This window comes from Blennius ocellaris (assembly GCF_963422515.1).
Source record: "Blennius ocellaris genome assembly, chromosome: 4".
Classification (NCBI taxonomy): Eukaryota; Metazoa; Chordata; class Actinopteri; order Blenniiformes; family Blenniidae; genus Blennius; species Blennius ocellaris.
This window is the reverse complement of record NC_137653.1, coordinates 27661589-27805767: the sequence shown is the minus strand read 5'-3', so window position 1 is coordinate 27805767 and position 144179 is coordinate 27661589. Positions and strand designations below refer to the sequence as shown.

General features: G+C 45.6%; 5 protein-coding genes across 8 annotated transcripts; 3 read left to right on the top strand and 2 right to left on the bottom strand.

Moving 5' to 3' along the window:
• Positions 1-29779: 29779 nt before the first annotated feature.
• Positions 29780-34121, bottom strand: LOC308128778 (zinc finger CCCH domain-containing protein 11A-like; the record flags this gene model as incomplete). Its single annotated transcript, XM_080494443.1, has 14 exons — positions 29780-29993; positions 30188-30360; positions 30448-30605; positions 30712-30966; positions 31045-31135; positions 31412-31485; positions 31578-32051; positions 32230-32292; positions 32381-32476; positions 33151-33324; positions 33409-33474; positions 33548-33725; positions 33866-33985; positions 34068-34121. 14 exons carry the CDS (start codon positions 34119-34121, stop codon positions 29780-29782), a joined length of 2190 nt encoding a protein of 729 aa, XP_080350569.1.
• Positions 34122-41871: 7750 nt separating this feature from the next.
• On the bottom strand, positions 41872-51431 carry LOC308129313 (zinc finger CCCH domain-containing protein 11A-like). Of its 3 annotated transcripts, XM_080495221.1 has the most exons (18): positions 51353-51372; positions 51021-51043; positions 49652-49723; positions 49316-49451; positions 49114-49233; positions 48897-49020; positions 48626-48814; positions 48487-48552; positions 48229-48402; positions 47441-47521; positions 47251-47346; positions 46210-46272; positions 45455-45961; positions 45289-45362; positions 44589-45012; positions 44325-44482; positions 44065-44237; positions 41872-43870 (listed from the first exon to the last, which is right to left on the bottom strand). In XM_080495221.1, the coding sequence occupies exons 4-18, from the start codon at positions 49367-49369 to the stop codon at positions 43669-43671; spliced, it is 2505 nt and encodes an 834-aa protein (XP_080351347.1). In that variant the 5' UTR covers positions 49370-49451; positions 49652-49723; positions 51021-51043; positions 51353-51372; the 3' UTR covers positions 41872-43668. The 3 variants fall into 3 exon arrangements, with proteins under 3 accessions (XP_080351347.1, XP_080351346.1, XP_080351345.1); XM_080495220.1 differs by having other exon boundaries at positions 51021-51431; XM_080495219.1 differs by having other exon boundaries at positions 49652-51431.
• A 2283-nt stretch (positions 51432-53714) lies between these two features.
• On the top strand, positions 53715-67573 carry cstf1 (cleavage stimulation factor, 3' pre-RNA, subunit 1). Its single transcript, XM_080495583.1, has 6 exons — positions 53715-53752; positions 57477-57674; positions 61896-62173; positions 62254-62451; positions 64023-64413; positions 67251-67573. The coding sequence occupies exons 2-6, from the start codon at positions 57506-57508 to the stop codon at positions 67508-67510; spliced, it is 1296 nt and encodes a 431-aa protein (XP_080351709.1). The 5' UTR covers positions 53715-53752; positions 57477-57505; the 3' UTR covers positions 67511-67573.
• Positions 67574-75778: 8205 nt separating this feature from the next.
• On the top strand, positions 75779-82769 carry cass4 (Cas scaffold protein family member 4; the record flags this gene model as incomplete). The annotated part of the gene is made up of 6 exons (XM_080494441.1): positions 75779-75793; positions 76302-76703; positions 77311-77394; positions 77474-77590; positions 79520-80791; positions 82325-82769. 6 exons carry the CDS (start codon positions 75779-75781, stop codon positions 82739-82741), a joined length of 2307 nt encoding a protein of 768 aa, XP_080350567.1. The 3' UTR covers positions 82742-82769.
• A 9648-nt stretch (positions 82770-92417) lies between these two features.
• On the top strand, positions 92418-128206 carry phf2 (PHD finger protein 2). Of its 2 annotated transcripts, none has more exons than XM_080494576.1 (22): positions 92418-92921; positions 106044-106129; positions 106215-106329; positions 107853-108013; positions 109700-109841; positions 109946-110132; positions 112870-113032; positions 115627-115714; positions 115787-115893; positions 117229-117320; positions 117411-117500; positions 117706-118059; positions 118265-118381; positions 119940-120055; positions 120170-120348; positions 121200-121267; positions 122051-122217; positions 122468-122739; positions 124370-124465; positions 125474-125583; positions 126296-126614; positions 127729-128206. In XM_080494576.1, the coding sequence occupies exons 1-22, from the start codon at positions 92824-92826 to the stop codon at positions 127815-127817; spliced, it is 3216 nt and encodes a 1071-aa protein (XP_080350702.1). In that variant the 5' UTR covers positions 92418-92823; the 3' UTR covers positions 127818-128206. The 2 variants fall into 2 exon arrangements, with proteins under 2 accessions (XP_080350702.1, XP_080350701.1); XM_080494575.1 differs by having other exon boundaries at positions 122447-122739.
• The last annotated feature ends 15973 nt before the right edge of the window (positions 128207-144179 follow it).

Genomic DNA, 144179 nt, shown 5'->3' with positions numbered 1-144179 from the left:
GCGGCACCACTGATCAAATGTAACTATAATCTCCAAAAGGTGTGTCCATGGTGCTCCAAGGAATATCCTTGGTTCACCATAAAACAGGAAGTGATGTGTAACTCTGCTCTACATGCTGCAATGTGAAACTTAACGTGCGTCATCACAGTGCTGCCCTGACCCCAGGAAGCTTAAGGAACTATATTTTCACAAACCATGGCCCCAAACTTTGTGATTTCATCCTTGAGAATGTTTGGATATGAAGCACATCAGGACACACAAAGATGCATCAGAATAGAGGAGAATTTATTTTTGACAATAATGAACCATATGGAGATGGATGTCATTCAGCAAACTGGAACATTACAAATAATCCAGCAGATAACATCTATGATTAAACATTACTGTAGAACTTTAACCACAACTGTAACCACCTTCATCTCATTTTCAAAACTTAAAGTTATACAGAAATGCACTCTGCCGCATGTTTTGATACTAGGATGGTCAAAACCAGACAAACTGTAGGACAAGTGAGCAAAAAAACAAATAAAACAAACAAATAAAAAACACAGAAGACTGAAAAGTAATTGTCTGATTTCTTCCAGCATTCACACAATTCTGTGCATATGACATGACAGTGTGTGGCTTAATTGGCACATCTCAAGATGAGACTTGGGGCCCCAACATCAAAGGTTGATGACTTCATGGATTTTGCCTTAGATCATGGACATTGCCTTTGATCATGGACATTGCCTCTGATCATGGTATTTGTCTTTGATGTCAAAAGAGGCATACAGAAAGTTTCACATCAACAACAGATTCCCTGCGTGTTGGTTCAGCTTTTTGTTTGGTGGCTTGTTAACATTTTTGGCAAATATCTCAACTATTGTGGAAATATTGTGGCTATTTTTACAACTACAAACACGAACCATCTGCTGACACAAAAGCAACAAGGTGAGTATTTTTTAACAGTAGAACCTAACGTGTTCCTCTAGAAGGAACGTGAAGTACTCTGAGTTTTCTTGGTATACGATATACAATTGTTTTCTGTCATCAGGGCGAGTGCTGAAGAAAATCTGTTGGTTTTAAGGACCAGAATTTCTCCACAAAGACACGCCAGCAGAACGATGACGGGCCACGGAGACGACTGCTACTTCTTCTTCTATTCTACCTGCACTAAAGTGAGACAGCTTCCTGTTCATACACACTCAGCGGTCGGTCAGTGAGCCAATGGAAGAGTCTTAACTGTGGTTGATCATGCAGGGAGACAGCTGTCCATTCAGACACTGTGAGGCAGCGATGGGGAACGAGACAGTCTGCAGCCTCTGGCTGGAGAGACGCTGCTTCAGAGAAGTGTGCAAGTTACGCCACATGGAGACCCCAGTAAGCTTTTTGGAGATCATTTGCACACAAACATCAGTCAGACATCCAGTAGAAGTTATTTTATCGTTTTCACTCTTTAAAAATGTTCTTGATTCCCATAAATTTGAGAGCAACGTGTCCGTCTCCCCTGCTCCCAACAGAAAAATCGAAAGGAGATCCCGTGTTACTGGGAGAAACAGGCGGCCGGGTGTCAGAAGCCACAATGTGTCTTCCTTCATCAAAAGCCAACTCCAGAAATCACCCTCGCCATCAACACCGTCTCTAAAACCCGCTTGGGCAAGAGGAAGAGGCAGGAGGAGGAACCGAACCAGAGCTCCAGCCCAAAGAAGGCCAAAAGCACCACGGAGAACCAGGAGCCATGGGAACCAGCAGCACCTCAGGAGAACGCAGGCGTGGGGGAGATCAGGGTCAAGACTCTGGAGGAGATCCGGAGAGAGAAGGCAGAAAGACTGCAGGTCCAGCAGGCTGCAGAGCTCGACGTCATGAAGAGCTCTACCTCCAAAGAGGAACCAATCAAGAAGCCGCTGTTACTGCGCCTCCACAAGCTGCCAGGCCAAAGTAAGTGTCACTGTGCAGAGGCCGTCGACTTGAAGAACCCTCACTCTGACTTGGTGTGCAGCTTTTTAACTTTCATCCTCCTCCTTGTGTAGCAGGCAAGGCGACAGCAGAGAAGACTGCTGGAGAGACGGTGAAGCCAGTGAAACCTGCAGCTGCTCCTTTAGAGGTACGATCAGACAAAAGCTCAGCCACATGAAGTTCATCATGTCAAAAGTTCATCCTCAATGTTCTGACCTCACTCCTGGTGTTTTAACTGAAATCACAAAGTCTCAGTGTCAATAACACCATGAATCATCTTACTCACTCCTTCTAAAGTTCACCCCTCTTGTCCTTTTCATGGTAGAATTCCTGCTGGAAGATTTAAAACAGCAGAAACAATCAGAGTTCGGAAACGTGTTCAGTACTGACCTACTAATGTAGAATGTGATTGTCTGTCCTTCAGGCCACTGTCATGGTGAAGGTAAAGAGCTTCGAGGAGATCATGCAAGAGAAACGCATGAAAAAGCAGAAGGAGCAAACTAAAGGTGCAGCGGGTGAGGACTCTCCTCAGAACAAGACTCCTGCTGCTTCTCTCAAGAGGAAACTTCCGGCTAAAATCGCCGTTTCAGCAGCAAGAGCCTCTACAGCCCTGGACCCAGAATCCTCTCAGGTAAGCCCACACACTTCCTTTTCTTATTGTCTTTTCTGTGTATCAGTGCAGCAGGTTTCTCATCAAACGCTCTTGTGGTGTTGCCAGGTTGTGGAGTCCTTCAGTGGCGAGGCCCAGCCGAGCTCTGCTGTACCTGGCAGTCCCAGCAGCCTGCTGGAGGCTGGCTCCGCCTCCGGCCCGCTGAGGAAGAAGCTCCAGACCGTCTCCATCTGCAGGAAGAGTCAGAGTCAGGAGAAGCAGCCAGCTGCCGTCCCCCAGAGGTACCAGTCCAACACCTGCGCCATACAAAGGAAATCTGACTTAGATTTCGGATTTAGGAATGGCGGCCCACCACTCCTCCAGATAGATAGAGAGATCGTACATTAGGCATAGGGCCATTTTAAAAACAAGGTACTTTAAGCTCTCCGACTCCTTTCATGCTGCGTCTTCACTCAGAGGCTTTGTGTTTTTTCCAGTCCGGTCCTCAAGTCTCCCACTCAGCCAAAGTCCAGGAGACCCACCATAGAAGCGTCTAGCTCCGCCTCCACCGCCGCCTCCTCTTCTTCAGCCGGAGACGACTTTGACGACCTCATCAACGAGTTCATGGGCTACTACCCGGAGGGCGACATGGACCTCAGTGTCGGAGAAGACGACCTGCTGCAGGAGCTGTCAGACATGATTGACAGCTAAGAACTGCCTGGAGCCCCTCCCCCTCATCCTTCCATCCATCCATCACTCTGTTTGATCCAGCAGTGGATGTGTTTATTATTGTGAATGCTGAACTTGGTTTTATGGTCAAGAGCTTAAAGTGAATTGTTTGAATGATTGTGTAAATAAAATGCTCTTGACAAACATCTGCTTCTGCTTTGACTTTTATTTGGGATGAACTGGGCTTCACACCTTCACTCTGCTTCTTCCTGATAGCAACATGTTTTACAAATAAATGGACAAGATCACTGAAGGCAGACTTCACACCTGGTACAATGCAGCCAGACAAGTACCACTCTCCTGGTAACCACCAAACCAGGACTGACCATCAGACTGCCAGGCGGAGAAGCATGATCGAACCCTCCAGATACCAGAAAATACTTTTAGCATTATAGTGTATGTACGTATATGTAGACCTGGGGGTATTCCAGAAAGGAGGTTCAACACGCTGTGATTCTCTCCCTGAACTCTTAAGTAGACTCACTGTCAGATTTGAAACTGAGGCCATGTCTGCATGTACCCAGTTTAAAAAAAAAAATCTTAATTTACACTGACCCACATTCCAGCTGGTTCAGGGCTGCTATGAATATGCCAAACCTGAAGGGGGCAGTGTAGCAAGAAGCATGAAGCTATGATAGCCAATCAGAAGCTTGGGAAAAAACTGGAAGTCACAAATTGTGACGTAAATATTCTCCTACCTGCCTTGAGAGAGATTACGTCACACAAGGGATTCCTCTGGGTTTCATTCCCCATCGATGGGAGGTCGTCCATGCGGATGCCTCTCTCCGGGGCTGGGGAGCGACGTGGCAAGGACGGATGGTGCAAGGAACATTGACACCACGTCAACAAGGGCGGCACTTCAATGTATTGAAGTTGACGGCTGTGTGGCTGGTGCTGCAACAATTCCTTCCATACATACAGGGAAGACCTGTTTACGATGGATTGACGTTTGACTGCACTCTTGTGTTTTGAAACTCCATTTTGGACTATTTTCTGCTTTGATCCTGGATTTTGGACCTTGGCTCGGGTGTTGACACTGATACTGTTGCTTCATACTGTTTTCAAACGACTTTGAACGACTTTGAGGCGAGTTCAGAGCTAGGTCACGCCAGCACGAAGCAGAGCTTTTCCCACTGCTACTGTATGACGAGTCGTTATATTCTTTGCAATATAGCCTTTATTTGTGGCTGAACATAGCATGTAGGTTGACTGGAGGAATGACAACATCAGACTGAGCGCGGAACAGTAGCTGCAGTACATCAGGTAGGCAATGCCGTAAAGGAACACAACACAACAGAGATGGACACAGACCCTGATAATCATTTCCTCTCTTCTATTATTAAATACTGCAATCAGTATGAAAACTGTGAAATCAGAAGGCAAATTGTCAATAAAATACTTTAACTGTAGAATTATTGTGAGGGATCCAGGGGTCACCCCGACTCAGGATGTGTTTGGCCTGGTTGTGGTTGAGAGGATGAGGAAAGGATGAGATGGTCGTCGTCTTTTCAAAAATTATATTAGGTTTATTTAATTCCAACTCTTTTTATTGACATTTTCAATCAAAAACAAAAACAAGTGCAAATAAGAATGGCACATTTCTGAAGTCGATAATAAAACCCTTCCCACCCCTCCCTTGACCCACCGACCCCACTCAGGTCAAACCAACCAGGGACACGTGGTACAAACCTACAACAAATAAGACAAACATACACATTCTGTCTGTCTCCTGCACACTCATACCACGCAGGAGACAGACATTAGAGGCTGAACAAATAGAAGGGGAAATTATTCCTCATCAGAATCTGGGGATGAATCAAGAGAGTTGACAGGAAGGGACTCCATGAGCTTTGAAAGCCTAACCTGAGTTTTTCCAGTCTTAGATTATAGAGAACTTCTTTAATCCAAAGACCATGTGATGGGGGACGAGCCAGCTTCCAATTAAACAAGATTAATCACCTGGCCTGGAGGGTCGTAAAAGCAACAGCACGTTTTAGTGACACAGAGAAGGTGATATCAGGGGATATGCTGAAAATGGCTGATAGCGGATGAGGAGTGACCATATGGCTATGGTCAGCAGGACATTGTTTGCATCTATTGCATGTATCACTGACAGTGGGATAGATTTGAGATACTTTTGAATTGGTGTCATGACTTTATGGAGGACTTCGCATTGGATAAGGCTAAATTAGGTTTATGTTAAACGTTCTTTTTCCAAAAGTTCACAAAAGCCATTTACTTCCAGCGTCACAGGAAGCTGGCTGACATAGACTCTAGGCCCCTTCATGTGCTGCGGGGCGCACATGATTGTGGCCATGCTCCACTTTTCTGGACTCGCGGCAGCACACGTTCCACGCATGTGCATTGGCCCACGCAACCCTGTCGTCAAGAGACAAGAGCATTGAAAATGGCTTTCACGTACTCTGAGGCACTTCCTGGACTCTGTCAACTAGTTATCAGCTCATAACCTGTCAGTAACCTGCCAATACCAGTACTGGTGCTGATGGTAGGAAGACATTCTCAATACGTTTAGAGGATCTCATGTTTTAGGGATTCATTGTGTTAATAGGGGCAACTCAACTTTATTTCTTAAGTCTGTTCATTGACTGAGTCGCAGGTTGTTCAGTTATTATCAATCAGTGATTTATGCTGCCAGATACAGCCTCTCAAACATTTATATTTAGTCCAGAAAAAAAGCCATTGAAACCAACGAGGAAACGGGATGAGAGAAATTTGAAATCTGATAATGACAGACTGTCCGACATATTTTGCGATCACTGCAGTGGCGATAGTAGCTTCTTCTCAATTGCTCCACGTCCGTCATATTTAACTTTTCCTCTTTTACTTCAAATAAACCTGCATACGTGTCTACTTCCTGATACTACCACTGCAAGCAGGAATGGTATGAACATGTATGGATGAGCCACTCTGAACAGGAAGCCCCGCCCACAGCCCTTGCTGTTTAGCCCCGCCCCCAGCCCTTGCTGATTTGCATTGTATTGCTTTTGTCTTTTCAAGAAGGCTTGACTCATCCAATAAATTCAATGACAAAAAGCAAATGGAAAACACAAAACAGGAGAAGCTTTGACCAAATGGAATAAGCAACCACAAGATAGAAAAAGACTATGACTACCTTTGTATATTTTTTATATTATTAATTCTATTTATTTTTCGCCTGGAGGCAAGAAATAAGCTGAGCAGTTGAAAAGTTAAAACGCCACTTCACAGACGTGTGGCTGGTGTGCGGGGGCGTGGCCTATTGTGAAGGGCGTGGTCTGATGTGAGGGGGCGTGGTCTGCGAGTTCGACAGAACAACAATAACAACAATAACAAGGGAAACTGCAAAAGACATAGGTAAAGAAGTAACAATACCTTTATATTTGCCAAACATCCTGTTTAAACACTTTTCTAACTAATTAACAGAATCAACTCCTGCATTGTCCTTCAGTTCATCAGCTAAAGACCTTAAACTTGACTGGAGTTTGTCTGTTCGCCCAGAGCAGAAAACCAGCCAGGTCGGCCACTGTTCCTAGCACATGAATACCTGAATCAGTCCTTTTAGGGGCTTTAAGTGTGATTACAAGTGGAGTTGAAAAAAAGAAACATGATGTTTTAAATCTTTTAGTTCTGTAAACCAAAAATAACTCCAATCTCGTCCTGTATTAGCTAATACATAAGACCATTGAGGGCATCATTCAATTGAGGCAAATATAGAGATACCAAAGATAACAAACTGCAGGACAATTCACAATGTTACATAAGTCAAATTCCATCTTCCTCAGCTTACCCCCATAAAGGTATAACAGTTGAATCTTGTCGCCAATCACGTTGTCTCTTGGTCGGAGCATTAGAGTGACCTGGGGCTCAGTCCTGGAGCAGAGGAGTCCAAACCTGTTCAGAAAGGCCACAGGCAGAATGAGAACACAACAACAGTTGAAATGATCAACAACCACAGCAGAGCGTGGTAGACTGTTGATTAGATGACTTGGGTGCTATATTCATGATTGTCTGGTCCCTGGTTCTGCTTCAGGTTCTCAGTAATGTCTTTCCACCGCACAGAAAGTGCAGGAATGGACAGGTACAGTATAGTCCAGAATTTGTAATTTTCCGGAAACAACCGCTCCAAAGGCGGTCTCTTTTCCGCCCCCCCTCCGTCAGGGTAGCCGGGGCCATGGAACAGGTCTGAGTTTGAGGAGCCGTCTGCTGATTGGTCAGTGATTTACTACACGCCCTCAATATATTTAATATGAATCCTCTGCTGTTGGCGTGGTCAGCTTTGCACTGGTTGTTTTTCTTTCTTTTTTTTTCTCTGCTGCTTGACTTTCGTGTTGGTCGTGAAAGAGCGGACGTGAGGCAGGGGGCGACCGGGGCTCAGGATTTTGTATCACGTCGCAGCTTTCTGTTTGCAGGATTGCGTCCGTGCTGCCGGTTCGCTGTGCCGGGTGCCGTTCAAATGTGATGCAGCAGCGCTGACCGTTCACTCTCTTGGGACCAACACGGAAGTTGCAGATCCAGATCTGCTGCCTGGCTGAGACAACTCTTATAACGTCGTATATCTGCGGAGCTCTAAGCCGTGCCTACTTTTTAGCCTACTTTCTGCAGTGGAAATGTGCACCAGATTTGGTTCCGGTTATGCTTTGCTGTATCGCTCCGTAAGGCTCCGTTCAGTCCCTGCACTTCCATATCCCATCGTGAGACATCAAAACGAATGCTATGAATGAGAACTATAGGTTACTTAACGTGAGATGTCTCACCAGACAGCCCTTCTTGCTGGGCGAAGCGAGAAGAGGTGCTTATTTTGAGTGACGCTGTGCAGTAAGCACAAGCTACTTAAAGGCCTAGTGAAATGTAAAACACTACTTTGCAAAAAACCATAGTTGTAGTACTACTTATAAGGTTTCTCCGACTCTGCCCCACCATTGTTGTCGCATAATAAAGTTATTTGAATTTGGAAACTCCAGCGGACGAAATCGGGGGAATCCTTTTCCTTCGTGGGCGGAGCCTATGTGTGACGTCGAGAGATGTGCAGATCTCGATCTGTTGTTTTGCGTTGATATTGGCTCGCGTTGTTTTCGGTCGAAGATTTTACAGTGTGCTGAGTTTAGAGTCGGCGTTTTATGAGCATGGAAGAGACCAGAGGGAGGGGAAGAGGAGGGAAGCGGTGTATCGCTGGTGGATGCAGCAACACCAACGCCAAGGGGGTGGCGTTATTTTTCTTCCTGAAGGATACAGGTAAGTTTAAAATGGCGAACTCGGTTGGATTATGTTTTGCGCTGGCACGCCCCGATTTATGTAATTATTGTATTTTCCAATTAGGTCAGTCCGTAGCTATAATATCCATGTCACAGTGGGTGATTGCGCGAGAAATGAATATATACTCCCGAGTCCCGTACCCGAGTCGTATTCACCGTATTGTCATCGTGACCTGTTTTATCGCCCACGGGCCATGCTGGCGGTGGCAGCAACAAAGTGAAAATGTCCTGATTTCCGTCATCTATTGTTTTCTATACACAAGCACCACCAACCCCAGGCTCCAAATAAAGCGCCAAACCCGTTTACTGCGCAGTACACGTTAGGTGTGTATACTAGTATCTCGGCAGGGCAAGACTACTTTGCAGCTGTTTGATGTTGTACATGTTTATGACGAGGTTGATGTCCTAACCACACTTCTATGATTTTATGTTCATCGCAGATCTTGCCAAAGCCTGGACAATAGCAGTGAGGACAACAAGAGTAGACTGGAAGGAAGCAACTAAATACAGCGTTTGGTGCAGTGAGCACTTTGATCAATCCTGTTTTGAAGATGGGCCGTTGAGACGGGCAGAGATGGGTATTGAAACCAAGCGTCGGTTGCTTTTGAAAAAGCATGCTGTGCCCACCATCTTTAAGAAGCAGCAGTACCAGCGAGCCTGGTAGTAGTACCAGCACAACAACTTCTTCCTCTCATCCTGCTGAAGGCAAGCCAAACTGGACTGCTCCTTTGGAAAGAGAGACGAAAAGGGTCATGTACTCTCTAGTGTTTGACCTACTGGTATTGTTGTAAAAAGGTTGAGCGCAATTGTATTGCGAGCTATGTTGTAAAAACATTCTTATTACTTTGCAGAAAATAGAGGAGATCGTGCAAGAGCAGAGGAAGCGTAGTGCTTTTGAAGGAGAAGCTGGGGACTCTGAAAGCACAGCTTCAGCAGAGTCATTGGGATCTCTGTCACATATTGTCACTATCACACAGGTACAGTGTGTCAGAAAACTACTGTAAAAATTAACCCTAACCCTCTATTTTGTTTTGAGGGGGAAGGGGCTTCCATGATGTCATGTGTTGGTTTATATAGCTGGTGTGATTGTTGAGAACAAATTAAATTAGTGATGAATATTTCATGCCTTATTTCCGTTTTTGATCAAAGTGATACCATATGTGTAGTCCCAGATTGGCATACTTTAATGATCTTTCTTTGCACTTTTAAGCAAATTAGAATAAAAAGTTTATGAGCACAGCCATCTCGTAGAAAAGTAGGTTATAGTGTACAAAGCAATCTTTGCTCTTTATAATAATATGTTTGTGTTTGAACTTTGCAGACAAATGACATAGGATGTCAAACGGACTGGACATTGATCGGTTTGAAGACAGATCATGTAAAGACACAAACACGTAAAGAAAAAAGTAAAAAGAAAGCAACAAGGACTAAAGGTAATGCGATGCTGTACCCATACATTTGCAAAAGAGGAGAACAAGCATTATTGAGCTTGCACTTAGCTTACAAGTATATTGTGAGCTCTGCTTTTCTAATCAGATCTCAAATTTATTTGACAGGAATACAGGTATCATCACAAAGTGCAATCGGAGGAGCTGAGAGTCATTCAACTTCTGGGGTTGAGCCAGCCCCTCAAAAGCCATCAACTAGTGAACAAGTGCAGTATCCCACACTGCAGTCAGACTCAGACATCCCATCAAGCCCATTAGTCCAGAAACCGTCGGTGGGGAATCCACCGCCGCCATCTTGTTCGGCCATTTTGATCCGAATCACCACCCCAGCGCCACTGTTGGTGGGAGGCAGTACTACATGCAATATGTTTTGTTCCGACGCACAATTACAGCGTCACTGTCGGTGGGAGGCAAGAGTACATGATCCGCAATGCAACCGCGCTCCTCCAGACTTGAAACCTCGCCAGTGCGGTATAAAAATGGCGGTGTACAGCTGCTGACATGCTTGTTTGTGGACGCCACCATACGTGTTTGTGGACGCCGCCATTATTGCTCACGGTCAGCGCCATACTACTCTCAAAACGCAAACCTCGCCACTGCGGTATCAGAATGGTGGCGTATGGGCACCGACATACTCGTTTGTGGTTGTCGACATACTTGTTTTTGGCCGCCGCCATGCGTGTTTATGGTCGCCGCCATATTTAAAAGGACAACTGACGTCACTGCTTCAGTGACGTCACGGTTTCATGGATCGTGTTCAGTTTGAAGAAGCACAAGAACACTGGAGGAACATCCAGGTAGATATTATGTGAACAAAGCTCAGAGTATTTATAAGGTCCAGAGCCAAGTGGATTGAAGAGGGAGAACCCTCCCCCATCATATTCCATATTCAATATCTCTCTGAACCTATTTCAGCAAGACACTGCAGCTGGAACCACATCTGTACAGTTCAGCTACTAAACTGATCTGCCTACTTCATTCATGCAGTGACAATGTGGTGCATTAAGCAAAACTAACTACAAGAATGGAGAGTAACTGTAGTTACTTCAGAGTAAATGTCCATGACAAACCTTCAAAAAGTACCTCTGACAACTTTAAAAGAATAAAACCATCCATGAATCATGTCATTGTTCTTTATTATATTTACAAGCACTTTTAAAGAGAAAACCCAACAAATCCACATGAGCAAGCGTGAGCGACTGTGGAAAGGGAAAAAGTCCCTCTAACAGGAAGAAATCTTTGCAGAAACCAGACTCAGAGGTGGAGGCATTCTGCTGGCCGGTTGGGGTGAGAGGATAGAGGAGAGGACAGACAGATAGATAAAAGATACACTATGAAAATGGGGACAGGAGACTTCAAACCACTATATTGATAGACATCCGGCAGGGAGGATGAGAGCACAGACGACAGGAGCTTGTTAGAACTTTCTCCCACTGACTATGATGACCTCTGCTTGAAGCCTTGTGTGACCTTCAGCCATCAGGATGTTGATGATGATCTGAAAAAGATGGACAAGGTGCATGCAGATAGGTTTCAAAAGACACAAAATATTGACCACTATGATGTCCTCCATTCGATTGATCGTCTTAATTCTGGAAGCAGAACATCAAAAATGTAATCGATGAGTCTCAGGTCCACCTTCTTGATTTCCATGACCTCCTCCATCTCTTTCAGCATCTCGAAGATCTGTTGTAATACAGATGAATAAAAATAAACAAATTGAGCTTATGTTACATAAAAAATCTCAAACTTGATTGAAGAGTCATAGGAGTGTTCTGCATGCAGACATGCGACACTCAATTCCTTTACGGTCTCTGGATCCGTGGTCAGCACAGATGCTGTGTGCATTGTTGGGTGTGCATATGAATGCTCCATGCCCAAGCATTCGCTGCTACGATGACGTGACATTCTGATTGAACACTGCATCTGAAAAAATATTTAAATCAGAATCATTAGTATTTGTTCAAATGTACTGATCTCTCATTGATGAATGCAAACTGACAAGCATCCAAGTGATTCATTGCAGTATGTTATATATAAGATATTCAATCTCCCTCATAACCATTAAACTTTCTCTAATTTGGATGCACTGATAATAACACAGAAATCCCAGTCAGGTTGTAAAAATCCAGTAATGCAGTATGATAAAAAATACCAGTACAGGTCTAAATAAACCAACACATGGAACAAAGATAAAAAAAAAAAAGAGCAACATAAACTTTGAGCTGATCTTACTTGAATTGCTCCCAACATAACTATACAACAACTCTTCCTCTCACTAATACTGACATAATGACACCTATCAACCATGTCCTACTTATTAGTGCAGGCTGATGCACACCGTGTTGAGGCTTTTCAGGACGTAAATGCAACTAAATGTTGTGATGAAACTGCAGTTAGCAGGAGTGATAAGTGAAGGCACACAGTAAACTGTGAGTTGTCTGGACGGAGAAATAAAGCAGCAGAGATATGTGGACAGACGGACACAGTTGGGGAGAGATGAACATATCTGTTCCCTCATGGAAGCTTGTGAAGCGTGATCTGGCTACCGTCTTCCAGTGCGAGTATAAACATAGTCTCTAAATACTGGTAGAACTCCACCTACCATTTCATTCTTATTAGTGCAGGCTGATATTTTACACATAGAAAAAAATGCAATTATTTACCTTAGCAGAAGACAATCCTTTACTCTGTTGAGCTTCGAGTACACGTGTGAAGAAAACAATGCAATGGGAACAAATGTGCGTTTGAACAGCGCGGCGCACAGTTTTTTTCCGGCGAGTGGGTCCTCCAACGTCACTTCCGGTGGGTGGGCCTCCGAAAACGTCATTCCCGACGTTCCTCGGGGTCTGATACGTCACTTCTTGTATGTCGCTTCTGTAAACGTCACTTCCGGTACGCATATTTTCAAAATGGCGGCGACCGGTAAATAAGTATGGCGGCGCCCGCAACACCGCCATTTTTGATTCCCCACCGACATCTCTTGCATTAGTCCAGAAACAGCCAAGCTCCTCAGATTATGAGGCAACTTCTGAATGTGTGTCCAGTTCAGACGTGTTTTCAGAGACTGGCAGTCAAGGAGGTGTGCCCCAAAGAAAAGAGGGAGAGCTGCCATAAGGAACCAAAGTTCTTCACTTGAAAGACTTCTCCAATGGTGTCACTGCCCATCCTGTGGCTCTTGTGACAAACACTCAGATTGGAAGACTTTGGGCACACAGCTGAGCATCACTTTTATTTGTGATTCCTGTGACAAAACAAACAAATGGAGAATCCAGCCCAGCATTGGTCCTTTTGCTGCTGGCAACATTCTGCTTTCTGCTGGAATCTTGTTTGCAGGCGCCTCTGTCACAAAGGTGTTGTGAGTTTTGAACTACATTGGTGTTGTGACAGACAATAAGAGGACATGTTTTCACCACCAACGGGACGTCCTGCATCCAGCAATAAAGAGTGTTTGGGAAGAGGAGCAGATGTCTCTCTTGACATTGCTACAAGTTGAAGGTCGTCCACTCACTCTCGGTGGAGATGGCCGGGCAGAGAGCCCTGGACATAGTGCCAAGTTTGGGACTAACAGCACTATGGAGCTGGAGGCAAATGTTGTTTTGGATCTACAGCTAGTACAAGTGAGGAATTCAACTTATATTATTTTTCTTTGAAGTCTCCCTTTGAATTGTTCTTATCATGCGGGGAGATTAATAATGTCAAATCTCTTTGTACTATTTACCGAGCAATGAATGCGGTGGCAGCTACCATTTGGAGATGGCAGGTTTTCAGAGAATGGTCAAGTTTCTCACAGAACGGGAACTTGAAATTGGCGTTCTGGTGACCGACCGCCACATGCAGATAGCCAAATGGATTAGAGAGAACATGCCAGGAACAGTACACTGCTGTGATATCTGGCATATAGCAGAATGTAAGCTCTATTATGCAGTTTGCTGGGCCTTGGTATGGACTGTGAAAGTCTTTACAGTTTTGTTGATATCCTTTTCAGGGACAGCATATCAATTACAGAATATGAAATATCAATTTTGAATTATGGTCATATTTAATGTTGGGTTTTTTTGTTTGCTTTTGCAGCCGTAACAAAGAAACTGAAAGTGATCACTGCCAGAAAAGAGGGTGAAGACATTGTTCCATGGCAACAGAGCATTGTCAACCATCTGTACTGGTCAGCTCCCTCAACACCTCTTGGCGAGGGAGACACAATAGTGGCAGAGTGGCAGTCCATTGAGCGGCATGTACAGAATATTTGTGGAGGCCATGGGGAACTGTTCCCAAAGCGTGCCCACGGACCACTCCGCGGTAGAGCGAGGAAGAAAAAGTGGCTCAAACCCAGTAAGTTGATACTGAATATCGACACAAATTGTTCAAATTGTCTCCGAGGGTGGGAGGACAGGCCTGCTTTCCTTTTGGGGGATGGAGTGGAGGCAGAGATACGGCTATCAAGTTCATTGAATTGTTTGGGTAGCTAAGGGCACAAATGGAGCAAAATGTTTCTTCCTTGAATAGAGTTTTTACATCTGAACACTATCAATAATCTTCCGGGGAGACTTCTTGTCTGCCCCCCCCCCCCACCCCCCCCTTCAGTTAGAGTTTTGATATTTTATCTGCTATTGACTTGCAGGTTCTCTGTCAGCTGTAAAACTTGAAGCTCTTGTGAAGGACAAAAGGCTTTGCAAGGACATTTCAAAGCTTTCAGTAGAGCACCAGACTTCTTCTGTTGAGGCCTTTCATAGTCTGATCATTCAGTTTGCACCCAAGATGTACGTGTACTCGTATACTGGACTGCAGTGCAGGTTTGACTGAACTTTTCTTTTCAACTGCAGTTAATTTTCACTGAATGTTGTAATCTGATTTGTTGTCAACATTTACAGAAAAGTGAAGAATTCATGTTTTGATTGAAACAGAACACTTCTCCCTGGACTGCACTATAATGAAAATTCATCAAGAACAACAAGCAACCACAGCTGCTGGTGAAGAGCGATTCGTCATCCGCTTCCCAAAGTACAAGCGACGTGGACATGTGGTAAATAAGGTCATGGCAAATCCAACCTACAGTAAGTTATGTATTGATGACTTCATAGCTACATCAATTTGAGCAATCATTTTCTTATATAACGTGCTAATGAACTTCAAAATAACACAACAAATTTCTAATGACCAAACACTGTTTTACTTTAAAAGAAACATATCACAGGAATTAGGCAGTACTATGGACGTTTCTGAAAAGCAGTTTATTTGCAGTAGAACTGAGTTGTTCATTTCAGAACACGTCGACACTTTGATGATGGAAGTGGAAAGTCTGTGTCGTACACCTGCAGCAGAGAGGTCTCCAGGACCAGCTGAAGAGCATGCCCTGCTCTGCGCACAACGCCAGCGGCCGGTGAAAGGAGATGCCATCAAGCAACACGTCACTCGTTTCCACAGATGACAGGATAGACCCTATGACGCTTCTTCAAACCCATGATAGCTCATCGAAGGAAACGTTCTTCTGATTCTGTTGACAGCACAAGATGGCAGTGGTACAAGGATGTGTCGGCCCAAATAAACTGGCGATGTGCAGTGTACCGGTTTCGCCTGTAATATAAACAAATCAAAATGTAACTAGAAAATAAAACACTATACTCAGGTCATAGGAAATTTTTTCAAATAAACATTTTGTGCTGTTAAAAGTAAGGGTTGGATTCCTATATGTTCAAGGTGGTTGATTTCAATAAATGTATCTTACTCTCCAGCATCTGCTCCCTGTAGTTCTCCGTGGTCTTGTCGAAAGGTATAATATGCAATACGCAACATCCAGGGATCCAGGCATGCTGACTGAAATCTGGATGCTCAGTAATACAGGTCTGCACATTTTCCTCTTCCATAAGGTTAGCCACTTGCTCAATTTCTTTACAGCACACACACTCAGGTACCGGCTCCGTGCTGTCACAGTCACCACACTGGCACCTGGAATGTTTGAGACAGTAAAATATTGTACATTATTCTTGTGAAATATGTTTGATATGTTTTGATACACAGTTCACTATATTCTGTTTGACAAAATTAATACTTGGTACTGTATCATGAGAGCAGAAAGAAACAGTGTTGTATTTTTTCTTTGTTGTCTGCAACTTATCAATCACAAAAATGTAGGATTTGTATTAAACAGTCCGTACAAAATAAACAGACGGGCCGTTTACTTGTCTCTCCAATTGGGGCAGTCAATTCAGTGCAATAAATTCTATTTTCTGGTAAGTAACCTTGAAACTTTCTATTACCATTCAGTGTTCTTTAAACGGTCGATATCTCCTTCACTGTGGCTGTCGGCACTTTCGCTGCTGCTTGATTCGGCATCGGTGAGTCTGGGCTCCAATCTGTACGCTTGCAACGTGCCTTCAGCCTGCTCAGGTTGTTCTTCATCCCATTCTGTGTCTTCTTCGTCAACAAGTGGACTTGAAATTCCCGATGATGTGGAAATATCATTAAAATCATCCCTCTCTTCGTCGTCAACACTCCAATCCGCCATGTTGTAAACACAACTTGGGCACGTGCGGGTGCACATCTTGTGACGTTACACTATTATTGTTTTGCTCCTTCGGTCTGGTCAGAAGCTCCGCCGAGCAGCGAAATTCATGCTGTTTATCGGCCATTTTCTCACAGATTGCCGTGTTTTAACATTTTACCCTTGGGCGAGTTAGCATACGAATGTCCATCGAAGCGATAGCCAGAGTGTTTTGGAGGTCGAATTTTCATTTCACTAGGACTTCAAGGGTTGGTGGCTCCACCCTGACGTGGGCGTCGCGATCACTAGCCAATCAGGATTGGCGTAATGAGATCAATGCTTCTGAGGCATAGGCAGGGGGCGTATCCCATAGTGAGACCTCTCACTCATGCTGCTCTGAGAACCGGGGTTACATTAAGTAACCGATAGCTATTTTTGCCCCCGTTCAGCTTGTGTTCTGTGTTTATAGAAAAAACAGCCTCAACTCTGCTGTTTTCAGACATTCGCTCGCTGAGACGTTTACCTTCATGAAACTAAATCTTCCTTTCAACACCCCCCACCCCCCTTCCCCGACACCCCCCCTCTTTCGAACACTCCCATGCACACAAGCTGTTTGTCTGTGCACACTGCCTCCAAACACATTGTACAAAGTATCCATCTGCCAACACAGACAAGAAAGATGACACTTCAATCACACAGTGCAAATCTATGTCTGGTTGTGCGTCTTGCCACCCAGCATGCGCTTGACAAATGGCAACATGCAGAAAGAGGCCAACTTCAACATCAACCCAAAGCAGAACAAAATGTTCGCAGCTTGACAGCGCGGCGGCTAAATTCCGATTAAAACTACTTCAGGGACGGAGCGGCACGCCGAGCTCCGTTCATAATAGCAACTAAGTGCACGAGTGTCATTGTGTTTTTCGTCTAATGTTGCACGGCGTTCGCAGGATTTTAACACTGACAAAGTCTTTAGATATCGTTTTATCAGAGTTGGTTCTTCCTTTTAGTCCCTAAACCAAATCCAGAGGAACAGGTCTGATCCTGGATCCTGGATCCGGCCTTCAGGGCCTGGATTGTGGACCAATCAGTCTGAGAACAACCTCTAATCCTCCCTCCTTCCCTCCTTCCCTCCTTCCCTCCTTCCCTCCTTCCCTCCCTCTCTCTCTCTCTCTCCCTCCTTCCCCCTCTTCCTCCCTCCATTCTCCCTCCTCCCTCCTCCTCAGCAGTACTTGAGGTAGCACTGAGACTCTTTGGTCCTGGATCAGATGTCTGTACTTTGCTTGTTTCAGATTCGGTGTGTGACACAAACTTGGCGGCTCAGTTTGCAGCGTCCACTTCGCTGTTGGGCCAAAGCTATTTGGCCGGGGCACAACAGGCCCTTTCAGATGCCGCTTATGCAAATGATGTGAAAACATTGTTTGTGGCGACTCTTTATTTTAGCATGTTCATCAAAACACTGACATTTACAAGGACTTGACCAACGCCAGCATTTTGTAGTGACGCTGCGCTGTCTGCCAGCCACACACAACACTTCCCTAAAGACACACTGGCAGAACATGAATATGCAAACACAAGTCCAAAAATCACAATTACCCCCTGAGGGGCGGGCACTTCAGAGGTCTGGCCATGAGGACTTGCACTCTGTGAAAGTTCATGTTTTTGAAGTAGTGTGGGTGAGAGGTTGGCTGTTGGCTAGCGGGAGCTTTTTATACCGGCGCTCTCAGGACGGCGTCTCCCTGCGGTCGGGATCAAGCGGAGGACTTCTCCTCGGTCCTGTGATCCACCGTCTGATTCCCAGCCCAGAGCTGTGACACCTTTTCAGCAGGAAAAGACCCGTCTCTGTGGGCTGACCAGCTGACTATGGCGGTTTTCATATCTTTTTATATCCTTGTCTTTTCACTCAACCTATGCTCAATTTTACTGTTTGTTTCACTTTTTTCAGAGATGAAGTAAAAAAACAAACAAAAACCCCAGATCATGACTGTTTGAAGGTGCCATGAGATATTTTTAGAGATCACACAAGCTCCATGTTCATTCACTCCAATGTTTCTTTTCATATAATTTTTTTTTCCTTTATCAGATTTCACTTCTTACTGCTCTTGTGTCAATTCATTTTTCTCAGTGTTTTTTCAATGTTGGAACCGTTGTCACTTAAAGAATTAGGACAACTCTTAGAGCCTATATGAGCCTCTAAAGCAGCCATGAATTGATGAAAGTTGTTCAATAGTTGTGGTCCGAGGCCGAGCAGAGCTGGGCGAGGCTTATTGGAATGCAATTATTTTACTTTCATCGACTGTGCAAACCGCTGCCTTTTCGACGGCCTCAATGTGCTTCATGAAAACTTACACACACATTAGAAGTGGCGAACCATTTTAAAGTCTATGATCATTGTGCATGTGTCTGACAAACTTGCTCCATAGAGCAGCCTACGTGCTCTTCAGATTTGTAACATGTAAAACACATTTAAGATGTTTCACCCTATGTCAAATAAATGTGGTTGAAAATGTCGCTGACACCCATTTACCCAACAGAACGTCTGGGTAAAACACAATCCTCCTGGGGGGTAAGTCCTAAAGGCCTGACATTTTGCAAGAAAGGAAGAAACAAGAAAAAAATTCCAAACCCGTCAGGAATTCATGAAGAGTTGAATGAGAGGGAAGGAGGATAAAGTCTGGAAACACAGTACAGTTTACAGGAATATGCCTGAAGTGTCTCCTGAGCGTGAGTCCATGAACCCCACACCGTCCCCCTCTTAACAATGCAACTGGTGCTTTTTTAGATTTGGGTTTGTTTACAGTTTGCTGTCTCCAGGCTGAACTGCTCCACCAATAAGAGCTCAGGATTCATCTCCCCCAACATCTCTGCAAATGTCACATTATACTCTGGAGTTTAGAAATTAATCAAACAAAATAAACCCCATTATGATAATGCGCCCCACAGCTGTTTATATGCTGGAATACACTCCATGTTGTCCTTGCTGTTGTAAGAGCATGTCGGTTCTATGTTTGGTCTAGATTCACTAATTATTCACGTTTGACTGAAGCGGTTGTTGTTTTGGTGTTGACTTACCAGTCATGTACTATTTCCAGTATTCTCCTCAGGATTTGATGTTTTGGATGTACGGTCTTTGTTTTGCTGCTGCAGTGACCCACTTTCCCATGGGGGTCATTAAAATTTCATCTTCTCTCAACTTCTATTTCAATTAGTGTTTGTGTGTTGCTCTGTGGCGGCGCTGCTTTGCGTAGTGAGCCAAAGTGGCGCCTCACTGCCGCGTGATGGATGCAGAAAAAAATCACCAATTCAAAATAACCACGGGACGCGTCTGACTCTATCTCTTCTCGTCTCTCCCCGCCGGCCCAGCTGGAGGCGTTCTACTCCATCTTCACCACGGAGCAGCAGGACCACGTCAAGTCGGTGGAATATCTGCGCAGCAACTTCAGGCCCATACAGAGCCTGGACAACCGCCACGTCTTCAAGTCCGCGGTCAAAGACGCCTGGATGCCCGACCTGACCGACGGCGGCGGCGGCGGGCCATACGGCACAGAAGCCTCCAAAGGTACAGTAGGCCTGCTCAGACTGACTGTCACAAAGCATTCCCCGTCACTGCCGGCTGCTTTCAGACAAACTTGACACCAGAATAGAGAGAAATTGCAAAGAACATTTCCTTACTTTTTTCTTTTCGAGTCGGGGTGTCCGCCTTGGAACCTCACAAAAAAACCTAGATTTTAGTCAGAAAAACCCTCTCGTCTTCTCTGTGTGGAAAGGACAGGACTTGTGGAAAGTGGAGACGGCTTCTGTGGACAACGTGACAGCGGGAGCTTGCTGACGAAAGCCCGGGCGGATTATTGATTTTCAGCCCACGTGGAGAAAAAAGAAAGCAGCACGGTAAGCTAGCAAGCTAACGTTGCTATTTCTTGGCCATTGGACATTATGGACGAATACTATGAGGAGCTAGTTTGTGTAAAGAGAGAACCGAAGATGACAGAAAGGGCTGTCGAGGAAAAAGTGGATCGATGAACTCAATCGAGGAAAGCTAAAGAGGGTCATTAAACTAGCCAAGCTAATGAGATCGAGCGGCTAATGGAAGACGATGTTAATGTAAACATAAGAATGAACACCTATCACATCTAAGTGCAGGGGGTGGCTGGACTATGGATTCTGGATACTTACCATTACCTGTGAGTCAAAATCCAGTTAGCGACATGAGGAATGGACATGGTGAGTTCAGACCACTGCAACCTCAACTTACCACGTTTCAACAGTCCACTGGTGATCTTGTGACAGGAGATCGTACCGTGGAGACTCTCTGTAGTGTTATGGCAAGACAGAACAACATAACAGAGCTGAGGGTAAAACAACAGAGAATGATGACACTGCCCCCATTAGACATCCCTACTTTCTGTGGCGATCCTCTAGATTATAATTCATTTGTCAGAGCCTTTGAGCATGGTGTAGAATCACGCACTGAAAGCTTTAAAGACCGTCTCTACTACTTGGAGCAGTTCACTGACGGACAGCCAAAGGAGCTGATAAAGAGTTGCCTTCACATGAAGCCAGATGCAGGCTACCAAAAGAACAAACAGCTGCGAAAAGAGCATTTTGGAAACAATTATAAAATCGCTGTAGCCTACATGAACAAAGTGTTGGACTGGACACCTATCAAGCCTGAGGATGCAGAAGCTCTGAACGCCTTTTCACTCTTCCTGACAGCATGCTGCAACACCATGACTGAGGTGAGCTACATGGAAGAGCTGGACAATGTTGCAAACTTGAAGACTATTGTTGCAAAGCTTCCATTCAAGCTGCGTGAAAGGTGGAGAGGTGTTGTGTGTCGCATACAAGAGGAATGTGATAGAAGAGTCAAGTTTAAGGATTAACGACTCGTCATACAGTAGCAGTGGGAAAAGCTCTGCTTCGTGCTGGCGTGACTTAGCTCTGAACTCACGTCAAAGTCGTTCAAAGTCGTTTGAAAACAGTATCAAGCAACAGAATCAGTGTCAACACCCGAGCCAAGGTCCAAAATCCAGGATCAAAGCAGAAAATAGTCCAAAATGGAGTTTCAAAACACAAGAGTGCAGTCAAACGTCAATCCATCGTAACCAGGGGTCCGTTTCACGAAGCAGGTTTAAGGATTACCCCAGGTTATTGAACACCAAGTTGAGGGAAATGCGGGATTTTCCGTTTCACAAAGGGAGGTAACTCAAACCGGAGGAAGCGGGGTAACTCAAGCCTGTTTCACGAAGCGGTGTAACGCCAACTCCCGGTCAGTTACCGGGGCAACAGACGCTCTAGAACTAACCTGGTCGGGAGCAGGTTTTTGCCAGTGAACACGGAGTTTTGCTCTGGCTCCGCCCCCTTTCAGACGGACACGGGATTTCATTTCCTCATTCAGCGGGGGAGTTTTGGTGAAACAGTTCTGCAGTGCCTTATTCCCGAGGCAAATTAGACGTCAACTTTATTCCCTCAATATGGAATGTGCTTTTGATAATGATCCGATTGATGAAGGCGCAGCATTACTTCGCCCAGAATGTAATATTCACAGATAATATTCGCATCATCAGACCATAGATGTACTGGCATTTGCAGACACCTTCCTTTTTGAGCGGTACCGTTTTACTGCCGAGACCATTATGCACATCCACAGTTTAATCGCTCCGTACAATAGCAACATCACCAGCTGAGCCTTGCCCTGACGTCATAGCAGATATTGTGTGTTGCGCTGAGTTTCCTCGCAAATGACAGAGCTGTCAGAGACACCATATGACATCATCACTTCGGGGTCTGATCACCACCACCACCACCAAATAAAGACATGATGCACAATTCATTTGGTCTTTTTTATTTCCTACAAATACAAGCGCTAGTTTAGTTAATGTAGTTAGTAGTTAGCATAATTCACCTGGGACTGTACACCCACCCTTAACTTGTGCTCCAGTTTTTTCCATCTTCTGGAGCAGGTGGAGTCTATAGATCTGTTTTACAGATAACTGGGAGGACATAAGGAGGACATTCAATTATTACAGTTGGACATGAATTTTACAGAATGAACCTCTGGTGTTTACTGAACATCTGTCTCACTGTCAGTCCCTGCAGTGGATGTTGAGGGACCCTCCTGCTGCTGCCCAGCCAGGCCCTGTTAAAAAGGATGATAATGTGTCAATACTTCAGTGTAGACAAAATATCACACTTTATTCCACCACAATGTTTCATAAATGTAAACGAACTATCATACCTCTACAGGCCTTTGTGGATCCTCCTCTGTAAAGGCAGCAGACAGGGTTTCCTGTACTCTTCATCCTAGATGAATATGTTTCAGTATATTTAAACTACCATTTTGCAAGATCTTTGGAGTGTTGCCTACTTACAAGGTCTGTTGTGGCATGAGGGGGTCCAGCAGGCAGAGAGCACCATCCCAATCTGTTGGGTGACAAAAAAAAAGACATGATGGGGAAATAAAGATGAACAAAAGGAGGCTTAAAGAGATATATAGGCCTCGGCATATTACATATTATGAAGGAAGTGGTATCTTGAGGGGTGAGCTCTGAAGAGGAGCTCCTCCAGGGATTCCCTCAGCCACTGGCCTCCCAACATTCTGGCTTAGGGCTCCTCTGCCTCTGTTAAAGGTGGAGGTGCTGGGCCACCACCCGTTTTACATCTGCCTTCTTTCTGTTGGCTGAGTAATGTCTGTCTTAGTTTAGCCTTAATTATTTGACAGCACATGATATGGGTGAGAAGACATTGATGTGTTTGAAAACAGCATTATGTTGGGAATAAAACACCTCACAGTCAAATGGCCACTTGATATTTACTGTACAATGTCACACATGATCGAAATTACGTTAAGAAATGTATTGATTAACAATTAAATTGGCAGCGGTCTTACCCGATTGGACAATATTTTTATATTTCATTTTCAGCTGCTGCCAAGAGGCTTCTCCCCCGCGGAATTGCACCCAAAAGAAATAAATTAATAAGCTACCATCAAGCAGTATTCCCTTGCAATAATATTGCGATGACAAAGACGTTTGAACTTACGCATTCACTTGAGCAGCAATCTTCTTCCACGCCGCCTCCCTCTCTTTAGCAGCTGCTGCACTGTTGCATTTTTTTTTTTTAATATGTTCATATTCGCCATATGATGGGATCAATACTTCCTGCTCCACTGGCGTCAAAAACTCCGCCCTCCGCGTCTCAGTTGTCATGGTGACTCGTTGAATCGGGGCTCCATTGATGCGGTCTTTTTAGAGTCGTGGTGCGCACGCTTGACTCCAGGTGAAACTACTCCGAGTTCATCAAACTGATCAAAATCCGGCGTCGTGAAACCGAAAACTCCGCGTTTTCTGTCTCAGTGTAACTCAATTCAGAGCTCGGTGTTAAGCCCATGGCTTCTTAAACCTGCTTCGTGAAACGGACCCCAGGTCTTCCCTGTATGTATGGAAGGAATTGTTGCAGTACCAGCCACACAGCCGTTAACTTCAATACATTGAAGTGCCGCCCTTGTTGACGTGGTGTCAATGTTCCTTGCACCATCCGTCCTTGCCACGTCGCTCCCCAGCCCCGGAGAGAGGCATCCGCATGGACGACCTCCCATCGATGGGGAATGAAATCCAGAGGAATCCCTTGTGTGACGTAATCTCTCTCAAGGCAGGTAGGAGAATATTTACGTCACAATTTGTGACTTCCAGTTTTTTCCCAAGCTTCTGATTGGCTATCATAGCTTCATGCTTCTTGCTACACTGCCCCCTTCAGGTTTGGTATATTCATAGCAGCCCTGAACCTGTGACAAGTCAAAACATGGGATTCACAACTGCAGAAAGTTCATGGATAAGTCAATCACAGAACGAGTCAACTTTGTACAAACAAAAAGGTTATGTTTTGGATGTTTGAAACCAGGACGTCATTCAAAAAACTGTGATGGAAGGAGTGTCTGCGAAACATGTAAAAGGAAACATCTAACATGTTTACATGAAGACCGCACTAAAAAAGAGGAAAGGAAAGAAGAACAGGATGAGGAACAAAACAAGAATGGGAAACACTCAAAGAAGGAGAGGCCAAGGGAAGGTATTGAGTCAAAACAGGTTACTGAAACATCAAATGAAGCAACATCTAATCGGGTGGTGCAACATATGAACAATACCTACACCTCCACAGTTATGCCAGTGTGGTTGTCAACAACAAGTAGCCCAGAGAACGAAGTTCTTGTATATGCTCTTCTGGATAACCAAAGTGACACCACTTTCATCCTGCAAGAAAAAGCAGAAACTCTGGACACACTGAAAGAGCCTGTGCAGCTAAAGCTCTCCACATTGTCATCCAGAAGTACTGTCATTCCAAGTCTGAAGTTAACTGGTCTGCAGGTCAGAGGCTTTTATTCAGCAAAGAAAATTCCTCTCCCAGTTACTTACTCAAGAGAGTTTATTCCTGCTAATCTAAGTCATATTCCTACACCAAAGACAGCAAGAGCATGGCCTCACCTCCAGCACCTTGCTGAAGAGATTGCACCCTTAATTGAGTGTGACATTGGTCTGCTCATAGGTTACAACTGTTCACAAGCCCTGATACCGTGAGAAGTTGTGTCAGGCAAAGACAATGAGCCATTTGCTCAAAAGGCCGACCTTGGCTGAAGTGTAGTTGGTTGTGTTGATCCATGTGTTGACTATGGGAATGCAATTGGAAGCAGCCATAGGATCGTTGTGAGACAAGTGAAACCCCATCTTCAGTCGTCTGCTGATCTCACAAGTGAAGTTCAGTACATATGCCGAACACAAGTCAAAGAAGTAGTCACTCCACCAGATGTAATAAAGGTACTTGAGTCCGACTTCAATGAAAGGAAGACGTGAAGTGAAGACGTTCACTTCTCTCAAGAGGATCTGCATTTTATATCAACAATGGAGGAATCAGAATCAAGACGAATGGTCACTATGAAATGCCTCTTCCTTTCAAGGGAGACAGAACAAATCTGGCAAACAACAGGATACGTGCAGAGCACCGTCTTAATTGTTTGAAAAGGAGATTTGAGAAAGACAAGTAATACCACAAGGACTACATAGCCTTTATGAGTGAAACAATTGCTCAAGGAGATGCTGAGAAGGTTCCCGAAGATGAAATTGATTGGACTGTGGCCTGGTACATCCCACATCCTAGAGTGTATCATCCACAGAAACCTGGAAAGATTAGAGTCGTGTTTGACTGTTCAGCAAAATATCAAGGCATGTCACTCAACGATAACCTGCTCACAGGGCCAGAGTTAACAAACACTTTGGTTGGTGTTCTATGTCGGTTTCGCAAGGGTCCAGTTGCAATAATGTGCGACATCGAGCGTATGTTCCATCAATTTCACGTGCGAGCAGAAGACCAAGACTACTTGAGATTTCTCTGGTGGGACAATGGAGATTTTCAATCTCAACCATCAGTTTACCGTATGAGAGTGCACCTGTTTGGGGCAGCCTCGTCGCCTGGTTGTGGAAACTACGGCCTCAGACACATCGCAGCTCAAGGACAAGGTCATTTTAGTGAAGCATCCATTCGTTTTATTGAAAGAAACTTTTATGTTGATGATGGTCTGATAAGTGCATCAACGAAGGATGAAGCAATTCAGTTGGTCAGCGAAGCAAGACAACTCTGCAGCGCTGACAAACTACGAATCCATAAGTTTGTTTCAAACTGCAAGGAGGTACTTGCCTTAATTCCCAAGGAAGAGTGTGCCAAAATGGTACAAAATCAAGACTTAGCTTTGGGTGAGCTACAGATGGAGAGAGCCTTAGGTGTTAAATGGTGTGTCAATTCAGATCAGTTTGGATTCAGAGTAGTGGTGAATGAACGCCCACTCTCTAGAAGAGGAGTTTTGTCAACTGTAGCCTCCATCTATGACCCCCTCGGCTTTCTAGCACCGTTCATTTTAATTGGCAAGAAAATACTTCAACTAATGTGCAGGGATAAAATCGGATGGGATGAACCACTGTCTGATGAACTTTGGCCACGATGGGAATCTTGGTTATTGGACCTTCAAAACCTTGCTGAAGTACAGATTCAGCGATGTTACATTCCAGCAGCTTTCAAAGAAGTTCAAGACTATGAACTTCATCACTTCGCAGATGCAAGTGTCACCGGGTATGGTCAGTGTACCTACCTGAGAGCTATCAGTGCATCAAGACAAGTCAGCTGCTCTTTAGTTATGGGAAAAGCAAGAGTGGCTCCCACAAAGGTCACCACGGTGCCAAGACTCGAGCTGTCAGCGGCAGTTGTTGCTGTGCGTACAAGTGACATGCTTAGAAAGGAGTTGGATGTAGAAGCACAGGAGTTCTTCTGGACGGACTCAAAGGTTGTCCTTGGCTACGTTAATAATGATGCTAGAAGGTTTCATGTATTTGTAGCAAACCGCGTTTAGCGGATCAAGGGCAGTACAAATCCCAGTCAATGGAGACATGTTACCTCTGAAGAAAATCCTGCTGATCATGCATCCAGAGGCCTCACAGCAAAGGAGCTCATTGCTTCTAACTGGTTTACTGGTCCAGATTTTCTCTGGCATGACAAGCTTCCCAGTGGAGATATCAAGGTGGGAGACGTTGCAGTTGAAGACCCAGAAATTCACAAGGCCTTTACGAACAAGACCATGACAGCAAAGGATTCACTGCTCGATCGCTTCCTAAAGTTTTCCAGCTGGTTGAGGTTAGTCAAAGCTATCGCTAGACTCATGAGGCGAGTCAAAGAGCTTAAGGGTTTAATACCAAGGAACAATGAAGGTACAAGTATCAAACTATAATACGTATTGTGCAAAGAGCAACCTTCTCTTAGGAAATCCAAAGTCTTCAAAACAAGAAATACTTACCAACTAAGGATAAGTCGAGCAGACTATACAAACTAAATCCCTTCTTGGATGAGCAAGGCCTCCTGAGGGTGGGAGTTTGGCGAGAACATGCTGCTTTGCATCCACACATCAAACATCCAGCAGTCTTGTCAAAGACTAGCCAGATATCAACTCTCATAATTAAGAACCATCACGAACGAGTGCAACACCAAGGGCGTGGCTTAACGATGAATGAGCTACGATCGAATGGCATTGAAATACTTGGGTGTAGTCATGCTGTGTCATCATACATCCATAAATGTGTAAAGTGTCGAAAGTTCAGAAGGTGCACTGAGCAGCAAAGAATGGCAGACTTGCCTAGTGAGCGCATGGAAACAACTCCTCCCTTCACATATTGCGGGATGGACTGTTTCGGGCCATTCTATGTCAAGGAGGGAAGAAAGGAACTGAAGCGCTATGGTTTGCTGTTCACTTGTCTGTGTTCTCGTGCTGTGCACATAGAACTACTCGACAACTTAACGACTGATGCTTTTATCAATTCTCTTCGTGCTTTCATTGCTCTACGTGGAAACGTTCGACAACTTCGATCTGACCAAGGCACGAACTTTGTTGGTGCCAGACATGAGTTCATGGAAGCTGTGAAAGAAATGAACCAAGAATGCCTACAACAGCTTGGCTGTGAGTTTGTTATGAACACTCCATCTGCAAGTCATATGGGTGGAGCCTGGGAAAGGCAAATTAGGACCATAAGAAGCGTGTTGACATCCATTCTGGATCAGTCATCCAGAAGACTTGATGGTTCCTCTTTGCGAACTTACTTCTACAAAGTCACGGCAATCATAAATAGTAGACCTTTAACAACACACTTACTCAATGATCCAGCTGGGCCACAGCCTCTTACGCCTAATCACATCTTGACAATGAAGTCTTCAATAATCTTGCCTCCGCCTGGAGACTTTGCGAAGGAAGACCTCTAGCTTCGCAAAAGATGGCGCAAAGGGCAATACTTAGCCAATGAGTTCTGGTCCAGATGGAAGAAAGAGTGCTTGTTAAACCTGCAGCAGAGACAAAAATGGCATAAGACGCACAGAAACGCAAAAAATGGTGATATAGTGATTGTGCAAGACGACACTGCACCACGAAATGAGTGGAAGTTGGCTAAGGTCACAAACGTGTACCCTGGTGAAGATGGATGTGTAAGAAAGCTGAAACTACTGATCAGTGATTCAGCACTGGACAACCAGGGAAAGCGACTCAATAAGTTAGTCTACCTAGAGAGGCCTATCCACAAAACAGTTACTCTGCTTGAGGCTGAGTAATGTAACTTTGCTATCACTACCTTACTACAGGTCTTATGAAACCTTTGAGTTTTAGATTAGAAGTTAATTAGGAAATCACCAGTGATTTGGTGGGAGTGTAGCGTTCATCAAAGTCAGCTATGCAATTTACGTTCATTTAATTATTTTTGAGTTAAAACCAGGAATAATTTAGTTAATAAAATCATATTTGTTGTTTTATAAATACGCTAAAAAGGTTAAGAAACACAAGGGTGAATATTGTTTGAAGTGGAACCTTTCTGTGGAACAAATGTTATCTTGTTGTGGTCAGGTAATTTATTTTAGATGCACTATATCAGTCACCGCATGGAGCAGCATATCTGTTAACACAATGAAAGAATGAGAGGACTGAAGAAGAGTGCAGTATTTTCCTTTGGAAGTTTTCTTTCCCAAGTTTATGCGGCCAATGAGGTAGGAAACTTATGCCTATGTTTATATTGTGCTGTTGTTTGAGTTTATTACGCATTTCTTGTAATTGTCCTTTTCTGAATATGTGCTGAAACTCATATGTTTGTATATTTATTTATTTAGTTCTCACGGCATTGACATCGGCATTTCGCCACTTCGACATGACGTCGGGAATAAATGTCTGTATGAAAAGGAACACCTTGTCGTCCGTGATTAAACTTGAGGGGAGCTACAAAGAAGAAGAAGTGAAGGTGTGAAGCCCAGTTCATCCCAAATAAAAGTCAAAGCAGAAGCAGATGTTTGTCAAGAGCATTTTATTTAGACAATCATTCAAACAATTCACTTTAAGATCTTGACCATAAAACCAAGTTCAGCATTCACAATAATAAACACATACGAGGACAAAGGAGGAAATGATGTCCTGAACACAATAGTGCTGAAAGAAAATGTTGTTTTCAACCTTTTGAAGGCTCTAGAAACAGGCCAAACAGTCCCTGAGGTGTTGATTAATAAAGACAGCAGATCCCCAGGACAGTCTGAGAACCGCTGGTAACAGTTCCTCTGAGGCGTGTTTTCCTATTCACTCACAGACTCTTTCGATGAGTCCCGGTGTGACCTTCTGTCAGCCAGCTGGGATTGTCTCTGTACTCTGTGATCCTCTGCTGGATCAAACAGAGGGATGGGTGGATGGATGGATGGATGGATGGATGGATGGATGGATGGATGGATGGATGGATGGATGGATGGATGGATGGATGGATGGATGAGGGGGAGGGGCTCCAGGCAGTTCTTAGCTGTCAATCATGTCCGACAGCTCCTGCAGCAGGTCGTCTTCTCCGACACTGAGGTCAATGTCGCCCTCCGGGTAGTAGCCCATGAACTCGTTGATGAGGTCGTCAAAGTCGTCTCCGGCTGAAGAAGAGGAGGCGGCGGTGGAGGCGGAGCGAGACGCTTCTATGGTGGGTCTCCTGGACTTTGGCCGAGTGGGAGACTTGAGGACCGGACTGGAAAAAACACAAAGCCTCTGAGTGAAGACGCAGCATGAAAGGAGTCGGAGAGCTTAAAAACCTTGTTTTTAACATGGCCCTATGCCTAATGTACAATCTCTCTATCTATCTGTAGGAGTGGTGGGCCGCCATTCCTAAATCCGAAATCTAAGTCAGATTTCCTTTGTATGGCGCAGGTGTTGGACTGGTACCTCTGGGGGACGGCAGCTGGCTGCTTCTCCTGACTCTGACTCTTCCTGCAGATGGAGACGGTCTGGAGCTTCTTCCTCAGCGGGCCGGAGGCGGAGCCAGCCTCCAGCAGGCTGCTGGGACTGCCAGGTACAGCAGAGCTCGGCTGGGCCTCGCCACTGAAGGACTCCACAACCTGACAACACCACAAGAGCGTTTGATGAGAAACCTGCTGCACTGATACACAGGAAAGACAATAAGAAAAGGAAGTGTGTGGCCCGACCTGAGAGTTCCTGCATGCCGTCTCCGTCTCGGTGGAGGAGCTGTTCAGAGGTTTCACTGCAGCCACAGCAGATCGTTTGGCTCCTTTCCTCTTCGGCCCCGGCTTCAGCTGCACCGCAGGCTTCATGACCGACGGCTTCACGTTCAGTTTGGGTCGCACTGGACAATAAAAGCACAGTTGAGCTCATGTTTTTCATTCAGCTGACTATTAGTCGCTACACTGAAAGTGTTGTGTCTTTCTCACAGAAGTGGTAGAAAAGGTTACCTTTGGTTTCTGCAGAGTGCTTGGTCGTGATGTCTGGAGCTCCTGCAGGAGGATCCTGAGGAGAAGGTCTGGGTTGAACACAGTTCCTCAGGGTCTTGCTTTGGGACTTGGCGTCGGGCGTCTGTGGAGAAGACTTGAGCTTCACCGGGACCGAGGCAGCAGCTGCTGACGGCGAAGCGCTCTCTGATTGGACAGCAGGTTGATGAACGGGGCTCTTCTGGGGGGATTCTGGGACCAGAGCTGTAGAGGCTCTTGCTGATGAAACGGCGATTTTAGCCGGAAGTTTCCTCTTGAGAGAAGCAGCAGGAGTCTTGTTCTGAGGAGAGTCCTCACCCGCTGCACCTTCAGTTTGCTCCTTCTGCTTTTTCATGCGTTTCTCTTGCATGATCTCCTCGAAGCTCTTTACCTTCACCATGACAGTGGCCTGAAGGACAGACAATCACATTCTACATTAGTAGGTCAGTACTGAACACGTTTCCTAACTCTGATTGTTTCTGCTGTTTTAAATCTTCCAGCAGGATTTCTACCATGAAAAGGACAAGAGGGGTGAACTTTAGAAGGAGTGAGTAAGATGATTCATGGTGTTATTGACACTGAGACTTTGTGATTTCAGTTAAAACACCAGGAGTGAGGTCACAACATTGAGGATGAACTTTTGACATGATGAACTTCATGTGGCTGAGCTTTTGTCTGATCGTACCTCTAAAGGAGCAGCTGCAGGTTTCACTGGCTTCACCGTCTCTCCAGCAGTCTTCTCTGCTGTCGCCTTGCCTGCTACACAACGAGGAGGATGAAAGTTAAAAAGCTGCACACCAAGTCAGAGTGAGTGTTCTTCAAGTCGACGGCCTCTGCACAGTGACACTTACTTTGGCCTGGCAGCTTGTGGAGGCGCAGTAACAGCGGCTTCTTGATTGGTTCCTCTTTGGAGGCAGAGCTCTTCATGACGTCGAGCTCTGCAGCCTGCTGGACCTGCAGTCTTTCTGCCTTCTCTCTCCGGATCTCCTCCAGAGTCTTGACCCTGATCTCCCCCACGCCTGCGTTCTCCTGAGGTGCTGCTGGTTCCCATGGCTCCTGGTTCTCCGTGGTGCTTTTGGCCTTCTTTGGGCTGGAGCTCTGGTTCGGTTCCTCCTCCTGCCTCTTCCTCTTGCCCAAGCGGGTTTTAGAGACGGTGTTGATGTTGCTGATGGACGAGTCTTTGACGGTGATGGAGCGCTTGTTTAGCTTGGGACCTTTGACAGAGCTGGTTCTGGGTAGAGTGATTTCTGGAGTTGGCAACAACGCAGGTCTGATCTCCTCCAGGGTTTTAATGTGAATCTGCTCTGGACCTTCACTTGTATCAGCTGTAAGACAATAGAGGATGTTTCTGTGAGGGATGTGAGTCCACACACACACACACACACACACACACACACACACACACACACACACACACACACACACACACACACACACACACACACACACGCACACACACACGCACACACACACACACACAGTATAGCTGCTTGGACTCCTTACCTGGCTGAGCAGGAGCAGCGTGAACAGAAAACAGGTCAAGTCTCTCCTTCATAGTTTTCAATACTGAAGACAGAAAAAAAAAAAACAAGACACCGTGAGAAAATCATAATGAGTTCAGAGTTAAATCTATCAGAGTTTGTCCCATCCTCACCTTTCTTAGGAGGCTCTGACGGGAGATCCATGTCCACCACTCCACCCAGTCGCTGTGCCAGACTCCTCTTCAGGGAATGACCTTCTCCGTTCACATCTAAAGCAGAGACACATCATGAGCACCTCATGTCTTCTCCGTTATCACGACAGGGAGCAGTGGAATCAGATCTGGAATCAGACTGTCATGTTACCAGTGGTGGGAATTTTCCGTCCAAGTCTTGCAGTGACGCTGCCTCTTGGTCTCCCGGCTTCTTCCATCGAAAGTGATGGGACTGCGTTCAGAGAGAGAAGGAGTTTTAAATGACTTCAACAAGATCAGGGCTGTCAACTCAGCAGTCTGGGGCCAAAACCGGCTGATGTGAGGGTCCACTCAGGACCAGGATGCTAACAAACGTCATTTTTATCATGAAAATGTATTCTCATTGTGGAAAATTGTGACTGAACTACTTAACGGTTCTTTTCATAAAGAGTCATTGGTGCAAGATACGGAATAAATGCTACATTACAAATAAGCTAAACATTTTCATTTACAAATGACTTTTTTGAAAACCTACAGTGAAGAGAGGCTGAATGTCGCAGCTTTAAATGACATTAGATATCAATGGATGAATGAATCTGTCTATTGTATCTTTGAACTGTTTTTAAATTATGTTCAGCACTTTGTATTACATTGATTGTATAGAAATGTGCTACATAAATAAAGTTGATTGATCGATTGAATAGGTAGAATGTGAGAGAGATTATTAACAGTTGTTCATGAAGACTTTTTACCATCTCTGGACTCGTAGAGGGCTGGCCGGAACGACGACTGGACGTTTTCTTCCTCTGCGTCGGCCGGAGCCTCTGCGCTCTGGAAGGAATAACCAGCTTTCGTCACGCTGGCCTTCAGGATTCTGCGTAGCCGGATCTCCTCCTCGGCGCTCACTCCAACGTTCAGGGAATCATCTGCACACATACAATCATGACTCAGAGGTCCCACACAGACCTGGGGACAGAGAAGTCTCCACTTCAGTGTGTCCTCAGTCTCACCTGACTTGTGGAGCTTTCTGGGAGAAGCACCGAGCCTGCCATCTTCTCCGTCCTCTGAGAACTGATCTGGAACAGAAGCTTCATGAGCATTGAGAGTCCAGGGAACATCCTGCAGGATAAGAGAGACGAAGGAACTCACCATCTTCATCCTCACTGTCATCTGTGAGCTTGATCACCATCGGAGGGTGGGTGGGGCTGACAAACAGCTCCTGAGTTTCTCTCTTGCAGCGCGGCTTTTGATGAAGGAAGACACAGTGAGGCTTCTGACACCCGGCCGCCTGTTTCTCCCAGTAACACGGGATCTCCTTTCGATTTTTCTGTTGGGAGCAGGGGAGACGGACACGTTGCTCTCAAATTTATGGGAATCAAGAACATTTTTAAAGAGTGAAAACGATCAAATAACTTCTACTGGATGTCTGACTGATGTTTGTGTGCAAATGATCTCCAAAAAGCTTACTGGGGTCTTCATGTGGCGAAACTTGCACGCTTCTCTGAAGCAGCGTCCCTCCAGCCAGAGGCTGCAGACTGTCTCGTTCCCCATCGCTGCCTCACAGTGTCTGAATGGACAGCTGTCTCCCTGCATGATCAACCACAGTTTAGACTCTTCCATTGGCTCACTGACCGACCGCTGAGTGTGTATGAACAGGAAGCTGTCTCACTTTAGTGCAGGTAGAATTGAAGAAGAAGTAGCAGTCGTCTCCGTGGCCCGTCATCGTTCTGCTGGCGTGACTTTGTGGAGAAATTCTGGTCCTTAAAACCAACAGATTTTCTTCAGCACTCGTCCTGATGACAGAAAACAATTGTATATCTTATACCAAGAAAACTCAGAGTACTTCACGTTCCTTCTTCTTTTTTTTTTCCAATGGTGGGGCTATTAATTGATATTCACACAATCAAAGGTCAAATCACCCAACGTTAGTGTTCTACTGCTAAAAAATACTCACCTTGTTGCTTTTGTGTCAGCAGATGGTTCGTGTTTGTAGTTGTAAAAATAGCCACAATATTTCCACAATAGTTGAGATAGTTGCCAAAAATGTTAATAAGCCACCAAAGAAAAAGCTGATCCAACACGCAGGGAATCTGTTGTTGATGTGAAACTTTCTGTATGCCTCTTTTGACATTAAAGACAAATACCATGATCAAAGGCAATGTCTATGATCAAAGGCAATGTCCATGATCAAAGGCAATGTCCATGATCAAAGGCAAAATCCATGAAGTCATCAACCTTTGATGTTGGGGCCCAAGTGTCATCTTGAGATGTGCCAATTAAGCCACACACTGTCATGTCATATGCACAGAATTGTGTGAATGCTGGAAGAAATCAGACAATTACTTTTCAGTCTTCTGTGGGTTTTTTTGTTTGTTTTTTTGCTCACTTGTCCTACAGTTTGTCTGGTTTTGACCATTCTAGTATCAAAACATGCGACAGAGTGCATTTCTGTATAACTTTAAGTTTTGAAAATAAGATGAAGGTGGTTACAGTTGTGGTTAAAGTTCTACAGTAATGTTTAAACATAGATGTTATCTGCTGGATTATTTGTAATGTTCCAGTTTACTGAATGACATCCATCTCGTTATGGTTCGTTATTGTCAAAAATAAATCTCCTCTATTCTGATGCATATTTGTGTGTCCTGATGTGCTTCATATCCAAACATTCTCAAGGATGAAATCACAAAGTTTGGGGCCATGGTTTGTGAAAATATAGTTCCTTAAGCTTCCTGGGGTCAGGGCAGCACTGTGATGACGCACGTTAAGTATCACATTGCAGCATGTAGAGCAGAGTTACACATCACTTCCTGTTTCATGGTGAACCAAGGATATTCCTTGGAGCACCATGGACACACCTTTTGGAGATTATAGTTACATTTGATCAGCCAGGACTCAGTTTCTTAGAGCACACACATCCGGCTCAGATACGTTGTTGTGACCTCCTGTCTGCAGGGAAGACGGACAAGGGGGCTTGCCATCGCCTCACGGGCACATAGAAGACCATGTTGACGTGGGGTTTGGGGGTTCAGCGAGGTACGGAGCACTGGAGCAGTGACTCACACAGCTAGCGGGGGCTAGACATGGTGTACCTATCCACACACAACCAGCTCGCTAGCCACGGAGCGTCGATCCACATGAGCAATGTTCAAACCTCTTAATTCAGAGATGGATTGTCAATCCCGTTCACCATCCAGAACGAGCTGCGACTACAAGCAATGGCACAACACTGCAGTCGTCCCACCCACCGGACGTTGTCTGACTAAATGATGCAATATGGCGGTGTAGAATAAGGTCAACATGGTGGCCAAATTTCAGGTCTCGACAACTTACCACCTCGGAGGATTGCATTTCACGCATTTGATGCATTACACAAAATGGCAGACTTCCAGTCAGCAGGAGTTTTCAATTAAAAATATAAAGCACTGTAAACCAAGGTACAAAACTCAAGAGTTTTAGCAGTTTTCTTCTTACCTGAAAGAGTTTTTATAGATTGTTTGATTTCCTTTTTAAATGGGATTAGGAGGGCTTTGTGATACTAAATCTATCTTTATGAATGTAATTTTTCCTAAAATAATCAATACATTAATAATGTCCAATTTTGTAAGTCTTTTCTATTCGTTGCTATGGATACCAATCAATACGTCTTTCTAATACAGATGAAAGTAAGAGTCTGAGTGTTAAAACTTACAAGAGAGGTCCTTACCAAAAGAGGCAAGAGTACCAGCTTCAAACAGTAGGTGCTAGCGTACCGACAGTCACATGACCTCGATGGGCCGCTAGGAGTGACGTCATCACTACCGCACGTTCAGAAAAGTGTAGAAGCCCCGACTTCAACAGCAGCATCCATGCCATGAAGGGTCTGGATGCTACCTTGGAGTTCATTAAATGAATTTGATAATGTATTTTTGAACGGAGCACTTTATTAATCCTACTGTTGATTTTGATTCCTTTCTAAATTCATGAACAAAGTTTGTCGTATTATTGTGCTGCAAAAAAGAAACAAGATTTAAAGACGAAATAGAAAACTAACGTTTTTTTAACTACCTTTATTGGCAGAACAAATTCTCACAGAATGGATATTTTGTTGGACTCATATGTTGTCCTTTTCCCTTTGCTTTTTTTATTCACTGCTGACACTAATAAGGTGTTGCAGAGCATCCAGAAAAGGCGCCAGGTTGTTATTGTCGATGCCATCGAACAGAGGACTGACGTCCCCAAATGCCTCGGAAAATCCTCTTCCAACCTGTCGTCTCGCCTCATCGGTGATGAAAGGGTCGACTCCAAAACCTGAGACCCTGGTCAGGGAGGAACCTTTCTCTGCATCGTACCAGTCTGCTGCTCCAGATGCACAAGGCAGCAGGTTCTCTGGGATCTTGACTGGACCGCCACCTGAGGCCAGAACATTTGGGATCCCTCTTCCTGCAACACGTTATAATGCAGACTTAAGGGTAGCATGTTAGCCACTGAAACAACTTGTTTGCAGGACGTCGTGGTCGTGATTCCCAGTGGCTGATCGCTAGTTTTTACCTTAAACCATCATGAATAAAGATGGATAAACCAATCCAAGAAGCATCAAAATGAAACTACCTGGCACTCTGTGGGTATTCCAGGAGTCGACAAACCGGCAGATGCCAACGCTGGAGACCTGGAACGCCAGGGCTGAAACACAGAACCTGACATGCCGGGGCTGAAACACAGAACCTGACACGCCAGGGCTGAAACACAGAACCTGACACGCCGGGGATGAAACACAGAACCTGACACACCAGGGCCGAAACATAGAACCTGACATACCAGGGCTGAAACACAGAACCTGACACGCCAGGGCTGAAACACAGAACCTGACACGCCAGGGCTGAAACACAGAACCTGACACGCCAGGGCTGAAACACAGAACCTGACATACCAGGGCTGAAACACAGAACCTGACATGCCGGGGCTGAAACACAGAACCTGACACGCCAGGGCTGAAACACAGAACCCGACACGCCAGGGCTGAAACACAGAACCTGACATGCCCATCTTGCAGACTGATGACCTCTTGATCCTGCAGATGTGTCAGGCAGGCCTTTATTTTATAGTTGACTCTGTTGTTTACCTATAAAGCCAAGCATACATGACAATAGCATTTTATTGGAGCTCTGTTTAATATAAATCTATTTTCAGTTCAACAACTTTAATAGGTCACAGTAAGAAAAACATACAAACCTCGACCCAAATCCTCTCAATGCGGTGGTTCTGAAAGTAAAGACAAAAAAAACAAACATATTTGAGTATCATGAATAACACGAGTGCATGTCAACAACAATGCAGTCAATTTCTCAATGTACCGTTCAGAAAAAGAACAGCAATAAAGAAAACCTCCCGATGTTGATGGCGTCTGCAGGAAGCCTGGACTTTCTGTGTTCAACCTGTAGCAGATAGTTTCTCCTGCATGAACAGGCTCAGGTAAAACTCTGTCCCACAGTCTGCTCCAAGCTGATCCCACAACCCGGACTTCAACACTGCCTCCCTTTAACAACCACAAAAAAATAAAAACAATATGAGATGTGAATATCCTTATATGTTTGTGTTTCGGGACAAAACAAAACGGGGTCTAACGTCATGCTGACTTTTCACAACATGTTGACATAAAACCTCAATATAAAATCCTGTCTCTGTTGGAACACAACCAATTTGGAATTCCTTACAATATGTAATACCATACCTGTACACCTCCTCATATATGTTGAGGTTGTTTTTAACTGCCATGGTGGAATGGGCAACCAATTTCCCACTGTATCCATCAATGGCTACAACATGGGGAACTCCAAACATCACCAACTTCTCATTTTGGTCAATGTGGAGTTTCTGACCAAAGTAGTCAGCCCTGTACGGGACAGGATTGAGGTTCAGGGCTCCCTTAAAGAAAAAATAATAATAAAAGATTTAGAAATTGGACCATTTCAATAGTGATTATTTTGAAAAAAGGCTTACATGTTCACAAGCGTCATGGTGTTAGGTGGCTCCCACTCTCCTTTCACTGGCATGTCTGCCTTTAGAAGAGAGGAACCCTGTCATCATTTTCCTCCCATATGTTGGCCCAACCTATCAATTCGAGTAACACATGTGTTGGGATGTCACAAGACCACAGAAAGTTTGTTCATTTCTAAGGAAAGACAATTTTCATTTGTCATGATACACAGTCATGACATATGAATTCAGACCCAGGAATGTGATTGACCATCACACCCAGTGGGGGGGACCTTTTGCCACAGTAGAACCTCCCCTGCTTTCTGCTGAAAAGACGCTTCCCCCATTCATTCAGCCAGTCACTGATTGGTTGAACTTCTCAGGATTCGACACCTTCGAATCCACAAACTTTCAAGAAAAGCCTGCAAAAGCAGTCTTGCAAGACAGTCTTGCAGCGAGTCGACCCCCAGTTGGGAGGTTGCTGGTTGCTCACCCAGCGTTAGCATACAGCTAACACCAGAGGCCTGCTAGCAGAGGCCTTCACTCCTCAACTCCTCTGCTGACCCGACCACGAGGGTCAGACCTTCCCAGGACTCGGAGACCAGCACCCAGTGTCTGATCTCCAATCAACCAAGGAAAACCAACTAGTTCCTCCAGGACGGGACCAGGGAAACGACGCCTCACAGAACTTCTTTGTGTTTTCCTCAACAAGCAGGAAAACCATCACAGACCTGAGCGACCAGCTCCTCAGTCTGGACAAAAGGAACAACCAGGAGCTGCAAAGAAGGACTCCTGAAACATCAACTCCATCTTCTTCTCCTCAGCCTGCAGAAACAGCAACCACAGTTAGCAGGAGGTGCTAACTACAGGAGAAGCTAGCAGCTTCCCTCCAGCAGGACAACAACTGAACTCCTTCAAGGAAGTGGTAGAAACTGGGCATTACCTGAGATTAGTTAAACCTGATGCTATGATAGAACTGTTTAACTTCATGAAGATGTGTTGGTTCTGTTACAGTGATTGAGTTCTATAGATAATGATATTAGGAGCAGTTATCAACTTGTAAACCACTGCTAGCTCTGCCACAGACACAGGGTCTGCATGCTAATCTTTGCTTTACTAACTAGTTAACTCACAACCCTACACATATCACATCAAAGACAACATCACACCGTAACTGAACACCATCTGACGACTCCTGATGTTTTACAAAACAAGTCTTATTCACATAAACTCATTCTAGAAATGGTCTTTTAGTAGAGACACACAGGAAGCAGACGCTAAAGACTAGCCTCCATGTTCTATTGTTCTCCAGCACATGGTGGAGACCCAGGACAGACTTCCTGCTCTCTGATAACCTCCATCTGAATGTATTTTATTGTGATCCGCCATCTTGTTTTGTAGTTCCATCACACGTCTCACACGCACACTCCCTCCACCTCTCTCTCTCTTTCTCTCTCTCCACACACACACTCCCTCCAACTCTCTCTCTCTCTTTCTCTCTTTCCACACACACATGCACCTACACACACCCAGCTGTATATAGGCAGTTAGAATCCGTGTTTTATTTGTTTTCATTGTAAATAAATATAATTTTTGGAATCATACTTGCTGTTTTATTAATGTGCACAAAGGTGAATGAAATGTCGACTCTTCTGTGTCAAGAACTCCAAAATCCTTCAAGCTTTACTGTTAATTCTGGTAATTGTAATTAATTTAACTATTAATTCAAATTCCTGAGTAACTGTTTAGTATATCTTATGAGATAAAATTTCAATAACATTATTAATAACTATCTTTGATAATTATTAATCATTATCGATTGCCAACCACAACATAAATAGTGATTCCTTACGAGGTAAGAAATCCCTACACGTACATACACAATAATAAAGTGTTTTCTGGTATCTGGAGGGTTTGATCATGCTTCTCCGCCTGGCAGTCTGATGGACAGTCCTGGTTTGGCGGTTAGAGTTGGAGACTTAGACTTTCTTTATTGTCATTGCACAGTACATCACACAGTGAGGAAACTGGCAACGAAATGTCGTTGCTTAGCAACCGGTAAAAAAGGCATTAAAAAAAACGTATTTAAATATATTTTAAAAAGTAGCGCAAACAGACAAACATTTAAAATAAGGTGCATGTGAACGATAAATAAAAGAGCAGGATGAGAAATGGGATAGATTAAAATTGAATAATTGCACAGCGTGACATTGCACAGTATGATGTTATTTGGCATTTAGAAGCCTGATGGCCAGGGGACAGAAGCTGTTCTTCAGGCTGTTTGTTCTGCAGCGGATGCTGCGGAACCTCTTGCCGAATGTCAGGAGGGTGAACAGTCCATGTGGTCAGAAAGGATCCGGTGAGCTCAGGTGAGGCAGTGTGTGTCTGCAATGTCCTTGATGGGTGGTAGTGGGGTCCCAGTGATCTTCTCCCTGTCCTCACCACACGCTGCAGAGACTTCCAGTCTGAGGCCTTGCAGTTCCCAGACCAGATGGAGATGCCGACGGTCAGCAGGCTCTCGATGGTTCCTCTGTAGAAGGTGGAGAGGATGGGAGGGGGGGGGGAATACCCTTCTCATCCGTCGAAGGAAGTGCAGGCGCTGCTGGGCTTTCTTCACCAGGGACGTGGTGTGAAGTGTCCAGCTGAGGTCATCTGTGATGTGATGTGATATGATGTGATGTGCACCCCCAGGAACTTGGTGCTGCTGACGACCTCAACCACTGTGTCGTTGAGGAGGACTGGTGTGTGACTGGGTCGGGATCTCCTGAAGTCGATGATGAGCTCTTTTGTCTTGTCGACATTCAGGAGCAGATTGTTTGCCTTACACCAGTCCACCAGATGTTGTACCTCCTCTCTGTAGGCCAGATCGTTGTTGTCCCGATTGAGGCCCACAACTGTGGTGTCGTCTGCATACTTCAGGATGTGGTTGGAATTCTGCCTGGGACAGTGGTGGGTCATCAGGGTGAACAGCAGAGGACACAGCCCTGTGGGGAGCCAGTGCTCAGTGAGATCCCCCAGAGGGCCCAATTTGTGTACCAGGTCCTGGGGGATGAGGGTGTAAAAAGCTGAGCTGAAATCCCGGAACAGCATCCACACGTGTGTGTTCTTGTCCTCCAGGTGCTCCAGGCTGAGGTGGAGAGCAGTGGAGATGGCATCCTCAGTGGAGCGGTTTGGCTGCTACGCAACCTGGAACGGGTCATATGATGGGGGCAGTATGGAGGTGATGTGGTCCTTAACCACCCGCTCCAAGCACTTCATGATGGATGATGTTAGTGCAACGGGGCGAAAGTCGTTAAGGCATGCGATGGTTGATTTCTTGGGCACTGGGACGATCGTGGCAGACTTGAAGCAAGGTTGCCAGGAGAACCATACTTGTCTGGCTGCATTGTACCAGGTGTGAAGTCTGCCTTCAGTGATCTTGTCCATTTATTTGTAAAACATGTTTCTATCAGGAAGAAGCAGAGTGAAGGTGTGAAGCCCAGTTCATCCCAAATAAAAGTCAAAGCAGAAGCAGATGGTTGTCAAGAGCATTTTATTTAGACAATCATTCAAACAATTCACTTTAAGATCTTGACCATAAAACCAAGTTCAGCATTCACAATAATAAACACATACGACGACAAAGGAGGAAATGATGTCCTGAACACGACAGTGCTGAAAGAAAATGTTGTTTTCAACCTTTTGAAGGCTCTAGAAACAGGCCAAACAGTCCCTGAGGTGTTGATTAATAAAGACAGCAGATCCCCAGGACAGTCTGAGAACCGCTGGTAACAGTTCCTCTGAGGCGTCTTTTCCTATTCACTCACATTCAAACCGCCTTGCGTTTGCATACACAGTACACAGATACGACCTCTAAAAGCTTTAATTATTCATTATGCTAAGACTCTCCAGATTATCAGACAGTTGGCTTCTCAGATTTGAGCAGTGGGGCGGTGAGCACAAACACTGGGAATGTTGGAGAGGACATTCGTCCAAAGTGTGAAGAACGATGAGAATGAAGCTGGCTGGTAAGGGTGTAACAATGTACTGGTCCGGTACCGTTCGGTCCAGAGCTTTACCGCGGTACCAACATTTTAAGAGCAGGGCTGGACATTAAGGCTTGTCCGAACATCCGGGGCAAGTAAAAGCTTTGCTTGAGCAAACGAATTATCCATCCTACTTGCCCCCAACGGGCTCGTGGCTTTTTTTTTTGGTGATAGTTTGACTTTTATTTGGCAAAAATCACTTGTTATTGCAAACGGCTCACGCCGTCGCCAGGTGCAGCCATTTCTCACCCCGAGAGCTCCGACGATAGTATGTGAAGACTGCAGCTACGAGTTTCTTCCCGATTCGTTGTTGCCTGTTCAGGTCAGTGACGCACTGCGTCTTACCTGGAGAACATGCACTGTGATTGGACAGCGTCAAGTGATTCCTCGGGAATCCGTCGGGGAAACTCCTCGCCGTTCGCCAAATTTTTCACTCCCGTCAACATTCAGATAGTCCCCAGAACGTTTTAAAACCCACTAGAATTCAACACAAAATCACGTATTTTGGATTATTTTGCCTTTCTAATCCCGAAGTCTCATAACTATTTATGATTCAGAAAAACGTTGACTGAGCAGGAAGTGGAGGAGGAACACGATTTGATTTGTTAACATAATAAAGATGCGTGACACACATTTACCATGTCATTAAAAAATGTATATGGATAAAAAGTGACTAACACAATAAATAAGGTGTGGCAGTAGGTAGTAGTGTGGTCGTAGGGTGTGACGGCTCCAATCTTCACACTATCAAATGTATTTCAGACCAACACAACAAACAGCTCAGAAGTCAGCCTCAAATAAACTCTGTGGGAGTTAATTCAACTCTGGGCAAAGTTGAAATATATATTATTGTTCCTTCAGATTGAAGAGTATAAAGAGACACACCTTCCCTGAACGTTTCATTGAGATATCTTGATTATTGAACTACAAGTGTTTTAAAGTAACAAGTTATGTTGGTTGAATTCATACATTGACCAAGATTATACGTTTCCATTAAGCTTTGGGCAAGTACTACTTTTTTTCTTTTCTTTTCATTTTCCCCTTAACCGAGTACCGAACCGAACCGTGACTTCTGTACCGAGGTACATACCGACCTGATGTCTGTGTACCGTTACACCCCTACTGGCTGGAGTCTCAAAGAAGTTGAAGTTTAGAAACCAGAATGAGTCCCGGTGTGACCTTCTGTCAGCCAGCTGGGATTGTCTCTGGACTCTGTGATCCTCTGCTGGATCCAACAGAGTGATGGATGGAAGGATGAGGGGGAGGGGGAGGGGGAGGGGCTCCAGGCAGTTCTTAGCTGTCAATCATGTCTGACAGCTCCTGCAGCAGGTCGTCTTCTCCGACGCTGAGGTCCATGTAGCCGTCCATGTGGTCGTCGGTGAACTCGTTGATGAGGTCGTCAAAGTCGTCTACGGCTGAAGAAGAGGAGGCGGCGCGAGACGCTTCTATGGTGGGTCTCCTGGACTTTGGCCGAGTGGGAGACTTGAGGACCGGACTGGAAAAAACACAAAGCCTCTGAGTGAAGACGCAGCATGAAAGGAGTCGGAGAGCTTAAAAACCTTGTTTTTAACATGGCCCTATGCCTAATGTACAATCTCTCTATCTATCTGTAGGAGTGGTGGGCCACCATTTCTAAATCCGAAATCTAAGTCAGATTTCCTTTGTATGGCGCAGGTGTTGGACTGGTACCTCTGGGGGACGGCAGCTGGCTGCTTCTCCTGACTCTGACTCTTCCTGCAGATGGAGACGGTCTGGAGCTTCTTCCTCAGCGGGCCGGAGGCGGAGCCAGCCTCCAGCAGGCTGCTGGGACTGCCAGGTACAGCAGAGCTCGGCTGGGCCTCGCCACTGAAGGACTCCACAACCTGACAACACCACAAGAGCGTTTGATGAGAAACCTGCTGCACTGATACACAGGAAAGACAATAAGAAAAGGAAGTGTGTGGCCCGACCTGAGAGTTCCTGCATGCCGTCTCCGTCTCGGTGGAGGAGCTGTTCAGAGGTTTCACTGCAGCCACAGCAGATCGTTTGGCTCCTTTCCTCTTCGGCCCCGGCTTCAGCTGCACCGCAGGCTTCATGACCGACGGCTTCACGTTCAGTTTGGGTCGCACTGGACAATAAAAGCACAGTTGAGCTCATGTTTTTCATTCAGCTGACGATTAGTCGCTACACTGAAAGTGTTGTGTCTTTCTCACAGAAGTGGTAGAAAAGGTTACCTTTGGTTTCTGCAGAGTGCTTGGTCGTGATGTCTGGAGCTCCTGCAGGAGGATCCTGAGGAGCAGGTCTGGGCTGAACACAGTTCCTCGGGGTCTTGCTTTGGGACTTGGCGTCGGGCGTCTGTGGAGAAGACTTGAGCTTCACCGGGACCGAGGCAGCAGCTGCTGACGGCGAAGCGCTCTCTGATTGGACAGCAGGTTGATAAACGGGGCTCTTCTGGGGGGATTCTGGGACCAGAGCTGTAGAGGCTCTTGCTGATGAAACGGGGATTTTAACAGGAAGCTTTCTCTTGAGAGAAGCAGCAGGAGTCTTGTTCTGAGGAGAGTCCTCACCCGCTGCACCTTCAGTTTGCTCCTTCTGCTTTTTCATGCGTTTCTCTTGCATGATCTCCTGGAAGCTCTTTACCTTCACCATGACAGTGGCCTGAAGGACAGACAATCACATTCTACATTAGTAGGTCAGTACTGAACACGTTTCCTAACTCTGATTGTTTCTGCTGTTTTAAATCTTCCAGCAGGATTTCTACCATGAAAAGGACAAGAGGGGTGAACTTTAGAAGGAGTGAGTAAGATGATTCATGGTGTTATTGACACTGAGACTTTGTGATTTCAGTTAAAACACCAGGAGTGAGGTCAGAACATTGAGGATGAACTTTTGACATGATGAACTTCATGTGGCTGAGCTTTTGTCTGATCGTACCTCTAAAGGAGCAGCTTCAGGTTTCACTGGCTTCACCGTCTCTCCAGCAGTCTTCTCTGCTGTCGCCTTGCCTGCTACACAACGAGGAGGATGAAAGTTAAAAAGCTGCACACCAAGTCAGAGTGAGTGTTCTTCAAGTCGACGGCCTCTGCACAGTGACACTTACTTTGGCCTGGCAGCTTGTGGAGGCGCAGTAACAGCGGCTTCTTGATTGGTTCCTCTTTGGAGGCAGAGCTCTTCATGACGTCGAGCTCTGCAGCCTGCTGGACCTGCAGTCTTTCTGCCTTCTCTCTCCGGATCTCCTCCAGAGTCTTGACCCTGATCTCCCCCACGCCTGCGTTCTCCTGAGGAGCTGCTGGTTCCCATGGCTCCTGGTTCTCCGTGGTGCTTTTGGCCTTCTTTGGGCTGGAGCTCTGGTTCGGTTCCTCCTCCTGCCTCTTCCTCTTGCCCAAGCGAGCTTTAGAGACGGTGTTGACGTTGCTGATGGACGAGTCTTTGACGGTGATGGAGCGCTTGTTTAGCTTGGGACCTTTGACCGAGCTGGTTCTGGGTAGAGTGATTTCTGGAGTTGGTAACAACGCAGGAAGCCTCTGGCTCTGATGCTGAGCCTTCTCCTGTCTGATCTCCTCCAGGGTTTTAATGTGAATCTGCTCTGGAGCTTCACTTGTATCAGCTGTAAGACAATAGAGGATGTTTCTGTGAGGGATGTGAGTACACACACACACACACACACACACACACACACACACACACACACACACACACACACACACACACACACACACACACACACACACACACACACACACACACACACACACACACACACACACACACACACACACACACACACACACACACACACACACACACACACACACACACACACACACACACACACACACACAGTAGACTCCTTACCTGGCTGAGCAGGAGCAGCGTGAACAGAAAACAGGCCAAGTCTCTCCTTCATAGTTTTCAACACTGAAGACAGAAAAAGAAACGTGGGATCATGATGAGTTCAGCGTAGTGGTGCTCCAATCGATCGGCCAATCTCCGTGGAAAAATGTGATCGGTGTTCGATGATTAATGCCTTGTCACCGACTACAAACCCTGTCCTGCACACAGCGCAGGCGCGCCGCTGCCAACTACAACAAACATGTTGGCCGTGTGGAACTTTAAGATCTGTGAGAGTGATGTCAAGTTTGTATTTGCAAAGAAAAACAACCTGGCGGGAGAAGCACATTAAAAGGCTTCAACACAACAAGCTTGATCATGGGACGAGATGAGCAGCCTCTCATTGGTGGAAGACACCGGGTTCCACCCACTCTCTCTCATGGAGCCGCACTACGTGCTACTGGGACAAACATTACACTGACATAGCCCCGCCGGAGCTCCACCACAGTGCACCGACATAGCTCTGCCGGAGCTCCACCACAGTGCACCATCACACCCAACGTCTCCTTAAAGAAGGTCTCATCCCCTGGAGGTTTACCCACTGATTTACGGAGCAATACTGAGTTGAACAGACACTGGATTGAAGCAGATTTAGACATTTCTTTTGTAAATTATAAGAAAGGTAAGCAATAAGTTGTTTTTTTTCTTTGACATTATTTGATTTAGGCAGTGTTGAGATATATTGCCTTTTATTTATTAGATTTTTTGGCACTATTCAGCCTGTTGAGCCATAATATTTTCAATGTTAACGATTGCGTTACTGATAGAAGGTGATTTTAAGTGTTTTTTACAAGGATTCTGTATTTTTTCTCTTGAAAAAGTTAAACCACCCTTTTGTCTAAATTAAGGTGATTTTATTGTTCCTTTTTCACAAATCATTTAGCCAGTGGCACTCATCATAACTAAATTGAAAAATGTACAGGCAATCCATGTGATCAGTATTGGTGATCGGCAGCAGAAAGCCTGATCGGAGCGTCTCGAGTTCAGAGTTTGTCCCATCCTCACCTTGCTTAGGAGGCTCTGACGGGAGATCCATGTCCACCACTCCACCCAGTCGCTGTGCCAGACTCCTCTTCAGGGAATGACTTTCTCCGTTCACATCTAAAGCAGAGACACATCATGAGCACCTCATGTCTTCTCCGTTATCACGACAGGGAGCAGTGGAATCAGATCTGGAATCAGACTGTCATGTTACCAGTGGTGGGAATTTTCCGTCCAAGTCTTGCAGTGACGCTGCCTCTTGGTCTCCCGGCTTCTTCCATCGAAAATGATGGGACTGCGTTCAGAGAGAGAAGGAGTTTTAAATGACTTCAACAAGATCAGGGCTGTCAACTCAGCAGTCTGGGGCCAAAACCGGCTGATGTGAGGGTCCACTCAGGACCAGGATGCTAACAAACGTCATTTTTATCATGAAAATGTATTCTCATTGTGGAAAATTGTGACTGAACTACTTAACGGTTCTTTTCATAAAGAGTCATTGGTGCAAGATACGGATTACTACATTAAAAATAAGCTAAACATATTATTTAAAAATTCCCTTTTGAAAAACAGAATCAGAATCAGTGTTTTTGGCCAGGTCGGTTTAACATGAGGAATTTGACATTGGTATGAAGAAACTCTCACGCTCAGTACAAGTGAAAAGCTTAAATAATAACAATAGACAGAAATATAAACAGTAATTAGAGACTAATATGTACAGGAGCTAAATAAGACAGTGGATGACATTGTTAGTGGATAAGTAGTGCAAGTGATAATGAGCGACATGAGGTAGTGACTATTTACAATATAGAATGGTGTAGCTGGGCATGAAGAATAAGTCATATACATAATAGATAAAGCCACAGATTGTTCCACATGATTCCTGCAGCAGCAGGTCTGACATTCTGTGAAGCTCCAAGCTTTAAATGACATTGATACCAATGGATGGATGAATAGGTAGAATGTGAGAGGGATTATTAACAGTTGTTCATGAAGACTTTTTACCATCTCTGGACTCGTAGAGGGCTGGCCGGAATGACGACTGGACGTTTTCCTTCTCTCCGTTGGCCGGAGCGTCTGCGCTCTGGAAGGAGTAACCAGCTCTCCTCATGCTGGCCTTCAGGGCTCTCCGGAGCCGGATCTCCTCCAGGGTTCTCGCTCCAGAGTTCAGGGAATCATCTGCACACATACAATCATGACTCAGAGGTCCCACACAGGCCTGGGGACAGAGAAGTCTCCACTTCAGTGTGTCCTCAGTCTCACCTGACTTGTGGAGCTTTCTGGGAGAAGCACCGAGCCTGCCATCTTCTCCGTCCTCTGAGAACTGATCTGGAACAGAAGCTTCATGAGCATTGAGAGTCCAGGGAACATCCTGCAGGATAAGAGAGACGAAGGAGCTCACCATCTTCATCCTCGTCGTCGTCTGCAGGGTTGATCACCACCGGGGGGTGGGTGGGGCTGGGCACCAGCTCCTGAGTTTCTGCCTTGATGACGCCTCTGAGCTGTGGGTTGGCTGCGGTGGGGAGGGGTGCGGGTGGAGGAGGTGCCGGCTCCTCCTGCTGCTGCTGCTGCTCCTCCATCCAGTTCACACCTGCAACATTACGGCTGTTATTCCTGCTGTTTTTCACCATTTGGAGCTTCAAGGTGTTTATTCAAACTAAACTCAAGCTTACTTTTACTTGGCGGGTTGAACTCGCCCTCGTTGCAGCGCGGCTTTTGATGAAAGAAGACACAGTGAGGCTTCTGACACCCGGCCGCCTGTTTCTCCCAGTAACACGGGATCTCCTTTCGATTTTTCTGTTGGGAGCAGGGGAGACGGACACGTTGTAAAATAACCTCTACTCGATGTCCGACTGATGTTTGTGTGCAAATGATCTCCAAAAAGCTTACTCGGATCTCCATGTGGCGAAACTTGCACACTTCTCTGAAGCAGCGTCCCTCCAGCCAGAGGCTGCAGACTGTCTCGTTCCCCATCGCTGCCTCACAGTGTCTGAATGGACAGCTGTCTCCCTGCATGATCAACCACAGTTAAGACTCTTCCATTGGCTCACTGACCGACCGCTGAGTGTGTATGAACAGGAAGCTGTCTCACTTTAGTGCAGGTAGAATAGTAGAAGAAGTAGCAGTCGTCTCCGTGGCCCGTCATCGTTCTGCTGGCGTGTCTTTAGTGGCGCCGTGAAGAAGTTCTGGACCTTAAACCCAACCGCTGATTTTCTTTAGGACTCTCCCTGATGACAGTAAACAAACACACATTTTTCACACATGGAGGCAATTGTACATCTAATTCCAAGAAAACTCAGGAGTGCTTTATCAAGGTCAATATGAAAGATTCACAGGCAGGTCAACCTGTACGTTTTAAACCAACACGGAGTAGTGAGTGAACGTAAACGGGTGAAATGATGCGTCTTTAGTTTGGATCCACTTTTACCTGAGGGGTCTGAAGAGCGGTCTCCCTCCTGCGTGCACTGCTGCTGGGATGTCTCCGTGAAGGTATGGAGTCCTAAAGAACACTTGATCCGTGAGATTAGAGGAAAAGTGGGGTGGGTTTCCCAGAGACACTCGTCTTCCTACGACATCTCTTTTACGAGAGGCCTTTATTCCCAGAAGACTGTTAAATATTACTGATGGCGAAGCAATAAAGTCCTTTGGAAGTTTCCTTTCCTTTCTTTCTTTCTTTTTTTTTTTTTAATGATGGGGCTATCAATTGACATTAATTTCTGGAGGGGACAAGAAACGCCAGACGAAAAAAAAAAAGGTGGGGTGCTCAAATTGATGTGGGAAAAAGTAGACAAAGGTGAAAAAAAGAAGAAAAAAGAAAACTCCTCAGCTTCCTCTTGGGCTCGATGGCCCAAGATTGGACCCGATATTCAGGCTTCAAACAAATTTTCAGCAGAGTGCTGAAGAGAAAAAAAAAAATCTTGTGCCAACGGGGGGAGAGATCCAGGTCCAGACTCCAAAAGAAGGCCAAAGAGATGCTTTTAAACCTACAACAAATCTCAGGGGACTGAAAGGTTTGGTTAAAGACAGACAGACCAAGAGAAACAGCAGACAAACACATTTACAGTGTGGCGTTATCCTTTTCTTTTAGTTTCTTAATGTGTCTTAATGAGTTCAACAGCTTCAGTGTTCGTCTTAACAAACAGAAACCTTCAATCGTAACTCTAAAACAAACAAACTGAAAACTTCTATTGCATGAATCTGTTACTGTTTCAATCAGGATCGTTTCTCCTCCTAAATTCTGGAGCAATAAAAACATTAAAAATTAAGATAAACACTGCTTATCGTCATTCAAATGTACCTCATGACTGCATGTCTGAAACTTTCTTGGGCAATAAAAAGAACAAAGAAAGTTGTTTTAAGCGTCAGGAGCAACGTCAGGTCACAGACCGGTGCACTGGCTTCACTACAACAGTCACAAATCAAGGAAATATGAAGAAGCAACCTGGTACACGATGAATCTGAACACAATCCTGTCACTAAAGAGTGATGGTGACACACCGGTCTGAGGTTCATGGTGTATTACTGTGAAACCAGCCTGTGGCTCAGCAGTAGATGGAGCCCTGTGGTTCAGGTCACTGCTGCTGGTCCAGTCCCAACTGAAGCACCTCTGCTGGGTGAAACCATGGCCTGCTCACACCAGCAACCACATGCAACCAGTCTACTCTTCATTTTCTCTTTCCAGTCAGTCACCAGTCTGTATGTGAAGCAGCAGCTCTGCGACATTCCCTCCCAGATCACATGAACAAATCGAGTGTTTGGTCAAAGTTTGACACCCAACGAAACAGTCTCATACTTACTGTTCAGAGAAAGTAGCACAATGCTAGGTCGCGGCGACGTAAGGGGGGGAAAAAAATCACAATTCACATAAGAACCTGACTAATGAGACTCCTTAAAAAAAAAAAAAAACTACCGTTTTGACCGTGTTACTGCTTTAAAAATGACAGTATCAGAGTCTGGAGTTATTTCAGCTCCGACATAACAAAGGCCTACTCGGAGCTCCGCTTCCTCTCGACCAAACTCTGAACCACGGTCGTTACAGTAACTAACCTTAAATTCACGTCAGTTTCACGTCATGACACTACAGCGGAGCGCCTATTATCACGTTAGCGATATATGCAGAGTTCATTACCAGTTTGAAACTTCAAAACGGCACTTGGAAAGTAGCAAACATGACAAACACCGTCTAGAAGCATTACGCACTGACTAAAGCAAAATGGCGGCGGAAGAATAAACATAACACGGATGGGGAGGGTTTATGGGTGGAAGTAGCCTGACGTCATTGTCTGACTTCTTCTTCTTTTTCCTCTCGGTTAAGGCAGTCTCGACCCTGCAATGGCGTATTGCTGCCCTCTACAGTTTGTTATTTGCATTCCTTTTGTCAGTCATTCGTATTTTCTTGCACAGTTTTACTTCCATACAATCCAATGCAATGTAGGGAGTCTAACAGTTTTATCCTGGATTATGTTATGGATAAACTCTTTTACTTTCAAAGAACACATTAAAATACACAGTGTTTCCACAGTTACCTTGAAAAAGTAATCTGATTATCAGTTACTCATTTAAAAAGCAACTTAGTTACTGTATTTGTTTGTTTGTTTGTTTGTCTGTTTGTTTGTTTGTTTGTGTGTTCATCTATTTGATCGGAACAATTCACTATAATGAATAATCATATACAAATTGTACAAAAATTGTAAATGTGCCAGATTGTAGCAAAAATGCTCATTTACATCAGTCGTCCCAAGGCGGGTCACACAAGCAATACAATGTATGAAGCAGTAGCGTGTGGTGGTGTTTCAGTCAGGGCCAGCAGTATGAACATACAACCTCATGGAAAAATTATTGGAAGGTGGGAAAAGTCGCTCACGGGATAGAGCTTTACCTCAGCTTTAAAATTAGGTATTACTTGTACTTGTACTGCTACGTGGACTAGCAAGCGAGCTACAGGTGTTTTGGTGGATTTTCTAGCCTGGGATCTTTATGTTTAGCACGAGCGGGTGACCTCTCCAAGATGGCGGCGCTGTAGGCACTCGTGTCAACAGGCGCTGATAGGCTGTGTGTAATCTCGTGTTTATATCTATGGACAGCACAGTTTGTCCAGATGTTGTTCTGTGTGGGATCTCAATATCTCTTGTGGAGGAGGCTCTGGTGCTGAGACCCCTCATGGGTTTAGGTTTATTGTGGTTAGAGAGTCGGGGCGAGACAAGACCATGAAGTGCTTTGTATACAAGGCAACAGTTTTTTTTTTTTTTTTTTTTTTTTTTAAATGGAACATTTTGTATTTTCCAAGAATATTGCAATTATGATATGATAAAGGCTTTTGATCCAGAATTTTTATGGACTTTTTGAAAAGGGTTTCTATGGGTTTGTTATTTGTTTCTCCAGTGATTGACGAGGATGTAATACAGTAATCTATGTGTGAAAATATCACAGACTGTAGACACATCTTTCCCCAGGTTATTGTCATAAATGGCCTGATATGTTTGATGTTCTATAAATTGAACTTGATTATATTAGCAGTGAATTTAATGTGTGTTGGGTTTTTTTTTTTTAAAGGAGTGTTAAATCCAGAGTGACCCCGAGACACTTGAACCCCTCAACAAGGTCAAGCTCAGCGTCACCAAGGAATACACTGGAATGGTCAAGTTTAACATAATTGACACAGTTTTCTTTTTATGTAATAGTTAGGATGAGTTGATTTACTGATTACTTGTTTTTAAAAGTAACAAACTTTCATTACAAGTAACTCTTTAGTGACTTTCAGCAGCTGTCAACAACACGAATAAGAAAATGAAAATGCTGTTTGGATGATGCATTAATATTTGCATTTATGAGTCAAACTATGCAGCCAGAATCTTGAAATGGAAAAGCATTTCTGCTAATGCATTTTAATTTTCAAATTTGACATTTCAAAATTAATTTTGGTCACTATTTGTTGGGGCATGTTTAAATTTTTTTTATTTAAACGTCATTTACATTTTTCTTTTAATTAAGTCACCGAATAAGCAGTCTTGAAGGAGAAAATATAAATGCAGTGTGGATGATTGATTATTATTTCTATTTTATAGAGTCAAAAATGCAGTTTTAATCTGAAAATTAAAAAGCATTTCCTCTAATGCATTTTAATTTACAAATTTGACATTTCAAAATAAATTTTGGTCACGATTTGCTGGAGTGTGTTTTGAAAATAAAACTTAAACGTATCCTTTTTTATTTTAATTTAATCAGATAAAGACAGCCCTGTATCAGAAAATGAAAATGCAGTTTGGATGATTAATCATTAATTTTTATTTGAGTCAAAAAAGGCAGTCTTATCCGAAAATGAAAAAGTATTTCTGTTAATACATTTCAAAATAATTTTTTTGAGCCACATTCGCTTCCACAGCGAAAGCCTATGATTCTAAGAATTATATATCTATTAGTCTACCTGTACGGGTCTATGTTAACGCAACGTCGTGAACGGTGACGTAGGACGTCGGTGACGTATATCGTAACGTGCTTAACGGAGTGGGACTCTGGAAGTCTGAAGTGGGTGAGTGTTTGGGGTATTTCACATTCCATTAGTTACTTCAGTGCAGAGAGTCGGAACTTCAGGGCTGGACATTTCAGTCCACTCTCTGTTTTAATGGCTTCCCGCATTAGTAACCGGTCCAGCGGGGTGAGCAGCGGCTCCTCTCATGTGGTTAGCACTGTTAGCCTTTCTGTTAGCACAGTGTTGTTCTGCAGTTAGCACTGTGATATTGTTCCGTTAGCACGGTGCTACCCAATCAGTTAGCACGGGGCTTCCCTTCCGTTCAGTGTTGTTCTTCAGTTAGCTCGGTGTTAGTCTTCAGTTAGCACAGGGATTGCCTTCAGTTGGCACGGTGTGAGCCTTCAGTTAGCACGGTAGCGGCAGCCAAATAAAGCTTCGTGAACCACCGTCTTGAGTTTCTGAAGTCACGAGATGGCGCTGTCTGCTCAACAAACACTTTAACCTCAGCCCTTCAGCCTCCATCTTCAAACCATTAGTGCCATCTGGTGGAGTCAGAAAATAAAGACATGAAACTTAATTTGGCTCTCACTACCGTCAGGTAACACGGTGTTAAGACCAATAGCAAGTAGAAAGTCTTCAGCACTGCTGTGTGCTGCGCATGCGTGTTCCAGCTCGCTAGTAACTGTCATATTTTAATCATATTTAGCTTGCTGCTCTATGAGCCGCGCAGCTCGCTAAAGTGTCGGAGGGCAGGCTTACCTAATGCACCTGAACGCATCACTCAATGCTGTTAACTCCTGCAGTGAAAACCGGACAAACATCGCGGCTCTGAAAAGCTCTTTTTTTTACTGAAACAGTTCAGAGAAGTGCATTTCTGAAAGCACTGGAGCAGAGAAGTAAACTGTGCAGTTTAAAAGTTGAAACGCCACTTCACAGACTTGTGGCTGCGGTGAGGGGCGTGGCCTGCAGTGAGGGGCGTGGCCTGCGAGTTTGACAGCTTCTCCTTGGAGAATGAACTCTCCTGCCTAAAAGCTTGTTTTCTGCATCTGGCTGACGTCACTGTAGACTAGGGCTGCTCGATTATGGAAAAAAATCTTAATCACGATTATTTGGGGCATTGTTGAAATCATGATTGTTTACACAATTATGTGGTTGATTTTGGAACAGCATTTATTGAACATGTTTAAAAAAACTCTTGTTGAATATATAAACATATCTTGTAATGTAGTAGTAGAAAATAAACTGCTGTACTGCATTCAATCTTTTTAAAACAATAAATAAATAACTTTAGATACTAATCTAAACTACAGTAACGAATCATGTTGCTTTACATTATATGTTGATACTTTGGCCGTCCTGTGAGACGGCGAGGTGAAGTTCTTAAAGCTACGTCATGCTAGCAGCCACCGTTAGCATGACTTAGCTTTAAAATGACACGGAACCTAAACCACTGGTGAAACACGCTGTTATTCTCATCATCCATAGATGTTAGTGTATGGCAGGTATAACAACAACGAGCACACACAGGAAACCATACGTTCAGAACTTTTTCTGGAAATTTAAAAGTAGTAACTTACCGCTAAGTCGCGAGCGCCTGTGCTTTCAGGTTAAATGTATCATCATTTCCTGTCTGACAGGCTGGAAATACCTGAGAGTGGTGGTCCTGCAGCCAAATGCTGTCTCACAAGGAAAACACCACATAATCGTTTTTCCTCGATTAAATTAATGTTGAGATCGTCTGGAGCCAAAATTATAATCACGGTTAAAATTCCATGAATCGAGGAGCCTTACTGCCGACTTTTCTTCTTGTTCTTATGGCGACAAAAAGGGAGTCTGCAGGGGCCTCTGGCCTTCGGGTAGCACCGTGTTAAGGTCCCTGCAGACTCCCTTTTTGTAGCCTTAAGAACAAGAAGATAAGTCGGCAGTGACGTGAGCCAGATGCCGGAAAAAAAAGTTTTTTGGCAGGACTGCAAGAAGCAGCTGTCAAACTCACAGGCCACGCCCCCTCACTACAGGCCACCCCCCCTCACTGTAGGCCATGCCCCCTCGCTGCAACCACAAGTCTGAAGTGGCGTTTTAACTTCCCAACTGCACAGCTTATTTCTGGCTTTCAGAAATACATTTCTCTGAACTGTTTCAGTAATAAAAGAGTTTTTGTCTGAGCTGCGATGTTGGTCTGGTTTTAACTGCAGGAGCCGACAGCTTTTCGTGATGCGTTCATTTGCATCACGTAAGTCCATCCTCCGACGTGTGAAAGAGCTGCGGGGCTTGTTCAGTAGCTAGGTTACAAGCTAAATATATTTAAAATATGACTGATGGTTATTAGCGAGATAGAAAACACGTATGCGCAGTCTTGAAGTTTGGGCAGTGTGGCACCAATGTAGTTCGATGAAGACGGTTGTCACAGTTGAAACTAATTAAGAAGGAAATGACTTTATTTTGTTCGGCAGGACCCAGCAGTGCCAAACTTTCCTCTTGTTCTTATGGAGTATGAATTGGCCTTTAGTCTTTAGTAGGGTTGCGGATCGCCCCTTGAAAAATGGAATCATCCCGTATTGAGCTGAAAAGTAATACTTTGTCCTGTATTACCGCAAGAATCAAAAATAGTCTGTAAAATGTCAGTAGAATTTATGTCAAACAGGGTAAATGACGTGGCGTTTGCGTCCATGTGAGAGTGCACATGCGTAACTGACTCAAACTACCTGTTGAAACTCCGTCAAAACAAATTGAGTGCATCACTCACGGAGCAGCAAATAGCAAGAGTCTGGCGAAAGAGAGGAATAAAAGAGAGACAGAAGGGAAACAATGGCTGCTGCTCCATCCACAAGGCCACAACTTGTAGAAAAAACAGGAGTGCAAAGTGTTATATGGAGGTACTTTGTCTTCAAAGCAGATGAGCACGGCGTCACGGTCCAGAGCCTCGTGTTAAAGCCTGTCATTGTGGTGTTTTTTTTACTAATGTATATAGTTCGAAGATTGTATGGAAAAATACAATCAATAAGGCCATGCACAGGTCTGATGTGCAGAACCAATGTTCTACTGAATTAATAGAAATGAGCTCATTGTCAGTCTAAAAGATGAAATGTGTTGCTCAGTTTGACTCTGGAACGCTGAAAGACAAACAACTCAGTGCAGCAAGAGCTCAACAGAAATACAGATGGAAAATAGACTTTACATGATGTAACATTGAGTTCATCAGTTCAATCTTTTATCTTTTTGACTTCAACCATAGCCTGCTGTCGTTCACTTGGATGAACTAATATTTTATGTTGAGAACTTTTCCACACACTTTCTGTTTGCACTTTTCTAATTGCACTAAATGTGCATTATTACAGGAATGTTCTGCTTTCTGTTGTTTTCTATCAATTTACACAATTTTATGTAAATTTGTATTTATTCTGTTGTAATATGTGCCAGACGGAGTTCTGTTAACGAAAGATGTAAGAAGCAAGACGGGTATCTATTTAAGAAAAATACAGATTATTATTCTGCTAATTTTGGTTTTTTGCAAGAAAAATCAATTGCTAAATAATTTTGTTTTCAGTGTGTTCATATACACAATAATATGCATCTACAAAAAAAATCAGGTTCAAGTCAAATAGTAAAAAAAAATGTTTCACACAGAAAAAAAGAGCGAAGGAACAGTGAATGCAAGCAGGTCAGGTCTTGTTGTATGTTCCAGGGAGTTGACACCCCCACCTCCAGGTAGCACGGTGGCAGCCTTCAGCTGGGGTACCTGACATGGTGGAGACGGAGGAAGTGACGTGTCTTTGTTTCCACGCAGCAGGAAGTGGAGGAGACCGACAGACAGACATGTTCCGGCCCAAAGCGACCCTGAAGGACCGGCAGCAGCTGTACAGGCTGATTATCAGCCAGCTGCTGTATGACGGCTACACCGGCATCGCCAACAGCCTCATCGGGGAGGTGAAGCCTCACAGCGTCGTGTCGCCCTCCGAGCAGCTCATGCAGCTGGCCAAGATAGGTGAGACCCCTGGACCCCCCCCCGTCTCGCTTATCTGATCCACTAATTGAACGATGTGGTCTTTTTTTAGTATCTCCATATTCTCCGGCCACATCACGATGTATAGCTCAATGTTTAGCCTTGGCCTGAAATCACCACTTTAGATGGATCAATCTCACTGATATGCTGATTCTGTGTCTACATGCAAACATTCGACTTCATGCTACATTTATATTTGCCAATATTTAACTGGGATTTGATAAGTCAGAAATTATAATATGAATTTTGCTAAAACAGTATTTATTGAATCAAAAAAACGTTCATTTTTTTTTTCTTTTATGACGAGAATGAAAGAAAACGCAGGTGGAGTTTCTCTGGGAAATATTTGCGACCAGGCAGATGATGTTTAGGTTAAAGTGTGTTTTCTCAATCTGGACTTTGAACCACACTTAAGGCCCCCGCAGACTCTTTTTTTGAAGCCACAAGAAGGAAATTCAGCAGTGACGTCTATGAACTCTGCTCAACACGAGGCTTCAGGGCACGTAGTGCACATGAGGGGTTAATCCTGACGCCAGTCCAAGACGAGTACACATTTCCCAAGGCTAGTCCCGGGGACCAGTGCAAAATCTGAGGACGAAAACGTCATATTTTCAGTACATTTTGAACCAAGAACGACTTCTCGCCTGGAACATTTTGAATCTCACAAAGTAGGAGTATTATCGTAGATGAGTTATACGGTATATATAACATTCCAGGCACGGTAGACCCTGCTGGCTTCAGCCCATAGCTGGGGGGTCTACAGACACCCACATTACTTGCTATGCTGAGCTGCCATACCAGGCACAAGTCAATGTCTGTGTGATTGGGATCAGTATTAAAGTTTCATTTCGACATGGCAGCAGCAGAGTAAACAGCCAAAGGACAAGGGGTAAGATCAGAACAAGAGGTTTGTGAACTTGGAAACATTGAGTGGGTCTAGAACAGGGGTGTCAAACTCAGGTCCTCGAGGGCCGAGGCTCTGCACGTTTTCCACGTCTCCCTCCCCTGAACGTCCTGATGGTTCATCACCACGTTCAGCACAAAGCCAGATAACCAGCTGCTCATTGCCATCAGCTGTGTGGAAGCAGGGAGAAGTACAAATCGTGCAGGGCTGCGGCCCTCAAGGACCAGAGTTCCACATGTGGTCTAGAAAGTATGACATCAGAGTTCTGAATAAGCTGTAAACACTTCAGCTATAATTTGGTTTACTTTCATGACATGAAAAATCTTAAATGGACTAGAAAATGCAGGGATATCATCATTTTGGCCGGTGCCTTTTGTCTTCTTGTGCATAAAAAATTTAAATGGCACAACTGTTCACTCTCACTCTGTAGAGACACATTGTAAGGATTATTAATATCACTATGTTTATTATGGAAACACAACATTTTCCAAAGGGGTACAGAAAATGTACTTTGAACTATCATGTATTGAATTTCAACTTTACATTGGTTGTACATGATGATATTAAGTTATATTTCTATTAATTTTGACAATCATATTAGTAATTTCTTTAATTCACCTAGGTGCAGGACATATTGGCCCTCTTGGGGAAAAAACCTTTTCCATGGTTTTAATGTACATTTAATCTACAATGATGCATGAGTGTGAGCTAATAAATCAAGCAGCAGTCTGTTGTATACAGTACAGTTACACAGTATCTTGCAGTATTTTGAATCAGGTCGTTATAAAAATGATAACAACTGGAGAACTTCAAACTGTTGCTGCACGATGTGCACAAGCTGTTGCCTAAGCAAAAGTGCAAAAGCCAATGTCGCCCCCAGCAGCAGGCAGGTGATGAGGAACGACATTCTGAGCCCTTTTTCTAGTTTTCTGCCGTCCATCGTTAGGGAAGAAAACTCTGAGATGATGCACCTGCAACACAAAATGTAGCATTAAAAAAAAAAAAAAAATCAATTGTTATTTCTATGATCATGATTTTAATATAACATGAAACTGTATTTGTTTAACAAAATATATTTCACTGGGTGCAGGACTAGTGCAACCCATGGCTCACTGGTCTGCTCGACTCGTAGGGGGAACAATTAGATCTATCCCTGATATGCCAGGCCTTTAGGGGCGCTGAGACTCAGCAAATACACCAGAAGGCAGAGCACATAGACATTTTGCGGTAGACTCCTAAATAGACTTCTATATAACTGAGTTATATAGGTCTATGCTCCTGTTAGCATCAGTAGCTTCTGCAGCTTGACAGGAGCTTGTAGTCCACCATTGTTGTGGTTATTAGTTGACATCACGGACCGCAGGTGATGACATCATCGTTTTTCCACAGATGACCCTCTTTGCCATCCACACCTCACAGCAGAGCCGGGGTTTTAGAATTTCCCCACTCTTCTAAAACGCCGCCTCGTTTGGATGATTGGTCAAAAAGTGAATCCGGTCCTCGTGTGGACGGACCCTCAGTGAGCTGTAGGAGAGCAAGGAGCAAGGCGGCGACCATCGTCACTCTGGACAAGCTGCAATATTTAAATATCTCATCGCCCTATTAACCCTCCATTGTTCTCATTAGTTGTTTAATTAACGTGGTTTATTGAGATATGGGCGCGACACTGCCCCCTGGTGTTCTGGCGAGGTGCAAGACGAACCTCAGTAATGGAAGAGGAGGAGCTTCAGCAGGAGCTGCTGCTCACAATGAGGACGTTTTCCAAGCTGTTTCACAGAGAACGGAGGCGCCAGGCTTCGCTCGGTCCCCTGAGCAGCGCGGCAACTTCCACGTTGATACCGCGAATACTGTTGTGTAATGACGTCGCGTACCTGCGTCGTTCACAACCCTGCCGACATTTTAACTGTGCTCTCTGGTGGGACTAACGCAACAAAGTTCAGTGTTTCCTCTGGGATTTGTTTCAGTTTGTGTGACAAACACTGTTGAGTTGACAATTTGACCTTTGTTGTGACCCAGGGAGAGCGCCCTCTATGGTTAGTCCTGCAGAACATGATATGTGACACCCCCCCCCCCAATGCTTCTCTAATCAACACAGCAAGTTTAGTGACAATGTCCACGTCTTCACATTGAGACTGAACAGGCTTAGTCCATCTGTGTCCCACCCTGCTGATCTACTGGGATCTGTACACAGAAATAAAAGCTGCACTATATAGTTCAGATTTACTGTTGTCATGATGTTAATATTCAGGAGCCACGGCCACCTCCATGTCACTTTAAAATGTGTTTAAAGGACCCATATTTGTCTATATTTCATGTTTCACAGTCCATCCTATGCTCATGTGGGATCATTTGGGTGATACAGTATACAACACTCAAAACTTGTGAAATGATAACTATTTCTTCAGCTGACGTCACCTCTCATGAACCGGGTGGTTCTCAGCTCCTCCTCCTCCTCCACCCTCACGGAGACTGCGGCCCAGCTCACAGCCGCCTCCTCCACCACCTCGGTGACATAGCCAGCAGCTCACGCTGGTAGTTGTAGCAATGTTCTTACAGATCTCGGCGCCTCGTTAGTCTTTTATTGTGGGAATAGCAGCAGGTTTCAAGATGAGCTTCTGAGTAAGTCCAGGTTCAAAGAACCGTAGTTCTGGAAGCTTCTTTGGGGAAGTGTCGCTCGCAAACAAACACATTCTTTGCGGAAAAGAAAAAAAAAGTCCAGCCACATTTGCCGCTGTGCTTCTTCTTTCAGCAAGACAAATAGTGTGGAACCATACTGGTACCTGAAAACACATTTTCTCCAGTGGACATGAAGGTGAAAACCGTTCTGGACACAACAAAAACAGCAGTTCAATGTGAAGCAGCAGAGACTGAGACAGCAGAGAAGAGGCTCATTGGCACATTGGTGGGCGTGTCTTGTTTTGGTTTCTCCGCATGTCAATCTTCCTGGAGGCGGGGCTTCTCCAGCTCTGTGCAGCGTCAGCAAGGTGGTGCCACGTCATCAAATAGAACCAAGGTTTTGAGCTCCTCCACCAGTTAGAACAGAGAAAGATCACTGTGAACTCAAGCTTGAGGGACTCAATGAAAAAAACACTTTGGGGATGTTTATGAACCCCAAATAGCACTTTTATGATGTTTAAAGCACAGAAAAGTTGATATAGTATAATATGGGACCTTTAATGATGTGGGATTTTCAGAGTAAGAGTGATTACAAACCTGTATAACCGTTTAAGAGAGCCCCGTTTAAGAAAAACCTTTAAAACTTCAAATGTGTTACGACCTTGACCGTGTGCCTCCCACAGGGATGGAGAATGACGACAGTGCCGTCCAGTACGCCATTGGGCGCTCCGACACGGTGGCGCCCGGCGTCGGCATCGACCTGGAGTTCGACGCGGACGTTCAGACCATGTCCCCCGAGGCTTCGGAGTACGAGACCTGCTACGTCACGTCTCACAAAGGCCCGTGTCGGGTGGCCACGTACAGCCGCGACGGCCAGCTGATCGCCACCGGCTCGGCGGACGCCTCCATCAAGATCCTGGACACGGAGCGCATGCTGGCGAAGAGCGCCATGCCCATCGAGGTGAGGGGCCGCGCCGCACCCCGTTGGCGGCCGGTGAGGCGGCAGGCTCATGTGTGTCTCTCCGTTTGTGTGTCGCTCAGGTGATGATGAATGAGACGGCGCAGCAGAACATGGAGAACCACCCCGTCATCCGGACGCTGTACGACCACGTGGATGAAGTGACGTGCCTCGCCTTCCATCCCACCGAACAGATCCTGGCCTCCGGCTCCAGAGATTACACCCTCAAGCTGTTCGACTACTCCAAACCCTCTGCAAAGAGAGCTTTCAAATACATACAGGTCTGAACACTCACGCTTCGTCAACAGTGGAGAGCCTCGGGTCGAAATCATGAACGTCTTTGCTGTAAAAGAAACTGTTAGTTTGAGTCGTGTGGCTGTTGTACAGTGATCTTTGTAGTCCATCAATAAGTATGGAGTTCTTGATTCTGCTGCAACAAACAAGTCTTTTAAAGTCCCAGTGAAATGTAACACACTACTTTGCAAAAAATGATAGTTGGGGTTCTACTTCTAAGGTTCCTCCGACTCTGCCCCACCACTGTTGTCGCATAACAAAGTTATTTGAATTTTGAATCTCCAGCCGAGGAAGTCGGGGGAATCCTTCTTCGTGGGCGTGACGTCAAGAGTTGTGCAGATCTCCATCTGTTGTGTTTATATCGGCTTGTTTCCCTCTTAAATATCCAAGTTTTTGCAGTGTTTTGAAGTTATAGTCGGCGTTTTATGAGCCTTGACTTAAGATTGAGCCTGGAAGAGACCGAGAGAGGAAAAAAGGCGCATAGGCGGCTAGTAGACGATCAGGTAATACCTGGACTTATCTTCGGTGATTCCACAGTCGGAAAAACGCTTCGACATGTTCGATCCAGGAAGCCGGTCGTTCTGCCAAAATTCAGGAGCCTCAAAGGTGAAAACTGGCGACTGCTGAGGCGAGGAGACGAGGACGAATGGAGGACGAAGCGTCTTCTTCCTCTAACGTGTTCCAGACGGGGTCACCGATGGCAGAACCACCTTCTGTGTCTTCTTCATCAATCACTGGGTTTGAAATGACCATGATGATGAAATATGGTTAAATTCAGCCTCTTCGTCGTCAAAACTCTGATCCTCCATAATGTAAACACAACTTGGGCGTGTGCACAACTCGTGATGTCACTCTGTTATTGTCAGAAGCTCCGCCCAGCAGAGGAAATAGCGCCGTTTATCGGCTATTTTCTCGAGGATTGCCGTGTTTTAACATTTTACCCTTCAGCCAGTTAGCATAAAAATGTCCTGAGAAGCGACAGCCAGAGTGTTTTGGAGGTCGAATTTTCATTTCACTAGGACTTTAATAGTGAACTTGTCCATCTGTTTTCGAACTCATAGTTACTGAGTGCTACCATTTATCCAGGAGGTTTAACATGTAGAGCAGCCAGTATGACTAACATGTGATCAAGACGCCAGCGTGAAGTGATGAAGTCACTTGGATAATGAGGCGGCACACGACCAAGTCCACTTTACCTGATTCGAGTAGGCAGAATTGTCAAATTAAGTTTGTTTGCAACTATTTCGGTTGTGGACCCTGGTCACGTTGTGTCGGCTAGATCCTGGTTTTTACATCCCGATGTGTGGAACTGTTCAGGACACATGAGCCTTTGTATCAGACAACAGCAGTTTTAGGTGAGAAAAGTACAGAACACATCTTAAAGCAAATAACATTTAATAATTGGTGGCATAGTACGTTGTTGGAACCTGGATCCAGTCACCTCACGCTGACAGAGACCAGGTTGCTGCAGTACAATGGCGTTCGCATGGCGCTCTTGTTTGAAAACCCTGAATGTCCCAGGTCACTGTGCTCATCATTTATGTGGCGGTCCGTGCAGGAGGCCGAGATGCTGCGGTCCATCTCCTTCCACCCTTCAGGAGACTTCCTGCTGGTGGGCACGCAGCACCCCACCCTGCGCCTCTACGACGTCAACACCTTCCAGTGCTTCGTGTCCTGCAACCCCCTGGACCAGCACACCGACACCATCAGCGGCGTGGGCTACAACCCCACGGCCAACAGCTACGTGACCTGCAGCAAGGACGGCAGCATTAAGCTGTGGGACGGCGTCTCCAACCGCTGCGTGGCCACCTTCGACAAGGCCCACGACGGCGCCGAGGTCTGCTCCGCCGTCTTCTCCAAGAACTCCAAGTACATCCTGTCCAGCGGGAAGGACTCGGTGGTCAAGCTGTGGGAGATCTCCACGGGCCGCACGCTGGTCAAGTACACCGGTAAGGAGGGTTTGGAGGCGTGTTGCCATAGCAACGTGATCAGCAATGCCAGGATTGAACACGGGAGTGCTGGAAGGTAGCGCTGCAGGAAGAGTAGCAGAGATAAATCCAAGGAGAACTCTCCAACTCCCCAGACCAGCCTGGAGGTTCTGCTGCACTTTGACAAATTATGTTACACATTGACGACTCTTCAACTTCAGACGGACACATTGAGGTACAGACGGACAACTCTCAATACGCATAGACCAGGGGTTAGCAACCTTTAATGCTCAAAGAGCCATTTGGTCCCATTTCCTACTGAACACAACACCCAGAGAGACACACACCTTTTATTTTGACAGTCCCCCAGCAGACCATGCCAGGACGACACGACACACAAAACCTTCTTCACTGCTGGTTGACAACTTACAACTAATAAACTAAACTACATGAACTAAGCAACAAAAACACAACACAATTATTACCAACACTATAAACCTAACATAACCCCCAATAATTACATTTAAAACACGACAAACAGAAACCCCCATAATGCATTGCAGCTCTCAGCTCCTTTATTGCTACACATTATTAAAATGGAAGATAAATGTGGGAGATGTGGATTGTTAGAACCATGAGTGTGATGGTGTGTCTTTAATGTCCTGTAGTTGTTGTGTAATTCACTAGAATGTTCCGTCACTCTCAACAAGTCTGTAATGAACCTCCTGGAACTGTCGGCGCTCCACAGCGCAGCGCTTTTACTGTGAAAGGAACAGGAAGCTCCCAGCTTCAGACACCAGTTGAGCCACTGTTCTTCTACGTTCTTCATCCTTCATCCGTCACATCACTGCTCGTTCACGACCCTACATTTTACCACTCTTTGTAGGGACTGCGCTCTGGGTGGCTTTGCCTCCTTACGTCCCTCTCTGGGTGGCCTTGCCTCCTTACGTCCCTCTCTGGGTGGCTTTGCCTCCTTACGTCCCTCTCTGGGTGGCCTTGCCTCCTTACGTCCCTCTCTGGGTGGCTTTGCGTCCTTGCGTCCCTCTCTGGGTGGCCTTGCGTCCTTACGTCCCTCTCTGGGTGGCCTTGCGTCCTTACGTCCCTCTCTGGGTGGCTTTGCCTCCCTACGTCCCTCTCTGGGTGGCCTTGCGTCCTTACGTCCCTCTCTGGGTGGCCTTGCGTCCTTACGTCCCTCTCTGGGTGGCTTTGCCTCCTTACGTCCCTCTCTGGGTGGCCTTGCCTCCTTACGTCCCTCTCTGGGTGGCTTTGCGTCCTTACGTCCCTCTCTGGGTGGCCTTGCGTCCTTACGTCCCTCTCTGGGTGGCCTTGCGTCCTTACGTCCCTCTCTGGGTGGCTTTGCCTCCCTACGTCCCTCTCTGGGTGGCTTTGCCTCCTTACGTCCCTCTCTGGGTGGCTTTGCGTCCTTGCGTCCCTCTCTGGGTGGCTTTGCGTCCTTACGTCCCTCTCTGGGTGGCTTTGCCTCCTTACGTCCCTCTCTGGGTGGCTTTGCGTCCTTGCGTCCCTCTCTGGGTGGCTTTGCGTCCTTGCGTCCCTCTCTGGGTGGCTTTGCGTCCTTGCGTCCCTCTCTGGGTGGCTTTGCCTCCTTACGTCCCTCTCTGGGTGGCCTTGCGTCCTTACGTCCCTCTCTGGGTGGCTTTGCCTCCTTACGTCCCTCTCTGGGTGGCCTTGCCTCCTTACGTCCCTCTCTGGGTGGCTTTGCCTCCTTACGTCCCTCCAGGAGTAACTGCAGTAGGACGGAGGCTCCAGGAGCCACAGTGTAGGGACGAGGGAGTCGCGGGTTGCCGACCCCTGACAGACAAATAGTTTTGCTACAGTAATACCACACAGTAATGCACCTTGACGTTGGTGTCGCCGTCACAAATGCCAAAGAAGAAGAAGAGCACCCAGCTCCAGCCAATAGAAGGTCTCTGATCCAGCATACACAACAAACGTGATCACAACAACAACAAGGTGTGTGCTACTGTAGGAGAAGTGACGTCGGCCGTGTGGCAATATTTTACCTGAACCTCGGACCGAGACGCTGCAGCCAAGTGCAACACCTGTCACAGGTTTCCTGTGGTGGCACAGAACCAGGAACGTTTAATACGACCAACCTCAACCAACCTCCAGCTTCCTCAAACAACCACCGTCGGCCCAAACGTTTGCAAAACATGACAAATTCCCACGGGACGACAAAAAGGGCCCGACTAGAACAGAATGAGAGTTTATTGTGCTCTATGAGCAGCTCCTGTTGGGATGTCGGGTTGAAACACTGAGTTCAGCTCCTCCAGCCTCCCTACAGTCTTCCTAGAAACCTTACCTCAGATGCATGAAGAAGTTCAAAAGTGTATTTCTGCACAATGTTTAACTTCTTAGAAATAATCTCCACATCATGCTGCAGAAAGTGGAGATGGAGGAGTCGTAAGGGTTGTCAGCAGATTATTATTTGTTTTCTGCTCTTCTTACTAGAGTGACGTGTTTATTTTGGTGACACTCTTCTTTTAGTGACGACTAAGAGCAGTGATCAGTGTTTCAGTCAGTCAGTGAAACTGGAGCGGGGAACTCTCAACTGTGAGTCGTTGGCCAGTGGACAATATTGTGTTGTTTTGTCTCCACTGACAGTCAAGAATACCTGAAGTGAACGTGAATTGTTTGCACTTTAAAAGTAGAATTTGCTTTTATTGGATTTATTTAGGTTATTTTCTGGGTCTTCTCATTTATTTGTTATTCATTTGATTCAACTGTAGACTACTGTAGCTCTTGTGTTGAAGGTTAAGATGTATGTAATCAACTGGTTAATAATAAACGGGTCAGTTCTTCTCACATCTGTTGTTCTGGTCCGGTCCCGGTCTCCTCAGGCGCTGGACTCAGTGGGCGTCAGATGCACCGGACGCAGGGCGTGTTCAACCACACGGAGGACTACGTGCTGCTGCCGGACGAGCGGACCATCTCCCTGTGCTGCTGGGACTCTCGCTCCGCCGAGAGGAAGAACCTGCTGTCTCTGGGCCACAACAACATCGTGCGCTGCATCGTGCACTCGCCCACCAACCCCGGCTTCATGACCTGCAGCGACGACTTCAGAGCTCGCTTCTGGTACCGCCGGACCACCACAGACTGACCCCCTGACCCCCCCACCCCCCGGACTCACCGCCACTGGAACATTTCACTCCCGTGTCCTTTATGTCTTGTTTGTTGTTGGTACTTTTTAATAAAGAGGATGAAACCAAAGCAGCTGTTTGTTTCTGCTCAGAACCACTGAGGACCTCGCAACACACACACACACACACACACACACACACACACACACACACACACACACACACACACACACACACACACACACACACTATAAGCTTCTCCACCCTTCAACCAGCGGACAGGAGGATGGTCCTGGTGTCAAATTACAGCGTCAATAGAAATCTGCCGCACGTCGCAGGCGACACATTCCTCTTCTCTGTTAGTTCGTTGTGCTGCTCGATGTTGGAAACATTCAGTGTGTCGATGTCATTGTGAGTAAAACAAAGTGGTCAGAGCAGTGAAGCACTGCTTTACATAATCTGGCATTTGGCTCTTGAATGTTGAGGATCTATGACAAACCAAGTATGTTGTGAAGAAATGTCTGTTTTACACTGTTGGTGAAACTGGAACTAAAGTTCCCAGCAAAACCTGCAATAATATTTTTTTTTCTACTAACAGAACAGAAAGTAACTAACAGAACAGAAAGTATAAACTGGTGAGGTTCAAGTGGAGGGTACGGGTGGTGGAGGGTGGGGGTGGGGGTGGTGGAGGCTGGAGGGTTAATCAGCCTGAAGTGAAGATTCGCCTGTTTTTACACAGACTTTCTGACCAACTGATGGAACCTTTGGGCTTTATGTTCTTCAGTTCCAATGGCTGACTGCAGGAGGCGACACTGAGCACATCTAGGATACAGTTCAGAAAAAAAACAACCCAGAAACCTTCAGCTTTTATTTATATAATGTCATCTCAAAGCCACTTTCACAGAGAAACAAGGAGGAAGGACTCGAAACGGCTCAAGCTGCAGTTCAGCCTCGCGCCTCCAGGCGGCGTCTGGTTTCATTGCAAACCTGAGGAAGGAGATGAAGTGGGGAAACAGAGGTTTGGCTGAAACTTCAGACCTTCCTCCTCATCTGGGACCTACTGCCCTCACGCCGGAGGTCAAGCCCCCCCGACCCCCACATTCCCCAGACGTCCCCGTCGTCCAGACGACAACCAGGAAGCCCCCGGAGAATGTGGGCCTCCTGGAGCCGCTGCCGCCGACAAGGAAGCAAAACCAACGACTCCTCACAGTGAGTCAAAGTGAACTTCTGCTTTAAGGGAGCGATGGAGAGAGAAGAGGTGAAGAGACGGAGAGCAGAGGAAGGACAGCTGCTGAAGTGACGGGCGGGGAGAGGGCCTCTCACCAGCCAATGGGAGCAGGGGGGGCGGGGAGGGGGGGGTGGGGGGTGTCTGGGTGTAAAACTGCCTGGCTCTGGGTGACTCTTCACACAATATGTTGAGGAGCCACGGAGGAAGACGACAGCTGGAGAGGAGTGTCTGAGGGTTAGACCAGCACGGACCACCTCAGACCACCAAGGACCACCTCAGACCACCAAGGACCACCTCAGGTCACCTCAGACCACCAAGGACCACCTCAGACCACCAAGGACCACCTCAGATCACCAAGGACCACCAAGGGCCACCAAGGACCAGCACGAGCCACCACCGCCTTCCCCCAGTGGACACAGGCTTCAGCAGTCATGGTGAGTCCATTTTGAACCTTTGGATGTGGCGACTGGAGGAACCCCCCCTCAGTGACCCACCTGCTGGGGTTTCGCCATAGCGTGTGCCCCCCCCCCCCCCCCCCCCACAGAGAGGAGCCCCCTGGCCCCCCCTGCCCTCCACTAGAGAGGGTTGCTGGCAGTATGTTCAGCCTGTGGAGGCCGAGGAGGATTTCTGCCACATTTAACGTCATGGTGTTTTCTACTCTCGGTGTCTGACGGGTCTGTAGCGTCAGAGCAGAGCAGACCGGACGCTGTAACTCAGCGGGGGGTCACAGCTCCATTTTTTTAGCTTCAACTTTCCCAAAGTTTGAATAGAATCTGATGGATGTTGTGTCACATCTGGAAGGTTTGGTCCAGATTTCACAGGGAATCCATGCACCCTTCATTCCAGCATCCGTTTGATTGGCTCATGGTTTGAATTCATTGTGATTATTGTGAAAGTTAGAGATTCCTTCATCTTAAAGCTGATATTTCACTGTCATGCTCTCGCCACTAGCCGGCGCTACAGAGCTCGTATCCTGCCTGGAGAGATCTGCTTCACTCTACCTGTTGAAGTCGAGAGGCTTCAGGATGTGTGTGAAAGGTTGAGAGTGAACACTCTACAGAGCACCACAGAGCACTGAGCAGTATCATAGAGCACTGAACATCATCATAGAGCACTGAGCAGTACCATAGAGCACTGAACATCACCATAGAGCACTGAACATCATCATAGAGCACTGAACAGTACCATAGAGCACTGAACATCACCATGGAGCACTGAACATCACCATAGAGCACTGAACAGTACCATAGAGCACTGAACATCACCATGGAGCACTGAACATCACCATAGAGCACTGAACATCACCACAGAGCACTGAACATCACCATAGAGCACTGAGCATCGTCATAGAGCACTGAACAGTACCATAGAGCACTGAACATCACCATAGAGCACTGAACATCACCATAGAGCACTGAACATCACCATAGAGCACTGAACAGTACCATAGAGCATTGAACAGTACCATAGAGCACTGAACATCACCATGGAGCACTGAACATCACCATAGAGGACTGAACATCACCATAGAGCACTGAACAGTACCATAGAGCATTGAACATCACCATAGAGCACTGAACAGTACCATAGAGCACTGAACATCACCATAGAGCACTGAACATCACCATAGAGCACTGAACATCACCATAGAGCACTGAACAGTACCATAGAGCACTGAACATCACCATAGAGCACTGAACAGTACCATAGAGCATTGAACAGTACCATAGGGCACTGAACATCACCATGGAGCACTGAACATCACCATAGAGGACTGAACATCACCATAGAGCACTGAACAGTACCATAGAGCATTGAACATCACCATAGAGCACTGAACATCACCATAGAGCACTGAACATCACCATAGAGCACTGAACATCACCATAGAGCACTGAACATCACCATAGAGCACTGAACAGTACCATAGAGCACTGAACATCACCATAGAGCACTGAACAGTACCATAGAGCACTGAGCTGAATTGTGCTGAAACTCAACAGTCTTCTGATCCTTTTTCTTATTGATTTGATTTCTCTATCGGCAGGAACATTCGCAGTACAAACTATTTTCTGGCAGTTCTGCGTCTACGCATCGTTGACTTTTATCTTTCCACTTAAGCGTATTTGCACCTCTTCCCGCCGGAGCACATTCACACAACCAGTGGAGGCGGCTGCCATGTTCGCACTCAGTCCATCAGTCCGTGTTGCTCAAGGACACTTCAGCGTGTGGACAGGCAGGGAATGGAACCTGCAGCCTTGGGATTGAGAGACGAGCTGCTCTCCCCACCGAGCCTCAGTGCAGGCGGAGGCACTAGAGCAGCACACCTTTCTGGGCATCTTTAAAAACTCTTTTGAAGCTCATTGTTTGGAAGATTCAGAAAAGAAAAGGCTTTTGACTTGTCGTCTAAAACAACTTCTTCTGCTTCGCCATAAGTTCCCCCTGTGGGACGAAGAACGTCTGCTCGTACTCAACCTTCTCTTGCTACACGCTTTTCCTGTTCAACCAGTGCGAGTGCGTTGGGGTTTTAACATCAAGCCGTGGGCCATAAGTCTGAGGCGGCGTGCCGGGAGGTTGAAACCACTGCAACAAATTTCTTCTGAGCGTCGACCAACATCAGCTGTTTGTAATGTGACGCCAGCCGCGTGCCTCCGGCCGCCACAAGTTTACATTTCCGGGTGAGTTACGCTGCTCCACCTTCTCTCTTTTTTAGAGCTTCACAATAAATTTAGAACAGACCTGGTAAACCGCCCGGGGATTTTAATTTGAAAGCTCCTGGCAGCAAGGAATAAGTCAAAAACCACAAAAAAAAAAAGAAACACAAAACATTTCAGTGAAATTTCTGACCTGTCAATGAATCCATGGATAACAGCTGGAAGCAGGCGAACCAGGAGGAGACGGCTCTGGTGGAACTGCTCTATATAGTAGAAAACAGCCACAGAACAGGAAAGAAAAGGTTTCGGGTTTTTCATATAAATCTAATGTTTGTTTGTTTGTTTTTAAGCTGTGTCTTCATTTGAACTTGGAGGTTTTGTGGCTCCAGGGGAATTTAAAATCATGAAATTGTCTCCTCAGTTTCAAAATGTTGAGATTTCTGATGGAACTCATTAACCTTTGGATCAAATGTCCATAAATGTTCAGTTTATGCGGCAGAAAGTCAAGAGTTACAATGAACACATCAGGTCTTAAGCGCTTTAAGTGTATATATTCATATTGTATTTCAGTGAACCAGGAAGAAAGACCAGTTTTGGTGGAGGTCACTTTCAGTACACGTCAAACCTTGACTTTCGAACCAACACAATGTCAGAATACAACAGTTGCAGTGATAGAATGCAGATGACTATACATAATGCACAGCAACGAGCCTCTGGTCTCCTTCACCCACTGATGACTGACTGGCAGAGTCTCACTTCCGCCAGCCCAGGCTGGTTGACATGACTAACTATTGCTATTCTTGGATGTTTCCGTTGGGTCGCTTTTTATCATCTAAGAGCAGAAGGAAGCCAAAGTTCTTCAGGCTCATTTATAAAACCTTGAAAACACTGAAGGAGACCAGGAATACTCAAGCTCAAATGATCACAAATACAAATCCACAAGAACATCGGGCCTGATTTCAAAGACATGAGACAAACTGTGGGAACAGTCACTTCTGAACAAACCAAAATATGGAGGAAACATACTTTTATTTAAAAGCACAGAGCTGAACCAGCACAATGAAATGCAGACAAAATATAATATGCACATAATAAAGAATTTAAAAATAAATTGAGTTTTCTAATAACATAACTATACAATGTTGTAAAAACGCGAGCTTGAAAAGAAAAGGAACATGCAGAAGAAGGAAAAAAAATCAACATGCAAAAGCATTTGGTCGAGAAAGGAAACCGTCGTCACACATGGCATATATAAAAAAGTATTTATATACAGCTAGACAGGAAATATGCATTACAGGACAACTAACATTATGGTGGCGAATGATGGAGCAATCCAGTAAAATATACCTGATATACTTTTTGTTTTCCCTAAACTCAGACTAAATCAGCCCCAAAACAAATTCAGTATCTAAATGGACTCATGAAGCCTCTGGTTGTATTTGTAAGTATCTTAATAAAATAGTCTTAAAAAGTGCTCTGTTCACTCGCTGTTTAAAAGTAGAAAAGCGTTCATCACTTCGGGGGCTCTCTCAATCTAAACAAAAGGCAAGATTGTTGTAGTGTGGTTTAAAAATGCATTGTATTTAAATGAAGTTGACATTGAGTGACATTGAATAATGATGGAAAGTCCCACTTCAGCTCTGACGCACTGAGGCGAGGCCATTATTGAGTGTTTAAAAAGGAAAACGTGGGGCTCTGAAGACGCTGCCTCGTGTGGAGAACTGGCCAAAAAAGGTTCACTTGAAACATACTTTTATTTAAAAGTACAGAGCACAGACCCCCCCCCCCCCCCCCCCAGAGTCCACTTGACCTCAATGTCCACGATGGCTACTGGCTGCTTGGAAACCAAAGTAAATAAATTGTATGTCCTGAACCAAATGTCTCAGTGTGTGACCGGGGGGGGGGGGGGGGGGGGGGCAGGTTGGATGTAGAGCGAGCTGGTGGTTAAGTGTTGAGTGAACGTTGCTGAGGCTCCTCAGGCTCCTGCTGCGGTGCGGGGCAGCTGTCGGGGGGGCAGGCGTGTGCAGGAATCCTCCACCAACACAGCTGAGGCCCACTGTGGTACCATCATCAGCCAAACACACAACAACACGGCGCTCCGGCACGAGGCTGGGGGGGTGAGGGGGGGGGTAGTATGTAGTATGACCTAAAGGACTGGACAGGCCGTGTGTGTGTGTGTCCCAACAGGAACAGGTGCTGGGTGTGTGATGGTGAATGGGTGAATGAGCTCTTTGTTCCAGAGGACTCACCCTCGCAGCGTCTGATCGCTGATTCATGTTGATTTGCGTCTGCATTGTTATTCACATTCTTGACTTTACGTTTCATATCTGGAGAGAAAAACACAGGCTGCTGCTTGTTTTGCTCTAATGTGTCAGAAAACATCCCAAATTAGCATTATCATCAATTATCGAACCCTTTTGAAAGGTTTTACAGCACAAGCCAGTGACTTCAAGCCAATTACTTACAGAGAATTTGGTTACTCATCTTTTTCTTTTAAAAAAGAACACAAATCGACCATGTTGCTCACAATTTAGTGGTCCTGTTCACAGTCTTCAACACTTTACCTGAATGAAACAGAAATAAAAGGTGAACTAAATAAGTTAACTTAAATGAATAAACAAAAAGTAAAATGAAAGAAAATATATATCATAAATCTTCTATATGCACCATCAAGGTATTTCCTATCCAGTATACTAATATCCAAACTTTTACATTTACAAATAAATATATAACAGAAATAAAGATAAACAATAACTGTTATAATAATAATGATGATAATGATAATAATTATTCCATGATATACTGTATTTTTAATAATATATAATTTAAAAAATATATAATCATATTATATATTAAAAATCAATAATAATAATTATTGTTATAATGATAATACTACTACTACTAATAATAATTATTATTATAAATACACAAATCGTCCTCCATCTGACTGCAGACATCTTCCCTGGGATCAACCTCATCATGTAAAAATAGTGACACTGATAATAAGAAATGTCAAAGACACAGAATGAATGAATGGATTTATTTGGATTTTCTACATGTACATTACAAGATAAAATATACAAACATACATTAATCATTTTGATGAGTTTAAAACAAAAATCTGACAGTGACACAAAAAAAGTCATTAATACGACTAATTTCCATTGTGGCCCTCATTAAAAAATATATTAAAATAAGTAATAATAGAAAACATAAAAACTATGAAAGTGACATTATAGTGAACAATTAAAAACACAAAATTGTACAAAAACACAGTATATATCATACATGTATAACACAAACTTAGAACAGTGTTGAAACAAAGAACAAAGGCTGCAGGAGAAGAAAGGAGGCGGTTTATCAGCTTGACCAATATTTGGTTCCAAAGTCGTCACATATTCACTTTATGTTCAAGCCTCAGAATCAACGTCAGCTTCTCTATTGTGACGACGCCCTCGTCCATCCAGTCCTCCACTGTGGGGAATCCTTCACCAGCCATTTGCTTTTACTGAAATATTATACATGTATTTATTTTCAGAGGCTTTCACAGCATCTGGTGTCAATTTTATTGTTCTCCAGTAATTAAAGATGGCCGGCCAGTCCCAAAGCACAATGCTCTGGCCTCACAGCGACGAGGCGCCGGTTCAAATCCAGCTGGGGCTTTTCTGTGTGTGGTGTTTGCACGTTCCCCCCCATGTGTGTACCGGGACTTTAACCAGGTGGTGAAGTGGTGAATTGAACCGAGCTGCGTCAGCGAGCAGAGGGCCTCCACACGTCCACACAGGACGCTGCAAGAACAAACGGGACGACTCTGAAACTCAACATCGTTGTTCTTGTTTGTCTCGAAAAAAACCCCTAAAAAACAAAAAAGAAAACCCAAAAAAACATTTACAATCAAAATAATTCATGTAAATTCAACAAAACTGCAACTTTTAAACAAACATTTACAAAATAAATGCTAAACATGTGCATATCAGTTCCCTTGTGCTTCAAAATAAGTAACAAACTGTTTTTCACACTGTTGAAACAAAAGCAGAAGTTTCTCTTCTCTCTCTCTCTCTCTCTCTCTCTCTCTCTCTCTCTCTCTCTCTCTCTCTCTCTCTCTCTCAGTGGAAGCTTAAGGAGTTAGAAATATGCAGTTTGGTGATAAGATAAAATGATAGCTGTTAAAATGATGTGAAATGAAGGTAAAAGTCATCATCCAATCAACAAGTAGAAGTTGTGGCAGAATGTGCAGAATGAGACTGAGGCTGGACGACGTCTCCTTTAATTCCTGAATCCATCATCGTCTGCACAGGTCGTCTGCACAGATCGTCTGCACAGATCGTCTGCACAGATCGTCTGCACAGGTCGTCAGTCTGCTGGGTTCTGTGCTTGCACTCCAGAAGACTCCCAGCTTTGTCCGCATGACTTCCTCCAGGGTACAACACTGAACTCTCCAGCTCCCCAGCACACCAGAGCATGTCTGTGGCTCCAGGACTCATGATGTCATCCAGTAAAACAACATTATTTATGACACCAACGCTCATGTTGCTCTGAGCTGCAAGAGGAAGCCTCAAACCACACAGCTCGTTTTGAGGAAAGAGCAACAGGAAGTGAGAATAGAGAGGAAACAGGGTCACTCAAACCAAGAAGACCACAACTGCATATTCTCAATCATCATTATCGTCATCATCTGGATGATGAACATTCCTCATGAACAACATGAGTGTCTGTGGAAGTTCTGTTGTTTCTATTGGAAGAATGCTTCTATAGGATAAGTCTGGTTCTGCAGGTTTCTCCTCACTGAGCCTGGTTCTGCAGGTTTCTCCTCACTGAGCCTGGTTCTGCAGGTTGTTGTAATCCTTTCATAAACGTCTGCAAATGAGCAGTTTGTTTAAACAGTGAGCAGAACGTGGTGGTTTGACTGGCGGCTCCTCTCTGTTTCAGAACCAGCTGGCGAAGGCTCTGTATGACAACACAGCAGAGTGTGCAGATGAGCTGGCCTTCAGAAGAGGGGACATCCTGACGGTGATGGACCAGAACGTGGCCGGTACCAGTGGCTGGTGGATGTGTTCTCTGTACGGACGACACGGCCTGGCTCCTGCAAACCGGCTCAAGCTCCTATCGCAGGCTGGAACTTTGGGCCACGTTGCAGAAAAGCCTAAAGCAGCTCATTGTAAACCTGAAGACGGAGTGCAGAATATCTACCAAATACCAAGTGTGCCCCGACCCACCAGCAGCCCCGCTTATGAGCGAATGGAAGTGATTTACAAGGTGCCCTCAGCGCCGTCGTCGGCTTCAAAGAGCCCCAGCTCGTCAACGCTTCAGGTCACCACGGAAGGAAACAAGGTATACTCTGTTTCTTCTCAAAGTAGGACTTTAGAGATGTTACTGGGGATTGGTTGCCCGGAGGTCAAACTTAGTCCGCCTTCTTGGGAAGTGTTAACTCTGATGCTTGCTGAAATGCAACGCTGTCAAACTCCTGCTGGCAAAAAAAGCTTGCAGATGGGGACCGAGGGCCTCTCCATGGGGACAGGCGTACAGCACGGCGGTATTTATGAGTCTATAAAAGACACAGACTTCAGACACTTTTAACAGCAAACCGCAGCCACGGAGCCCGGAGCCCAGAAAGACAGGAGCGTCTGTACCGGGTACCTGAGCAGCCCAGGGTGGGGCGGTGTATGCCCATGTGTTCAGCATTTCCTCTGCTCCTCCGGGGGCGTCCTGTTCCCTTCTGCAGGAGTCATCTAATATCCACTGGGCAGCATGGTCTCTATTAGGGAGCTGCGTTAATTGGCAAAGCGGAGGCACAATGGGGTTCTCCAGCGGCCTCAACGGGCTTCAGAGTAAACAGTCCTCATAAATGTAGTAATGTGAAGGTCACTGGGGTGCGTGTTGCTTTGATCAATGTTTCCAGTGAAGACCAGTGTTAAAACCCAGTCTGTCCCATCTGCAGCCTCCAACCATCAACATGGCGTCGAGTCCAAGGGGGCAGGTTTACGACATCCCCAGCCAAGCCAGACGAAAGTCTCTTGTCACTGTAAGAGTGTGCGCAAACAAACATTTAAGATAAAGAGCAACTTCAACAGGAATTCATGTATTTTTCTGTGTTTTTGCAGGGATCAACAATTCCAAGACAAATGTCACGGAAATATTCGCTGCTTCCAATGTCAGAGCTGGAGAAGAAATTTGACCTCCTGGAAACTGAAAAGTTCAGCACATCTGGAGAGTCTTGTGTAAGTTCATGATGCATCCATTTACTGTCCATACACATCCCCCCTGTTCTAACTGACCAGGTCCATGGAAATGTTGGATTTCCTGGAATAAATCCTTATTCAGGCTACGTCAGGATATTGAACTGTGGGAGTCGGTCTGAGACCGTACTATGTACCAAGAGAGTTTTCCCACATCGTTGCCATTAATTGTTTACATTCATCCGCGGGCGTCAGGTAACATGGCATGTGACGAGAAGCCGTGGCTAACATTCAGAACAAAGTTGCCTGTTTTCACCCGCTCAGTCAGGAACTGTGTCACGACTGATGACAAACTGGACTGGTCCCCGAACACCGACGCCCTCTACAGGAAGGGGCAGGGCTGTTTGTTCTCCCTGAGGGCTCTGAAGCCCTTTGATGTGTGGAGATGGTGGCCATGTTCTATCACACTGTGGTGGCCGGTACACCATTTCTTTTCTCCAGTGTCCTGGAGCGACGGAGAAGCAGCTCCAGCGGTCAGCTCCTGTCACTGTGCTGCAGAACATGTAGAAAGTACTGCTGAATTGTAGAAGGTGTTGTTGACCAGCAGAGGGTACTACAGAGTGGTGAGCTGCAGGGGTGGAGTCAACCTGAGCCCTCAGGTATAGAGGTGGGGTTACAGTGGGACAGAGGCAGTTCACCCCGGGGTGTACTCACTGTGTTTAACGTGTTGGTACCGACACTAAACACCTTTGTTTGACTTGGAAGATCTTTGACTTTGGTCATTTTTCACTATGATTGAGTTCTTCTGGGACTACAGACGAACCAGAAGATTTCTTGGCCCAATTCAAGACACAACAAACACAAATCACATGCCCTGGACGAACACCTGCACCTATAAGAAATTCTCCAGATTCGCCACATACTGACAGATTAATGATATGCAATGGGGCAGGCCAGTCTGCCGCAGTGAGCAGCTATGTAAATTCGTGACATCACGGAACAATAATGCTGATGGTGCATAATGACTCATGATGATCAACCACTGTTTCCTGCTCTTATTTGTAACTCATGATAAAAGGTTGCAACTGTATGATGCCTCAGTCTTAAATCATAGAATTCATGTCAAAATCCTGATCTGCGGTCAGGAATTGAGATTCGTGGCAAACCTGTCATCATTATGTGTAAACACACCTTTAATGGCTCCACAACCGTCGCCTTGCTTTTCTGGTGTGACTTAAAACTTCATCAACCATATTCATTGAACGTTTTGTTAATTTAACTCAGCATCATCAAATGTTTTCTTGGCTTTGGCAAGGTCCCATGAAACCAGCAATGATGCACTGCTGCGCTCACGGTGACGTCATCGTGTGCCGGTCATATAAAACTAAACTGTTCAGTCAGAGTTGAACTGATGCTTTTCCTGGTCGACTGACTTTTTTCACTGTGTGGGTCATGTTGTTTCTTTTTTAAAATGTTGATTCACGGCCCTGGCAGGTTGTGAAATAGAAATCAGTGAACGTCTGAGCGGAGCACGCGTTGACGTGATTACGTCAGATGTGCTCAAACTCCGGCTTTGACTACGGTGTGAGATGAGGATTAAAAAGGTGGAGCAGCGCTTTTTTTCCCCACAAATCGTATTTTATTCCATGTGAATGTGCCACTCAAGAGAGGTGAGGTGGTTCCGGCCCGTGGGCCGCCTATTGAGGACCCCTGGTCTAAAGTGTGCCATTATCTATCAAATGATGGACAGAAGAGGGAAACCGATAGACTGATGGTGTGACCTGTGTGGTCTGACCCAACAGTCGAGCTTCTGTAGCTGAAATGGCTGCAGAAGTTCATGGTTCAGACAAAAAGGTGTCAGAATTGATGGGACATTACTGGGACTCCAAGAGGAAAACCTACACATTATCAGCCATGTGGACAAACTGTTAAGACTGATTGTTGAAACTAACTTCTTGATTCTCTTCACAGGTTTATGCTGTCCCACCGTCTCTTGCTCAGGATCCAAACTATGACATCCCAGTTCCCTCTGGAACAGAATCCCATCAGAAGGCAGTGGGTGGTTTCCAAACTCTTCCCTCTCCTCGCAAAGCTGAGTGGATCTATGACATTCCTTTGGGCTCTGACAAACAGGGTCTACCCCAAAGCTCCTGTCATGCCGTCCTGTCCAAAACGGTCTGTGGGCAGCTCTACGACAGCCTTCCAGCACACACAGTGCCCAAAAGACATGAAAACCCATCTTCTTTGCTTTATGATACACCAACGTCAGGTTGTCTGGACAGCTCAAGTCCACCCAAGGTGTTGCCAAGGATCCCTCTTAAAAGCAGATCCTCAACTCCAACACACAAGGAGGAGTCAGTGTATGATGTCCCACCCATGGAAGAGCTCCTCAGCCACGTAAGCAGTCATCCTCCAAGTGATCATAAACCCTTGGAGTGCAGGGGTGACTCCAGTGAAAACTACGATCTAAAGAGGGTGCGTTTGAAAAGGATGAGAAACTTTTTGGCCTGCACAACTTTTCACGATATGGGATTAGGTGGTGATTCAGTGGGGCAGGAGGATAGCGGGGCAGCAGAAAGTCAGAGGATCAGCACAGCATCCAGCTCATCCACCAGTTCCTGCGACTCTCTGGCGCTGAGCTCCTCGTCTCCAGAACCTCAGCGAGAGGTGGCGCTCAGCCAGGAGGAGGCCTGCCGAAAGCTTCTGGACCTGCAGGAGTGCGTCAGTACGGCTGTGCCTCGGCTCATGGAGTTCGTCAGCAGTAACTGGAGGTGCAGAGAACATCTGGAGAAACACCTCAATGAGATCAGAGAAGCAGCGGAGGGGATTGCCTGCACTGTCACCTGCTTTCTGAACTTTGCTTTGGACATTAAAGGAAACACAAGACGTCTGACTGATGCAAACCTGCAGGCCCGACTCTACAAACAGCTGTCCATCGTGGAGGACTCTGGCGTCATCCTGCAGCAAACAGTGAGCGCTCTGAACATGGCACAGTGGCCTCTTCACAGCCTCCATCAGGACCCCGGGCAGGTCCACTCACCCGACCAGCTGGAGCGCTTCGTCATGGTGGCCCGGACAATTCCTGAAGACGTCAAGCGCCTGGTGTCCATCGTCAACGCCAACGGAAAGCTTCTGTTCAGAGCTGCTCAGAAAGATCCAGTGAACCCAGAAACAACAAAAACCGCCCATGGAAGTGAAGAAGTGAACTTGGTGGAGGACGACAATGACTACGTAGAGCTGCAGGTGATGACTTATGATGAACTAATCAGAGTCCAGCAAACGATTAGCCAAAGCAAACATATATTCATGTTTCATTCATGACTTTCCCTCAGACTAAAGAAGAGGAGCAGAAGAAACCAAAGGATGTTGTCACAGCGAACTCAACTCAGGTCAGTGTTTCTTGTGAATATCCAAAAACAACAAATATGATTTTATATCTACCCATGCGACTACTTTTAAGAACCAGGGATTCACAATATTGAGTCAGATATGTAGCTGTGGTAATGGGCATGTTTAGACACGGGAATGGACAAGAAATTATCAATATCAAGTCAAGTCACCTTTATTTGTAGAGCATTTTAAAACAGCTGTGGCTGAAGCTAAAGAGTAAAAACAGCAAAATACAGTAAAACCAACTATACGATTAACAACAATAAAACCAGGCACAGTCTCAAACATGGTTAAAAGCCAAGGAATAAAAATGGGTGTTAAGATTAGTGTTAAAAGTGGACAGTGAGGAGGACTGTCTGACGGGCAGTGGAGCTCCTTCCACAACAGAAGGCTGCAACAGAAAAGGCCCCGTCCCCTCTGAGCTTTGGTTTGGACCTTGGTACCTCCAGAAGCAGCTGACAGCAGTTAGAAGGCAGGCTGCAGCGTTCTGGACTAACTGGAGACGAGCGAGGGACGACTGGCTGACTCCAACATAAAGTGTGTTCCAGTAACTAAACCAGGAAGAGCCGATGTCAAATAACACGTCAGAGGATCAGACAGCACATGGTCACATTAGAGGTCACAGACCAGACAGAGAACCAGAGGTACATGTGAGCACCGGAGAGCCGGGCGTCCAATAGAGGTGGAGGAGGGGGCTTGTGCCCACTACGTCATTTCTCCACCTTCAGAACTTCACATCTCCACCCTCACCACGTCATATCTCCACCCGACCACATCACATCTCCACCCTCACCACGTCATATCTCCACCTTCAGAACGTCATATCTCCACCCTCACCACATCATATCTCCACCCTCACCACATCATATCTCCACCTTCACCACTTCACATCTCCACCTTCAGAATGTCATATCTCCACCCTCACCACGTCATATCTCCACCTGACCACATCACATCTCCACCCTCACCACGTCATATCTCCACCTTCAGAACGTCATATCTCCACCCTCACCACATCATATCTCCACCTTCACCACTTCATATCTCCACCTTCAGAATGTCATATCTCCACCCTCACCACGTCATATCTCCACCTTCAGAACGTCATATCTCCACCCTTACCACATCATATCTCCACCTTCACCACGTCACATCTCCACCCTCGGCACACACACACACACACACACACACACACACACACACACACACACACACACACACACACACACACACACACACACACACACACACACACACACACACACACACACCAAGGTCCAACTCCAGTCCAGGTTTGCTCTCGTCTTTTATTTCTTATCCAGTGAATCGGCACGTGTCAGTCCAGATCTCTGCTGACCTTCCCTACGTTTCCTCTCCTGTCCTCAGGCTGATCACAGGTGTGGTTCTTCAGACCCGGGCAGTGGTTGTGAGGAGACCCGGCCCTCCCCGCTCTCGGAACACTGCCGGCTCTACTTCGGCGCCCTCCACAAGGCCATCGGAGGCTTCGTGTGCAGCCTGCAGGACGGCCAGCCGCCAGAGAAGTTCATCTCTCAGAGCAAGCTGGTGATCATGGTGGGCCAGAGGCTGGTGGACACCCTGTGCAGGGAGGCCCAGCGGGGGGCCGGCAGCCGGACCCTGCTGTGTCACAGCAATCAGCTGTGTGCTCTGCTCAAGCGGCTGGCCATGGCCACCAAGAAGGCGGCGCTGCACTTCCCCGACAGGCAGGCGCTGCACGAGGCGCAGGACATCGCCGGGGAACTGGCCCAACGAGCGCAGCACTTTCGGATTTCTCTGGACCTCTGAAACACACCGGACGTTAGAATATTGATAATAAAGCAGCTGCTGGGCCGGTAGAACATCCAGCCAGTCCACCCATTTGGAGTTTAGCTATAACTTGCACAATGTGTGTTGAGCCAAATTTAAAATTTGGAAAATACAAGATGTTATTTTATATTTGTGAGCCCATACACATGTGTTCAATGTGTTTTGTTTCTTACGTGGAGTTTTTTGTTTTTTTTTACATCCTGGGTAGAAGTTTGACATTGTCTACTTTTTTGAATATCTGTGTACATATTATGTGAAATTTGTTCCGCATTCCCCAGAATTTACTGGACTAAAGGTTGGGTACAGCTCATGTTTGATAAATAAAATATAATACTCTGGAAAGGGTATTGTTGTGTTTCAACTACATGCATAGAGAACAAAAATGACAGTAAAGACTTTTATATGAAACAATACTAAAAGTTACATTTTCCTGACAAACATGGCAACGCAGAAGAGGACGAGTCCAGAGGTTGGAGGTGTGACGTGGTGAACGTGGAGGTGTGGCGTGGTGAGGGTGGAGATGTGACATGGTGAGGTTGGAGGTGTGACCTGGTGAGGGTGGAGATGTGACATGGTGAGGGTGGAGATGTGATGTGGTGAGGGTGGAGGTGTGACGTGGTGAGGTTGGAGCTGTGACATGGTGAGGTTGGAGATGTGACGTGGTGAGGGTGGAGGTGTGATGTGGTGAGGGTGGAGGTGTGACGTGGTGAGGGTGGAGCTGTGACATGGTGAGGTTGGAGAGGTGACGTCGTGAGGGTGGAGGTGTGACGTGGTGAGGGTGGAAGTGTGACGTGGTGAGGGTGGAGGTGTGACATGGTGAGGGTGGAGGTGTGACATGGTGAGGTTGGAGATGTGACGTGGTGAGGGTGGACATGTGACGTGGTGAGGGTGGAGATGTGACTTGGTGAAGTTGGAGATGTGATGTGGTGAGGGTGGAGGTGTGACGTGGTGAGGGTGGAGGTGTGACCTGGTGAGGTTGGAGATGTGACGTGGTGAGGGTGGAGATGTGACGTGGTGAGGGTGGAGATGTGACTTGGTGAAGTTGGAGATGTGACGTGGTGAGGGTGGAGGTGTGACGTGGTGAGGGTGGAGATGTGACGTGGTGAGGGTGGAGGTGTGACGTGGTGAGGGTGGAGCTGTGACGTGGTGAGGGTGGAGGTGGACTCTACAGGGGGTCAGACAGGCGGCTCGGGTCCAGACTGAGGTCCACCATCAATGGTCGTCAGCCTCCATGAAGACCTGGTCAGCAGCAGAGCGCTGCAGTAACACAGTTCTTCCACTAGAGGTCAGACACAGTCTCAGGTCATCATGGCCAAACGAGCCGCTGCCTTTATTTTGTGAAGCCACTAGATGACAGTGTCTGGTCATCACCTGTTTGAAAGCACACTTCAATCTCTCAGCCTCTATTGTCAATCCAGTAGCGCCATCTGGTGGAGTCAGGAAAGAAAGAAGCTTCATTAGTGTCCGAGCACATCTGACGATGCATCGGACCCTATTGAAACCGCAGGGATAATAATAATAATAATAATTTATTATTATTATTATTATTATTATTATTATTAGTCAGACCATTTATAAGGGCCTTAGTATACATAACTTTTTGTGAAACTTTGCACAGTCGTCAGGTACGGCGATAATATCGAAGTTTTGGGGCTGAAGGTGCCTCGGTGCTGGGCTCAGCTCCAGTGTTAGCATCTGTGCAAACTAAAATGCGCATTTGCACTGATTAACATGTGCCAGCATTAGCAAACACTCTCATTAGCATATGTGCTAATTAGCATATGGGCTAACATTAGTATCTGATCTAATTAGCATACATTCTACCCTTAGCATCCACGCTAATTAGCATATGGGCAAACATTAGTGTCTGTTCTAATTAGCATACAGGCTAACCTTAGCATCCATGCTAATTTGCATATAGGCTAACATTAGTATCTGTTCTAATTAGCATACATGCTATCCTTAGGATCCACGCTAATTTGCATATGGGCTAACATTAGTATCTGTTCTCATTAGCATACATGCTAACTTTAGCATCCACGCTAATTAGCATATGGGCTAACATCAGCATCTGTGCTTATTAGCAAATGAGCCAACTTCAGCATCTGCACTAATTAGCTTCCACGCTAACGTTAGCATATTTGCAACTTAGCATATGGTCTAATGTTCGCATCCGTGCTAACTTGCATGTGGGCTAACATTAGCATCTGCGTTAATTAACATAAACGCTTATTAGCATGTGGCAAATTAGCATACATGTTGAATTGCATCGCATAGAATGAGAATCTACATATGATCACTGTCAAGAGACACAGCCACTGTGTGTAGCGCCACCTGCTGGAAACGTGTACAAACCCTCCACGTGTGACACATCACAACACGTTGGTGTGCGACGACCCGTTTAACTCTGCTTGCAGCTTTAATTAAACTTTACTTTCAGTTGAACTAATATTCTTACTTAACTTATTATATATATATAACATATTTTATATTGAACTTTGCTAACGGAATGAAATGATTTACTCTCCTTTACTCTCCTCTCTCCTTTACTCTCAATCTCTCTACTTTATTGTCCTTTTCTCTCTTCTCTCATTACTCTCCTTTGTTTTCATTTACTCTCCTCCTCTCTCCATCTCTCTCCTTTCCTCTCTTTCTCTCACCTTCTCTGTCCTTTACTCCTCCTGTCTCCTGTACTTTCTCTCTCGTTTCCTCTCCTCCTCTCCTCCTCCTCCTCTCCTCCCTGGACGTTGTCCTCATGATAGAAGTCTGGTTCTTCTTCATTTTGCCTCAAAGGTGAAAAACCAGACATGAAGAACCTGAACATGAACATTGAAACATTTTTCTTTGGGCTGTTTTGCCTGTTTTTCTATTTGAACTCCAGTAAACAAGTTTCTATCGTTTTATTTCACACACATGAGTGGTGACCTGACCACACATTACAGAGTGAGAGGGTGAATAAGGAGTGTAAGGGTGAATAATGTCAGTGAAGAGTGAGAGGGTGATGAAGAACGTGTCAATGGAGAGTGAGAGGGTGACTGAAGAACATGTCAATGAAGAGTGACAGGGTGAATGAAGAGCATGTCAATGGAGAGTGACAGGGTGAATAAAGAGCATATCAATGGAGAGTGACAGAGTGAAAAAAGAGCATGTTAATGGAGAGTGACAGGGTGAATAAAGAGCAAATCAATGGAGAGTGACAGGGTGAATAAAGAGCATGTCAATGGAGAGTGAGAATGAATAGTGTGAGGGTGAATAAGGAGTGTAAGGGTGAATAATGTCAATGAAGAGTGAGAGGGTGAATAAAGAGTGAGAGTGAATAAGGAGTATGAGGGTGAATAGAGTGTGTCAATGAAGAGTGAGAGGATGAATAGAGTGAGAAGGTGAATAAAGAGCGTGTCAATGAAGAGTGAGAGGGTGAATAAAGGGTGTGAAGGTGAATAAGGAATGAGGATGAATGTAGTATGAGAGGGTGAATGTAGAATGGCGGGGTGAATAGAAAATGTTAGGTTGGATAAGGAGTGAGAGGATGAATGAGAATGAGAGGGTGAATATAGAATGTTACGTTGAATGAGGAGCAAGAAGTTGGATGTAGAGTGAAAGGGTGAATATATAATGTTAGGGTGAATGTGGAGTGAAAGGGTGAATATAGAATATTAGGGTGAATAATGAGTGAGAGGGTGAATGTAGAATGAAAGGGTGAATAAAGGGTGTGAGAGTACATAAGGAGTGAGAGGGTGAATAAAGGGCATGAGGGTGAATAAGGAGTGAAAGGGTTAATAAAGGGCATGAGGGGATAAATGTAGAGTGAGCGGGTGAATAGAGAATGTTAGGTTAAATAAGAAGTGAGCGGATGAATGGAGAATGATCGGCTGAATAATGAGTGAAAGGGTGAATGTAGAGTGAAAGGGTGAATATATGATGTTCGGTTGAATAACGAGTGAAAGGGTGAATATAGAATGATAGGGTGAATGTGGAGTGAATGGGTGTATATAGAATGTTAGGTTGAATAAGGAGTGAGAGGGTGAATGTAGAGTGAAAGAGTGAATATAGAATCTTAGGGTGAATGTAGAGTGAAATGGTGAATAAAGGGTGTGAGAGCAAATAAGGAGTGAGAGGGTGAATAAAGGGCGTGAGGGTGAATAAGGAGTGAAAGGGTGAATAAAGGGCATGAGGGTGAATAAGGTATGAGAGCATAAATCTCGAGTGAGCAGGTGAATAGAGAATGTTAGGTGGAACAAGGAGTGAGGGGTGAATGTAGAATGAGAGAGTGAATGTAGAGTGAGGGGGCGAATAGAGTGTTAGGTTGAATAAGGAGTGAGAGGGTGAATGTAGAGTGAAAGGGTGAGTATAGAATGTTCGGTTGAATAAGGAGTGAGAGGGTGAATGTAGAGTGAAAGGGTGAGTATAGAATGTTCGGTTGAATAACGAGTGAGAGGGTGAATATAGAGTGAAAGGGTGAATAAAGGGTGTGAGAGTAAATAAGGAGTGAGAGGGTGAATAGCGTGTTAGGTTGAATAAGGAGTGAGAGGGTGAATGTAGAGTGAAAGGGTGAGTATAGAATGTTCGGTTGAATAAGGAGTGAGAGGGTGAATGTAGAGTGAAAGGGTGAGTATAGAATGTTCGGTTGAATAACGAGTGAGAGGGTGAATATAGAGTGAAAGGGTGAATAAAGGGTGTGAGAGTAAATAAGGAGTGAGAGGGTGAATAAAGGGCATGAGGGTGAGAGGGTGAATAAGGAGTGAAAGGGTTAATAAAGGGCATGAGGGGATAAATGTAGAGTGAGCGGGTGAATAGAGAATGTTAGGTTAAATAAGAAGTGAGCGGATGAATGGAGAATGATCGGCTGAATAATGAGTGAAAGGGTGAATGTAGAGTGAAAGGGTGAATATATAATGTTCGGTTGAATAACGAGTGAAAGGGTGAATATAGAATGATAGGGTGAATGTGGAGTGAATGGGTGTATATAGAATGTTAGGTTGAATAAGGAGTGAGAGGGTGAATGTAGAGTGAAAGAGTGAATATAGAATCTTAGGGTGAATGTAGAGTGAAATGGTGAATAAAGGGTGTGAGAGCAAATAAGGAGTGAGAGGGTGAATAAAGGGCGTGAGGGTGAATAAGGAGTGAAAGGGTGAATAAAGGGCATGAGGGTGAATAAGGTATGAGAGCATAAATCTCGAGTGAGCAGGTGAATAGAGAATGTTAGGTGGAACAAGGAGTGAGGGGTGAATGTAGAATGAGAGAGTGAATGTAGAGTGAGGGGCGAATAGAGTGTTAGGTTGAATAAGGAGTGAAAGGGTGAATGTAGAGTGAAAGGGTGAGTATAGAATGTTCGGTTGAATAAGGAGTGAGAGGGTGAATGTAGAGTGAAAGGGTGAGTATAGAATGTTCAGTTGAATAACGAGTGAGAGGGTGAATATAGAGTGAACGGGTGAATAAAGGGTGTGAGAGTAAATAAGGAGTGAGAGGGTGAATAAAGGGTGTGAGGGTGAATGTAGTGAGAGGGTAAATAAGGAGTGAGAGGGTGAATGTAGAGTGAAAGGGTGAGTATAGAATGTTCAGTTGAATAACGAGTGAGAGGGTGAATATAGAGTGAAAGGGTGAATAAAGGGTGTGAGAGTAAATAAGGAGTGAGAGGGTGAATAAAGGGTGTGAGGGTGAATGTAGTGAGAGGGTAAATAAGGAGTGAGAGGGTGAATGTAGAGTGAGAGGGTAATTAAGGAGTGAGAGGGTGAATAAAGGGCGTGAGGGTGAATGTAGAGTGAGAGGGTAATTAAGGAGTGAGAGGGTGAATAAAGGGCATGAGGATGAATAAAGGGCGTGAGGGTGAATGTAGAGTGAGAGGGTGAACATAGAGTGAATGGTGAATAAAGGGTGAGAGGGTGAATGTAGAGTGAAATGGTGAATAAAGGGCGTGAGGGTTAATAAGGAGGGAGAGGGTGAATAAAGGGCGTGAGGGTAAATAAGGAGTGAGAGGGTGACTGTTGAGTGAAATGGTGAACCTAGAACGTTCGGGTGAATGTAGAGTGAGAGGGTAAATAAGGAGTGGGAGGGTGAATAAAGGGCGTGAGGGTGAATAAGGAGTGAGAGGGTGAATAAAGGGCGTGAGGGTGACTACGGAGTGAGAGGGTGAATAAAGGGCGTAAGGGTGAATAAAGGGCGTGAGGGTAAAAAAGGAGTGAGAGGGTGAATAAAGGGTGTGAGGGTGAATGTAATGAGAGGATAAATAAGGAGTGAGAGGGTGAATGTAGAGTGAGAGGGTAATTAAGGAGTGAGAGGGTGAATAAAGGGCGTGAGGGTGAATGTAGAGTGAGAGGGTAATTAAGGAGTGAGAGGGTGAATAAAGGGCGTGAGGATGAATAAAGGGCGTGAGGGTGAATGTAGAGTGAGAGGGTGAGCATAGAGTGAATGGTGAATAAAGGGTGTGAGGGGGAATGTAGAGTGAAATGGTGAATAAAGGGCGTGAGGGTTAATAAGGAGTGAGAGGGTGAATAAAGGGCGTGAGGGTGAGTATAGAATGTTCGGTTGAATAAGGAGTGAGAGGGTGAATGTAGAGTGAAAGGGTGAGTATAGAATGTTCAGTTGAATAACGAGTGAGAGGGTGAATATAGAGTGAAAGGGTGAATAAAGGGTGTGAGAGTAAATAAGGAGTGAGAGGGTGAATAAAGGGTGTGAGGGTGAATGTAGTGAGAGGGTAAATAAGGAGTGAGAGGGTGAATGTAGAGTGAAAGGGTGAGTATAGAATGTTCAGTTGAATAACGAGTGAGAGGGTGAATATAGAGTGAAAGGGTGAATAAAGGGTGTGAGAGTAAATAAGGAGTGAGAGGGTGAATAAAGGGTGTGAGGGTGAATGTAGTGAGAGGGTAAATAAGGAGTGAGAGGGTGAATGTAGAGTGAGAGGGTAATTAAGGAGTGAGAGGGTGAATAAAGGGCGTGAGGGTGAATGTAGAGTGAGAGGGTAATTAAGGAGTGAGAGGGTGAATAAAGGGCATGAGGATGAATAAAGGGCGTGAAGGTGAATGTAGAGTGAGAGGGTGAACATAGAGTGAATGGTGAATAAAGGGTGAGAGGGTGAATGTAGAGTGAAATGGTGAATAAAGGGCGTGAGGGTTAATAAGGAGGGAGAGGGTGAATAAAGGGCGTGAGGGTAAATAAGGAGTGAGAGGGTGACTGTTGAGTGAAATGGTGAACCTAGAACGTTCGGGTGAATGTAGAGTGAGAGGGTAAATAAGGAGTGGGAGGGTGAATAAAGGGCGTGAGGGTGAATAAGGAGTGAGAGGGTGAATAAAGGGCGTGAGGGTGACTACGGAGTGAGAGGGTGAATAAAGGGCGTAAGGGTGAATAAAGGGCGTGAGGGTAAAAAAGGAGTGAGAGGGTGAATAAAGGGTGTGAGGGTGAATGTAATGAGAGGATAAATAAGGAGTGAGAGGGTGAATGTAGAGTGAGAGGGTAATTAAGGAGTGAGAGGGTGAATAAAGGGCGTGAGGGTGAATGTAGAGTGAAAGGGTAATTAAGGAGTGAGAGGGTGAATAAAGGGCGTGAGGATGAATAAAGGGCGTGAGGGTGAATGTAGAGTGAGAGGGTGAGCATAGAGTGAATGGTGAATAAAGGGTGTGAGGGGGAATGTAGAGTGAAATGGTGAATAAAGGGCGTGAGGGTTAATAAGGAGTGAGAGGGTGAATAAAGGGCGTGAGGGTAAATAAGGAGTGAGAGGGTGACTGTTGAGTGAAATGGTGAACCTAGAACGTTCGGGTGAATGTAGAGTGAGAGGGTAAATAAGGAGTGGGAGGGTGAATAAAGGGCGTGAGGGTGAATAAGGAGTGAGAGGGTGAATAAAGGGCGTGAGGGTGACTACGGAGTGAGAGGGTGAATAAAGGGCGTGAGGGTGAATAAAGGGCGTGAGGGTAAAAAAGGAGTGAGAGGGTGAATAAAGGGTGTGAGGGTGAATGTAATGAGAGGAAAAATAAGGAGTGAGAGGGTGAATGTAGAGTGAGAGGGTAATTAAGGAGTGAGAGGGTGAATAAAGGGCGTGAGGGTGAATGTAGAGTGAGAGGGTAATTAAGGAGTGAGAGGGTGAATAAAGGGCGTGAGGATGAATAAAGGGCGTGAGGGTGAATGTAGAGTGAGAGGGTGAGCATAGAGTGAATGGTGAATAAAGGGTGTGAGGGGGAATGTAGAGTGAAATGGTGAATAAAGGGCGTGAGGGTTAATAAGGAGTGAGAGGGTGAATAAAGGGCGTGAGGGTAAATAAGGAGTGAGAGGGTGACTGTTGAGTGAAATGGTGAACCTAGAACGTTCGGGTGAATGTAGAGTGAGAGGGTAAATAAGGAGTGGGAGGGTGAATAAAGGGCGTGAGGGTGAATAAGGAGTGAGAGGGTGAATAAAGGGCGTGAGGGTGACTACGGAGTGAGAGGGTGAATAAAGGGCGTGAGGGTGAATAAAGGGCGTGAGGGTAAAAAAGGAGTGAGGGTGAATAAAGGGTGTGAGGGTGAATGTAATGAGAGGAAAAATAAGGAGTGAGAGGGTGAATGTAGAGTGAGAGGGTAATTAAGGAGTGAGAGGGTGAATAAAGGGCGTGAGGGTGAATGTAGAGTGAGAGGGTAATTAAGGAGTGAGAGGGTGAATAAAGGGCGTGAGGATGAATAAAGGGCGTGAGGGTGAATGTAGAGTGAGAGGGTGAGCATAGAGTGAATGGTGAATAAAGGGTGTGAGGGGGAATGTAGAGTGAAATGGTGAATAAAGGGCGTGAGGGTTAATAAGGAGTGAGAGGGTGAATAAAGGGCGTGAGGGTAAATAAGGAGTGAGAGGGTGACTGTTGAGTGAAATGGTGAACCTAGAACGTTCGGGTGAATGTAGAGTGAGAGGGTAAATAAGGAGTGGGAGGGTGAATAAAGGGCGCGAGGGTAAATAATGAGTGAGAGGGTGAATAAGGGGCGTGAGGGTGAATAAAGGGCGTGAGGGTGAATATGGAGTGAGAGGGTGAATAAAGGGCACGAGGGTGAATAAGGAGTGCGAGGGTGAATAAAGGGCGTGAGGGTGAATAAGGAGTGAGAGGGTAACTAAGGAGTGAAATGGTGAATAAAGGGCGTGAGGGTAAATAAGGAGTGAAATGGTGAATAAAGGGCGTGAGGGTGAATAAAGGGTGTGAGGGTGAATAAGGAGTGAGAGGGTAACTAAGGAGTGAAATGGTGAATAAAGGGCGTGAGGGTAAATAAGGAGTGAAATGGTGAATAAAGGGCGTGAGGGTGAATAAGGAGTGAGAGGGTAACTAAGGAGTGAAATGGTGAATAAAGGGCGTGAGGGTAAATAAGGAGTCAAATGGTGAATAAAGGGCGTGAGGGTGAATAAAGGGTGTGAGGGTAAATAAGGAGTCAGAGGGTGAATAAAGGGTGGGAGGGTAAATAAGGAGTCAGAGGGTGAATAAAGGGTGTGAGGGTGAATAAGGAGTGAAATGGTGAATAAAGGGCGTGAGGGTAAATAAGGAGTGAAATGGTGAATAAAGGGCGTGAGGGTGAATAAGGAGTCAGAGGGTGACTGTTGAGTGAAATGGTGAACCTAGAACGTTCGGGTGAATGTAGAGTGAGAGGGTGAATCAGGAGTGTGAGGCTTTAATGAGAGGTTATATAAGAGCTGCTGGCGGCTCGGCGGTAAACACTGAGATATTTAAATGTTCTGCTGTGCGGAGATCCGGAGCCTCGCTAACTTTCCTCCCTGCCCCTGCTCTCTCTCCCCGGACTCCACGCCGCGGTCCCGGCTGCAGCGGCCAGGCTCGCCGGGCTCCGCGCAGTCACCAGGGGGCACGCACACAGCCTTCCCGGCGGTGTGAAGAGGAATGCGCTGAGGGAAGCCTCGCTCCGGCTCCTGCTCCGGCTCCAGCCGCTCCATCCTGCCTGCCCGCCCGCCGCGGACTGATGGAGCGCTGCGCTGCTTAGCTTCATGAGTCCGGCGGGACTGCCCCTGGCGTTTTTTCCTGGGGAACATCATATTGGATCATATTGTTTGCAGGACGCGGTTCCTCCTGCAGCCCCCCCTCCGCTCCATCCCGGCGTAGCTGTGAAGTGAACATGGCGACTGTACCAGTATATTGCATCTGCAGACTACCGTACGACGTGACCCAGTTTATGATCGAGTGCGACGCCTGCAAGGACTGGTTCCACGGCAGGTAAGTGTCGGGCCGGGCCGGGCCGGGCCGGGCTCCGCGGCTCTGCCTGTGTGTGGCAGGGTTTTCGCAGTTGTGCGGAGGAGGGGGGGGGGGAAACAAACAAAAATGGCGAGGTCTCGGCTGCGTTTGACAGCTTTGTGGCTCTCGGATCGCCCGTCTACATCTGAGGAGAGGCCGGAGAAGAAGAAGGCGGAGTTTGAGGGAGCTCGCAGCGGGCTTCGCGCTCCGTTTTGTCGCGATTAAAACACATTTTATTCCCGGTTATGGAACATACGGGGGCTTCGCGGGACCATTGCGCCGTGTGTTAGTGTCGTTTAATGGCTGTTAAAACATCCCCGCATAGCTCCCCGGACCGCGGCGCGTCCTTCCTCGGAGCTGCGGGGGCAAAGCCTCGGCTCACGCTGCTTGCCTCGGCCGCGTTCCAGCCGCCCGCCGCCCGGGCGGAGAGCCTCCCCGCTCGGAGCGGCTCTCGCGGGCTTCTTCCAGGCGGCGGTCCGCGCTCTCTGCGCGGTCGGAAATCACGACGGCAGCCCGGGGAGCCGCCGTCCCGCCGGACGACTGGCTGCCGCTGACAATGACCCGTGCTGGCGGTGCCTGAAGCCGCAGCGGAGACACAAAGAGGCGGGTCGTGGAGGACCGGAGCCCGGTTTATTGAGCCGTTTCTGGGGTGGTTTGTCGGTGCTTGAGCGGGGACGGTGGACCCGCCGCCGCTCATCACTTTCCCTCCGCACATCAGCGCTCATGATCCCGCTTGCGTCGCGGTATATACCCCCCCCCCCCCCCCCACACACACACACACACACACAGCTCCCCGCTGCCCCAGCGTCCCCCCGGTAGCTCGGCCCTCGGCCCCGGTACGTCGGCCGTGGTTCGTGCTTGGTGCTACTCGCCGTCCGTCCCGGCGCTTCTCGGGCGACCGAGCCGTGTCTCCGGAGCGGCGGAGAGTATTTACGCGCCTGAACGTTAACCCTTTCAGGGTGTCTGTCTGCCCCCTCCCTCCCTCCCTCCCTCCTCCCGCCCTCCTCCTCCCCCGCCTCCGCCTTCCTCCCCCGGCTCTCCCGGGCTGTCTGTGGCCCTGTCCGGGGATAAACCGTGACCCCCGGCCGCCAGCAGCCGGTCTGTCGAGGTGCTCTGCGGGGTCTGGGCCGCATTCAAACCCGGATATGATGCGACTTTTGTCGAAGGAGCGTCCTGGTGTGACCGGAGGTGGAGGACCTCGCCGTGGGTCCTCCTGGACCCCCTGAACCACGGTCCTCTCCCTCTTCTGATCAGCTGGGGTCGCTTCAACTCGTTTTCTCCTCGACTTGTGCGATTCCTGCTCTGTAATGTTGAAATAACGCAGTGAAACAGGATTCGGAGCTCCAGACGCACGTGTCAAACCAAACAGTTATAACAAAATCAGCCTTGTGTGTTTCGTGTCGAGTGTACTCACGGGACGTGTTTTCTGGACTTGATATTACATGACAATAATGGTCAATGCATGGTGGAACAGTGGTGAGCACCCCCACCTCACAATCAAAAGGTTGTGGGTTCAAATCCTCTGGAGTTGGTTCTCTCCTGGTGGGGTTCCAGGGTCCATCCAGAACCAGACAAGTCTGAGATCATCACTTCATGCACAGTCTCTTGTATCAGGACGGCAGATTCAATCAATATTTACTCCATCTTACAATTTTTATCGACTCTTTTGAAATCACTGCGTTTTATTACCACCGTGATTTATCAGCAGTACTTCATGAATACTTACTTAGTTTCTAATTCAGTCGGCGGTTACTGTTGGGAACCCAGGGAGAAAAACACATTTTGTTGTTCGATGTCTCTGTTGGAGAGAGAAAATAATGGTGAAGAGTCCAAAGCCCTCAAGCATAGAATTGTCTTTTCCGCTAAATAAAGTCCAGGATCTCAGTTGGTCCAGCCAACACATCATCTGCAGTACTTCCGGCTAAAGCTGGATGCAGGTCATGTGATCTGTCACAAAGCATTGTGGGATTGATCCACTGAGTGGGAGGATGTTCTGGGTGCAGATAAACAAAGTGATCTCTCAGTACTGGACACCAAGGTAAAGACACATGAACAGGCCTCATGTTTACAGCTCAAACTCACCCCGTTGTGTGGCTGCACCGCCAAAATAAACCTCGTAGCGCCACATTATGCAATAATGGTGCAATATGTAATCATGTAATACATTTTCCACTCATTATGTAATAGCGTTGCATTTTGGAATACAATTCTTGAACACATTTTCTATTAAACTTTGCTGCGTTTCATAACAACTTGTTACATATTACAACAAAAAGCAGATGTGCCAACGTGTCCTCTGGGTCATTGGTAATGCTAATTCATTTAGTTATTCATTCAAATTTTCAAACGAACTGTTTAAGATATTTTATGAGACCGATATAACTGAACTGTCTATCATTGCCTGTTAAAACAGGAGGGTCCCCGAGGTTTCCGATTCCATTTTTATTCAAATAATTCCTATCTATCTTAATTATTAATCATTATCGATAGTCAAACTGTCCAAAGTTTCATTACAAAAACAAGCAACAGCGCCCTCCGGTGGCCTGGCAGACTAACTACATTGCCAGTGTGTCTTCTGCAGTGTAAACGCAATACTTGTATATATATATATATATATATACATTAGTGCTGTCAATCGATTAAAAAAACAAAAACAAATTAATTGCATAATTTTCTGTAATTAATTGTGATTAATCACATTGTTTTTCTCCTGAAGACTGGAGCTTGTAATGGAAAACCACAGAATTACATTAATGTCGACTCAAGACACAGAGACTATATTTAAATTCAAAGACTATTTTTATAACGTCCCGTTAGCTTTTGGTGAAACTGTTTCTCTCCAAGATCAGCAAAATAATAAAAATGTTTATTAATAAAACATCTAACATAAGTCTGGGTTTAGTTAGAGTGCTGGTGCAACAGTTTGACAATTTGAATATTTGTAGAAACAAAGTTGTGAAATGATTACATGAACAAAGTGGCAATAATATACTGTAACACACACACACACACACACACACACACACACACACACACACACACACACACACACACACACACACACACACACACACACACACAGTATACAGGAGAGCCAGGTAAAGAGAGAAAGAGTATAAATGAATATTTTCCCTGCAGTCCTCCAGCTTCAGCAGTTTGGTGGCTCCTGGTCAGCCAACATGGCAACCTGCTGTTTTGCTGCAGAATGTCTTCTGTGGTCATACAATTCGGCTTTTCAAAGTAAAGCTAATGACTTTGACTTGCTCAATCAGCCATCAGGGAACTTTTAAAGTGAAACTTTCTGCCTTAATATTATTCCAGTGGGTATTGTGCTGCTCTGGAGCCACAGTGCTGCACCCAGAGACGCTGCTCATGCTGCTGCTGTAAGGGAGGTAAAGAAAAACAGGAAGTAAACAAAGCTATGACAATTATGTGAATTTCTTTTTTAATGAATTAAACATTTCAAATCAATTGATTAAATGAACCGTTATTTTTGACAGCACTAATATATATATTTATTTATCTATCTGGCCCCTCCCTTTTAAATAATTGTAGTTTTTTTTTCAATCAAGTAATTTTTTTATTAATATAACACCACAAAGTAAACAAACACAGAGCATGAACCAAGAAAAGGAAATGAGATGAAAAAAGGCAAGTAATAAATGAACTGGTAAATGCTTATATTAAGAGCAATACAGTCAATTACCGACCCACAAGTGTCAAACCTTTGCATTTCTACTGCTGGTAAATACTATATGTCGTGTGTATGTAATGAATCAGTAGAAATTGATACACATACATTCCATGTATTCAGTAAAAGGAGTAACTTCCTGAAATCTGTTTTATCTGGAAGTCCGACACAAATCACTTTTTCCCATTCCAATTTAAAGTATAAAGCGAGTGGAGGCCGATTGTTTTTTTTTTTTTTTTTTTAAGAATTCAAAGAAATACTTGGACAGCCTTTGTAAAGGTTTTGCTGACGGGATGTTTTCACACCACATCTGGAGACGTGGTGGATTAAAAAAAAAAAATTAGTATTGGGTTTCGTAGGGTTTATTTGAGCATGTGACTTTCCTCACATTTAAGGTTTATTTTTTTCAACCACGTTTCATCCAGGCGGGTGTCGAAGTTCTCACTCCGAAGAGTTTTCATTTTCATTTTAGTTTTGAAAAACATGTTTTTATACAAGTAACTTACAAATGTTTGACATGATTTCCAATAAATTGAACTTCCGAGCATTTTCACGTGATGGACTAGACAGAATATAGTTTCTACTTTGTAAATAACAACAAGCGTGTCTGTTAGAGACCATATTCAGTGTTGAGTTGGGAGAAGGACTTTAGGTTCTGGCCTGAAAATAGATCATGAATCTTTGTTACATCGCGTCATATTTTAAAGCCTCACTGCAGGAGACGGGAGCCAGAAAGGAACGTTGTTCTATAATTCCAAAATGTCTTTGTACTTCCAAGTTTTAAGAGTATTTTGAGGCCGTTTATTAGAGAAATCTTCTTTACAAGCAGGAGAGCTGAGGGTGTTTATTGCCTCAGATCCAAGTGAGGAGATGCACCATCACTTCTGATCCCTTCCAAGACGGATTTCATTTGAGCAGCCCAGAAATAGTATTTAGTATTTGGCAACGCTTCGCCTCATTTATCCACTGGTAACTGGAATGGTGCCAGTTTCAATCGTGGACGTGGACCTGGCCAGAGAAATGCTCTGATCAGGTGACGTACTGACCTGGGGAACGTTTGTGGAACCCGTTGGGTGGGAACTGCATCGATAGAAGAATCCTGGCAATATATTCATTTTGACGACAACCACTCTGGAAAAAAAAGTCATGACAAAGGGGTCTTTGTAAATCTTTTGTCATTTTTTTTTTCACAGCTGAAATCAGATTAATTTCTCCTCACTCATCAATTCTGGTGAAGTGTAAAAAAAGAAAACAGGTTTTCAAATCTGTGAGCCGAAAACCTGAAAGGCATTGATTTTGTGATTTTGTGTGGCCAGAGGTTTCTCACTGTCTCCAGATAGATCTCCAAATCCATAAATGATATTGATCAGTGCTGCTGATCACTGGATCTTGATGTCACTTCGGGGGTCGAGTACAACAATTTCACCCAATCTGCACAATCTAGACCAAAAGAGAATTCCTTTAAAGTTTGAAACAAATAAGGCCCTTCGATGTTGTCTCATGCTTTCTCAGCCTCTTAATGTTACAATCAAAGCATTGGATCATTTAAGGTAACACACTGTCATATATTTAGTAATCTCATATTTGAATAAGAGTTTCTATTAGCCACAAATCCTGTTTGATCATATCATGATTTTTAGTACAATATTTTTTATTGAAGGCAGTTTTGCTAAATTGCTACCATCTGTGGTTTGAATGCTCATGGAGGCAGGATTATTTGGCTCCTTGTTTTGTTTGATATTACTTTAATAAATGCCTGTGAAAGAGACGGAGGGAGTTTTGTTTGACAGAGGAGCCATGTCTGTACATAATTAGCACAACGCTTCTTGTAGAGTTTGACATATTTGTGAAGGCAGGCCATCAGGCCCTGCACTTCATCCACTTCACATAGTTTAGGGGGTTTAATGGTTAAAAAAAGCAAGGCACTATTTGTCTGAGTCCCTGTTACAGTAGATGAGTAACATCCAGAGCTTCCCATGCTTGTCTTTAATTTGTATTATTTCTCTGAGTCTTTTTTTATCCATGTGATTAGAAAGATATTTCCAGGTCCTATTGGCCTGTTCATGTACTTTATGTTTTTGCTTAACAGTGTTTTTTTTTTTCTGCATTTTGATTCACGATTACCTTGAGTGCCGTTCTTCTACTTAATACGTGGGCCCAGTTTGCTTCATTACATTTTGTTTATGTTGGAATTTGGCTTCTTGCAGCTCGACTTCCAGATGTTTCTGCTCACTCAACTTCTTCCTTTCAATAGAGCAATACGCAATAATTAATCCTCTCAGATGGGCCTTAGTTGTTTCCCATAGAATTGAAGGATTTGTGTAATCATTGTCATTTTCTGCTATGAAGAGCAGAACTAAATTCTGGGTCTGGTAATGTGGACCAGTGTGAGTCATTTTAGTGTTAATGTCCACATGCTCACATTTTAAATGGCTCCACTACAATAAAAACGTTGTGTGTATCTACTCAGTAGGATGTTAACAGAGGAGCAGTTCAAACAACATTTTTTAGGGGTTTAAATTACTACGTGTAAGTTGTCCTTAAATTGGGACAAAACAAACTATATGATTTTCAGTAATCACAGCAAAATTGATCATGTGAAACTCACAATTGATTGAGTTAGCATAAAAAGAGTCAAGGAAGTTAAGTTTCTAGGTGTTGTAGACGAAAAATTTAATTGGAAAGCTCATATTGATTATGTAAAAAGAAAAATCAGCAAAAGTATCGGCATTTTATATAAAGTTAGAGATTTGTTTGATTGTAGCCTGTTGAATCTGCTTTATTCCTCAATGATTCTCCCATATTTCAGTTATTGTGCTGAAGTCTGGGGTCATACTTCTACCAGGACCACTAATACTTCTACCAGGACCACTAATACTTCTACCAGGACCACTAATACTTCTACCAGGACCACTAATACTTCTAGCAGGACCACTAATACTTCTACCAGGACCACTAAGCCCTTAGTCCTGTTACAAAAAAGAGCAATTAGAATCATCATAAGAAAGGTTATAGAGAACACACCGATCCTTTATTTATTGAAAATAAACTTCTTAAAGTAAAGGACCTTGTCGACTTAAAAATGTTGATTATTATGTGGAAAGCAAAAAAAAAAAAATTGCCAAACGATGTTCAAAGTAATTTTGTTGCACAAACCGTTTGCCAGAGGAGAAAACATAATTTTCAGGACAATGTCTGCACGTCGCTGAAACATAAATGCCCATCGGTGTATGGAGTAAAACTGTGGAGCTCTTTCAGTGTGGATTTTATATGTTGTTCAAGTGTTTACAAATTTAAGAAAATGTACAAAGAGAAAATTCTGAGAGACTATGAAAAGAATTGAAAAAAACTTGAGTGTAACTGTTGAACTGTGAGACTAAAGGAGGCTGTTGTTGTGATGTTGTGTGACCTGGTGAGTCGGGGGAACGATGGGGAATCGAATTGATTTGGTTTTGTTGTAAAGTGCTAATAGGAACAGAAAACACAAGATTAATCTTCTCTCTGTTCCTTTTTGTTCATGTATGGATGACAAATTATATAAATATATATATATATGTTTTGAAATGGCATGACATAACATGAACAAATAAATAAATAAATAAACGTGAAGTAGCTCCCGAATGAATTAATAGTTTTTCTATTTGACAGCCTACGTGAATTTTAAGTACAAAGTTAGGTGCAATCATAGCAAAACCTACCTTTCCACTGTGAAAGTAGTTTTTATATGTCATGTTTTTTCAGCTGCTTCGAGTCGCCTGCCATTTGTTGTTTCTCCCCGTCTGCTGACGTCTTCAGTTAAATGTGAAGTCAGTGGAGGAACGATTTCAAACTGATGTGTTGACTTGACTGTTCTCCTTTGCTGCTGCAGCGCTGGGAATTTTACTGTGAAAGAACTGGGTTTTCAGTCTGGTACTATTACTGTGAAACGACTTGACTGAGTTTTCAGTCTGTTGCCATAACGACCAGTGGAATCGGGGTGCCATTGATGGGGGCTTTTCATTCTGGTTGGTCAGGAGCGTAACTCAAAGCTCACATACTCAGAGTTGATTGAACTAATTCAGATCAGGTGTTCTGGAACCAGAAACTCGGAGTGATTCAACTCAGAGACTGTAAAGTTTGTTCAACTCGATTCCTGGAAAACTCCCCTGAAGCCTGTTTGGCCTTTTTCACCTTGTTGCTGTTTTGCTCTCCAGGACACGAGACCTAAAACTCCAACTGGTAAAATCATAATCGTTTCATAAGCCCTTCCCAAACAGGACGTAGCATCAGGAAGGAGGTCTGGCCTCCAAATGTTTAAGATCAGTATTAGTATCTGACAGAGGTCCGACTACGTCCCAGAAGAATCTCGGTTTTAAACCGTTTTGGAGTGACGAGGTTTTGTGACGGAGTTGATTTGGCTCCAGAAAGAGTCTGATGTTATGGCTGATCAGTGTCACTTCAACTGTTTGATACCGCTGCTGCTTTTCTGGAACAGATTTGAGTTCTAATTCTAGATTTGATTGTCCTGCTTCCGGTTTAACCCATGTGTGGAAACTCTGCAGCTTCATACTGGAACTTGTAGAAAGTGACCCTGGGCTGGAGGATCGTCACTCTAGTTCACCTTTACACACTCATCCATGCTCACATGAGGACGTGTTGTGCCATACTTTTTAATATACAGTGTTTACACATTGATCCAAGATTCAGTATTGATCTGGCTCCTGGCTTTGAATCTTACAAATGGACCTCGGCAGGAAAGGTTTTCAAACGACACTCAGTAGACGTGTGTCCACGGGGGTCTGGGAGGCTCGATAAGCTTTCCTACTGCGTCGTCTCCTTCTCGTCCTGGACAGCAGTTCATCCAGGAAATGAAGAGTTCCTTAAGTTTCACATTCTTTGACAACAATCACACCAGTTCCTGCTATTTGATTTGGCTTAAATGCTGGCAGATACTCTGGATACAGACATTTTATTAGGCTCTGACCTATTGAATCGGCTGATCGTAGCCATTAGATAATAATCAATAGTCGACCAACAGTTAGCCGATCGATGCTGATGTTAACCAGAGCTGATGTGAAACACGTAGTCCCGACGTTTCACTGTCTCTTGGCCTGCCTGCTCGCACCGTGAACACCTCCAGTTGGCAGACAGACACAACACAGCGATGTACGACGACGACGTAGGAGTTGAAAAGGAGGAACTGCTGATTTCACCCAGTTCCAGAACGACAAATTCATTTCCTTAACCTCCAGAGCCGCGTGACTCCAGGAGGCAACGTGTCCTTCAACACAGAGACACATATTGAATACAGGACAGGCTTCCTTTATATTAATGATGGGTATTCTACCCCAGCTAGCTTAGCTTTGCAGAGCCGTAACAGTTTCACAAGAAAACTCTTATTCGGGATTTTCTGTTTGAAGTTTTACTCAAGAAGCTCAGCAAAGAAATTGCCATTACTCTATCATTTGAGATTGTAATTCAATACATTCAACATGTTACAATCTACCGATGAACCAAGAATGATATATATAACACATTCAAGAGCCTGGTGCAGCTTCCTGAGGAAGGACAGGGTCTGGACCAATACGGCGAGCTGCACACTGAGCACCTGTCTTCATGAAGACCAGGGAGCTGGACGGAAACACGTCTGGTCCCAATTTATGTAATACAGTTCGAAAAGAGACCGTTATTCCCTCACACCGGATGTGTGGACGTCGGTGAACACGACACGATTCACATCGCTGACTGATCACACCGTTACACCCGAGTGGAAACTTGAACCTCGATGCCTCAGATGGACAAGTTGTTTTCCCGAGAGCTGTTCAGTGGATAATCCAGCTGCTGTCACGACTGGCAGCTCGCTGAGAATCAACTTTTACAAATGGAAGAGCAGCACCAGAGGCCAAAAGCGGAGCGTCCTCGGACTCTGACGTGATATTGTCGAGCCGTTTTCACCCAGCTGGAGAGTTGAACTGCAGTAAAAGCTGAAGCGGGACGATCAGACCATCTGATCACGGTCAGACCACATCAGTTTGTACGGACGAACAGCCGGAAAGCCAGACTCTTGAATTCCTCTACGTGCAACTCAGTCCATGTACACCCACCTTCATGTGCACCGCAATGCTGATTTATTTATTTATATATACTTTGGGTCTTTGCTCTGCTGAAACTACCGTTATATTATTTGGCCCTACTGAAGCTTATATCAGGTGTCAGGGTGTAGTATGGATGCAGTCATGTGTAACCCACGCAGTGCAGAAAGTATGGCGGGGCCGTGAGGATGCAGCTCTGAGGAGTGATCCTGGTGTCCAGGATGAGATTAAAGGCGACGTGGTCTCTAATCCTCATGTTTTGAGGTACGGCAAGGCAAGGCGAGTTTATTTATAGAGTACTACTGAAAAACGCATGGCAATTCACAGTGCATTACAAATAAATGAAAGAAATGCATCAAAGCTTTAAAAGAAATGAAAATAAATGTTGTACATTAAAACAAATAATGAAGAATTTTAGGAATCTTGAGGTCTTTTGCTGAGGACGTCTCATATCCAGGAGCACAGGGATCTGCCAAGCCCGGCTTTGTCAGTACATATTGAGTACATACTACATACTACAATTATTTGAAAAAAATAATAATTTGAGTTCTGCTCAGTGGCAGAGGGATGAAAACTGGGTGGAGGGCCACCAGCACCACCTCAGACCAGTGGTGGATTTTGCTATACAATTACCCCCATCCCAGATACGTTCTCGTTGGGGGAGTATATATATATATATATAAACCTGCATGATGATAAACTCTTTGTACATCAAAGACATTACCTTTAGGTTCATATGGAACCCAATTTAGCTCTAAAAGCATGAATGGTATACTTTAAAACACTCACAACAGTAAGTATATATATATATATATATATATATATATATATATATATATATATATATATATATATATATATATTATGACAGAACCCTCTTTCTGGAACCCCCCAGATCTTCTCAGAGAAGGCATCTTGTTGGAGCATTTCTGATGATCAACCGATTTTGCTTTTGTCAGTTCCTCCATCTTGGTATTTGGATTTTAACTCCATAAAGAGCTGAAATTTCGTAAGAGGGTGACTGCAGCTTGACAGACGGTTTTCCAGTTGGAAATGTAGCAGGTTGGTCGGTAGATGTATTTCTACGTCAACATCAGGGTCCACTAACTCAACAGTTTCCTTCTTTGGGCAAATGTGTCCGGATAAGAAGCTTTAACCGGTTGGTGTGTTCCAACTGCGTTGCTGGTCTGCAGGATCGTGGGCTGTGCTGACAGAGTGCCGTTGCTCAGGTTGTGTTGATTTCCTGATGCGTGGGAATCTGTTGGTTCCATACACATTCACCCTTCTGTTTGTGTTATGGATGTAGCCCAGTACAATCCAGCTGTCAGCGTAGAGCAGGGGTGTCAAACATGAGGCCCGGGGGCCAGAACCGGCCCACCAGACGATCTAATCCGGTCCGCCATGGGATTTTTGAAGTGGGAAGTATAAATATGAAAACTGACAGAGGCTGATCTAAAAACACTCGATTGGCAAAAACGATATTCAAAACCGCCCTTGGTCAGAATTTGACCCCCGACATTAATGCATCTGTGGAGGTCACATGACGCAACGCCTTTCACAATAAAACAATGAGTCCAACTTATGTGAAGTGATACTTTAGACATGTAAACTCAAAACAATTTCCAGGTGGTGACAAATTGTTTTAATCCTGAATAAAAATATATCCAGATACAGGTGACTGAGGGTTTTTTTGTGTTTTTTGTTTTTTTTACAAATGTAATAATATCTGATTTCCTTTAATATGTATATTTCAGAATAGACTGGCAAATTCTTGCAGTTATAAAAGAATCAAACGAAGGAAAGACTTTGACATTTGTCCATATCTGCAGTTTAATATGTTACGTTTGACTTGTTGGGCCTCCAGAGGTCAGATCAGGTTGATGTGGCCCCTCAACGGAAATCAGTTTGACGCCCGTGGCGTAGATTGTGACGTCGTTGCAATATCAGCCGCCTGTCTTGAGCCAGAGTTGGTCGCCACTGCAGAAGGAGAATATCCAAACACGTGAACCTTCATGCCGTATTTATTAAACATGGCGCCGTGCTAGTCGTCACTCGTTGCAGCAGCTCTGTTGTTCCTGTTTCCGACGTGTGTTTTGTTTTTTACCTGGCGGCAACACGTGTCCAGGAATTCTTATAGAGACTAAACCAACAGCCACTAAGTCAACAGACAGTGGACGCCCATTGTTTACACTCATGGACAGTTGTAAACTGTGTGTCGCGCAGGGAGGCTCAATGGCTCCAGACCCGATGTCCCCCATGAGCTGAGGAGGAGGACAAGCTGCCCCCCGGGGGCCCTGTGCCAGGATAAACTAAAGCACTTGAAGCCCAGCTCTAAGCCCGCCCACCCATCATCAGCGGGAACGGGACATCTACCTTGAACAAGACGGATGAGCTAAGGATGCTAACAGGGCATCAAAGGGAGGAACTGGAACGTAGCCTGATACTGACTAATAGACCGAATAGATCAATCCAACAGATTCCAACATTGCTTCTCAGGACAGACAAGACACGGTACAGTGGGAAGAGGAAATGATAGATGGTGTAACTCTGGGAACGTCACTATCAAGGAACAAGTGTGTAGTGGAGACGTTCCGTGAGTGGCTGTGGGGGAGTCAGTGTCCCTGAGAAAGGGAGGGGGGAGGACTTGATGCAAGGTGCTGCAGTGTTTCATGGCCCACCTGCGGTGAGATGCTCAGGCGCAAATGCAGATAATCTGAGGTCTGCTGAGATCCCAACACCTTTTTGCAAATGTTAGTTCAGTGCAGTGCAGAGTTGACTCCAGTACTCCTTCACAGAAAGTTTACTGCAGTACTGTTCCAGGGGGTTTTCTCCATTACTCAAGTGAGGCTGTAGTAAATCACTAGTGAGTCACTGTCGTGAAGTGTTGTATTGCGTCACTGTAGTGAATCCCTGGACTTAACCACTGAAGTGGTCCAGTGAGTCACTAGTATATCAATTCCGTATTTGCACTTGTGGAATTTTCCCAGAGTTGTGCCTGTGATGGCTGTTCTAGTCTGCTGGGGTTCATCAGTCAGTGTAAAGTCTGATAAAGGTCATTCCCACCACTGCATGCATCTTCATCAGTGTTTTAATCCTTTAAAAAAAGTTTGCAACCTCTTTACTGCCATCTAGTGTTCAATACACTCATGCAGCAACGAGTCACAGATCCACAACCTTGTCTCCTTGCTGGACCCTCACACTTTGTGTGTGTGTGTGTGTGTGTGTGTGTGTGTGTGTGTGTGTGTGTGTGTGTGTGTGTGTGTGTGTGTGTGTGTGTGTGTGTGTGTGTGTGTGTGTGTGTGTGTGTGTGTGTGTGTGTGTGTGTGTGTGTGTGTGTTGCAGCTGTGTGGAGGTGGATGAAGATGACGCTCCAGACATCGATATCTATCACTGTCCTAACTGTGAGAAGACCCACGGCAAATCCACCAGTGAGTAGTGTGTGTGTGTGTGTGTGTGTGTGTTGTGTACGTGTTGACATATGTGTTGATGTGTGTGTCGACATGTGCTTCGCAGTGAAAAAGAAAAAGAACTGGAGTAAACACGATACGGGCCAAAGCACGGACATCAAGGCTGTGCAGAACGGCAGCCAGGTGTTCATCAAGGAGCTGCGCAGCAGGACGTTTCCCAGGTAACACACACACACACACACACACACACACACACACACACACACACACACACACACACACACACACACACACACACCAGGGCATAATCAGCGGTAGTATTACAGCTGTGACTGGTACTACTTTATTAAAACAACTACATATGGAGTGCTGCACTTCCTCCGTCACTACTGTGTTCACTACCTTACTGATGCCAGTGTTACTTCTATTAGCAGTGACGCAGTGGTCAGTGGTCAGTGGTCAGTGCTTGTGGGGGTTTGCATGTTCTCCCGTGGGTGCAAGGGTTTCTCTGTGACAGATTGACGACCTGTCCAGGTGAACCTGTCCTCGTCCACAAACCTCCACCAGTAAACCTCCATCAGTAAACCTCCATCAGTAAACCTCCACCAGTAAGCTTCCACCAGTAAACCTCCATCAGTAAACCTCCATCAGTAAACCTCCACCAGTAAACTTCCATCAGTAAACCTCCACCAGTCAACCTCCATCAGTAAACCTCCATCAGTAAACCTCCACCAGTCAACCTCCATCAGTAAACCTCCATCAGTAAACCTCCACCAGTAAACTTCCATCAATAAACCTCCACCAGTCAACCTCCATCAGTAAACCTCCATCAGTAAACCTCCATCAGTAAACCTCCACCAGTCAACCTCCATCAGTAAACCTCCATCAGTAAACCTCCACCAGTAAACCTCCATCAGTAAACCTCCACCAGTCAACCTCCATCAGTAAACCTCCATCAGTAAACCTCCACCAGTAAACCTCCACCAGTAAACCTCCATCAGTACACCTCCATCAGTACACCTCCATCAGTAAACCTCCACCAGTAAACTTCCATCAGTAAACCTCCACCAGTCAACCTCCATCAGTAAACCTCCATCAGTAAACCTCCACCAGTCAACCTCCATCAGTAAACCTCCATCAGTAAACCTCCACCAGTAAACCTCCATCAGTAAACCTCCATCAGTACACCTCCATCAGCTGGACTAGAAAGTAGTCCAGGGTCCTGGAGCCACTTCACTGTGGCTTCATTAGATAGACACCGTCACAGTAGAGACTGAGTCAGCCTCCCCACTCAACCTGGGAGCCGCCTCCTCATGGGAGGAGCCTGTGAGCACCTTCATTCTACTGGTAGAGAACCTAGGAACCTCCAGGGGGCAGCACTCTGAGAGCCAAGTGTTGTGTAGAGAACCTGGGAACCTCCAGGTGTAACTTCAGTCTGAGCTCAAGAGTCATTAACGGGAAGGAAGTGGAACCTGTCTGATGAATGGGACTGATCCAGTTTAGTGCTGAACCTTTCATCCTGATGAAAATGTTCCAGGGTTTGTTTTCAATGTTCTGATCAATAGTATCAATGCAGCACTGAGATCTACCAGAACCAGAACAGAGACCTTTTTATAGATTAACTCACTTTCTCTCCAGGCTGTTTGGAATACATCTGATTGGATGAGATGCCCCCAGTAGGGGGCAGTGTTGCTCCTCCCCCAGGAGGTGGCGGTGTTGTGTAAGTGGCTGTGTGTCCCCTCAGTGCGGAGGACGTGTTGGTGAAGCTGGCCGGCTCCCAGCTCAGCATGGACTACCTGGAGGAGAAGGGCTTCAACGAGCCCATCCTGGTGCAGAAGAAGGACGGTCTGGGAGCGTCCATGCCCGCTCCCACCTTCTACATCAGCGACGTGGAGAACTACGTCGGTGAGCAGCTCCCACTTCTTGCCACTTCTACACCTACATGAACCGAGTGCTCTTCAGCATCCACACATTTCTGTTCATCAGAGAGGATTTTACAGTCAGTCCATAGTTCACTATCTTCAACAGCCCTCCAGCATCTCATGTCCATCATTCACTACATTAAAGAAACACACTCTTGTTCAATTAAAAAAACAAGTCAACTCCACCAGGAGGCCACCGGGAGGCAGCATTGTAACATCATGAAAGAACCAGAGCCATTCCCTCCTCTGAAGAAGAAGAAGTGCGGGGGTGGGGCAGGGCAGGGTAGGGTGGGAGGGTACAGTACAGCAACTCACACCCAGACCTCACTCTGTTCCACCGCAGACAGTACGGTATTATGTAGGTGGGGTTCTGAACAATGTGGGAATGTGTCTGGAAAACAACATGGAAGCAGCTGCCGGCTCCGCTGGAGCACAAGCCTGGAGCCTCCTTCTCCGTAACGCAGCTTAGACTTCCTCATTGTGAGCAGCAGCTCCTGCTGAATCTCCTCCTCTCCTGGTACTGAGAGGAGCGTCTGCACCTCGTTGAAGCTCTGCTGTGTTGTGGAGCGCCGACACTTCAGTAAACCCAGTCAAGAGTAGTTACGGTCTTTTTCCGTACCGAGCAACTCCATGTGGTTGGAGTTCGCTCGTACTGACGTCGAGCCATGGAGTGCAGGGTTTGCTTCGTGGTCGTCTCCAACCCTTGGGTCAAACTGGAGAGTGGCTCTCGTCGGATGGTCAGGAGGACAAGGCGCAGGACGTGGCCCAACCAGCGGGTGCGAGGTTGTGCAGCCAGGCAGGGCGCTCTGGGCCGGCACATGTGGGCTCTGACCACTTCTTAGGAAACCCGCTGGGGCCACCTGGTGTTCTCCATGGTTCTGAGAGCCCTGCTGTCAAAGCCATCGATTGTTGTAGCCAGAGTCTTGTTTAAGGCCCAAGTCTCCGGGCCATGAAGCAGGATGGAGAGTACTGCAGAGTTGTAAATCCAGAGCTTCGTCTTACCGGAGATGGTCTGGTGCCGCCAGAGTGGTTTCCAGAGAGACTGCAGAGCCGATGCAGCCGAGGCTCTTCTGCGGATAATCTCTGGTTTTAGGTCCCCGTTGTCTGTCCCTATGGACCCCAGACACACAAATTTCTTGACAGGCTCCCTCTCTCTGGGTCTGGCCCTTGCTCATTCCAGTGACCCTGGAGGGCGATACCGTCGGGAGCTTGCTCCCGGTAGGGTCCCCCTCGGCGGGCTGGTCTCCAGGGTAGGTTCCAGACAAACTAAGGCCCCAGCCTGTCGGTACGCTGTGAGGAGGCAGCCCCACCAACCCACTATCCTGCGGAGGGCCAACAACCCACCCAGGAGAATCCTTTCATTGTTACGAAACTTACCGGAGAAAGAAACCGGACTGCCCAACACGGTAACGGACCCCATTTAAGTATACGCACATATTGCATATCAATAAGTTCTTTCCCCACCTCATTTCCTTTGTGACCGATTACAAATATGAAGTAGATTCCAGGCTTTTGTATGTTAAGAGGGTTTTTGTATGTTTATACTGGAACACTGCATGAAACTAGTTGTGTCTATGTGAGCTGTGCAGGTTATAAAGCCTGTTTGCTGACCAGAGCAGCTTGTCATGCGGGGGTTTTGTCCTGAGCCTCATGCCGTGGTTGTTCTCAGGTCCAGACGTGGGCGTGGACGTGGTGGACGTCACCAAACAGACCGACAGCAAGATGAAGCTCAAAGAGTTTGTGGACTATTACTACAGCACAAACAGGAAGAAGGTGCTGAACGTCATCAACTTGGAGTTCTCCGACACCAGGTGACCTCGAGGAGCCCTGACGTGACGCCCGGGACAGACGGAGGCGGTCGGTCTAAAGTGTGTGTGTGTGTGTGTGTGTGTGTGTGTGTGTGTGTGTGTGGCAGGATGAACAGCATCGTGGAGAGTCCGCACATCGTGCGGCAGCTGTCGTGGGTAGAAAACTACTGGCCAGACGACGCCCTGCTGGGGAAGCCTAAAGTCACCAAGTACTGTCTGATCTGCGTCAAGGACAGCTACACCGACTTCCACATCGAGTGCGGCGGCGCCTCCGTCTGGTACCACATCCTCAAGGTGCGTCTCCCTCAAACTCCCCGTTCATTTCTGCGCCACCGCATACGGGCGTCTTGGGCCATGTTTCTGTACTCAGGAGTGACCCACATCCACATTTTACTACACGGTTAACAGTTTTAACATGATTCCTACACAGGCTGAGATCTGGGCTGGTTTTTATTGAGGACTCTGGGTTTGACCTTGTTTGGGCTTGAAACAGTCACACCTGACCGCCGTGCTCGGCGTGACGCTCTGGGGCCGAAAACACCCAGTCGGATCACGTTCACGTGGCAGGTCAAAAAAAAAAATGGGATCCCAGCAACAAATCAGAATTGAACGGAGCCTTTGAAACTGCGTCTCATATTCTACATTTTATCTTGTCTTTATTTGTGTTTGTCGGGAAAACTCCTTGCATAAACTTCAGGAGGATACAAAGAACAGAGAAATGACACAGAGCAGTTGAAAAGATTAAAAAAAGCACTCGATGGGGGGAAAACTGTCGTAGTCCTGAATTAAACCTGTGTTTAGGCAAAGCTCAGACCGCTGTTAAAATCCATAATCCTCTGGTTCTGTTTGACCCCAGTGTTGTTGGATAATGGTGAAAACGTCTTTTCTTCACAGCCCAGAGGAACAACACATCGTCTTTAACAAGAAACAGCATCACATAATCGTGTTTTTCTAACATCCTCCCCTGTTTGTGCTCATAAAGATGATTCAGTGATAAGGCCACGTGGTAAAAACGTTATTGTGTGAAGGATTTCTTCACTGCAAAGCAGCAGAGCTGAGGAAACTCTAAATATCACAGGTACACATGAAAACCATCAGACATCAGGGCTGCCAGCTCAAATGACCAGTAACTCAGAATAACACGAGACGACAGCCACTAGTGAAACACCAACTCTGTGGTATAACATGGGTTACATTGCAATGCAAATAAAAAGTGGGTCTCAGAACTGTTATTGGTCACAACAAGTTAGTGAAAATGGAAACATCAGTGTAGGGTGTGTACAGTCTTCTACTTCCTGTTCTCTCAGAGGCGTCGTCCTCCGGCGCTTCACAAGCGTTTTGACTTCAGTCATTGACTTTCCCTCCATGAATTCAAGGTAAAGCCACAGGTTGTTTCCACAGTCATCCCCAGTCCACCCGCCACATTGTCTTCTCACTCTAATGGTCTTCCTGTCCAGCTCCACGCCGTCACACTCATGGACGAGTTTTCTCCTTCGGCGTGTTCGTCGACAAATACTGCCCCAAAAATAATCCCTTAAAAATGTAGTTTAGCGGCGGAGGGAGCGGCAGGGCGGCCAAACCTTCCTCTCTCTCTGAAGGCGTCATGTGACCACATTATCAGCTTCTTAACAAACTGCAGGTTAAGAAAGATGATGTCACCATGTCCTCTTCTGGACTATGTCCTTTATGGATCAGTGACGACGATGATGATGATGGTGATGATGGTGATGGTGATGATGGTGATGGTGACGATGATGATGGTGACGGTGATGGTGATGATGATGATGATGGTGATGATGACGGTGATAATAACAGTGATGGTGATGATGACGGTGATAATAACAGTGATGGTGGTGATGGTGATGGTGATGATGATGACGGTGATAATAACAGTGATGATGATGATGATGACGGTGATAATAACAGTGATGGTGATGATGACAGTGATAATAACAGTGATGGTGATGATGACAGTGATAATAACAGTGGTGGTGATGATGACAGTGATAATAACAGTGATGGTGATGACGGTGATAATAACAGTGATGGTGATGACGGTGATAATAACAGTGGTGGTGATAATAACAGTGATGATGATGACGGTGATAATAACAGTGATGGTGATGATGACAGTGATAATAACAGTGATGGTCATGACAGTGATAATAACAGTGATGATGATGACGGTGATAATAACAGTGGTGGTGATGATGACGGTGATGATGATGATGGTGATGGTGACGATGATGATGGTGACGGTGATGGTGATGATGATGATGATGGTGATGATGACGGTGATAATAACAGTGATGGTGATGATGACGGTGATAATAACAGTGATGGTGATGATGATGATGACGGTGATAATAACAGTGATGGTGATGATGATGACGGTGATAATAACAGTGATGATGATGATGATGATGACGGTGATAATAACAGTGATGGTGATGATGACAGTGATAATAACAGTGGTGGTGATGATGACAGTGATAATAACAGTGATGGTGATGATGGTGATAATAACAGTGATGGTGATGACGGTGATAATAACAGTGGTGGTGATAATAACAGTGATGATGATGACGGTGATAATAACAGTGATGGTGATGATGACAGTGATAATAACAGTGATGGTCATGACAGTGATAATAACAGTGATGATGATGACGGTGATAATAACAGTGGTGGTGATGATGACGGTGATAATAACAGTGATGGTGATGACAGTGATAATAACAGTGATGGTGATGATGACAGTGATAATAACAGTGGTGGTGATGATGACGGTGATAATAACAGTGATGGTGATGATGATGGAGATGATGGTAATGATGATGACGATGACGGTGTCGATGATGATGGTGATGATGACGGTGATAATAACAGTGATGGTGATGATGGAGATGATGGAGATGATGATGATGACAGCGATGATGATGATGATGATGATGATGACGATGACAACGATGATAGTGATGGTGATGATGATGATGATGATGACGTTAACGATGAGGATGTCTGTTTGCAGGGGGAGAAGATCTTCTTCCTCATCAAGCCCACCTCGGCCAACCTGTCCCTGTACGAGCGCTGGAGGTCGTCGTCCAATCACAGCGAGATGTTCTTCGCAGACCAAGTGGACAAATGTTACAAGTGCACGCTGAAGCAAGGACAGACGCTCTTCATCCCCTCAGGTCCCACCAGAGACACGGCTCACAAAACATCATTACAACCAAAAACCAAACACAGTGGGAATCCAACATTGAACTGTTGATTTAAATCACAGTAAATTAATCGGGGGCTACATACAGTGGAATTTAAACTACTACAGCAGGGGAGGCCAACCAGTCAGACTCAAGATCAAAATGATGGTCGGACTACAAAGAGCCACATCAAACAAACGTGGCCTGACAAAATGACTCCTCCCACACACACACCAAGTAACATAAAGTGAAAATACATGCATAATGTATGATGTCTCCATATGGAATGATAAAAGTAAGACGACAACAAGACATTAACATTAACTAGAATAATTTCACCCTCAGCGACACTAATGTTCAGGGACCGTCTGTAAAACCGCTACAACACTGAAGACGAACCATGTGTCACGATCAGAACAAGTGTTGTAGTGTGATCAAGTGAAGCTGCAGTCATTCTGCTGACACAGTGAATACCACTGATGTTATTACCTATTTTTGTGTTATCAGTTTTTTTTGCAGCAGCAGCAGCAGCGGTTTGTAATTTGCAGACGGTCCCTACACTCTGGTCACAGCAGCTGCTCATAGAGAACAATGTTGTTTCTGCTGCTGTGAAGTTGTGAATGAATTGAGCTGAGAGCACATCTGATGGATACGAGGGCTCGTTTGTGTGTTGATGATGTTTCATTAGAGAGTTGTTGATGCTGGAACGTTCCGGAGCTGCTCTCAGCAGGTGTGTCTGGGTCTGAGCCACCCATTAACTCTTCACACACCTGCTCTGAAGATTCTGTACACTCCACAGCATTAACACACTCCACAGTGTTAACACACTCCACTGCATTAACACACTCCAGTGTGTTAACACACTCCACAGCGTTAACATACTCCACAGCGTTAACACACTTCAGTGCATTAACACACTCCACAGCATTAGCACACTCCAGTGTGTTAACACACTCCACAGCATTAACACACTCCACTGTGTTAACACTCCACAGCGTTAACACACTCAATAGCATTAACACACTCCACAGCATTAACACACTCCACTGAATTAACACACTCCACAGCATTAACACACTCCAGTGTGTTAACACACTCCACAGCGTTAACACACTCCACAGCGTTAACATACTCCACAGCGTTAACACACTTCAGTGCATTAACACGCTCCACAGCATTAGCACACTCCAGTGTGTTAACACACTCCACAGCATTAACACACTCCACTGTGTTAACACTCCACAGCGTTAACACACTCAATAGCATTAACACACTCCACAACATTAACACACTCCACTGCATTAACACACTCCACTGCATTAACACACTCCACAGAATTAACACACTCCACAGAATTAACACACTCCACTGCATTAACACACTCCACTGTGTTAACACTCCACAGCGTTAACACACTCAATAGCATTAACACACTCCACAACATTAACACACTCAATAGCATTAACACACTCCACTGCATTAAGACACTCCACAGAATTAACACACTCCACAGCATTAACACACTCCACTGCATTAACACACTCCACTACATTAACACACTCCACTGCATTAACACACTCCACAGCGTTAACACACTCAATAGCATTAACACACTCCACAGCATTAACACACTCCACTGCATTATCACACTCCACAGCGGTAACACACTCCACTGCATTAACACACTCCACAGCGTTAACACACTCCACAGCGTTAACACACTCCACAGCATTAACACACTCCACTACATTAACACACTCCACAGCGTTAACACACTCAATAGCATTAACACACTCCACAGCATTAACACACTCCACTGCATTATCACACTCCACAGCGGTAACACACTCCACTGCATTAACACACTCCACAGCGTTAACACACTCCACTGCATTAACACACTCCAGTGTGTTAACATCCTTTATTATTCTCTGGTCTTACCTTGTTTAATTGACTGTGAAGGTTTGAGGAAACACGTAGTATTGAGCTTTAATACCAGCGACGGTCTAAACAATATGAGGAACATGATCAAATACTGCAATTGAGAAAGAAACATCACTGCAAAACAATAGAAAGTTAAAATATGTTGGTGAGTTTAGGAGAGAACATGTCAATTTAATAAAAGAAAGAATGAAAATGTCCATGACGATATTGTTATTGTGACTTTTGTAGTCTGGTGGTGGGGAGGAGGGGGTTCTGGTTCTGGTTGTAGTGGAGGTTCTGGTGGAGGTTGAGGTTCTTGGTGTGGTTCTGGTTGAGGTAGAGATTGAGGTTCTGGTTGAGGTAGAAGTTCTTGTTGAGGTTGAGGTTCTGGTTGACATTGTAGTTCTGGTTGAGGTTGACGTGCTGGTTGCGGTTCTGGTTTAGGTAGAGGTTCTGGTTGAAGTTGTGGTTGAGGTTGTAGTTCTGGTTCAGGTTGAGGTTCTGGTTGAGTTTGACATTCTGGTTGCGGTTCTGGTTGAGGTTCTGGTTGAGGTTATAGTTTTGGTTCTGGTTGTGGTTCTGGTTGAGGTTCTGGTTGAAGTTCTGGTTGAGGTTATAGTTCTGGTTCTGGTTGTGACCACGTGTTGCTGCTCTCTCCTCAGGGTGGATCAACGCCATCCTGACCCCAGTGGACTGTCTGGCGTTCTCCGGACACTTCGTCCACAACCTGAGTGTGGAGATGCAGATGAGGTGAGTCTCCTGAGGCCGCCATGTTGGCGCCCAGCTGCTGTGATGTCATCAAGCTCCTCCCCCTCCTCCCAGGGCCTACGAGATCGAGAAGAGGCTGAAGGTCAAGACTCTCACTCCTTTCCCCAACTTTGAGACGGCGTGCTGGTACGTAGGACGCCACCTGCTGGAGCGCTTCAAAGGTGAGCTCCTCCTCCTCCTCCTCCTCCTCCTCCTGCTCTTCCTCCTCCTGCTCCTCCTCTTCCTCCTCCTCTTCCTACTCCTCCTCCTGCTCCTCCTCCTCCTCCTCCTCCTCCTGCTCCTCCTCTTCTTCCTCCTCCTCCTCCTCCTCCTCCTCCTGCTCCTCCTCTTCTTCCTCCTCCTCCTCCTGCTCCTCCTCCTCTTCCTCCTGCTCCTCCTCCTCCTCATCTTCCTCCTGCTCCTCCTCCTCCTCCTGCTCATCTTCCTCCTCCTCCTCCTCCTACTCCTCCTCCTCCTCTTCCTCTTCCTCCTGCTCATCCTCCTGCTCCTCTTCCTGCTCCTCTTCCTGATCCTCTTCCTCCTCCTCCTCCCCCTGCTCCTCTTCCTCCTCCTCCTCCTCCTCCTCCTCCTCCTCCTCTTCCTCTTCCTCCTGCTCCTCCTCCTCCTCTTCCTCTTCCTCCTGCTCATCCTCCTCCTCCTCCTGCTCATCTTCCTTCTCCTCCTCCTCCTGCTCCTCCTCCTCCTCTTCCTCCTCCTCCTCCTCCTCCTTCTCCTGCTCCTCCTCCTCATTAATATTCCATCATTGTGTATGAAGGAGAGAGAATTCCTCCACTGAGACTCCAGGCTGCTTCACCTCCTCTCCCTTTGACTCCAGGTTGTAGAGGTTCTCTCCTCTCCAGCTCCAGTGGACTCATAGTGCTCGTAGTGGAATTCATTTTTCAAAATAAAGCTCAGTTCCCATTAGCGCTGCGGGTTTTGGCCTGCGAGCTTCTTACATATCACACCTATTAACACCTGTCTTCATTTGACACTTTTCATCTGAAACAGAAGTTTTAACTCATTGAGGAAGAAAAGGATTTGTGATTCTTTTTCAGGCGATTTATGTTGATAAATCTTATTTTCACTGTCACATCTCATATATTCCTTCTATCTAGTTCCCCAGCTGTCTATCTATCTATCTATCTATCTATCTATCTATCTATCTATCTATCTATCTATCTATCTATCTATCTATCTATCTATCTATCTATCTATCTATCTATCTATCTATCTATCTATCTATCTATCTATCTATCTATCTGACAGTACCATACTTTTATTTTATTATTTTTCCGTCTATCAAGCTTGTTTTAAATGTCAACCATGTTGAAGTCGCTGTATTTGTTTAGTCTTTTTCCAATATTCTTAATGAATGCAGCCATTTAATCTCATTTTGGTATCTTACCTGTCCAGGTGGTTCCACCTCCGTCCTGCGACTCTGCAGCTTCACAGCCATAATTCATTGATTCATTGATTCATTGATTCATTGATTCATTGATTCATTTGGTCTTGTGCAGGTTTACATAAAGCCAATAAGCAGCCGGCTCCGTACCTGATCCACGGTGCCAAAATCATCAACGGGGCCTTCCGAGCGTGGACGAAGAAGCAGGTAGGAGCAGGTCCTTGTCGGTGGGGGGGGGGGGGGGGGGGGGGGGTCTGTCTTCATGACCGCTCTGTCTTCATGGCGTGTTTGTTGCAGGCCCTGCTGGAGCACGAAGACGAGCTTCCAGAGAACATGAAGCCGTCGCAGCTCATTAAGGATCTTGCCAAAGAGATCAGACTGTCAGAGGTAACGGCGTGAAGGAGAGCGCTCTGTTAGCGGGGCTTCCTGAACCACTTCAGTGTAGTGAATGTGAACAGGTGGTGAATGTGTTTTCACTCAGCTGGTCCCGTTTCCATGAGCCCCGAGTTAAATGTCGTCCTCTCCGGTCAGTGGATCGTTCCCACAATGCCTTGCGTGACTAACCGACGTTCCTTTTCCACCTCCTGGTCAGAATGCAACTAAAGCCATTAAGAGCGAGCCCAGCATGAAGGTCCCGGTGGAGGAGGCCCCGTCCACACACTCCGAGCCCGAAGAGCCCGTCTCCCCGGCACTCGTCGCCTCGCCCAGCCGGGACAAGTCCCGAAAGAAGACTTCCAAACCGCCCAAAACCCCCAAAGCCCCCAAACCCCCCAAGATGCCCAAGGTGCCCAAACCCCCCAAGATGCCAAAGGTGAAGGAAGGTGGAAAGAAGAAGGCCAAGAAGACAAAAGAGTCGTCGCCGCCTCCGAAACCCTCCAGCTTTGCAGCCCTGGAGTCTCATGCAAAGGACATCCTGAGCAAAATGGAGCAGCCAAAGAAGACCAAGGTCAGTCCGACTTCACTAAGACCAGAGCTTTTGTTCTTCTCGCGGAAGATCCACAGTTTGAACTAGGGATTTGTGGACTTATTTGAAAGCTATTTGGAAACAACACATTACAAAACCTATTGTTCTTGCATGTTGACTGGATGTGATGGCGCTCTGCCTGAAACAGTCTCACAGAGCGGTGAAGTCAGTGTCTGTCTGGTTCCAGGCTGTGAAGAACATCCTGAGCATGGCGGAGAAAGAATCCTCCAAGCAGAACAACATGGACAAGTTTGAAATCAGAGAGCAGAATAAAAACAAGACCGAGGCCAAGTGGAAGTACAAGGTAAGGCTGCAGGCCCAGGTCATACGGAACCATGTGTCTGATGGGAGGAGCCTGGAGGACCAGGGACCAGGGACCGCATGCTAACTGCTAGCCACCATTCTTACTCCGCCAGCTTCGTCTGTTTTATTGATTCTAGTTTAGGGGACTGAGAGTCCACCATCCACCATCCAACACCACCATCCAACACCACCATCCAACACCATCCACCATGCAACACCACCCTTCACCACGATCCACCATCCAACACCACCCTTCACCACCATCCAACACTATCCACCACCATCCAACACATCCACCACCATCCAACACTATCCACCACCATCCAACACCATCCAACACTATCCACCACCATCCAACACATCCACCACCATCCAACACATCCTCCACCATCCACCACCGTCTAACACCATCCACCACCATCCAACACTATCCACCACCATCCAACACTATCCACCACCATCCAACACATCCACCACCATCCAACACCATCCACCACCATCCAACACTATCCACCACCATCCAACACTATCCACCACCATCCAACACCATCCAACACATCCACCACCATCCAACACCATCCACCACCATCCAACACATCTACCACCATCCAACACTATCCACCACCATCCAACACCATCCACCACCATCCAACACATCCACCACCATCCAACACCATCCACCACCATCCAACACATCCACCACCATCCAACACTATCCACCACCATCCACCACCATCCAACACCATCCACCACCATCCAACACTATCCACCACCATCCAACACCATCCACCACCATCCACCACCATACAACACTATCCTCCACCATCCAACACATCCACCACCATCCAACACCATCCACCACCATCCAACACTATCCACCACCATCCAACACATCCACCACCATCCAACACTATCCACCACCATCCAACACCATCCACCACCATCCAACACTATCCACCACCATCCAACACATCCACCACCATCCAACACATCCACCACCATCCACCACCATCCAACACATCCACCACCATCCAACACTTCCACCACCATTCAACACCATCCAACACTATCCACCACCATCCAACACCATCCAACACATCCACCACCATCCACCACCATCCAACACATCCACCACCATCCAACACTTCCACCACCATTCAACACCATCCAACACATCCACCACCATCCAACACATCCACCACCATCCAACACTTCCACCACCATTCAACACCATCCAACACATCCACCACCATTCAACACATCCACCACCATCCAACACTTCCACCACCATTCAACACCATCCACCACCATCCAACACTATCCACCACCATCCAACATTTCCACCACCATTCAACACCATCCACCACCATCCAACACATCCACCACCATCCACCACCATCCAACACATCCACCACCATTCAACACCATCCAACACCACCATCCACCATCCAAAACATCCACCACCATCCAACACATCCACCCACCACCACCACGCTGAAGGTGAGCATTGGTGTAGCCTTCCTGTAGCTTTTTGCTAATGTGTGGTTTCCTTGTTCCAGAACAGTAAACCCGACTCGCTGCTCAAGATGGAGGAGGAGTGCAAGTTCGACAGGACGCCGCTGTCAGGAAACAAAGACCGCTTCAGTTTCACCATGTCTCATAGGAAAACTCTGGGGTAAGAAACAACGCCTCCGTGTTGGTGTGTTGGCGTGTTGGCGTGTTGGCGTGTTAGCGTGTTAGCATGTTAGCGTGTGGCGGCCGCCTCACTGTGCCGTTTGTTCCCTTCCAGCTCCAAGACGCTCAAACCTCAAACCAACTCCAGTGTCTTTGGCTCGTTACAAAACCTGAAGGAGGACAAACCCAAGCCGGTGAGGGACGAGTACGAGTACGTGTCGGACGAAGGCGAGCTGAAGATCGACGAATTCCCTATCAGGAGGAAAAAGAACGCGGTGAAGAGGGATCTGTCCTGTGAGTGGCGTCAAACCTCCGCGGCCGGCGCCACGGAGTCTGCTCTTTGTCTTGTAGCACTCACATAGCTCTTTCAGATAAATTCCATCTGGAGCCACAAAACATGTTTAATCTTTAAAATGTTTAGTTTGACTTTATTATTCTCATCAAAATTTGGGTTTATATTGAACTTACACAACTGTATTTAAAACCTGTTGACATTTTATTAGAATTTCATTTTAGCTATTTTAACCATTTTAGCAGGTTGACACATTTTAATAATATTACATGTTTTTATTTAGCAATTTCTCAACATTTAGTTTGACTATTTTTTTGGTTTTAGGTTCTATAAAGATTTTTGACATATACTTTTAATACATTAAGTTATATATTAGGGTTTTTTTTGTTGCTCTTTTGGTATTTTTAGTAATAATACTTTCAGCTGACTATTTTTAGCCATTAGCTCTTCTCTTTTTTGGGACAGTTTTACTTTATTTTCAGTACTTTTAACTATTTTAGTTTATTTTAACCACTCAGATGTATTGACCTTTTTTCACATGTTTAAGACTTTAAGCCGTTTTGGTCATTTTTGTTGTTTGACACGTCCATCACAGCCTTTTATTCCTCAGTTTCTCTCCATACATCAACAGGCAAACCCTAAACTGAAGTACAGTTACGAACACGTTTCTTATTATTATAGGTCAGTTATTACACTAAGAAACTTTAAACAACTTTAAAAAGTTTTAGTGTAATAACTGACCATGTATCAGAGCAAAACAACCTTTGAGATAATATCTTGTCGATCTGGCAACATTTCTAGATCGTCTGTGTGAAGCTGTTGCTCGTCAATAATGGAAGTTTCTCCTCCTCAGTTTTGTCCGACATCAGAGAACCCATCCAGCCAGCCAAAAAGCCAAAGTTTCAACCCCTGGTGTCCAAGGTACTGCCACACCTGTGTACCCAACACACTCAACACAAGACACTGACACAACACACTCAACACACTGAACACAACACACTGAACACAACACACGGAACACACTCAACACACTGAACACAACACACGGAACACACGGAACACACTCAACACAACACACTGAACACACTGAACACAACACACTCAACACACTGAACACACTCAACACAGTGAACACACTGAACACAACACACTCAACACAACACACTGAACACAATGCACTCAACACACTCAACACAACACGCTCAACTCAACACACTCAACACAACGCACTGGAGCCACAAAACCCTTGGCACATTTCTATGCTACTCGTAAAAAAACTAGAAGAAGAAGAAGGTTTCCTGTCAAAGGTCTTGAATTAAAAACTGTAAAACCACAACAAAACATGATTTTCTGCAAAACCGGATGGATTTTCAGCACATTCAGTTAGCAGCCAAAGAGAAGACCTCCACTACTGGAATAAAGACAAGAACTTTAAGTTGTTTGTATTTTCAGATGGAACCTCTTCACTGCTCCACAACAATGATAATAAACAGTAGAACACCAATTGTGAGGAAAAGAAAAACCACTGACTTCAGGCTTGCTCTTATGTGGTTATTTATGGTTGTAATTCTAATAATAATAATAGACGTCTTTTTAGAGTAAAGCAATCGACAACATCTTGAAAGTGTTCAGTTTCAGCTGTACTGACGAGCATGAGGTGAAAGGGGAAGACAAACCTCTGTGTTCTCTGCACCTTGTCTCCAGGGCGTAGACTCCTCCGACGAGGAGACACTGCACATAGACACGGAGGCCAAACCCGAGGTCAAAGGTCGCAACTCCAAGGTGAAAAAGAAGAGCGGCAGCGCGGCGGGGATCCTGGACCTGCTGCAGGCCAGCAAGCAAGTGGGTGGGATGGACTACAGCACCAACAGGTAGGACACCATCGAGACTTCCTGCCCCTTTGCCCCCCCCCACTAACACAAACACAGCTCTTCCTCCGTCCCTCCCTCCGCTGTCCACGGCTCCTCCTCACTGAAACAAGCAGGGCTCACCCGGTCCAGCCTTTCGTCACCCATTCCTCTCTTTCTCTTCACCCTGCAGCGCGCTGACCCGCCGTGTAATGGCTGTGTTGTTGTGTATTTCTGATTGACGTACTTACAGTCAGCCACCTGCGTCTCCCAGCACACAGGAGGCCATTCAGGGCATGCTGTCCATGGCCAACCTGTCGTCTTCAGAGAGCTTGCAGCAGCCGTGGGGCAACAGCCAGGCCAGGGGCAACTCGCAGGGGGGCAAGAAGGCCGGCGGGGGAGGAGGGGGAGGAGGAGCCAACAGCAGCAGCAAGCGGCCCACCAAGCGCCTCCCGAAGAAGCCCCGGAAGAGCAGCAGTGTGGAGAGTCTGGACTACGACGACGAGCAGGACCACATGGACGCCTGCTTCAAGGACTCCGACTACGGTGAGCAGAACCACACCTCATCCAGACACTGTCTGCTGGCGCTGTCCTGTAGAGGCTGTGACCGGGGGGGAGGTCCAGACCTGAGACCTGTGTATAAAACAACCTGGGCTACACACTAGAGGTCTACGACCAGGGCTAAACACACCAGAGGTCTACGACCCGGGCTAAACACACCAGGGGTCTACGACCAGGGCTAAACACACTCGAGGTCTACGACCCGGGCTAAACACACCGGGGGTCTACGACCCGGCTAAACACACTCGAGGTCTACGACCTGGGCTAAACACACCAGGGGTCTACGACCTGGGCTAAACACACCAGGGGTCTACGACCTGGGCTAAACACACCAGAGGTCTACGACCAGGGCTAAACACACCAGAGGTCTACGACCTGGGCTAAACACACCAGGGGTCTACGACCTGGGCTAAACACACCAGGGGTCTACGACCAGGGCTAAACACACCAGAGGTCTACGACCCAGCTAAACACACCAGAGGTCTACAACCTAGGCTAAACACACCAGAGGTCTACGACCCGGGCTAAACACACCAGAGGTCTACGACCCGGGCTAAACACACCAGAGGTCTACGACCCGGGCTAAACACACTAGAGGTCTACGACCCGGGCTAAACACACCAGAGGTCTACGACCCGGGCTAAACACACCAGGGGTCTACGACCAGGGCTAAACACACTCGAGGTCTACGACCCGGGCTAAACACACCGGGGGTCTACGACCCGGCTAAACACACTCGAGGTCTACGACCTGGGCTAAACACACCAGGGGTCTACGACCTGGGCTAAACACACCAGGGGTCTACGACCTGGGCTAAACACACCAGAGGTCTACGACCCAGCTAAACACACCAGAGGTCTACAACCTAGGCTAAACACACCAGAGGTCTACGACCCGGGCTAAACACACCAGAGGTCTACGACCAGGGCTAAACACACCGGGGGTCTACAACCCGGCTAAACACACCAGGGGTCTACGACCTGGGCTAAACACACCAGGGGTGAACAAGTGTGATAAAGTCATGATTCTCGATTGCCGCAGAGCGAGATTTCTGAACCGCCGCCATCTTGCTCTGATGTCACGGGAGGAGCAGTTGCAAGTTAATCCAGAATATAAACGAGTTACTCCTGAAGTTAATCCAGAAGAGAAATCTCGAGTTAATCATGAAAATAATCCAGAAGAGAAAACCAACCAGAGTCAATCCAGAAATTAATCCAGAATATAAACCAGAGTTAATCCATAAATTAATCCAGAAGAGAAAACCAGAATTAATCCTGAAGTTAATCTAGAAGAGAAAACCAGAGTCAATCCAGAAATTAATCCAGAATATAAACCAGAGTTAATCCATAAATTAATCCAGAAGAGAAAACCAGAATTAATCCTGAAGTTAATCTAGAAGAGAAAACCAGAGTCAATCCAGAAATTAATCCAGAATATAAACCAGAGTTAATCCTGAAGTTAATCCAGAAGAGAAGACCAGTTCATCCTTGTCATGCTAGCAGGGTCTGCCGGCTCCTCTCAGCCACCAGCAGCTCCTCTGAACATTCACTCTGATATTGATGGTTCCATTACGAGCCCAGAAGAGAGATGACTGGACTCTGTGTGTTGGTTGCAGTTTACCCGTCCTTGGAGTCTGAAGAAGATAATCCCGTGTTCAAGTCCAGATCAAAGAAGAGGAAAAGCAGTGACGACACCCCGTACAGCCCCACAGGTAAGGAGTGTCCCACTCTCTCACACTTCCACCTTCCAGCTCCATCGACACTCCATGCTTAACGATCCGGTTCCTTATCGATTCTCTGATTGATTCTTTTATGAACAAGGAACCTGCAGCATTACCAGCAGAGTCTGTGCTGCCGGTTGAGATTCCCTTCAGAACAGATCCAGAACGCCACATTCATTCAAAGTTCTCGCCGCCGTGTGAGAATGTTTCTGCACGTTGGTCGTAAATCGTCCCTTTGACAAGCTGACCTGCCTGCAGGACCTCCACTGTCAGGACAGGAAATGCTCGGGAGCATTCAGCGTCTTCAAATAGTCAACAATGACCAATAAATACTACTTTGTTCTTGAATGTAGAACATATTATGTTTTCATTTTTTTTCTATGTAGCACTTGTGGCCTTTTTATATGTAGCCTCAGGGTGGAGGTCCTGCAGTGGAAGTAGCCTCAAGGTGGAGGTCCTGCAGTGGAAGTAGTCTCAAGGTGGAGGTCCTGCAGTGGAAGTAGCCTCAAGGTGGAGGTCCTGCAGTGGAAGTAGCCTCAAGGTGGAGGTCCTGCAGTGGAAGTAGCCTCAAGGTGGAGGTCCTGCAGTGGAAGTAGCCTCAAGGTGGAGGTCCTGCAGTGGAAGTAGTCTCAAGGTGGAGGTCCTGCAGTGGAAGTAGCCTCAAGGTGGAGGTCCTGCAGTGGAAGTAGCCTCAAGGTGGAGGTCCTGCAGTGGAAGTAGCCTCAGGGTGGAGGTCCTGCAGTGGAAGTAGCCTTAAGGTGGAGGTCCTGCAGTGGAAGTAGCCTCAAGGTGGAGGTCCTGCAGTGGAAGTAGCCTCAGAGTGGAGGTCCTGCAGTGGAAGTAGCCTCAAGGTGGAGGTTGTCTTGTTTTTTTTCTTTCCCCTGACATGGAATCGAACGTTGGAGCGTTTGTGCCACTTGGCCGCCAGATTTTCCAAACGACTCCATGGAAGTGACGTGGTTTTCAGCAGGGTGGAGTCAAGGTGTGATTTCTCTGCAGCTCGTGTCGGACCTTCGGTTCCTCGTCAGGAGCGACCGGCCAGAGACGGAGCCCGAGTGGCCTCCATCGAGACGGGCCTGGCAGCAGCCGCCGCAAAGCTTTCCCATCAGGTAGGTCGCCACGCCATGACGGGACATACTGTACATACTGTACATACTGTACATACGTACTACCGTGAGGAGAGGAAACTACCAGCTCAGTCTTATTATCAAGAGTACAACCTACACATATGTGAAGCCGTAGAGACACTGTGTAAAGTACAAACTACCAACAAGTACAGAGGAAGTGACTGAATAAGTACGACAGTCCAGCGTCTGGTGGAGTCTGAAGCCCAGTTAAGTCGTCTGGTCGTCAGGTGAGTGGAACCAGACGTTCTCCAGCCAGCCACAGCTGGACACGCCCACCTGCAGGCCACAGGGGAAGGAAAGGGAGAAAAACCAAAAGCGGGGAAACGGCAGCCCCATGTGGCAGCCGAGGTACCGAGCGTTACAGAGAGGTAGTTTGAACTCCTTTGGATGGGATTGTTTGTCCTGTGATGGACTGGAGACCTGTCCAGGTGGACCTGGATAATGAATGGATGGAGGATATTGTGATATATAAGACTATACATCTTACTGGAAAGGCTACCATCAGCCGTAAGCAGGTTGAAATCCTTTCCATTATATTTAAATGAGTAAAAATGACAAATACGTGGGAGGTTGTTTTTTTTTCCCTCGTACTTTGAGTCGTACTTCAGTGAATCCTCACCACAACCATGAATACTAAAGGGAATCCACTAGGGTAGGTTGATGTGGACTAATGCTGATGAAACTGTTTGAACAGGAGGAGCAACAGAAAAGCAAGAAGAAGAAGAAAGGCAGCAGAAAGAAGGTTCTGGTGGTGGAGGAGCCAGTGAAACTCTCTCAGGACAGCAGCTCTCCAGAGCACAATGTGGACTCACAGGACGGCAGCTTGACCGACCACGAGTTCACGGCGGGTTCGGTCAAGTCACCGGGGGGGCCGACGCCTATGGCGCCGGGAGTCTTCCTCAGCCACAGACGGCCGTCCATGTCCTCTCCCAACAACAGCACCAACTCCACGAGCACCAACAGCAGCAGCAGCATGGCCAAAGGAGACCGCACGGCCACCGCCGACGCTAAAGGTAAAGACAGAAGCCCCCCCGTCTGCTCCGTGGCCTCGGACACACTGCGGGGTTTCTGTTAGCTCGTATTGTACAGCCAGTCAGTGGACTGACCTTTAACCCTGAATCAGTGGTAGGGATGATGTATGGTGTGGCTGTGAAGCTTGACTTCCTGTCTGGTGTCTTGACTTCCTGTCTGGTGTCTTGTCTTCCTGTCTGGTGTCTTGGACTTCCTGTCTGGTGTCTTTGACTTCCTGTCTGGTGTCTTGGACTTCCTGTCTGGTGTCTTGGACTTCCTGTCTGGTGTTTTGACTTCCTGTCTGGTGTCTTGACTTCCTGTCTGGTGTCTTGACTTCCTGTCTGGTGTCTTTGACTTCCTGTCTGGTGTCTTGGACTTCCTGTCTGGTGTCTTGACTTCCTGTCTGGTGTCTGTGACTTCCTGTCTGGTGTCTTGGACTTCCTGTCTGGTGTCTTGACTTCCTGTCTGGTGTCTTGTCTTCCTGTTTGGTGTCTTGACTTCCTGTCGTGTGTCTTGGATTTCCTGTAAGGTGTCTTGACTTCCTGTCTGGTGTCTTTGACTTCCTGTCTGGTGTCTTGACTTCCTCACTGATGTCTTTGACTTCCTGTCTGGTGTCTTGACTTCCTGTCTGGTGTCTTTGACTTCCTGTCTGGTGTCTTTGACTTTCTGTCTGGTGTCTTTGACTTCCTGTCTGGTGTCTTGTCTTCCTGTCTGGTGTCTTGACTTCCTGTCTGGTGTCTTGTCTTCCTGTCTGGTGTCTTGGACTTCTTGTCTGGTATCTTGACTTCCTGTCTGGTGTCTTGGACTTCCTGTTTGGCGTCTTGACTTCCTGTCTGGTGTCTTGTCTTCCTGTCGGGTGTCTTGGACTTCCTGTCTGGTATCTTGACTTCCTGTCTGGTATCTTGACTTCCTGTCTGGTGTCTTGGACTTCCTGTTTGGTGTCTTGACTTCCTGTCTGGTGTCTTGTCTTCCTGTCTGGTGTCTTGGACTTCCTGTCTGGTGTCTTGACTTCCTGTCTGGTGTCTTGACTTCCTGTCTGGTGTCTTGACTTCCTGTCTGGTGTCTTGACTTCCTGTCTGGTATCTTGACTTCCTGTCTGGTGTCTTGTCTCCACAGCGAAGCGGCTAAAGAAAGGCATGGCCACGGCCAAACAGAGACTGGGAAAGATTTTAAAGATCCATCGCAACGGGAAGCTCCTGTTGTAGCAAGCAGCACGCTGCTGTGAGACTGACAACTTATGAGCTGGGTCCATCAAGACATTACCCTCTGATGCCCCCTCCTGCCCTCTGCTGCCCCCCGACCTGCTCATTGGTTAACACCAAGGACGAGATGTAAAAAGAAAAAACAAACTGAAGCAAGAAGAAAATCCTACTTTTTTTTTTTTTTCAATTTGTAAGAAGAACATGAGTCACATAGGTTTTTGCCTCTACTTCTACTTTATAACTTTCAGATATTAAAGTGTACAGAAGCTACGATAAATATTTTTTAAGAGAACATGTCTCATTTTACTACAGCGTTTATCAGGGTGAAGTAGAAGTACATTGCAGTCATTCCAACATCTGTGAAAGTATCCCCTGCATGTATTCGGTTGCATGTCCGCTTGTTAGTGGGGGTGGGGTGGGGTGGGGGGGGTCCTATTATATGGATGCAGCTTATCATTGAGTTGAATTAGTTAACGCTTAGCTTTCTGCAGAGCACTATCAGTGGAATAAGTTATTTATTGGTAATGGGAGGTCAGAAGCAACCTAAAGCACAAATCTTGTCAATTGGAGGGGGGGGGGGGGGGGGGGGGTGATAAGCCTCATCCATGTCAGGTCTGCAGTTACATGGGGATACTTTCTCTCTTCTTTTGCTTTCACAGGCAGCACGACACAGACTCATCTCTTTCTTTCTGCTCCTTCAGCTCCGGATAGAGAATGTAGCCTGTACGTAGCGACGTAGCGTACTCCTCAAACTACCACGTCACCAGGGTGGAGGATTTAATACTCAGTACATTTCCAAATGTTCTCCAACCTTTATCTAGACCAGCTGCTGTCCGTCACGTCTCTGTTAGCATCAGGCCTCTGTTAGCATCAAGCCTCTGTTAGCATCACGCCTCTGTTAGCATTACGTCTCTGTTAACATCACGCCTCTGTTAGCATCACGCCTCTGTTAGCATTACGCCTCTGTTAACATCACACCTCTGTTAGCATCACGCCTCTGTTAGCATTATGCCTCTGTTAGTATCAGGCCTCTGTTAGCATCATGGCTCCATTAGCATTGAGCTAACTGTCCAGATCAGGTGTGTTAGCATCAGGTGTGTTAGCATGGAGCTAATCATTCAGGTCCAACAAGAAGGTAATTGTGTTTTGATTAGATTGAAATGTGATAAAGAAGAATAAAGTTCAAAATTCACAATTACAGCAAAAAATTCAAAAAGGGAGTGAAATGTAAATTCAAATTAAATAAAACATTGATTATTTTGTAATAAAAAAAACCTTTGTTGTTTGCAAGATATATTTTTAAATAAGTATGAATAATGTTCTCGATATAAATTAATGGTAAAGATTGTAAAAGATGAGAATAAACTGAAAGTATGAAGTTGGACTTTGAAGAAGTGAAAATATGGAGAAAACAGGAAGCTCAAAATATAGTTTGAATAATATCTCAAAGTTCGGCATAAACCTTCAGAAAGATGACATGTAGTAAACTAGAATCACGGTGATTGATTAAATCCCAAGTTGACGCCTCATTTCCTTTTTATTCAGGTTCAGGGGTGACAGATGGTTAAAATATAGGCGGGGCGTGAAAGAAGAAGGCAGCTCTGCGGCCGTCCCAGTAAAATGAGCCTCAAGGTGGAGGAGAGGTGGTGGTGCTCTCAGTAGAAATCCATCCAAGGCTGATAGATTCCAGTGTAAAATCCTCCACAGCCGTTGTTCCTGGTGAACGATGGAAGAATAGATGTAAACCCAGGAAAGAGTTGTTCTTGTGGTCGTGGGTTTGAAGGTGCTGCCTGGAAAACAAGAGAAGATTTACTACATCTTATTGTCATATGGCCTTACGTACACAACGCTAACTGTATTGTGATTCTGTTTGAACAAGAGACGAAGCTTTGAGGGGAAAATGGATATAAATAAGATAAATAAAATAATATTAAAAAAAAGCTACATAAAAATACTTAAAAAAACAAAAAAAAAACAACAACAACAACCACTTAAAGTTTCTCTGACCAGCCTCTTGTTCACTTCTAGTAACCTGAAGGGTTCGGGACTTTTAGCACCTTGTGAAGTGTTTCTGTGTCAGTGATGTAATTTATTAATGTTTGTAGCTTTTTTATACTTGTACAATACTTCAAGGTTTTGTTTGTTTTGGTTTGAGCCCTGGATGTGTTGGTTTGGCGGACTGGTGTGGCGGAGGCTTCTGGGTTCTGCCTCACGTCTCCGTTGGTACACGTCGTGCTTTAGTTCCGTCTGTCCGTCTGTCCGACATATTAAAGTCGTCGCTGTGCCGGGACAGTGAGACTCTGTTGTAGCTGTCTTCCCTACTGTTCTTTACAGTACTAGTAAGTATTTACAATCCTTTTTGAGCTGAATCTATATTTTTCTGTATTTAGAGGATTTTCTGTTTGAGGTCATGGCTCACTTTTTTAAAGACGTGGACTCCAAGGAACAAACATATTGTTGTTGAATGATATGATTGTCCGCCTTGTTTACTTTTGCAATACAGTAAATGTTGAAAACGTGGACGTTCTTTTTTTCAATCATTCCTGTCATGTGTTCAAATCCAGCAGCACAATCAAGTCAATTCAAAGCTCTGTGATTCTTCCACACACGCCAACACTCTCCAGCCTGAAGCGACAAGGCTTTCAGACGTTCCCCACGATAACATTCGTCACACACAATATATCGCCAGTCTGACGTCGTCCTGATCATTTCTTCATTGATCTGGTTTCATTAAAAGATCAACGAGAACGAACAGGAAACATGGATTGACTGTTGTGTAATTCCTGCCTCACGTGTCCCGTTCTCTCACGTTAACGCTGCTCTTTGTACAATCCAGCACGTCGGCACAGGAGTCGGCTCCAGGGAGTCCGCCATCTTTATTCATGCTAGTGCAAGCCGGTTAGCGTGCTAGCTTCTGTATCTTTATACCTGAAAACGAAATACGGTCAACAACAACAATTTGAAATGTGAAACACGCTACAGATAAACTGCATGGAGAGAAAAGGACAAGCTGGAGGAAAACAAACCATGAGGGAGCGTGAGGAGACTACGTTGATCCGCCACTCGTACCCAGGGTACTGTCGAGATCTGAACCGCTACTGGTCTTTTCCACTAGTTCCTCCTCAGCCTTGCTTGACTTCACTCAACTCGCGTTAGTCCTGCTACCAGGTACCGCTAGGCTGAAGAAGAGGACGCCGTCTGTTCGCCACTTCTCCAGCCAAGAGTTTCGTGATATCGCTGCTTGTCAGCAAGATATTTCACAGAAAAAGCTTGGACCTTCGACAGCTTTTTAAAACTGACTTCATCGGATTCATGCCGGCTTGAGTGGACCTTCCACCTTCCACCTTCCAGCTTCCAGCTTCCAGCTTCCTGCGGCGACGCAGCTCAATCGCCTCGCTCAGTCTACCAACTGCAAGTTTATGGACAGCTGGGAGCAGAAACTCCATTCCGTCCTTCTGGTCCGCTGCCGCCACCACTGTTGGAATAAATAATAATGCATTGGTTTTATATGGAACTTTTCTGGGCACTCAAAGACGCTTCACATTGCATTATTCCACACTGGAGGTGGTAAAGTACGTCTGTAGCCACAGCTGCTCTGGGGCAGACTGACGGAACCAAAGCTGCCATTTTGCACCATCAGCCCCTCCGACCACCACCAACCATTCACTCTCACACTGCATTCACACTGGCAGTTCAGGGTTCAGTGTCTGGCCCAAGGACAATTCGGCATGTGGGCAGACATAGATGGGATTGAACCTGCAACCTTCACACCTCCACACCTCCTTCGCACCTCCACACTGCAGCATGCTGAGTGGGACAGAGAACCTGCGGTGGATTCCAGGCTGCCCAAACCCCTCCAACGTCTCTCACATCAAAATGGATCTTTTTAAAACACAATCACTGATGAATAAATCCTAATCTAAGCTTAAATCTGCATGTTCACACCCCCACCCACACCAAGGGACACATCCTGGACCTGGTTACCTCGGATTTGACCTCCATGACAAACCTTCAAGTATTGACCTCAGTGTCTCAGGCCATAAAGTAATTTCCTTCAAAGTACCATTCCTGCCACTCTCCTCCGAAACGCCTCGTCCATTTTCACAATATCAGAAACATCAATCCTCATATTTTAGTCATCAGAGCTCCTGCACGTGGCCTCGGCCAGCTTGTCCTCACAGCTAGTCCTCCTTGTCCAGACCTTCATCTCTTCCAGGATGGACTACTGTCCTCCTTGTCCAGACCTGGATGGACCACTGCAGTGTCCTCTTCATTGGGACCACCAGCACGTCTCCACTCATCCAGAACAGCTGCAAAGATCCTGCTGAGACTCAGAAAACATGAGGACGGTTTGAACATTTCATGAGAAAGACCTGGTGAAGAGGGAACTGCGAGGGACGGACTTTAGCGTCAACGATCAGTTCCTGAGGAAGGTCCTAGACCGCCGCCGCCTGCTGTTCATCGTTGAAGCACCCCGAGCCGTCAAGGTGGACGGGCTTTAAGTCCACGGCCAGGACCAGGACCCCGTCCTCACCCCCTAGGTCTACTGATGGTCTCACACACACACACACACACACACACACACACACACACACACACACACACACACACACACACACACACACACACACACACACACACACACACACACACACACACACACACACACACACACACACACACACACATCACAGGTTTACTCAGGCCCAGGTATTTAACGGCAACATCAGTAAACATCATGAATAGCGTGAAACAAAAGAACTCATAATATTACATCATGGTTAAAGTAAAAACTATGTTGGACCATCAGTCACACTGAGAGTACAAGAAGCTCTCTGACGTCACTGATGGGTTTGGAATTGAGGTTTTTTCTGTTTTCCGTTTCTTACTTTCTATTTCTATATATGTATCATGTCTCCACACATGCCGAGCTTCCTCCACCTCAGGGGTCTCAAACTGCAGTCCTGGAGGGCCGCAGCCCTGCATGTTCTCCACGTCTCCCTGCTTCCACACAGCTGATTGCAATGAGCAGCTGGTTGTCTGGCTTTATGATGAACCACCAGGACATTCAGAGGAGGGAGAAACATCCAGGGCTGAAGGACCGGAATCTGAGATCCCTGCTCTACCTAGTTCACCTAGTCCCAGTTAGTCCAGCTTGTCTACGTTAGTCCCAGTTAGTCCAGCTAGTCTACCTAGTCCCAGTTAGTCCAGCTTGTCTATGTTAGTCCCAGTTAGTCCAGCTTGTCTACCTAGTCCCAGTTAGTCCAGCTTGTCTATGTCAGTCCCAGTTAGTCCAGCTAGTCTACCTAGTCCCAGTTAGTCCAGCTTGTCTACGTTAGTCCCAATTAGTCCCAGTTAGTCCCAGTTAGTCCCAGTTAGTCCAACTTGTCTACGTTAGTCCCAGTTAGTCCCAGTTAGTCCCAGTTAGCATTCCTTTTGTCTAAAGGTTTGAAATATGTGCAGACTGAAGCAGATCTGGTTCTTAGTTCTGGCTCTTTGCAGGTCCGATTTTCTGTGTAATTTAAATGTGTTTTAATCATACACATCAAACTAACATCTGTTATTTGTTTTCAGGGGTAAAACTGAAAAATGTAAAGCTGCAAGCAGCCTTGATCAGGACCTGGGACTCTGGACTTTGGCCCATCAGGGTCGGACCAATCATGGCCTCTGGCCCCTTTAGATATTGATCAAATATACATTTTGAAGGTTGAAAGCCAACTAAACTATTCAAGCTGATCTCTAAATATAATTTTTTTTAGGTTTTTGGTGTAATTTTTTAAACAAGGCCTTTGATATTGAAGGAGTTTGGGGCTTTTATTTTGAATGCCAGCTCACCCCGAGTTGACAACATAACATTAATGTCTAAGATTTTGAATGTCATTTTAATAAAGAAGGACTTTTATTTTGAAAAAAATGGGGCTTGTGGCTGTCGGGGAGTTGGGGTAATGACTCACTGCTCCACCAGATGGCGGCAGAAGCTCAGACATCAGAATGACCTTCAGCGGCTCAAACTGCAAGAGTTAAATGGTGCTGGGTGACTGCTGACCTTTGACCTGACCCTCTGGTTTGACAGCTTCTCAGACTTTCCACCATTTCTGGTGTTGGAGGTGCTCGGCCTCATTTCCTAAAGTCTCACTGTCCCGCCTCAGAGAAACGTCTCATGACAACGGTGGCACAAGAAAGAGGAACGTTGGCATTGTGACAAGGTGAAACGTGTATCTGGACGTTTTGTTTGGACGTCGTCTTTGTGTTTTATGACTTTGTGTTGAGAAGACAAGAAGTGAGCCTGAGAAGTCGGGACAGTCTTTGTGGCTCCAGTCAGGAGGGGAACCCAGAATGTGGAGAATGAGCTGAGGAGGATATTGTGGCTTTGTGTTTTTGGAAGGAAGTGGATGTTTTGTCGTTTCTGTGAAATAATGTGAGACTTCTTCATGTTGCTGCAGACGTTTGTGAACGAGCTTCACCTCAAACAACTGCTCTGGTTTCTCTGGAAATGGAAGTCATTCTCCAGACGTTTCAAACCAATCAACATTCACCTCCACCCACCTCCTCCCATCTCCATTCACCTCCACCCACTTCAATTCACCTGAGCACAGCAGTATTGGTACAGTACAGTACAGTACAGTACAGTATGGTACAGCAGTGATTCCCAACCGGGGGTACGCGGACCCCTAGGGGTACGCGAGGGTATTGCAGGGGGTACGCAGAAAGATTATAAATTAGCCTACAGTATCCACACACACAAAAAAAAAATTATACTATATTATATTGTATTATATCATGAATTTTAGTAAGGCCATACGTTTATTTTCCATGAGTAGCAGTTCGTCCACAGTGATTGTAACACTACAATGCACATAATATGAAAAGACTATAAAGTGGCGCGCTTTAAAAAAAAAAAAAAAAAAAGGTTCACGTTCTTGCTGCGGGCGCGCACGATTCGCGAAGCTAGCTAACTCTAGCTGCATACCGACTGTAAACATGGATGCATGGCTAGGCAGGAGTTAACGTCCAGCTACCGCTACTGCTACCATCGCCTCGGACGCAGGCACAGGGGAGCCCAGTGAAAAAAGGAATTATGAAAGACTTATGAAAGACAAGCAAGCGCAAGTGTCTCATTAAAAGGTATGTTTTTACACTCACAATAATTGTTTTATTTAAATGAGCAGTTGGATAGATAGAAAGACAAAGGGTTAAATATAAGTACACATTAAGGCGAATAATCACACACGAGAGAGGGGGTACTTTTCACATGGAAACCAGCTCAAGGGGTACACTGGTCAAAAAAGGTTGGGAAGTACAGTATAGTACAGTACTCTCTGTGGTGGAACCGTGCAACAGAGTTGCTTTGGGTCGATTTTAGCCGCAGTTCCATTGCACTTTGTCTCGGAGCGTCGCTGGGCAGGATGAGTTTTCATGTGGTCTGAAAGTTAAAGTTGTGGATGGTACGGAAAGAACCTGCGACCACCGGGTACGATGTTCCGCTACCCCTCCGTTGAGGTACCCAGGACGGGGGAACGGGTCTGTGAGGAGGAGCCACGCCGCCGCCGTCTGCTCATTGGTAGTGACGGTCGTCACTCTTGACTTGCCTGCAATATTTAATTATTTCATCGGCCGTAAGCCTCCTGTTGTTGTTTACATGCACCGCTTGGCTCACCGGTTGATTTGTTAACTGGGCTTATTGAGATGCAACACAACATCGTGGTCTGTTAACGAGGTGTACGTTGTTAAAAGACCGTGACGTTGCGTCGCTCCTCTCAGGAACAGGAGATTCAGCAGGAGCTGGACGCTGCTGTTCAGTGACAAAGTTTAACCTGAGTCCACTTGTGTTCTTCACTGGAGCGTCTCAGTCGTTCACAACCCCGCCTACATTTCTACCCTACTTCCTGTGGAGGGACCAGAGACAGAGTTGGTCCTGGGTGCACTTTGCCGTACTGGAACCTCCCACTCTGCCCTGCTCCACCACATACTGCGGTGGAACAGCAGCCTTTGTCTTCCTGTTCCATCCAATTCCAGCATAAACTGTGCAGTGGAGCCACGACTTCAGTTGCCTCATAAAACAGAGTCCAGTATCGGGTACTGGTAACGAGGTCCAGTAAAGGGTATCAATAACAGGGTCCAGTATCGGGTACTGGTAACGAGGTCCAGTAAAGGGTATCAATAACAGGGTCCAGTATCGGGTACTGGTAACGAGGTCCAGTAAAGGGTATCAATAACAGGGTCCAGTATCGGGTACCAGTATCACGTACCGTATCAGGGTCCAGTTTCAGGTACTGGTAACGGAGTCCAGTATCGGGTATAAGTAACAGGTACCAGTATCAGGTACCGGTATCAGGTACTGGTAATGGGGTCCAGTATCGGGTATAAGTAACAAATACCGGTATCAGGTACCGGTATCAGGTACCGGTATCAGGTACTGGTAATGGGGTCCAGTATCGGGGACAAAGCTTGCTGTCTTCAGTGACGGTTCCTCTGGTGCTCCATAGTTCAAGTGGGATCACAATTTAACCGTCAGAGTTCCACCCAGAGCCTGCAGAGTGTTTCCGTCTCACTGCATGCAGATGTGCCCGGGGGGGGGGGGGGGGCTGCAGGAACGTGCCTGGTGAGAGGTCTGTTAATTACACAGGAATGTCAGTTTAGGCTGTGGACATGTGGACACACACTCTTCAAACTATCCAAAGTGTTAAAAAAACCAACATATTTATTAAACTCCTCCGTTAAATGTTTGTATAATTAGAAATGATTAACTCCTAAGACTCTTTTACTGCTGCAATTAAGTCTGTTCATCTTTATTTTTCTACACCTGAAACATAAATCTATTTTTCAAATTTAAAGGTTGTAAACAAATAAGTACATTTTAATTCATACATTGAAAGTAAATATATATATTTGTGTTTTTCTGAATGAATTTAACACAAACTAAAGTTTAATAAAATATTTATTATTCTTTTCCACATTTTTAATGAAAAATTTAACTTCATGAATTGAAAAGGAGTATGTTATTGTGAAAGGCCAAATTGTCTTTTTTTTTTTGTATTTGTCCTGCTGGAAATAATCCTTCAATAGAAGCGGGTCCTCATCCAATATGGCGTCCAAACACAACACTGGTTCCATATCTGAGGGCCAGGGCCGCAACAAAATGATAATGAAATGGAGTAAATTTGACATTATCTGAAGAAATATTATTTTTAAAAATGTATCTAATCCTTCACTTTTTTGCAAAACGTTAAATATGAGAAACTAATGCAACACATGGTATGATGCTAACTGTTTCAGGCAAAACCAAGTGACTCAATGTTCTTCCTTCTGCGTCCAAAATCCTTAAAAAAAAACAACCCAAAAACCCCAAACGGAACAAACGTATGATTGTCGTAAAGTGTTTTTAAATTGAAGGTGAAGAAGTCATATTTCAAGTAAAAATACTCAGACTGGACTCAGCCGCGCAGTAATCAACCTCTGGTGCTGATTATTTTATTTTGCCGGGGAGCCTGAGGGTCCCACTTCCTGCCGCCCGTCACCAGAAAACTCTTCAGAAACTTAAGAAAACACGTCGGCGGCTCGGCGCTGCCCAGTTTCTTTAACCTTTGGCAGGAATCAAACACTCCTCTGTCAGGAGTGAAGCTGGAGCCCACACACACACACACACACACACACACACACACACACACACACACACACACACACACGCATGTACATATTTGAATCATATTATTCCCGTTCTATAAATTCTCCGTCATGACGTGTGTCTGTCTCCACCTGCTTCATTCCACCACCACCAATAAATAATCTATTTGAATTATTGTTGTCGTTTTGATGTGGTTTGGTTTGTCGTATGGCTCATAGGAGAGAAGTGAACTAAAAAAAAAGAAAGAAAAGCTGATCGCTGATGTGTCGGCATGCTTGTCAGAAATAAAGAAAGTCATTATATGTGAGGAACTTGAGGCTCCAGCCACTCGGGGAGCGTTTAGAGCAGTTTGTATTGGGAGCCGTTCTGCTCTCTGACTCACTGATCAATCAGCAGCTACAAAATCAAACCTGATCACTTCAGGAACGATCCATGAGTGCAGACGGCGGTGAACCTCCAGGAACTGTGCGGGACACGTTTGTGGATCAACTTCTGAACATTCATTTATTCTCCACACTTCTTTTCTGACACTATACATTGAACTGAAAACTACCGTTATTCACTCAATTTCAATTCATCTGCGAGGCTGACGTGTCACTTTCTATGCTAATAATGTTGTTATTTTCAGTAGTTATCTGATTTCTTTAAAATAATTAAAGCTCTTGGGTTTCAAAGGAAAGTGGGTGAGTCACAAAACAAGTGCTTGAAGATATGAAATTATAACTCTATGTTGTGACGTGACTGATGATATTTTCCTATAATTATGATTTTCCTCAACGTTCCGCCTCAGAGACGAGACGTCGGCCATCCGGGCGGCTGTGACCTGCTGATGGACTTTAAATGTGTTGACTGAGAGATTAGATTCAAAATGTGAGGAGGACAGACATGAAGCAGAAATGACATTTCTGAAAAATGACGTGAGCTTAATTCTGCACACATGTTTCATGGGAGGTATTTTTAAAGCTGCAGCACATTAGAAACTTCACTTCCTTCCTCATCATGATGAGACTCAGACCTCCTGACTCCTCCGTCAGGTCACAGGCAAGAATGTGAAGATCCAAGCTGGAGGGGGGGGGGAGGAGCTGATGGAGATGATGGAGATGATGAAGATGATGAAGCTGATGAAGATGATGAAGATGATGGAGATAATGGAGATGATGGAGATGATGAAGATGATGGAGATGATGAAGATGATGAAGATGATGGAGATGATGAAGATGATGGAGATGATGGAGATGATGAAGATGATGGAGATGATGGAGCTGATGGAGATGATGAAGATGATGGAGATGATGGAGATGATGAAGATGATGGAGATGATGAAGATGATGGAGATGATGGAGATGATGGAGATGATGGAGATGATGAAGATGATGGAGATGATGGAGATGATGAAGATGATGGAGATGAAGGAGATGATGGAGATGATGGAGATGATGGAGATGATGAAGATGATGAAGATGATGGAGTTGATGAAGATGATGAAGATGATGGAGATGATGAAGATGATGGAGATGATGAAGATGATGGAGATGATGAAGATGATGAAGATGATGGAGATGATGAAGATGATGGAGATGATGGAGATGATGGAGATGATGAAGAGATGAAGCTGATGAAGATGATGGAGATAATGGAGATGATGGAGATGATGAAGATGATGGAGATGATGAAGATGATGGAGATGATGGAGATGATGGAGATGATGAAGATGATGGAGATGAAGGAGATGATGGAGATGATGGAGATGATGGAGATGATGAAGATGATGAAGATGATGAAAATGATGGAGTTGATGAAGATGATGAAGATGATGGAGATGATGAAGATGATGGAGATGATGAAGATGATGGAGATGATGAAGATGATGAAGATGATGGAGATGATGGAGATGATGGCGATGATGGCGATGATGGAGATGATGAAGATGATGGAGATGATGGAGATGATGAAGATGATGGAGATGATGAAGATGATGGAGATGATGGAGATGATGGCGATGATGGAGATGATGAAGATGATGGAGATGATGAAGATGATGAAGATGATGGAGATGATGGAGATGATGTAGATGATGGCGATGATGGAGATGATGGAGATGATGGAGATGATGAAGATGATAGATATGATAGAAATGGTGAAGATTAACTTGAAGGGTTTGTGGTGTTTTGCAGAGAAAAGCAGTTTTTTCCACATTTCACATCATCCCGTGTATCATCGTTGGTTACTAAGATAACATCTGGATCCCTGAGGAAACATCTGGATCCCTGAGGAAACATGGATCACTGAGGAAACATTTGGATCCCTGAGGAAACATCTGGATTACTGAGGAAACATCTGGATCCCTGAGGAAACATATGGATCACTGAGGAAACATCTGGATCCCTGAGGAAACATATGGATCCCTGAGGAAACATCTGGATCCCTGAGGAAACATATGGATCACTGAGGAAACATCTGGATCCCTGAGGAAACATATGGATCACTGAGGAAACATCTGGATCACTAAGATAACATCTGGATCACTGAGCTCACATCTGGATCACTGAGATAACATTTGGATCCCTAAGGAAACATCTGGATCCCTGAGGAAACATATGGATCACTGAGGAAACATATGGATCACTGAGGAAACATCTGGATCACTGAAGAAACATCTGGATCCCTGAGGAAACATCTGGATCCCTGAGATAACATCTGGATCACTAAGATAACATCTGGATCACTGAGCTCACATCTGGATCACTGAGATAACATTTGGATCCCTGAGATAATATCTGGATCACTGAGGAAACATCTGGATCCCTGAGATAACATCTGGATCACTGAAATAACATCTGGATCGCTGAGGAAACATCTGGATCACTGAGATAACCTCTGGATCGCTGAGGAAACATCTGGATCACTGAGATAACATCTGGATCACTGAGGAAACAGCTGGATCACGAGGAAACAGCTGGATCACTGAGGAAACAGCTGGATCACACACGAACATATTGTCAAAATGGAAAAGCACACCACCACCTGAAAATGTTAAAATGTGAAGCGCTGTAGCCTCTATTAACAATATATATAAAACAGGAATCAAATAAATACAGAAAAAAGTATTTCCCAATTACTTTTTTTATTTGTACTCCCTCAGTGTGAAACCTGGACCTGATGGATGAAGAGCTGAGATCCTGGTTCACATTCTTCCTTTTCTAAAACTTCTCCATCACTGTCACTGACACAGTACTTTGATACAAGATGGTAGCAGGAGGTGGAGATTAACCACACTGACTCTGTTAAGGTTCATTTCACCAGCAACGTTCTGTGCTGCCCTCTAGTGGTGAAGAGTATTGTAGCATCACGGAGTTGGTCGCTGCAGGGCATGATGGGAGTTCAGGTTATGTGTTGCCGGAGGTTATTGAGGGTTATTGTTGGGGTTGTTGTGTGTGTTGATTTGTGCTTGTGTTGTGTTTTTGTTCCTCGGTTCAGATAGTTCATTATTTCGTCTAGTTTGGTTTGTTGGATGTTGGTGTGAAACCATGAGTGAGAAATGTGTTGTGTGGAGTCTCAACCTGTTATGAAGTTCCGGTTGCATGTGTTCATGTCAAAATAAAAGCCTCTGGTGTACAGCTGGTGGAATAGAATTTAGACTCAGAGCAAATGTTCTGTGGCGCTCGTCACAGGATTACCCTGCACACTGCCCTCACAGCTGACAGTGGCAGTGAGTAAATGTTTTTTTAGAAAAATGATAAAGTGATTGAGTTCTGTGGCATAGTGGTTAAAAAACACTGCTTTCATGTATTTCGGAGGTCGCTGGATTTTTTTTATGTGAATTTGACGGGAGAAAACTACATTTTGTAAATGCAGGAAAGATGGTTAATAGAAATGTCTGAGATGTTAAACTTGACTGAGTTGAGTGGGTTGAGGAATGAGATCTCCTGTGTTGGGACATAGAATTGTTTGGTGTCACCAATATGAACAATTAATTTACAGAAGGTTGTATGGTGGCAACCTTTATCTAGTCTTTATCTAGTTTTGGTTAAGTTTAAAGAAGGCAGCGCTTTATAGCTGCACGTATCGCTGAACTCATGTTTATTGAAGTTGTTGACTCAGTTTAACTCCAGAGCTTGGAAACATTCAGAGCCTCGTGCGAGAATCGAACCGACGTGCTACGTTGCGCTAGCAATGGAAGGTTTCATCAAAAACCTGACTTCTTCTGGACGAGTTTGAGTAAAAATTGGGTTTTACACCTTCGTCATTACGCAAGAACGTGGTACGAAAGCAGGTTAAAGTGTTAAAAAAAAAAAAGAATTTCTCTATTGGGGCAAAAAACTGTGTCGCCCGTACGGGGCTCGAACCCACAACCTCTGGGTTATTAGCACCATGCTCTAACCCACTGAGCACTGAGTGGGTTGTTTATATTACGAGTTGTATTGATGTTGTAGTAAAGTTCCGTCAAGATATGCAAAAGAAGGGATTTTTCAGTGTGGCTTGATGATTCTTTAATCCAGTGTTTTTCAACCTTTTTTGAGCCAAGGCACACTTTTTTCTTTGGAAAAATCTGGAGGCACATAACCACCTGAAAATGTTCAAATGTGAAACTCTGTAGCCTCTATTAACAATATAAAGTCATTCTCATCAAAGTTTTATCAACAGGAATCAAATAAATGCAGAAAAAAGTATTTCCCAATTCCTTTTTTTAATTTTTAAAACACTGGTCTCAGTTGCATTTGTTCTTTGTGCTGTAAAAGGATCTGATCTCCAATTGTGTAATACATTCTATATTGATAACTGGAAAGTCACTCGGTAGAGCGCCAACACCACATTTCTTTGTGGAACTGAGTTAGCATCGCTAGTATGTTAGCCATTAATTCGAATCGATGCTAACTCGCCTGTCAGATAGCAACACAGTTCAACCACTGCCTGAGTCAATGTGCTCAGTGTTTCTGGAAACTTGTCGAACCAAGATATTAGCTGTGCTCTGGAGACGCTGATCTCCTTTGATGTCCTCCATGAGGTGCATCTCCCCTCTGCTTTGTATGGCACTTTTTCCACGGGTTTGTGATATTATATTAACATCTGCACATGTAATTGATGATGACGAATCATCCCTGAATATTTCATGCAATTCAGTTCAGTTTTTGCAAAAAGTAGTAAATTACCTACCTACCTACCTACTAACCTACCTACCTACCTACTGTACCTACATACCTACCTACTGTACCTACCTACCTACCTACATACCTACCTACCTACCTACTGTACCTACTTACCTACCTACCTACCTACCTACATACCTACCTACTTACCTACCTACCTACCTACTGTACCTACATACCTACCTACTGTACCTACCTACCTACCTACTGTACCTACCTACCTACCTACATACCTACCTACCTACCTACTGTACCTACTTACCTACCTACCTACATACCTACCTACTTACCTACCTACTGTACCTACATACCTACCTACCTACCTACCTACCTACCTACCTACCTACCTACATACCTACCTACTGTACCTACTTACCTACCTACCTACCTACCTACCTACCTACCTACCTACCTACCTACCTACCTACCTACTGTACCTACATACCTACCTACTGTACCTACCTACCTACCTACTGTACCTACCTACCTACCTACATACCTACCTACCTACCTACTGTACCTACTTACCTACCTACCTACCTACCTACCTACATACCTACCTACTTACCTACCTACCTACCTACCTACCTACCTACCTACTTACCTACCTACCTACCTACCTACCTACCTACCTACCTACTTACCTACCTACCTACCTACCTACCTACCTACCTACTGTACCTACCTACCTACCTACCTACCTACCTACCTAACTACCTACCTACCTATACCATACATACATACATACATACATACATACATACATACATACATACATACACACAAACCAATAAATATATACATAATCTTCACCCGAACTTTCGAAGGCGAAGTTATTCTGTTCTATTCAATTCTATTCTATTAAATTCTATTCTATTCTGTTCAATTCAATTCTATTCTATTCTATTCTATTCTATTCTATTCTATTCTATTGGCCACTTTAGCTAGAAGCTACTCCACCTGTTGTTTCCTTTTGAACACTTTTAGCCACATGAGCAGTTTTAGCTGAGGAACATCAGTTTGTTTCCTCACAGAGCAAATAAAAAATCTTTATTCAAACAGCAAAGACTCTTTTAACAAAGTCCAAGTGAAGAGCGCACACACACACACACACACACACACACACACACACACACACACACACACACACACACACACACACACACACACACACACACACACACACACACACACACACACACACACACAGCTCCGTCCTGCAGAGGGTCTGCCGTTCATCTGTGTGTAATTATTAGAACCCCCCCCCCTCCCCCAGCCAGCGCCTTCACTCCAGCTTCTGCTCGTTCTCTGCTCTTTCTCCACTTCCAAATTGCAGAAGATCGTCTTTCTCCGGCGGTGTAACAGATACCATCTAAATCATTAGAGCTCGTTGAGCACCATGTGACCCCGGGGTCAAGCGGCCTGGACCCTCCTGACCCCCAGCACTTCCTCCCCATATTAACGCAGTAGTTATGTCGTCAAAAGCCCTGATACAGAACATGGCTTCATTAGGGTGAAGTGTGCTGGTCTGCTCAGGATGGCAGAGGAAGCGTGGAGGCGAGGATCACTGGCACCACATCAGCCAGGCTCTTC

Excerpts from the sequence above, each read along its gene's own strand:
- phf2 (XM_080494575.1), top strand. The coding sequence starts at position 92,824 with ATGGCGACTGTACCAGTATATTGCATCTGCAGACTACCGTACGACGTG. Across the intron at positions 113,033-115,626 it reads GACGCTCTTCATCCCCTCAG|GGTGGATCAACGCCATCCTG; the intron begins GTCCCACCAGAG and ends CTCTCTCCTCAG. Across the intron at positions 124,466-125,473 it reads CACCCCGTACAGCCCCACAG|CTCGTGTCGGACCTTCGGTT; the intron begins GTAAGGAGTGTC and ends ATTTCTCTGCAG.
- cstf1 (XM_080495583.1), top strand. The coding sequence starts at position 57,506 with ATGTTCCGGCCCAAAGCGACCCTGAAGGACCGGCAGCAGCTGTACAGG. Across the intron at positions 57,675-61,895 it reads CATGCAGCTGGCCAAGATAG|GGATGGAGAATGACGACAGT; the intron begins GTGAGACCCCTG and ends TGCCTCCCACAG. Across the intron at positions 62,452-64,022 it reads GAGCTTTCAAATACATACAG|GAGGCCGAGATGCTGCGGTC; the intron begins GTCTGAACACTC and ends CGGTCCGTGCAG.
- LOC308129313 (XM_080495219.1), bottom strand. The coding sequence starts at position 49,369 with ATGACGGGCCACGGAGACGACTGCTACTTCTTCTACTATTCTACCTGC. Across the intron at positions 49,234-49,315 it reads ACTATTCTACCTGCACTAAA|GGAGACAGCTGTCCATTCAG; the intron begins GTGAGACAGCTT and ends TTGATCATGCAG. Across the intron at positions 47,522-48,228 it reads CCTCTACGAGTCCAGAGATG|TCCCATCATTTTCGATGGAA; the intron begins GTAAAAAGTCTT and ends CTCTGAACGCAG.